Source organism: Hyla sarda, unplaced genomic scaffold (assembly GCF_029499605.1).
Source record: "Hyla sarda isolate aHylSar1 unplaced genomic scaffold, aHylSar1.hap1 scaffold_311, whole genome shotgun sequence".
Lineage (NCBI taxonomy): Eukaryota > Metazoa > Chordata > Amphibia > Anura > Hylidae > Hyla > Hyla sarda.
The window spans coordinates 44,578-188,756 of NW_026609836.1; the positions used below are offsets into that span (position 1 = coordinate 44,578).

At 47.0% G+C, this 144,179-nt stretch overlaps 2 protein-coding genes across 5 annotated transcripts in view; both read right to left on the reverse strand.

Annotated features, from left to right (window-relative positions):
• Positions 1-24,194: 24,194 nt before the first annotated feature.
• On the reverse strand, positions 24,195-113,026 carry LOC130328643 (zinc finger protein 513-like). Of its 4 annotated transcripts, none has more exons than XM_056553475.1 (5): positions 112,821-113,026; positions 80,091-80,206; positions 51,854-51,995; positions 32,696-33,400; positions 24,195-26,090 (listed from the first exon to the last, which is right to left on the reverse strand). In XM_056553475.1, the coding sequence occupies exons 1-5, from the start codon at positions 112,858-112,860 to the stop codon at positions 25,321-25,323; spliced, it is 1,773 nt and encodes a 590-aa protein (XP_056409450.1). In that variant the 5' UTR covers positions 112,861-113,026; the 3' UTR covers positions 24,195-25,320. The 4 variants fall into 4 exon arrangements, with proteins under 4 accessions (XP_056409450.1, XP_056409451.1, XP_056409452.1 ...); XM_056553476.1 differs by having other exon boundaries at positions 80,091-80,213; positions 112,821-113,024; XM_056553477.1 differs by lacking the exon at positions 51,854-51,995 and having other exon boundaries at positions 80,091-80,213; positions 112,821-113,017.
• Positions 113,027-141,505: 28,479 nt separating this feature from the next.
• Positions 141,506-144,179, reverse strand: part of PPM1G (protein phosphatase, Mg2+/Mn2+ dependent 1G) — a 15,740-nt gene continuing 13,066 nt past the window's right edge. The window contains exons 5-10 of the mRNA XM_056553472.1: positions 143,853-144,179; positions 143,535-143,666; positions 143,207-143,441; positions 143,003-143,132; positions 142,824-142,926; positions 141,506-141,959 (exon numbers count right to left, since the gene is read on the reverse strand). The exon at positions 143,853-144,179 is cut by the window's right edge and continues 98 nt beyond it. Coding sequence (XP_056409447.1) covers positions 141,783-141,959; positions 142,824-142,926; positions 143,003-143,132; positions 143,207-143,441; positions 143,535-143,666; positions 143,853-144,179 — 1,104 coding nt within the window. The 3' untranslated portion in view covers positions 141,506-141,782. The remainder of the gene's footprint in view (positions 141,960-142,823; positions 142,927-143,002; positions 143,133-143,206; positions 143,442-143,534; positions 143,667-143,852) is intronic.

Genomic DNA, 144,179 nt, shown 5'->3' on the forward strand with positions numbered 1-144,179 from the left:
ATACTACTATATACACCACAGGAGAAATGCTAGCACAGGCTTCCAGTATACACTGCTATATACTACTATATACACCACAGGAGAAATGCTAGCACAGGCTTCCAGTATACACTGCTATATACTACTATATACACCACAGGAGAAATGCTAGCACAGGCTTCCAGTATCCGTATACACTGCTATATACTACTATATACACCGCATGAGAAATGCTAGCACATGCTTCTAGTATCCGTATACACTGCTATATACTACTATATACACCGCAGGAGAAATGCTAGCACAGGCTTCCAGTATCCGTATACACTGCTATATACACCACAGGAGAAATGCTAGCATAGGCTTCCAGTATCCGTATACACTGCTATATACTACTATATACACCGCAGGAGAAATGCTAGCACAGGCTTCCAGTATCCGTATACACTGCTATAAACTACTATATACACTGCAGGAGAAATGCTAGCACAGGCTTCCGGTATCCGTATACACTGCTATATACTACTATATACACCGCAGGAGAAATGCTAGCACAGGCTTCCAGTATCCGTATACACTGCTATATACTACTATATACACCACAGGAGAAATGCTTGCACAGGCCTCCAGTATCCGTATACACTGCTATATACTACTATATACACCGCAGGAGAAATGCTAGCACAGGCTTCCAGTATCCGTATACACTGCTATAAACTACTATATACACCGCAGGAGAAATGCTAGCACAGGCTTCCAGTACACACTGCTATATACTACTATATACACCGCAGGAGAAATGCCAGCACAGGCTTCCAGTATCCGTATACACTGCTATATACTACTATATACACCGCAGGAGAAATGCTAGCACAGGCTTCCAGTATACACTGCTATATACTACTATATACACCGCAGGAGAAATGCCAGCACAGGCTTCCAGTATCCGTATACACTGCTATATACCACTATATACACCGCAGGAGAAATGCCAGCACAGGCTTCCAGTATCTGTATACACTGCTGTATACTACTATATACACCGCAGGAGAAATGCCAGCACAGGCTTCCAGTATCTGTATACACTGCTATATACTACTATATACACCGCAGGAGAAATGCCAGCACAGGCTTACAGTATACACTGCTATATACTACTGTATACACCGCAGGAGAAATGCTAGCACAGGCTTCCAGTATCCGTATACACTGCTATATACTACTATATACACCGCAGAAGAAATGCTAGCACAGGCTTCCAGTATACACTGCTATATACTACTATATACACCGCAGGAGAAATGCTAGCACAGGCTTCCAGTATCCGTATACACTGCTATATACTACTATATACACCGCAGGAGAAATGCTAGCACAGGCTTCCAGTATACACTGCTATATACTACTATATACACCGCAGGAGAAATGCTAGCACAGGCTTCCAGTATCCGTATACACTGCTATATACTACTATATACACCGCAGGAGAAATGCTAGCACAGGCTTCCAGTATCTGTGTACACTGCTATATACTACTATATACACAGCAGGAGAAATGCTAGCACAGGCTTCCAGTATCCATATACACTGCTATATACTACTATATACACCGCAGGAGAAATGCTAGCACAGGCTTCCAGTATCCATATACACTGCTATATACACCGCAGGAGAAATGCTAGCACAGGCCTCCAGTATCCGTATACACTGCTATATACTACTATATACACCGCAGGAGAAATGCTAGCACAGGCTTCCAGTATCTGTATACACTGCTATATACTACTATATACACTGCAGGAGAAATGCCAGCATAGGCTTCCAGTATACACTGCTATAAACTACTATATACACTGCAGGAGAAATGCCAGCACAGGCTTCCAGTATACACTGCTATATACTACTATATACACCGCAGGAGAAATTCTAGCACAGGCTTCCAGTATCCGTATACACTGCTATATACTACTATATACACCGCAGGAGAAATGCCAGCACAGGCTTCCAGTATACACTGCTATATACTACTATATACACCGCAGGAGAAATGCCAGCACAGGCTTCCAGTATACACTGCTATATACACCGCAGGGGAAATGCTAGCACAGGCTTCCAGTATCCTTATACACTGCTATATACTACTATATACACCGCAGGAGAAATGCCAGCACAGGCTTCCAGTATCCGTATACACAGCTATATACTACTATATACACTGCAGGAGAAATGCTAGCACAGGCTTCCAGTATCCGTATACACAGCTATTTACTACTATATACACTGCAGGAGAAATGCCAGCACAGGCTTCCAGTATACACTGCTATATACTACTATATACACCGCAGGAGAAATTCTAGCACAGGCTTCCAGTATCCGTATACACTGCTATATACACACCGCTATATACACCGCAGGAGAAATGCTAGCACAGGCTTCCAGTATACACTGCTATATACTACTATATACACCGCAGGGGAAATGCTAGCACAGGCTTCCAGTATCCTTATACACTGCTATATACTACTATATACACCGCAGGAGAAATGCCAGCACAGGCTTCCAGTATCCGTATACACAGCTATATACTACTATATACACTGCAGGAGAAATGCTAGCACAGGCTTCCAGTATCCGTATACACTGCTATATACACCACAGGAGAAATGCTAGCATAGGCTTCCAGGATCCGTATACACTGCTATATACTACTATATACACCACAGGAGAAATGCCAGCACAGGCTTCAAGTATCCGTATACACTGCTATATACTACGATATACATCGCAGGAGAAATGCTAGCACAGGCTTCTAGTATCCATATACACTGCTATATACTACTATATACACTGCAGGAGAAATGCTAGCACAGGCTTCCAGTATCCGTATACACAGCTATATACTACTATATACACCGCAGGAGAAATGCTAGCACAGGCTTCCAGTATCCGTATACACAGCTATATACTACTATATACACTGCAGGAGAAATGCCAGCACAGGCTTCCAGTATACACTGCTATATACTACTATATACACCGCAGGAGAAATGCTAGCACAGGCTTCCAGTATACACTGCTATATACTACTATATACACCGCAGGAGAAATGCTAGCACAGGCTTCCAGTATATACTACTATATACACTGCTATATACTGCTATATACACCGCAGGAGAAATGCTAGCACAGGCTTCCAGTATCTGTATACACTGCTATATACTACTATATACACCGCAGGAGAAATGCTAGCACAGGCTTCCAGTATCTGTATACACTGCTATATACTACTATATACATCGCAGGAGAAATGCTAGCACAGGCTTCCAGTATATACTACTATATACACTGCTATATACTGCTATATACACCGCAGGAGAAATGCTAGCACAGGCTTCCAGTATCTGTATACACTGCTATATACTACTATATACACTGCAGGAGAAATGCTAGCACAGGCTTCCAGGATCCGTATACACTGCTATATACTACTATATACACCGCAGGAGAAATGCTAGCACAGGCTTCCAGTATCTGTATACACTTCTATATACACTGCAGGAGAAATGCTAGCACAGGCTTCCAGTATCCGTATACACTGCTATATACTACTATATACACCGCAGGAGAAATGCTAGCATAGGCTTCTAGTATCCGTATACACTGCTATATACTACTATATACACCGCAGGAGAAATGCTAGCACAGGCTTCCAGTATCCGTATACACTGCTATATACTACTATATACACCGCAGGAGAAATGCTAGCACAGGCTTCCAGTATCCGTATACACTGCTATATACTACTATATACACCGCAGGAGAAATGCTAGCACAGGCTTCCAGTATATACTACTATATACACTGCTATATACTGCTATATACACCGCAGGAGAAATGCTAGCTCAGGCTTCCAGTATCTGTATACACTGCTATATACTACTATATACACCGCAGGAGAAATGCTAGCACAGGCTTCAGTATCTGTATACACTGCTATATACTTCTATATACACCACAGGAGAAATGCTAGCACAGGCTTCCAGTATCCGTATACACTGCTATATACTACTATATACACCGCAGGAGAAATGCTAGCACAGGCTTCAGTATCTGTATAAACTGCTATATACTACTATATACATCGCAGGAGAAATGCTAGCACAGGCTTCCAGTATACACTGCTATATACTACTATATACACCGCAGGAGAAATGCTAGCACAGGCTTCCAGTATCCGTATACACTGCTATATACTACTATATACACCGCAGGAGAAATGCTAGCACAGGCTTCCAGTATCCGTATACACTGCTATATACTACTATATACACCGCAGGAGAAATGCTAGCACAGGCTTCCAGTATCCATATACACTGCTATATACACCGCAGGAGAAATGCTAGCACTGGCTGCCAGTATCCATATACACTGCTATATACACCGCAGGAGAAATGCTAGCACAGGCTTCCAGTATCCGTATACACTGCTATATACACCACAGGAGAAATGCTAGCATAGGCTTCCAGTATCCGTATACACTGCTATATACTACTATATACACCGCAGGAGAAATGCTAGCACAGGCTTCCAGTATCCATATACACTGCTATATACTACTATATACACCACAGGAGAAATGCTAGCACAGGCTTCCAGTATACACTGCTATATACTACTATATACACCGCAGGAGAAATGCCAGCACAGGCTTCCAGTATCTGTATACACTGCTATATACTACTATATACACCACAGGAGAAATGCTAGCACAGGCTTCCAGTATCCGTATACACTGCTATATACTACTATATACACCGCATGAGAAATGCTAGCACATGCTTCTAGTATCCGTATACACTGCTATATACTACTATATACACCGCAGGAGAAATGCTAGCACAGGCTTCCAGTATCCGTATACACTGCTATATACACCACAGGAGAAATGCTAGCATAGGCTTCCAGTATCCGTATACACTGCTATATACTACTATATACACCGCAGGAGAAATGCTAGCACAGGCTTCCAGTATCCGTATACACTGCTATAAACTACTATATACACCGCAGGGGAAATGCTAGCACAGGCTTCCGGTATCCGTATACACTGCTATATACTACTATATACACCGCAGGAGAAATGCTAGCACAGGCTTCCAGTATCCGTATACACTGCTATATACTACTATATACACCACAGGAGAAATGCTTGCACAGGCCTCCAGTATCCGTATACACTGCTATATACTACTATATACACCGCAGGAGAAATGCTAGCACAGGCTTCCAGTATCCGTATACACTGCTATAAACTACTATATACACCGCAGGAGAAAAGCTAGCACAGGCTTCCAGTATACACTGCTATATACTACTATATACACCGCAGGAGAAATGCCAGCACAGGCTTCCAGTATCCGTATACACTGCTATATACTACTATATACACCGCAGGAGAAATGCCAGCACAGGCTTCCAGTATCTGTATACACTGCTGTATACTACTATATACACCGCAGGAGAAATGCCAGCACAGGCTTCCAGTATCTGTATACACTGCTATATACTACTATATACACCGCAGGAGAAATGCCAGCACAGGCTTACAGTATACACTGCTATATACTACTGTATACACCGCAGGAGAAATGCTAGCACAGGCTTCCAGTATCCGTATACACTGCTATATACTACTATATACACCGCAGGAGAAATGCTAGCACAGGCTTCCAGTATACACTGCTATATACTACTATATACACCGCAGGAGAAATGCTAGCACAGGCTTCCAGTATCCGTATACACTGCTATATACTACTATATACACCGCAGGAGAAATGCTAGCACAGGCTTCCAGTATACACTGCTATATACTACTATATACACCGCAGGAGAAATGCTAGCACAGGCTTCCAGTATCCGTATACACTGCTATATACTACTATATACACCGCAGGAGAAATGCTAGCACAGGCTTCCAGTATCTGTATACACTGCTATATACTACTACATACACAGCAGGAGAAATGCTAGCACAGGCTTCCAGTATCCATATACACTGCTATATACTACTATATACACCGCAGGAGAAATGCTAGCACAGGCTTCCAGTATCCGTATACACTGCTATATACACCGCAGGAGAAATGCTAGCACAGGCCTCCAGTATCCGTATACACTGCTATATACTACTATATACACCGCAGGAGAAATGCTAGCACAGCCTTCCAGTATACACTGCTATATACTACTATATACACTGCAGGAGAAATGCCAGCACAGGCTTCCAGTATACACTGCTATATACTACTATATACACCGCAGGAGAAATTCTAGCACAGGCTTCCAGTATCCGTATACACTGCTATATACACACCGCTATATACACCGCAGGAGAAATGCTAGCACAGGCTTCCAGTATACACTGCTATATACACCGCAGGGGAAATGCTAGCACAGGCTTCCAGTATCCTTATACACTGCTATATACTACTATATACACCGCAGGAGAAATGCCAGCACAGGCTTCCAGTATCCGTATACACAGCTATATACTACTATATACACTGCAGGAGAAATGCTAGCACAGGCTTCCAGTATCCGTATACACAGCTATATACTACTATATACACTGCAGGAGAAATGCCAGCACAGGCTTCCAGTATACACTGCTATATACTACTATATACACCGCAGGAGAAATTCTAGCATAGGCTTCCAGTATCCGTATACACTGCTATATACACACCGCTATATACACCGCAGGAGAAATGCTAGCACAGGCTTCCAGTATACACTGCTATATACTACTATATACACCGCAGGGGAAATGCTAGCACAGGCTTCCAGTATCCTTATACACTGCTATATACTACTATATACACCGCAGGAGAAATGCCAGCACAGGCTTCCAGTATCCGTATACACAGCTATATACTACTATATACACTGCAGGAGAAATGCTAGCACAGGCTTCCAGTATCCGTATACACAGCTATATACTACTATATACACCGCAGGAGAAATGCTAGCACAGGCTTCCAGTATCCGTATACACAGCTATATACTACTATATACACTGCAGGAGAAATGCCAGCACAGGCTTCCAGTATACACTGCTATATACTACTATATACACCGCAGGAGAAATGCTAGCACAGGCTTCCAGTATACACTGCTATATACTACTATATACACCGCAGGGGAAATGCTAGCACAGGCTTCCAGTATCCGTATACACTGCTTTATACTACTATATACACCACAGGAGAAATGCCAGCACAGGCTTCAAGTATCCGTATACACTGCTATATACTACGATATACATCGCAGGAGAAATGCTAGCACAGGCTTCCAGTATATACTACTATATACACTGCTATATACTGCTATATACACCGCAGGAGAAATGCTAGCACAGGCTTCCAGTATCTGTATACACTGCTATATACTACTATATACACCGCAGGAGAAATGCTAGCACAGGCTTCCAGTATCTGTATACACTGCTATATACTACTATATACATCGCAGGAGAAATGCTAGCACAGGCTTCCAGTATATACTACTATATACACTGCTATATACTGCTATATACACCGCAGGAGAAATGCTAGCACAGGCTTCCAGTATCTGTATACACTGCTATATACTACTATATACACTGCAGGAGAAATGCTAGCACAGGCTTCCAGGATCCGTATACACTGCTATATACTACTATATACACCGCAGGAGAAATGCTAGCACAGGCTTCCAGTATACACTGCTATATACTACTATATACACTGCAGGAGAAATGCTAGCACAGGCTTCCAGTATCCGTATACACTGCTATATACTACTATATACACCGCAGGAGAAATGCTAGCATAGGCTTCCAGTATCCGTATACACTGCTATATACTACTATATACACCGCAGGAGAAATGCTAGCACAGGCTTCCAGTATCCGTATACACTGCTATATACTACTATATACACCGCAGGAGAAATTCTAGCACAGGCTTCCAGTATCCGTATACACTGCTATATACTACTATATACACCGCAGGAGAAATGCTAGCACAGGCTTCCAGTATATACTACTATATACACTGCTATATACTACTATATACACCGCAGGAGAAATGCTAGCACAGGCTTTCAGTATGCACTGCTATATACTACTACTATATACACCTCAGGAGAAATGCTAGCTCAGGCTTCCAGTATCTGTATACACTGCTATATACTACTATATACACCGCAGGAGAAATGCTAGCACAGGCTTCAGTATCTGTATACACTGCTATATACTTCTATATACACCACAGGAGAAATGCTAGCACAGGCTTCCAGTATCCGTATACACTGCTATATACTACTATATACACCGCAGGAGAAATGCTAGCACAGGCTTCAGTATCTGTATACACTGCTATATACTACTATATACATCGCAGGAGAAATGCTAGCACAGGCTTCCAGTATACACTGCTATATACTACTATATACACCGCAGGAGAAATGCTAGCACAGGCTTCCAGTATCCATATACACTGCTATATACTACTATATACACCGCAGGAGAAATGCTAGCACAGGCTTCCAGTATCCATATACACTGCTATATACACCGCAGGAGAAATGCTAGCACTGGCTGCCAGTATCCATATACACTGCTATATACACCGCAGGAGAAATGCTAGCCCAGGCTTCCAGTATCTGTAGTTTCAGGTGCTGCACATCTTGTATCTTCACAGCATAGACAATTGTCTTCAGATGACCCCAAAGATAAAAGTCTAAGGGGGTCAGATCGGGATACCTTGGGGGCCATTCAACTGGCTCATGATGACCAATCCACTTTCCAGGAAACTGTTCATCTAGGAATGCTCGGACTTGACACTAGTACGACTAAGGCCAGCACCTGGCCGAAATGCGTCACTTCCTCTCTGTACCTGTTGCCTCGTTGATTTGAATAAAGCCGCACTTACCTGAGCCGAGCTGGAGTTTGCTTTCTTTATTTCCATTGTACTGGGTGAGGTCCACACCCTCTCCTTGCTTGGGATCCAGACCAGGGATAGAGCCGGAAACTTTCTCTACTTTCACACTGCTATATACTACTATATACACTGCAGGAGAAATGCTAGCACAGGCTTCCAGTATCTGTATACACTGCTATATACTACTATATACACAGCAGGAGAAGTGCTAGCACAGGCTTCCAGTATCCGTATACACTGCTATATACTACTATATACACCGCAGGAGAAATGCTAGCACAGGCTTCCAGTATCCGGATACACTGCTATATACTACTATATACACCGCAGGAGAAATGCTAGCACAGGCTTCCAGTATCTGTATATACTGCTATATACACCGCAGGAGAAATGCTAGCACAGGCTTCCAGTATCCGTATACACTGCTATATACACCGCAGGAGAAATGCTAGCACAGGCTTCCAGGATCCGTAGTTTCAGGTGCTGCACATTTCGTATCTTCACAGCATAGACAATTGCCTTCAGATGACCCCAAAGATAAAAGTCTAAGGGGGTCAGATCGGGATACCTTGGGGGCCATTCAACTGGCTCATGATGACCAATCCACTTTCCAGGAAACTGTTCATCTAGGAATGCTCGGACCTGACACCCATAATGTGGTGGTCACCATCTTGCTGGAAAAACTCAGGGAACGTGCAGCTTCAGTGCATAAAGAGGGAAACATCATCATCATGGAGCAATTTCACATATCCAGTGGCCTTGAGGTTTCCATTGATGAAGAATGGCCCCACTATCTTTGTACCACATATACCACACCAGACCATCAATGTTTGTGTCCCACAGTCTTGGAGGGATCTATCCAATGTGGTTAGTGTCAGACCAATAGCGCTGGTTTTGTTTGGTAACTTCACCGTTCACATAAAAGTTTCCTCATCACTGAACAAAATTTTCTGCGTAACCTGAGGGTCCTGTTCCAATTTTTGTTTTGCCCATTCTGCAGATTCAGTGCGCCGATCTGGGTCATCCTCGTTGAGATGCTGCAGTAGCTGGAGTTTGTGCTATTCGTGTGTCGCTAATATGCGCCGAAGGGATGTCCGACTAATACCGCTCTCCAGTGACATGCGGCGAATGCTGCGCTGTGGGCTCTTGCTGAATGAAGCGAGGACAGCCACTGATGTTTCTTCATTAGTGACAGATTTCATGCGTCCACATTTTGGCAAATCCAACACTGAACCAGTTTTACGAAACTTAGCAAGCAGTTTGCTAACTGTAGCAAGGGAGATGGGTGGTCTCGTAGGGTGTCTTGCATTGAAATCTGCAGCAATGATCCGGTTACTGCGTTCACCAGACATCAACACAATTTCTATCCGCTCCTCACGTGTTTACAGCCATTGACATGTCATCGAAGTTAACAAAGCAAAACTTGTAAATAACTCATGAAATAATAAAGTTATGTTAAAGCCAAGCACATCATTGTTTTTCTTGTGAAATTCCCAATAAATTTGATGTGTCACATGACCCTCTTCCTATTGGAAAAATAAAAGTTGGATTCAAAATGGCCAACTTCAAAATGGCCGCCATGGTCACCACCCATCTTGAAAATATACATATACTAATGTGCCACAAACATGAAGTTAATATTACCAACCCTTCCCATGTTATTAAAGTGTATCCATAGAAATGGCGCGCCCTGTAGATCACCAATCCAGAACGGGCTGACCAGTAGTCTATATCTAGATCACCAATCCAGAACTGGAGAACCAGTAGTCTATATCTAGATCACCAATCCAGAACGGGCGGACGAGTAGTCTATATCTAGATCACCAATCCAGAACGGGTGGACCAGTGGTCTATATCTAGATCACCAATCCAGAACAGGCGGACCAGTAGTCTATATCTAGATCACCAATCCAGAACGGGCTGACCAGTAGTCTATATCTAGATCACCAGTCTAGAACGGGTGGACCAGTAGTCTATATCTAGATCACCAATCCAGAACAGGCGGACCAGTAGTCTATATCTAGATAACCAATCCAGAATGGGCTGACCAGTAGTCTATATCTAGATCACCAGTCTAGAACGGGCGGACCAGTAGTCTATATCTAGATCACCAGTCTAGAACTGGAGGACCAGTAGTCTAATTCTAGATCACCAGTCACCTCTGGTCTATATCACTTCTTCACACAGTCCCAGCGTGAGGGACCGGCATCATGGAGGACATAGTCGTGTCTGAAGCCCCAGTTGCGATCGGGTTTGAACTTTGACCTTCATGGTCGTTCACAATTCTGTTCTTCATTTCTCAAATTGTGTTTCCCATCCAGAGTGACTCCAGCTGTTGTAAAACTACAACTCCCAGTATGCCTGACCAGCCAACTACTGTCGGGGCATACTGGAAGTTGTGCAACAGCTGGAGGTCCACATTTGGAGACCACTGATCTTCTGCATGAACAACAAGGTGGAACGAAAAATTCCAGAGAACGATTGTCTCCAGGAGAACAGTCTACACCCCATAGGTAATGGGCAACAAGAAGGGGCAAATTATTAGGGGCAATTGCTGCCACTCAGATGCCACAGGATCAGCTGGAAAGGAGAGATAGTAAATGTCCACCGATCCCTGTAGACTCACATGGTGGATCGTCCAGTGGATCTCCCATGTGGCCCCTTCTATAAAGAGGCTTCTGACGTGCCCTGATCTCCTGTCTAGAAGGTCCTGTCCTCCGAGTGGCTGGAGACCTTTATATATCTTATAAGAGTATTCAGCGTGTCCCATATAGGAGCAATCAGCATGTCCCACAGCTTTGTAATGGACAGTGGTCTCCTGGTTCTCTCTATCCTCTTCTATGAGACAATGTGGTCTGGACATTCCCACAGGAGAGAACACTATTCAGTGTAGGATCCAGCCACGTCTGCCACGCTGCTTTTGTTTCGGTCTCTCCTGGCTTTAGGTGTGTCAGTTGTCTCAAACTGTGGCCCGCCAGATGTCTCAACACTTCAACTCCCAGCATCCTGGGAGTTGAAGTTTTGCATAAGAGAAGCCTTGATTTACCTTTCATGATCAGTGTGGATCCTCTGGAGAAGGCAGACAGGTGTTTGGCTGTCAGGCATGCTGGGAGTTGAAGTTTTGCCACATCTGTAGGGCCACAGTTTGAGACCCCTGAGGTATATGAACCTTTACGGTTCTGATCAGTCATTGATGTCATCACATGCGGCGTCCATCCTATAGTAGACAGTGGCCCCGATTTACTATTGTAAACCCGACATCTTTTGTCTAGTTGTCTGCGCCAGAATGTGCACCATGAGAAAAACCCTACTCACTCTCCATTTTACCCGGAAAAGGGGGGTGTCCCCGATATTTTCACAAAAGAACCAACATATTTACTAAGGTTTCCACAGAAAATGTGGTGGATTTCAGCCGAGGAAACCCGACGGATCAGAGAAGGTGTAAAAAAATAATAATAATGTAGGGAAACCTTAGTAAATACCGCGGAAAAAATTGTAGGGAATTAAAACCCACAAAAGAAACCAACACAACACTCTGCTGATTTATGTTGAGGCCTTGGTAGGGACGATTTACCATTAGATACAAGAGGCCGGTGCCTATGGTGGCCTAGTGGTCAGGGGGTCTGGTCCTTAGTAGGGCGGTCCCCACGCCATATGTTTAAAGTATGAGTACCAATACTTTTTTTTTAAGTACTTGCCGATACCAATCATTCCCTTACGTCCTAACCAGTAGCACAGATGGGGTATTCCACCCCCCGCAAACTGGTTAGGACAGATGGAAGTTTTATTGAACCTAATTAAACAATCAGTGAAAACACACCCACAACACCCTGTATAAGTAAGAGGGTCATCCTCTGCCCCATTGTGTTTTTTTCTGTCCTCCCGGACAGTGGGACAGATGGTGACCCCCTTACTCCTGTTATATGAGTAGGAGGGGGGGGGTTTCTTACTTGCAAATTTGGGCATGGTTGCGCCCATCTGCTTCTATAAGCCACGGAGCCGCGACTCCAATCGCGGCCCCAGCCGGAAGTGCGTCAGCCGCGTCTGACGTCACTTCCTGTTTCTCTCTTCGCTTCCCGGCTCGGTTTTTTGGCGCCGTTTTTGCTAATAATGCGGCGAAACCGAGCGAGGAGCCTCCTTCTATAACCCTCTAACTTAGGGTTCCTTTTCCTCCTGTTTTTTGTAAGACAGGATTTCTTTATCTCTCTGTAACTCCGCCTTGTGGGCGGAGTCTTGTTTTGGCGCCAGCCAGGGGGATATTTAAACTTCCCCTAGGCTGTCATTCAGCCTCCTAGAGCGCAGAGCTGTTGGTACTTCCACAGTCCTGTCTTTTTGAGTCTAGTAGTGCATCCTTGCGGATACTACTGTTTCCCTATCTCTCTATCTTACCTGGTCTCTTGCTGAGAACTTTGGGTATTTTTATTATATTTTAGCTAGCCGCAATTTTTTTCTTGCCGCTACATTATCTAATCCCCCTCTCATATTTATCTAGATATGTCGACCGAGGGCTCAGGGGATCGTGAAGGCTTGGCAAAAAGATCCGCCAAGCGCAAGCACCTCTCTTGCCATGACTGCAATACTCCCCTTGAGGATAATTATGAATTTTCCAGGTGCCCTCCTTGTAGGGCTAAGTCTCTACCTTCCCACCAGACTGAGCCTACAGTCCAAGATATGTATGTGTGGGTCTCCTCTAACATGTCGGCCATGCAAGCCTCTATTGAGGAGCTGAAACACGTTGTCTCTCAGAAACGCGCCAGACCTTCTTCACCTCCCAGAATGGAGACGTCTGTGGATCAGGAGAGAGAAGATTCCAAGTCCTCCTCTTCGGATGAGGAGGTCGCTGCATCCTATTTCTTTCCGCTGGAAAAGACCCAGCATCTTCTGAGATCCATCCGGTCGGGGGACCAGGATGTTGATCCCGGGGAAGCCTCTACCTCCGCCTCTAAGGGACCTAGGGTCTTTAAAGCGGATGATACCCTTCTGTCCGTGCTTAGAACGGAATGGAAAAAATCAGAAAAGGGTCCGGTCTTAACTAAAAGATTTAAGACCATGTTTCCTATACAGGAATCTCAGCTTTCCTCCTGGGGCCCTGTCCCTAAGGTTGACATGGCAGTTGCCAAACTGTCCAAGAGGACAGTGGTCCCTGCTGAGGATAGGTCTTCCTTGCAGGATCCAATGGATGGGAAGGCTGACTGTGCCATGAGGCGCTCCTACTCCACCGCTTCTGCGTCTGCATCAGTGGCGATAGCTTGCTCAGAGGTAGCAAACTTTTTAAAGACCCGTCTTTCTAACATCCAGTCGGATTTGGACCAGGGGGTTCCTAGGGATGAAATTCTTTCATCCTTCAAGACGACCAATCTGGCCGTTGATTTTTTGTGCGATGCTTCCACCCAGCATCTTAAATTGGCCTCCAAGTCTATGGCCCTGGCTTCCGCTGGACGACGTCCTCTATGGTTAAAACCTTGGAAGGTTGACAACTCTTCCAAGAACACCTTATGTGCTATGCCTTACGAACCCGGCATTCTTTCCGGAGCTGAGCTGGACCGCATTATGGAGGGACTTTCTGACAAGAAAGGCAAGTCCCTTCCTTATTCCTCCTTTCGTGGTCGAGGCCGGCGTTCTGGGGGCGGATCAGCCCCCCAGCCTAAGCCTCAGAGAGAATGGGGTAATCAACGCCGGGGCGGAAAACGCTCCCGTGGCTCCAAAGACAACAGAAAGCTCTGACTGCGGGCTTCTACGAAGCTCTGGGTTCCTTGCCGAGGTGACCTTTCCAGTTTCCCATCCTGCCCCCCAGATTCCAGTTGGTGGTCGTCTTCACCACTTTTCAAGCGCCTGGTCCCTCCACATTCAGGACCCTTGGGTCCTGAGATTAATCTCGGATGGTTATTCGATAGACCTCGAATCAATTCCCCCACCCAATTATGTGGAGACAAGAGTTCTTTCACCAATCAAACAGGGGGCGCTAGAAACCTACATTCTGGAATACATCCAGAAGAATGCCTTAGAGGAAGTTCCTCTTGCAGAGCGGGGGTCAGGAATTTATGCTCCAGTCTTCCTAGTTCCCAAGGTAACAGGAGACTGGCGGATGATTATAGATCTGAGATATCTCAATCAGTATGTGAAGCACAAACGCTTTCGTATGGAAACTATTCAATCTGTGGTCAACCTCATCTCGCCAGGGGATTACCTGGCTACTCTGGATCTAAAGGATGCTTACCTTCATATTCCTATTCATCCGGTATCCAGAAAGTATCTAAGGATCGCAGTTCAGGTAGGGGGAGTTCTAAAACACCTCCAGTTTGTAGCCCTCCTGTTTGGAATTTCTTCGGCCCCACACACATTTACCAAAGTGGTGGTAGCGGTAGTTGCTGCTCTAAGGCTCCAGGGGCTCAGCATCGTTCCCTACCTAGACGATTGGCTCCTCAGAGCTCCTTCTTCTGCGATCCTGTCCCAACATCTCCAACTAGCAGTATCCTTCCTTCACCAGTTAGGGTGGATAGTCAATTGGGCCAAATCCAATTTCCTCCCAACGACCTCAGTGAGGTTCCTCGGCTTCATAGTCGACTCAATCTCCATGACACTTTACCTCTCTCCCGAGAGGAAATCTCGGGTTCAAGAATCGGCCCTTTTTCTCTCTGTACCCCGGAGAGTTTCCATTCGCACTCTCATGCGGATGTTGGGACTTATGTCCGCTACCGTGGATGCGGTTCCTTGGGCTCTTTGGCATCTACGCCCTCTTCAATCAGAGGTGCTCGCCACTTGGAATCTCAGGCCCTCGGGCCTAAACAAGTGCCACTCCCTGTCTTATCGAGTCCGGTCCTCTCTCAGATGGTGGTCTCACCTCGAGGACGGCAAGTCAATGATCCAACCCTCTTGGATCATACTTACTACCGACGCGTCCCTTGTAGGTTGGGGAGCGCATCTCTTGGATCTGTTAGTGCGGGGATCTTGGTCTCCACAGGAGAGAGGGTTAACCTCCAATCTCCTCGAGATTCGAGCCATCAGATTAGCACTCCTCCACTTTGCTTCTCTTCTTCAAGGGAAAGCAGTAAAGATCCAATCCGACAGCATGACGGCTGTATTGTACATCAACAAGCAGGGAGGCACTCGATCACAAAGCCTCCTCAGAGAGGTGGGTCTGATCTTGGATTGGGCAGAGAGGAACCTAACCCATCTGTCGGCAGTTCACATTCGGGGATCTCTCAATGTGATCGCCGACCGCCTGAGCAGAGGACTTTCAACTGGAGAATGGTCTCTCCATCCAGAGATGTTCAAACAAATAACACTCAGGTGGGGTATGCCAGAAATAGATCTTATGGCAACAAGGTTCAACACCAAAGTGGTGAGATTTTGTTCCCTGTACAGGGAAGACAACCCAGTAGCAATCGATGCTCTCTCAATCCCATGGAGGTTCAGGCTGGCCTACATCTTCCCTCCAATTTCCTTGATCCCAAGGGTATTGATGAAAATCAGGCAGGACCAAGCCTCTGTCATAGCCATAATTCCATTTTGGCCCAAGAGAGCTTGGTTTACCCAACTCTTGCAAATGAGTCGGGGACAATTCTGGAGGCTTCCCCCAGAGCAAGCACTAGTGTCGGGGGACACTCACAGCTGCTCAGATCTTCAAATGTTCAACCTGACAGCCTGGAGGTTGACCAGTCCCTTCCACATCTAGAAGGGCTTTCTAGTGCGGTCTTGAATACCCTCTCGCATTCCAGAGCGGAGTCCACTAATAGAGCCTATAAAAGAATTTGGACAACTTTTCAGTCTTGGTGCTCCAAGAAACAACTACCTGGACAGAATCCAGCTGTTGCCACAATCCTCAACTTTCTCCAGGAGGGATTAGACAAGAATCTATCTCCTTCCACACTCAGAGTTCAGGTATCAGCCATCTCTGCCTTTCTCAATAAACCATTGTCTCAAGACCCACTAGTCAAAACATTCTTGAGGGGATCCTCAAGGTTAAAACCTACAATTGTACAACCTGTCCCAGCATGGGACTTATCGATGGTGCTCAAGGGGTTAGCATCTCCCCCCTTTGAGCCCTTGGAGGAGGTGGACATGAAATTTGTTACCATTAAAATAACTTTTTTACTGGCAATCACTTCAGCCAAAAGGATTGGGGAACTTCAAGCGCTCTCGGCACTTGAACCATATACTAAATTTTTGCCGGATCGAGTGTTACTCAGATTCATGCCATCCTTTATGCCTAAAGTTCCATCATTCCAAAATATAAATCAAGTTATATCCCTGCCAGTATTTTCTCCTCCTCCATCCTCCAATGAAGATAGTTCTCTTCATTGCCTAGATATCTCGAGATGTCTCCAGATCTATATAAGAAGATCTTTGGAGTTTCGGAAGGATGAAAATCTGCTAATTCTCTTTTCAGGACCCAAGAGAGGTCTTAAAGCTTCAAAGCCCTCCATCAGTAGATGGGTAAAAGATGCCATTCGTATTGCCATGGTATCCCAAGGTAAGGAGCCTCCTGAGTTTGTAAAAGCTCATTCCACCAGGTCTGTATCTACCTCCTTTGCGGAAAGGAGTCTTGTTCCCTTGGAACATATATGCAAAGCTGCTTCCTGGAGTTCACTCTCCACATTTATCACCCACTACAGACTTGACAGTAGATTGGCCGATTTTTCCTCATTTGGACGGACAGTATTATCTGCCGTCAGGCATGAGAGCCCTCCCTCATAGGGTTTCTGCTTGCCATTTCCCCATCTGTGCTACTGGTTAGGACGTAAGGGAATCGTTAATTTCTAACGATAATTTGTTTTCCTTTAGTCCTAACAGTAGCACAACTTTCCCTCCCTAGTTAAGTTATTTTCTTCTATTGTTTGCCTTTAGTTCTTCTTGTTACTACACAATGGGGCAGAGGATGACCCTCTTACTTATACAGGGTGTTGTGGGTGTGTCTTACTGATTGTTTAATTAGGTTCAATAAAACTTCCATCTGTCCTAACCAGTTCGCGGGGGGGTGGAATACCCCATCTGTGCTACTGTTAGGACTAAGGGAAAACAAATTATCGTTAGAAATTAACGACTCTTTGTGTCATGTGACATGGTTTTTAAATTGTAAAGATTTTTTTTTTTCTTTTTAGTTTTTAATAGAGGAAGGGCTTTTTTATGTAACAAAAAAAAAACAGGAGGGGTGATTCAAACTTTAATTAGAGAAGGGGTTAGTTCACATTTATTGTGATTATTTTTGTTTTACTTTAACTTTTTTCACTATCTTTTTTTTTAGTCCCCATAGGGGACTATTACATGTAATCTGTAGATTGCATACACTGATCAATGCTATGTCATGACACTGATCAGTGTTATCGATGCCTCTTTACTACTGCCTGCTATAGCTCAGGACTGATCAGTGTTATCAGCACTCCATTACTACAGCCTGCCATAGCACAGCATTGATCAGTGTTATCAGCACTCCATTACTACAGCCTGCCATAGCACAGCATTGATCAGTGTTATCAGCACTCCATTACTACAGCCTGCCATAGCACAGCATTGATCAGTGTTATCAGCACTCCATTACCACAGCCTGCCATATCACAGCATTGATCAGTGTTATCAGCACTCCATTACTACAGCCTCCCATATCACAGTATTGATCAGTGTTATCAGCACTCCATTACTACAGCCTCCCATATCACAGTATTGATCAGTGTTATCAGCACTCCATTACTACAGCCTGCCATAGAACAGCATTAATCAGTGGTATTGGTGCTCCATTACTACAGCCTGCCATATCACAGCATTGATCAGTGTTATCAGCACGCCATTACTACAGCCTGCCATAGCACAGCATTGATCAGTGTTATCAGCACTCCATTACTACAGCCTGCCATATCACAGCATTGATCAGTGTTATCAGCACTCCATTACTACAGCCTGCCATAGTACAGCATTGATCAGTGTTATCAGCACTCCATTACTACAGCCTGCCATATCACAGCATTGATCAGTGTTATCAGCACTCCATTACTACAGCCTGCCATAGTACAGCATTGATCAGTGTTATCAGCACTCCATTACTACAGCCTGCCATATCACAGCATTGATCAGTGTTATCAGCACTCCATTACTACAGCCTGCCATAGTACAGCATTGATCAGTGTTATCAGCACTCCATTACTACAGCCTGCCATGGCACAGCATTAATCAGTGGTATTGGTGCTCCATTACTATTGCCTGCCATGGCTGGCTGAAGTAAAGGAGCGACGATTGGACGGCATGGAGCACGGTAAGGGACCTCCGGCCATCCTCTCTGTCCTGATTGGGACACCGCGATTTCGCTGCAGTGATCCCGATGAGCATTCGAGCTAACCAACAGTTAATTTCAGTACTTTTAGATGCCACAATCAACTTTGATGGCGCCATCTTAAGGGTTACTGCCGGATATCACCGCGATCACTGATGTTCAGCATTATCCACAGGTCCCGACTATGACGCGTGCTCAGCTGCTGACCGCACTGCATTGTTCGGTAGTGGGCACGGGGCACCTCCAGGGGTTCTGCCGGAAGGTATTGGATTAGGTATCGGGGACATTTGCACGAGTACAAGTACTTGTTCAAATGTCCTGATAAAGAAACGTCGGCACTGCTTACACGTGGAACTATCACTCTGTGTGCTGCGGCACACACCTTTGCCCATAATGAGATCACTGGGGCATACGTGGTGATCAGTCATAAAAAGTACAACTTGAATCCAATATTTGGCAGAATTAGACGCCACTCACAATAGCAATGCAATCCACCAGAGGTCATGAGGAAGCGCGTCATAGTGTGAAACGGCCCGTTGGCCATTACCTGTATCTGAAGAGCTGAATAATGAAATGAATGGATTTCATTGATATCGTGAGTGCCGTCTAATTCTACCAAATATTGGACTTGTTCCTTATGGGTCCTGATATTGGTATCGGTATAGGGACATCCCTAGTCCTTAGGGTCACATTATACTTCATCATCATCTCTACCCAGAAATCTATTTATGCGGTTGCCTCCGTTCCTATAGATTCTTCCAGTCTTCGTCAACTGTGTGATCAACTATGGACAACATCATCCTGCACCTCTGCTGCCCAATATAAAGGGTAAACTGTAACCCCCTAGCTTATCATCACATGACCAGAGTGTAGAGGGGAAGAGTCTTGATAATAGAAGCGGGGTGCCTCTTATATTAGACCCATAGATTGTATAAAACATCATATGAAGACTAATAATAAACACAACTACAACAAAGATAAAGGCAAATGAATGTGGGGAAAAAGACACCAGAATTATAACAAAACAAGAAATATAATAAAATGCTGATGAGTACCCCTATCGAGAAGACATTACTGCATTATAATAAAGCAGCAGCAGCTTGGTACTGCTGTCCTGCCACAAACATTACTGCATTATAATAAAGCAGCAGCAGCTTGGCACTGCTGTCCTGCCACAAACATTACTGCATTATAATAAAGCAGCAGCAGCTTGGCACTGCTGTGCTGCCACAAAGATTACTGCATTATAATAAAGCAGCAGCAGCTTGGCACTGCTGTCCTGCCACAAACATTACTGCATTATAATAAAGCAGCAGCAGCAGCTTGGCACTGCTGTCCTGCCACATATGGACTATTATATACACAGACTAACCAGTTACTGATATTGTGGTCTCTGCTGTACAACCAACCAGCAGTGTTAAAGGAGTACTCCAACCAACCAGCAGCGTTAAAGGAGTACTCCAACCAACCAGCAGTGTTAAAGGAGTACTCCAACCAACCAGCAGCGTTAAAGGCGTACTCCAACCAACCAGCAGTGTTAAAGGAGTACTCCAACCAACCAGCAGCGTTAAAGGGGTAGTCATCCAACCAGTAGTGCTAAAGGGGTACTCCATCCAAACAGCATTGCTTACCTGTCTCCAGTTCTAAAACCACCAAAAATCCATTTGCATTGTTGATATATAGTCCTCTCCCCCACCATGTTCTCTCAGTACTTCCTAGTTGAGCTTATGCTCAGTACTACAATTCCCATAATGCATTGCTTTCCCTCAGCTCTTCATCACAGTCCTCCCATCCTACCTACTGCCCTTCCACAACACTCCTGCCAGTTCCCCACCCAGAGCTGCTGAACATCTCATTTTACAGCAGACTATAACAAAGTGAGGTTGCAGCACCTGCTGTATTCATTTTTTTTGTCTGCTCCTCTGCCTGTATCATTGCTCAGCACAAGACAGCATGCTGAAACCACACCTCATTCTCCCTTAATGTCCCAACAAAGATATTTATGTATATGACAGAGAGATGGTGATGAAGCTGTAGGGCCCGGTCAGAGGAGATGACGTCATGTAGGGGGCAGGGTTAGAGCTCAGATAAGATCCAGTCACGCTTCCTGAGAAAGCAGCCCTGGAGGAACACGTTGGAACATTGTAAAGAGGTATTCCCCCTTTATAAACACTTCTTAGGCCACATATTGCAGTAGGGCTTCACGAGCATAACCCAGGCCTACCTTTGTTCCAAGCTTTGGATGATTTATTTTCCCCCCCAATTTTTTTTTAAACTGTCCAAGCGTGTCAGAGGCGGGGCCCAAGGGCTGCAACAACTCTCCCTACCCATGTAATGCACGCTCCTCCTGTGGAGTGACACACAGCGGCGGCCCTGTGTCATCCTGCACATGCTCAGTCAATACATCATTAGAGGCGGGGTGACTGATCTCTCTGCCTTTAGCTATTAAGATGAACGATTAGTGTATTAGAGACCCTGAATCAATCACAGATTCACCGCGCATGCGCAGTAATACAGAACACCTACACACGGCCTTTGTGGTCCCAGGCCCCGCCTCCCTTTTTTAAAGGATATTTAAAAACATTTTTTAAATCAACTGGTTCCAGAAAGTTAAACAGATTTGTAAATTACTTCTATTTAAAAATCTTAATCCTTCCAGTACTTATCAGCTGCTACATGCTCCACAGGAAGTTATTTTCTTTTTGAATTTCCTTTCTGTCAGACCACAGTGCCCTCTGTTGACACCTCTGTCCGTTTTAGGAACTGTCCAGAGTAGGAGAAAATCCTCATAGCAAACCTCTCCTGCTCTGGACAGTTCCTGACATGGACAGCAGAGAGCATTATGGTCAGACTGGAAATAACTACACAACTTCCTGTGGAGCATACAGCAGCTGTTAAATACTGGAAGGAATAAGATTTCTTAATAAAACTAATTTACAAATCTGGCACCAGTTGATTACATTTTTTTTCCCAGCGGAGTACCCCTTTAAATCATCTAAAGCTTGGAACAAAGGTATGCCTGGATTCTGGAGGCGCGCCATGGTGAAGAAAAACCAAAAAATGGTAAGGGAAAAAGTAGAGAGCTGCTTACCCAATTCGGGTGTGTAACCACAAACAAAACAATGGAATCCGTGTAGGTGAATAATGGCTCCCGTCCGCAGCCTTCCTGCACCAAGAGGAAATATATATATATATATATATATATTTTTTTTTACATATAGTCCCAAATAAATGCAGCACTACTTATCTAGTCCAGCAAACAATGGTGGTGCCAGCATCCAAAAAAGACTCGATCAAAGTCCTCCATAGACAGAAACCAAAAACAGGCGCAGCACTCCAAAAAACAGTGTGATTTAATATCTCATGTCAGCATTACAACGTTTCAACTCCTCCTGGAGCCATTTTCAAGCATGCTTGAAAATAGCTCGAGGAGGAGTTGAAACGTTGTAATGCTGACATGAGATACTAAATCACACTGTTTTTTGGAGTGCTGCGCCTGTTTTTGGTTTATCTATATATATATATATATATATATATATATCATATATATATATATATATATATATATATATATATATATATATATATATATATATATATATATATATATATATCGTATGTACTCGAGTATAAGCCGAGTTTTTGAGCACGATTTTTTGTGCTGAAAGCACCCTCCTTGGCTTATACTCGAGTGAACTCTCCCCCCTCAGTGGTCTTCAACCTGCGGACCTCCAGATGTTTCAAAGCTACAACTCCCAGCAAGCCCAGGCAGCTGTCCGGGCTTGCTGGGAGTTGTAGTTTTGAAACCTCTGGAGGTCCGCAGGTTGAAGACCACTGCGGCCTTCAACATCATCCAGACCCCCCACCCCCTTTAGTTTTGTACTCACCTCCGCTCAGCAGGACGTTAGGGTGTGTTGGTCCGCTGCTGCAGGACTGTCCGGTGGGGAGGTCGTCCGGTGGGATAGTCGTTCCGGGCTGCCATTTTCACCGGGGGGCCTCTTCTCCGCGCTTCGGGCCCGGCCTCAGAATAGTCACGTTGCCTTGACGACGACGCAGAGGGACGTTCATTAATAACGTCCCTCTGCGTCGTCGTCAAGGCAACGCCTCTATTCCGGGCCCGAAGCGCGGAGAAGAGGCCCCCCGGTGAAGATTGCAGCCCGGAACGACTATCCCACCGGACGACCTCCCCACCGGACAGTCCTGCAGCACCGGATCACCCCAACGTCCCGTCGAGCGGAGGTGAGTACAGAACTAAAGGGGGTGGGGGGTCTGGATGATGTCGAAGGCCGCAGTGGTCTTAAACCTGCGGACCTCCAGAGGTTTCAGAACTACAACTCCCAGCAAGCCCGGACAGCTGCCTGGGCTTGCTGGGAGTTGTAGCTTTGAAACATCTGGAGGTCCGCAGGTTGAAGACCACTGTATCAGACATTGACAAGCGGCATGATGAAGGGGGGGGGGCTGATGACATGTGGTGATGATGAAGGGGGGGGTGGGATGATGATAGGGGGATGATGAAGGGGGGTGGGGATGATGACAAGGGGATGATGAAGGGGGGGTGTAGGATGATGACAAGGGGATGATGAAGGGGGGGTGTGGGATGATGACAAGGGGATGATGAAGGGGGAGTGTAGGATGATGACAAGGGGATGATGAAGGGGGGGTGTGGGATGATGACAAGGGGATGATGACAGGCGGTGATGATGAAGGGATGATGACAGGCGGTGATGATGACAGGGGGATGATGACAGTCGGTGATGATGATGAGGGTGTTAATGACGGGGGTCTGGATGATGACAGGGGGGATGATGTATTTCCCACCCTAGGCTTATACTCGAGTCAATAACTTTTCCTGGGATTTTGGGTTGAAATTAGGGGCCTCAGCTTATATTCGGGTCGGCTTAAACTCGAGTATATACGGGGTATATACATATATATATATATATATATATATATATATGTAAGGACTTCAAATAAACCCGAAATTAGAACGGCGCTGGACAGGATCAAGACTTCCACCCGGATAAAAGGATGTGTGCCTTTATTAGACCAACATGCAACGCATTTCGATCAAGACTTCCACCCGGAGAAAAGGATGTGTGCCATTAGTAGACCAATATGCATTGCGTTTCGATCAATACTTCCACCCGGATAAAAGGACGTTTGCCATTATTAGACCAAAATGCAAAGTGTTTCCATCAAGACTTCCACCCAGATAAAAGGACGTGTGCCTTTATTAGACCAACATGCAATGCGTTTCGATCAAGACTTCCACTCGGATAAAAGGACATCAAACGAACCAGAAATTAGAACGGCGCTGGACAGGATCAAGACTTCTTATGCGCAGCGAAACTCATTGCATGTTGGTCTAATAAAGGCACACTTCCTTTTTATCCGGGTGGAAGTCTCGATCCTGTCCAGTGCCGTTCTAATTTCTGGTTTGTTTGAAGTCCTTTTTATGATCTAGATAATGATTTAGAATCCCTACCGCAATGTGTGGCCAGCCGAGGACCCGGGAGTGAAGACAGTGATCAGCATGGGACTACCCTCGTGTAATAATGCTGGGAATCAGTGCTCTATGCCGCTACAACTACACCGGGGCCCGTTTGGGTCATAAATTAGGCTTTACTGTTGGATTTCATCCTCTTCTCACGAAGTATAAGGACATTCAGACCTTTCACTTACCATCCATGTTGCCCTTCTCTGGATCTTCGCCTTTACCTGACACTGTCCTGGTGCAAGAACACATTTAAATGCTGAAACGTTAAAGATTAAAGGAGGGAGGAGACATCAATGAGATCATCACCCAACCTCAGCTCAGAGAAGACACTTAGATACAGAGAATATTTACTGAATAAATATGTATTAACACGATGGAGATGTCCACATTCTGTCCAGTTTGGGTCCTTACTAGGTTCCCATTGTCGTCCCTAAGAGTTTCCACAAAATCCACCAGGGAATCAAACTGTTCCTCTGACAGAGGATGAGAGTCGTGATCCACAACATGGAATGGCTACGACTTGGGATGGGCACAGGAGTCGGCCATGCAATACACCATATCACACAGTATTCATAGAAACACATGGACAGGGATGGCTATGCTGCCGTTTCGGATGCAGCAGACAGAGTAGAACATTTACTAAAGATGTTGCCGTGTAGGGGTAGGTGGGGCTCGCTCAGGCCATCGTGACCGTGGGTCTTCTGGTGCCGCTTGTAGTTGTCCCAATGCCCAGTGGTGTAGTGGCATTGGGCACACTGGAACGGTTTCTCCCCCGTGTGTCTGAGCATGTGCCGCTTAAGGTTCATACTCTGGTTGCAACTATAGCTGCACAAACCGCATTGAAACGGCTTGTCCCCTGAATGAATGCGTCCGTGTCTCTTCAGGTTGGCCAGGTTGCCACAGGCATAGTCACAGAGCTGGCACTTGTATGGTTTCTCACCAGTGTGCACCCTTTGGTGTCGCTTCAGGTTGTCATAGTGAGCAGAAGCATAAGAACACAGTTGGCACTTGTAAGGCTTCTCCCCGCTGTGGGTCTTCATATGTCGCGACAAGTGGTTTGGGTAATGAGTCACAAATGAACAGAGAAGACAGGAGAAGCCTTTACCAGGACTTCCAGAGGATGAAGGAGCGTTACAACGGGAACAGAAAGGTCCCTCAGTCGCATTGTCCTCCTCATCGTCATCCTGGGGGCAGCCTTCACTTAGGACCATCCCACATGACCGACAGGTGAAAGGAAAGAGCAGCTCTGGTAGACTATCTGCAGCGGGGGGTGGACGAGCACCCGGAGGGTGATTTAAGAGGGCACAGGTTGGCAATAAGATATCAAGTCCACTGGTTGTCACAGGAAGAGTCAGGACAGGGACATCTGAAAGAAGATCAGAGATGGTATTATAGAATGGATGTGGGGGACCGCTCATATCTATATGTCAGTGCTGGTCAAACCCACATACTGGGACACCATGGAAGGACCGAACATGACATTCAACGTATACCAGGAGAAATGGAGGACATTAACCTGTCATGTGCAGGGTTAGAGGCCGTGCAATGCTCCACTGGGAAACACACACACAACGTGGCCTCCATCAGTATGTATCTGCATCCACCAGGAAGTATCTGCCTCCACCAGTATGTATCTGCCTCCACCAGTATATATCTGCCTCCATCAGTATGTATCTGCCTCCACCAGTATGTATCTGCCTCCACCAGTATGTATCTGCCTCCACCAGTATGTATCTGCCTCCACCAGTATGTATCTGCCTCCACCAGGAAGTATCTGCCTCCACCAGGATATATCTGCCTCCACCAGTATGTATCTGCCTCCACCAGTATGTATCTGCCTCCACCAGTATATATCTGCCTCCACCAGGAAGTATCTGCCTCCACCAGTATGTATCTGCCTCCACCAGTATGTATCTGCCTCCACCAGTATGTATCTGCCTCCACCAGGAAGTATCTGCCTCCACCAGGAAGTATCTGCCTCCACCAGTATATATCTGCCTCCACCAGGAAGTATCTGCCTCCACCAGTATGTATCTGCCTCCACCAGTATGTATCTGCCTCCACCAGTATGTATCTGCCTCCACCAGGAAGTATCTGCCTCCACCAGTATGTATCTGCCTCCACCAGTATATATCTGCCTCCACCAGTATGTATCTGCCTCCACCAGGATATATCTGCCTCCATCAGTATGTATCTGCCTCCACCAGTATGTATCTGCCTCCACCAGTATATATCTGCCTCCACCTGTATATATCTGCCTCCACCAGTATGTGTCTGCCTCCACCAGGAGGTATCTGCCTCCACCAGTGTATATCTGCCTCCACCAGTGTATATCTGCCTCCACCAGGATGTATCTGCCTCCATCAGGATGTAATATGTAGGGGAGAAAAAAGACAGACAGATGCGGCGCTAATAGTGCCGGTTATCCGTGGATAACGGATGTTAGGTAGATAAGAGCCTGCTCACTTTTGTTGGTTGCGCTAATGTCAGGCGCAACGCTGATTGAGAGCCTTGAGCAGGTATCTTTTCTGTAGGTGCGCCGGGAGCAGCTGGCCGTCGGTCCCGTCAGAGACGGTTGGTGCAATCCTGTAGCATGTATGGGAGGTAGGAATCCCGGCAAGGGTCTCCTATTCTTCCCGTGGGTAACAATTTTGGCGCTGCAGCGCTACAAACGCGTTTTGGAGGGGCTCCCTCCTTCGTCAGGACCTGACAAAGGAGGGAGCCCCTCCGAAACGCGTTGTCCATCAGAAACTGATCCTTTTTATGACTACTTAATAAAAAGTGATCACCATCCTCTGCACTATCTCCGACTGCTAACTTCACTCCGCCAGTGTAGCGCTGCATCACCAAAATTGTTACCCACGGGAAGAATAGGAGACCCTTGCCGGGATTCCTACCTCCCATACACGCTACAGGATTCCATCAGGATGTATCTGCCTCCACCAGTGTATATCTACCTCCACCAGGAAGTATCTTCCTCCACCAGGAAGTATCTTTCTCCACCAGGAAGTATCTGCCTCCACCAGTGTATATCTGCCTCCACCAGGAGGTATCTGCCTCCACCAGTGTATATCTGCCTCCACCAGGAAGTATCTGCCTCCATCAGGATGTATCTGCCTCCACCAGGAAGTATCTGCCTCCACCAGTGTATATCTGCCTCCACCAGTGTATATCTGCCTCCACCAGGAAGTATCTGCCTCCACCAGGAAGTATCTGCCTCCATTAGGATGTATCTGCCTCCACCAGGAAGTATCTGCCTTCACCAGGAAGTATCTGCCTCCACCAGAGTATATCTGCCTCCACCAGGAAGTATCTGCCTCCACCAGGAGGTATCTGCCTCCACCAGGAAGTATCTGCCTCCACCAGAGTATATTTCCCTCCAACAGTATGTATCTACCTCCACCAGTATGTATCTGCCTCCACCAGGAAGTATTTGCTTCCACCAGTATATATTTGCCTCTATCAGTGTATATCTGCCTCTACCAGTATATATCTGCTTCCACCAGGAGGTATCTGCCTCCACCAGTGTATATCTTCCTCCATCAGGATGTATCTGCCTCCACCAGTGCATATCTGCCTCCACCAGTATATATCTCCCTCCACACGGATGTATCTGCCTCCACCAGGTAACACCACACCAACGAGACGTCTTATAGCTGGACGATCTCTCTGTAATATTAGCAACATCGTACGGCTATTGGACGTTTCATGTGGGCAAGGTTTCCCAACATGTGATAGTACCAGCTTCCTCTCGTCTTAAAAGGCAAGTGTAGAAAGCAGGAAAGTGTTAATATTCTGTGATAGAGATATAGAGGAGCCGGATCTTCTCTTCTGAGGGTGTACTATAGAGGAGCAGGATCCTCTCTTCTGAGGGTGTACTATAGAGATATAGAGGAGCAGGATCCTCTCTTCTGAGGGTGTACTATAGAGATATAGAGGAGCAGGATCCTCTCTTCTGGGGGTGTACTATAGAGATATAGAGGAGCAGGATCCTCTCTTCTGAGGGTGTACTATAGAGATATAGGGGAGCAGGATCTTCTCTTCTGAGGGTGTACTATAGAGATATAGAGGAGCAGGATCCTCTCTTCTGAGGGTGTACTATGGAGATATAGAGGAGCAGGATCCTCTCTTCTGAGGGTGTACTATAGAGATATAGAGGAGCAGGATCCTCTCTTCTGAGGGTGTACTATGGAGATATAGAGGAGCAGGATCCTATCTTCTGAGGGTGTACTATAGAGATATAGAGGAGCAGGATCCTCTCTTCTGAGGGTGTACTATAGAGATATAGAGGAGCAGGATCCTCTCTTCTGAGGGTGTACTACAGAGATATAGAGGAGCAGGATCCTCTCTTCTGAGGGTGTACTATAGAGAGATATAGAGGAGCAGGATCCTCTCTTCTGAGGGTGTACTATAGAGATATAGAGGAGCAGGATCCTCTCTTCTGACGGTGTACCATAGAGATATAGGAGCTGGATCCTCTCTTCTGAGGGTATACTATAGAGATATAGAGGAGCAGGATCTTCTCTTCTGAGGGTGTACTATAGAGATATAGAGGAGCAGGATCTTCTCTTCTGAGGGTGTACTATAGAGATATAGAGGAGAGGGATCCTCTCTTCTGAGGGTGTACTATAGAGGAGCAGGATCCTCTCTTCTGAGGTTGTACTATAGAGATATAGAGGAGCGGGATCCTCTCTTCTGAGGGTGTACTATAGAGGTATAGGGGAGCAGGATCCTCTCTTCTGAGGGTGTACTATAAAGATGAGCAGGATCCTCTCTTCTGAGGGTGTACTATAGAGATATAGAGGAGCCGGATCCTCTCTTCTGAGGGTGTACTATAGAGATATAGAGGAGCAGGATCCTCTCTTCTGAGGGTGTACTATAGAGATATAGAGGAGCAGGATCCTCTCTTCTGAGGGTGTACTATAGAGATATAGGGGAGCAGGATCCTCTCTTCTGAGGGTGTACTATAAAGAGGAGCAGGATCCTCTCTTCTGAGGGTGTACTATAGAGATATAGGGGAGCAGGATCTTCTCTTCTGAGGGTGTACTATAGAGATATAGAGGAGCAGGATCCTCTCTTCTGAGGGTGTACTATATATAGGGGAGCAGGATCCTCTCTTCTGAGGGTGTACTATAGAGATATAGAGGAGCAGGATCCTCTCTTCTGAGGGTGTAGTATCAGAATATAGGGGAGCAGGATCCTCTCTTCTGGGGGTGTACTATAGAGATATAAAGGAGCAGGATCCTCTCTTCTGAGGGTGTATTATAGAGATATAGAGGAGCAGGACCCTCTCTTCTGAGGGTGTACTATAGAGACATAGAGGAGCAGGATCCTCTCTTCTGAGGGTGTACTATAAAGAGTAGCAGGATGCTCTCTTCTGAGGGTGTACTATAAAGAGGAGCAGGATCATCTCTTCTGAGGGTGTACTATAGAGATATAGGGGAGCAGGATCCTCTCTTCTGAGGGTGTACTATAGAGATATAGAGGAGCAGGATCCTCTCTTCTTAGGGTGTACTATAGAGGAGCAGGATCCTCTCTTCTGAGGGTGTACTATGGAGATATAGAGGAGCAGGATCCTATCTTCTGAGGGTGTACTATAGAGATATAGAGGAGCAGGATCCTCTCTTCTGAGGGTGTACTATAGAGATATAGAGGAGCAGGATCCTCTCTTCTGAGGGTGTACTACAGAGATAGAGGAGCAGGATCCTCTCTTCTGAGGGTGTACTATAGAGAGATATAGAGGAGCAGGATCCTCTCTTCTGAGGGTGTACTATAGAGATATAGAGGAGCAGGATCCTCTCTTCTGACGGTGTACCATATAGATATAGGAGCTGGATCCTCTCTTCTGAGGGTGTACTATAGAGATATAGAGGAGCAGGATCTTCTCTTCTGAGGGTGTACTATAGAGATATAGAGGAGAGGGATCCTCTCTTCTGAGGGTGTACTATAGAGGAGCAGGATCCTCTCTTCTGAGGTTGTACTATAGAGATATAGAGGAGCGGGATCCCCTCTTCTGAGGGTGTACTATAGAGGTATAGGGGAGCAGGATCCTCTCTTCTGAGGGTGTACTACAAAGATGAGCAGGATCCTCTCTTCTGAGGGTGTACTATAGAGATATAGAGGAGCAGGATCCTCTCTTCTGAGGGTGTACTATAGAGATATAGAGGAGCCGGATCCTCTCTTCTGAGGGTGTACTATAGAGATATAGAGGAGCAGGATCCTCTCTTCTGAGGGTGTACTATAGAGATATAGAGGAGCAGGGTCCTCTCTTCTGAGGGTGTACTATAGAGATATAGGGGAGCAGGATCCTCTCTTCTGAGGGTGTACTATAGAAATATAGAGGAGCAGGGTCCTCTCTTCTGAGGGTGTACTATAGAGATATAGAGGAGCAGGATCCTCTCTTCTGAGGGTGTACTATAGAGATATAGGGGAGCAGGATCCTCTCTTCTGAGGGTGTACTATAGAGATATAGGGGAGCAGGATCCTCTCTTCTGAGGGTGTACTATAGAGATATAGAGGAGCAGGATCCTCTCTTCTGAGGGTGTAGTATCAGAATATAGGGGAGCAGGATCCTCTCTTCTGGGGGTGTACTATAGAGATATAAAGGAGCAGGATCCTCTCTTCTGAGGGTGTATTATAGAGATATAGAGGAGCAGGACCCTCTCTTCTGAGGGTGTACTATAAAGAGGAGCAGGATCCTCTCTTCTGAGGGTGTACTATAGAGATATAGGGAGCAGGATCATCTCTTCTGAGGGTGTACTATAGAGATATAGAGGAGCAGGATCCTCTCTTCTGAGGGTGTACTATAGAGATATAGGGAGCAGGATCATCTCTTCTGAGGGTGTCCTATAGAGATATAGGGGAGCAGGATCCTCTCTTCTGAGGGTGTATTATAGAGATATAGAGGAGCAGGATCCTCTCTTCTTAGGGTGTACTATAGAGATATAGAGGAGCAGGATCCTCTCTTCTGAGGGTGTACTATAGAGATATAGAGGAGCAGGATCCTCTCTTCTTAGGGTGTACTATAGAGATATAGAGAAGCGGGATCCTCTCTTCTGAGGGTGTACTATAGAGATATAGAGGAGCAGGATCCTCTCTTCTTAGGGTGTACTATAGAGATATAGAGGAGCAGGATCCTCTCTTCTGAGGGTGTACTATAGAGATATAGAGGAGCAGGATCCTCTCTTCTGAGGGTTTACTACAGAGATATAGAGGGGCAGTATCCTCTCTTCTGGGGGTGTACTATAGAGATATAGAGGAGCAGGATCCTCTCTTCTGAGGGTGTACTATAGAGATATAGAGAAGCGGGATCCTCTCTTCTGAGGGTGTACTATAGAGATATAGAGGAGCAGGATCCTCTCTTCTTAGGGTGTACTATAGAGATATAGAGAAGCGGGATCCCGTCTCTAAATCTGACTTGACACGAGGTACACCGTCTCCCCTGGAGAACATCCTACCCTGAAATGGACAAGCGAGAAATAGCTGCCGTGTGCACCTATGACTGAATTATACCTACAGCCTCACTGCGGCACTTCTGTAGAGGTCGCTAATTTCACCCCAATATAGTATAGGGGCCTCTTAATTCTCTCTATTCTAGTTGAGGGGCCACTTAATTCCCTGTAATCTAGTATAGGGGCCTCTTTATTCACCCCATTCTAGAGGGGCCACTGATTTCACCCCAATCTAGTATAGGGGCCTCTTATTTTTCCCCATTCTAGTAGGGGGGGCCACTGATTTCACTTTATTCTAGTGTCTTACAAACCTGAAAATGAGTAAACGGAGTCCCCCTTTAGGCCTCAGGCTTCCTTAGACAAGGGACAAAACTGCATCAAGACACAAAGCACGGACACAGCCTCACTCCCAAACAGTGTCCAGATGACTTCACAAATGAATATGAGCAGGGAGGGTAATGGGTTTGGCCCATACTATGGTATTTTTCTACAGGAGTGATGGATGAGGCAGGAAACTGACCATTGGGGGCATTGTTTCCATTGATTTTCCCTTCTACGTCCTCATCTCCATCCTCCTCATCTTCCTTATTCTTGATACCCCGATGCTGCCTCTCCAATCCTCTCCTTCGATGTGCTAGCAGGTGGCGTTTTAGATTTCGGCTTTGGTTGCAGCGGTAGGTGCACAGATTGCAGATGTACGGTTTATCCTGGGTATGGACCCGCTGGTGCCTCTTCAGGTTCCCTGGACTGCTGCAGGAGAAGCTGCAGTGATCACAGCGGAAGGGCTTTTCTCCTGTGTGGGTACGTAAATGGCGCTTCAAGTTAACCAACTGTGCGGAGGCGTACAAGCAGTGAGGACACCGGAAGGGCTTCTCTCCATTGTGTGTCTTCATGTGACGCTTCAGATGGCTGGAGTAATGGGTGGAGAATGGGCACAGGTGGCAGGAAAAGAGCAGCCGATCCTTCTGTGCCTCTGTGTTTAGGGATGGATGACTGTTTTGGAGAGGTGCTGGCCCATCAACCACTGAAGACTGTGACAAGCAGGGTAAACACTGGTGTGCCAAGAACATACATTGACTATGGGGGTCACACTGCTCACAGGGAGATGGTGAGGACGCCATGGCCGCCTCATCTGGATCACTGTCTGCACTAAGAGGCCGGTACCCCGAATATTCATCCTCACTCAAAGAGTAACATGGAATCTCCATCTTGCCAACCACAGAATCTGCAAGGACAACACAGGACAGCATTACCAGACATACATGGGACATGCAGAAGATCACACACGGGGAACACAGAGCATGTCCACCGTACACAGACAGGCATCTCAGATCATTGTATTCATGCATCTACTATACTTCTCATAAGTGTAACATACTCCAGCACAATGCCAATACCCTACATATCTCATAGTGCCACCTTCATATCTTTTTGGGTCTAGCACTCCTTCCATTGTTTATTAATGGCTGTTCCAAGTTCTGAAGGTTTATCCCTAGAATATATTCTACTAAACATATGGTGAGGTGGTGTATGGACCAGTCAATGAAGAGGCCCCAAGCACCAAGGTCCCTTCAAACTGTTGATTGGTGGGGTTGCCGAGAGTTGACCCAAACACCACCAAATACCTTACACTGATGGCCTATTATGTGGAGTGTAAGCTCTTCTGGTCAGTGAGGTCCTCTCTCCTGTAGAGTGTAAGCTCTTATAATCAGTGAGGCCTCTCTCCTGTAGAGTGTAAGCTCTTATGATCAGTGAGGTCTCTCTCCTGTAGAGTGTAAGCTCTTTTCATCAGTGATGTCCTCTCTCTCTCTCCTGTAGAGTGTAAGCTCTTATCGACAGTGATGTCCTCTCTCTCTCCTGTAGAGTGTAAGCTCTTTTGATCAGTGAGGTCTGTCTCTCTCTCCTGTAGAGTGTAAGCTCTTTTCATCAGTGATGTCCTCTCTCTCTCCTGTAGAGTGTAAGCTCTTTTGGTCAGTGAGGTCTGTCTCTCTCTCCTGTAAAGTGTAGGCTCTTATGGTCAGTGAGGTCCTCTCTCTCTCTCCTGTAGTGTAACTCTTATCGTCAGTGAGGTCCCCTCTCTTTCTCCTGTAGAGTGTAAGCTCTTATGATCAGTGAGGTCTGTCTCTCTCTCCTGTAAAGTGTAAGCTCTTATGGTCAGTGAGGTCTACTAAATGTCTTCTTCTCTATTGTATTTAAAATCTAGTGACACACAACATAAATAAGGGTAGTATAAATTATTGACAGCTTTCAGCTAAAATATCAAGTTATGTCTTTTGTACAACAATAGATAGACTCTGTTGCCATAGAATATTTTATACTATTAAGGGACTATTACACAGGACTGGTGTAGAGCAATGTGTTGTCAATATTCAAAAAGGGGTCAAAAATTGTTTCCAAAAACTATGGGCCTGTAAGTCTGACATTCTATGTGGGTGAAAAGTTTGAGAGTTTTCTCCCTGAAAATAGCCTTGCAATACAACATTAACATGAGGGATCTGTTCTGTCACTAATCTGAGGCTGTGAATGTCGTTTATCTAAACTGCACCAGGGCAAGGCAATGGATGTTGTGTATCTAGAGTGGACAGGGTGAGGCTGTGGATGTTGTGTATTTAGCGCAGGGTGAGGCTGTGGATGTTGTGGATCTAGAATAGACCAGGGGTGAGGCTGTGGATGTTGTGGATCTAGACTGGACCAGGATAAAGCTGTAAATGTTGTGTATTTGTGTATGAATAGACCAGGGGTGAGGCTGTGGATGTTGTGTATTTATAATGGACCGGGGTGAGGCTGTGGATGTTGTGGATCTAGAATAGACCAGGATTGAGGCTGTGGATGTTGTGTATTTAGCCCGCGGTGAGGCTGTGGATGGTTTGGACCTAGAATAGACCGGGGGTGAGGCTGTGGATGTTGTGGATCTAGAATAGACTAGGGGTGATGCTGTGGATGTTGTGGATCTAGAATAGACCGGGGATGTGTATTTAGCCCGGGATGAGGATGCTGTGTGTCTAGAATAGACCGGGGCAAGGCTGTGGATGTTGTGTGTCTAGAATAGACCAGGGCGAGGCTGTGGATGCTGTGTGTCTAGAATAGACCAGGGCGAGGCTGTGGATATTGTGTGTCTAGAATAGACCGGGGCGAGGCTGTGGATGCTGTGTGTCTAGAATTGACCAGGGCGAGGCTGTGGATATTGTGTGTCTAGAATTGACCCGGGCGAGGCTGTGAATATTGTGTGTCTAGAATAGACCAGGGCAAGGCTGTGGATGCTGTGTGTCTAGAATAGACCGGGGAGAGGCTGTGGATATTGTGTGTCTAGAATAGACCAGGGCAAGGCTGTGGATGCTGTGTGTCTAGAATAGACCGGGCGAGGCTGTGGATGCTGTGTGTCTAGAATAGACCGGGGAGAGGCTGTGGATATTGTGTGTCTAGAATAGACCAGGGCAAGGCTGTGGATGCTGTGTGTCTAGAATAGACCGGGCGAGGCTGTGGATGCTGTGTGTCTAGAATAGACCGGGCGAGGCTGTGGATGCTGTGTGTCTAGAATAGACCAGGGCGAGGCTGTGGATATTGTGTGTCTAGAATAGACCAGGGCGAGGCTGTGGATATTGTGTGTCTAGAATAGACTGGGGCGAGGCTGTGGATGCTGTTCGTCTAGAATAGACCGGGGTGAGGCTGTGGATGTTGTGTGTCTAGAATAGACCAGGGCGAGGCTGTGGATGCTGTGTGTCTAGAATAGACCAGGGCGAGGCTGTGGATATTGTGTGTCTAGAATAGACCGGGGCGAGGCTGTGGATGCTGTGTGTCTAGAATTGACCAGGGCGAGGCTGTGGATATTGTGTGTCTAGAATTGACCCGGGCGAGGCTGTGAATATTGTGTGTCTAGAATAGACCAGGGCAAGGCTGTGGATGCTGTGTGTCTAGAATAGACCGGGGAGAGGCTGTGGATATTGTGTGTCTAGAATAGACCAGGGCAAGGCTGTGGATGCTGTGTGTCTAGAATAGACCGGGCGAGGCTGTGGATGCTGTGTGTCTAGAATAGACCGGGGAGAGGCTGTGGATATTGTGTGTCTAGAATAGACCAGGGCAAGGCTGTGGATGCTGTGTGTCTAGAATAGACCGGGCGAGGCTGTGGATGCTGTGTGTCTAGAATAGACCGGGCGAGGCTGTGGATGCTGTGTGTCTAGAATAGACCAGGGCGAGGCTGTGGATATTGTGTGTCTAGAATAGACCAGGGCGAGGCTGTGGATATTGTGTGTCTAGAATAGACTGGGGCGAGGCTGTGGATGCTGTTCGTCTAGAATAGACCGGGGTGAGGCTGTGGATGCTGTGTGTCTAGAATAGACCGGGGTGAGGCTGTGGATGCTGTGTGTCTAGAATAGACCGGGGTGAGGCTGTGGATGCTGTGTATCAGTCTCTGAGACGGAAATAGAAAATGAAGTTTAACATGGATAAATGTAAGGTTATGTATTTGGTATATATAATAGTACTATATACTGGGTAACACTGAGAAGGACTTGGATGTATTGGTGGACAGAGAAGTCAACTTTAGGCCCAGTGCCATGCAGCGGCTGTCAGGGCTAATAAAGTAATGGGAGGCATCAAAGAGAGGCATAGAGGCTCCTGACAGAAACATAGATACCTCTGTACAAACCACTAGTCAGGTGCCCACAATTATACAAAATCCTCCATATGTGGTCCGTATACAGTGAAGGAAACAATTATTTGATCCCCTGCTGATTTTGTTCATTCTTCCACTGACTAAGGCTACATTCACATTATGTTTGAGTGCTACGGCTGCCGGATCTGGCTGGGAAATTTTAAAACCGGGAGCTTCCGTTTCTCAGCCGGATCGGCACCAAAACCCATTCACTTAAATGAGCCGACAGGAGTCAGATAGTGACTCTGGTCGGCTCATTTTTGCCCCGTATCCGGTTTTGTGACCGGACTTCAAACCATGGTATAATACGGGAGCTCCTGGTTTTGAAATTTCTCAGCTGTGAATGCAGCCTAAGAAAAGTCCATAATTAAAATTTTCTGTTTATTTGAACAGTTAGAGACAGAAAGACAACAAAAAATTCTGAAAAACACATTTGCATCAATTGATTTTCATCCATTTTGGTGGCAAAATCCTTGTTGGCGATCACATAGCTCAGACATCTCTTGTGGTCTCCACAAGGTCAGACGTTTCTTTTAGTCTCACCAGGTTTCCTCACATCTCAGGAGGGATTCTGTCCCGCTCCTGTTTGCAGATCTTCTCCAAGTCATTAAGGTTTTGCATCTGATGTTTGGCAACTAGAATCTTCAGCTCCCTGGATGAAGGTCTGGAAACTGGCTAGGACACTGAAGGGCCTTAATGTGCATCTTCTTGAGTCATCCCTTTGTTGTCTTGACCATGTGATTTGGGTCATTGTCATGTCCCTTTGATGCAGTAAAGCTGTCCTGTTCCCCAAAAGCATAATGCTTCCACCACCATGTGTGAGCCCGTACATGATCTTTCTCCATCAGTCGGGCCTGTACATGATCTTTATCCATCAGACGGTCCTGTACATGATCTTTCTCCATCAGACGGTCCTGTACATGATCTTTCTCCATCAGACGGGCCTGTACATGATCTTTCTCCATCAGACGGGCCCGTACATGATCTTTCTCCATCAGGCGGTCTTGTACATGATCTTTCTCCATCAGACGGGCCCGTACATGATCTTTCTCCATCAGACGGGCCCATACATGATCTTTCTCCATCAGACGGGCCCATACATGATCTTTCTCCATCAGACGGGCCCATACATGATCTTTCTCCATCAGACGGGCCCATACATGATCTTTCTCCATCAGACGGGCCCATACATGATCTTTCTCCATCAGACGGGCCCGTACATGATCTTTTTCCATCAGACGGTCCTGTACATGATCTTTCTCCATCAGACGGGCCTGTACATGATCTTTCTCCATCAGACGGGCCTGTACATGATCTTTCTCCATCTGACAGTCCTGCACATGATCTTTCTCCATCTGACAGTCCTGTACATGATCTTTCTCCATCTGACAGTCCTGTACATGATCTTTCTCCATCAGACAGGCCTGTACATGATCCCTAAAGGGTCAAATTTTATTTGAGTAAATGCAAATCAATTTATAACTTAATTAAAATGTGTTTTTCCAGGAGAATGGATGCCTTGTACTGTGAACTGTGGGAAAACGAATTTATCACTTCTAGTATTAAAATCATTGGGGACTTCCGGCACCATGCAGTAAAGGACGTGCAGAAGAACAGCTGATCACCCCATACTCTGTACATGGCCCTACTTACTCGCACCGGTGTTCGGACTGTTCACTGGCTTCCCCTGCTGCTGGGGGAGCCTGTATGGAGCACTTTCTTCAAAAGATGCGGCAAAGTCCCCGAAAACAAGAGGGGGCAGGTCCAGTATGGTGTCCTCCCTGACCTCAAGCAGGGCTTCTTCATTGACACCGCCACTACATGACATAGTGGAGGGGAGCAATGGCCCTGAAGTTCCCAGCATTGGTTACCTGTTCCGCAAGAAGGGAGTAATCAAATGCATCGCACCTAAAGTCCAGGAGACTCTGATTGCTACTATACAGTTCACCCTCCAAAGTCTCCAGCACACTACACGCAACATAGTGTGCGACAGAGTAGGGATGGTGGAAAATGCGGGCGCAGCTGCTGAGTCCCGTGTGCGGACTCTAGAAGCTGAATGCATACGCCTTTTGGGATAGGTCGAGGATTTAGAAAACAGATCCAGAAATATTGCTCCTAGAAATAGATAACCTGGAAGGTTTTGATAAATGGAGTAGCCTGGGAGTGGTTTGGGTAAAAGAGCTTTTTTAATCTGATAGGTTGCGCTCTTTTGGGGATTTTCATGTACCCGCCAAAGCGTTTTTTCAATATTTTCAGCTGAGGCATGCAGTTGCCCAGCAAAAATATTTTCCTCTGTTAGTAACTAGTGATGTAGTTTTGGATTTAATAATAAAAACAAAGAAACAGAAGGGGCTTATTTCTAGAATATATATTTTATTAGCTGAAAGAAGCCATATAAACATAAATATGACACCGGCATTTTTAAAAATGGCAATTGGAGGCAAATATCAGCGGGGAACATTGGATGTCTGTTTTTGAGAATACTCCAAAACAGGCCCTGGGAGAAGGGGCAAGGTTAACACAGTTATATATTCTGTATAGGTTGTATAGAACCCCGGCCCTTCTCTATAAGATGGGATATCGAAAAGACGCAAAATGCCTGAGCTGTTTACAAGACCCGGCAGATATTATACATATGTTCTGGGAGTGTGTATATATTCAAAGGTTCTGGAATTCAATTATAGAATATATTGGGGAGGTTTTGAATATAGATGTACCTATGGAAAGAAAAAATTGTATATTGGGATGGCTGGAAAATTTATCTATATCAGCTTATACTAAAATTGCTCTTGGAAGATTGTTATATAATGCGAGAAAACTAATAGCTCAACTTTGGAAAGACACATGTCCCCCAACTAAAAAAAATGTATTAAGAAAGTGGAGAGGATAGTGGCCTGGGAGAAAGCGATGTATATAAAAAGGGTCCAAGAAGACAAATTCAGATTAATCCGGAATAAGTGGATTGATAGGAGTTGATTTTGACTCTGGATTTGGCGAGAAAGTGGGTCTCCCCTTCCTTCCCCCAACCCCCCGTTTCCCTTTCCCCTCTCTTTCCTTCCTTCCTTTTTCTTTTTTTTACTCTGTTTTGTTGATTTATGGGCCCTATTTATTTGAAAGCCTGTCAAAAGATAGGTTGGTAGGAATATATATCTGTATGCGTAAAATTTGGAATGTTAAAAAAAAAAAAGAAAGAAAAGAAAACAGATTCAGGCAAAATAATCAACAGGTGGTGGGTGTCCCGGAGACGGTTCCAGGTTCGTACTTATTGCACCTTTGTGAGACGGTCCTACCTGAACTTCTTGGCCTCCCTAACCCTTGCAAGGTGGAGCGGACACACAGGCTGGGACCGGGAATGAGGAGTTACAGGGACAGAGAGGCCCCACCAGGCCTTGCAACCCACAACAGGCCCTGTCAAGTTATTGCAAAATATCTGGTAGTAGCTCTGCTCCAGGCTTTCCGACACAAGAAGGAAGATCTTACTTATGAGGGATCCCAACTACTACTCTTCGGTGACTTCAAAGCCGAGGTCACCAGGAGCCGCAAGCAATTTGCACCCATTTGTATGGCTCTCCACAAGCGGAACTTTTGTTTTGCTCTTATGTAGCCTGCTCTTCTACAAGTGTTCTATCCAGATGGGACTATTGCAACTTGTCAAAACCCTGAGGATGTGGCTGCAGGAGTGAATCCTCTTTCCTGGTCCCCGTCCAGGAAATGGACGGTCTAACGTTCCTCTGGCTTGGACCCGTGGTACCTACCACCGAAAGACCAATGCAGACTACGCTCATCTTTGCCTGATACCTGCTGGATCTTGAGATGTTTTATTGTACTGTTTATCGGAATACGGCGAGTATGGGGGAATTTGTATTCTGTTCTAGAATGTGTTGGAGATGGTTTGATATTCTTTTAAAGTTAAAAGATAGCGATGCATAGTATTCCCCAGGGGTTTTCGGTATGGAGCCTTTCTGGTACGGTGGGTTAACAATGGACAGACAAATGCATTCTTTCCTATATCATGGGGGGGGGGGGGGGAGGTGGGGGGTTGTGGGACAATATTTAGATGTTATGTTTAAGGAGAGGGAGGAAAGAGCGGGGACACACACACAAAAAAAAAAAAAAAGAATGGGTGAGCCGTACTGGAATTCACTTAAGCTGACACGTTGTTATCACCTCTTTGGAAAAGCTGGTTCTATTGGATTATATGGTTTGCTCTCTTCCTGCTACAGTGGTCTAGTTCCCCTTGCATGAGAATATATTTATCCTTCTTGGGGGATTACGCTTAAGTTTTCCTTTCTATTGAGTCATGGGCTGCACCCCCACTCACAATTTATATGTTTCTTACTGATTAGGTGCTTTTTTTTGTATTCTGTTACCAGTGTGGAGTTGACTGCTACCAGTGGAGATGTGTGAAAGTGCCCTTGACAGCATGGTAAGAATGGAAGTTCAGGGGGAAGTGACATCATGAGGAGAGGCTAGGAGGCTCCTCCTTTCCCCCACGCCATCACCGCTGCTAACCTGCGGGCTTGTCTGGAGCTGATGGGGCCGGCCCGGGGAGGCTGCAACTGCCGGGGGAACAACTTCAGAGCCCCGGATGTGCACTAGAGCTACTGGGACACAGAAGGTTAAATCAAGAAGAAAAAAAAGAAAAAAAGCACACTGTTAAATAAAATTGAATACCTCTTTGAAAAAATCCCTGCTGCGGATGGTGGAGTTTTATAGCAAAGTTGTTTGATGGACACTAAAAACTCTGGGAGCTAAAGCCTGCTCAAATAAGTTAAATTATCTCCACCCGCTAATCTGTATATGAGAAAGTAAAACACCTTGTGTGTCCCATATTTGAACTGGGCGGTATGTGAGATTTATAATCCTCTGGAGAGATTGTAAATAACTACTGACTGGGGAGCTTCTAGTAGTAATATTTATTGGAGATTGAAAAGTGTGCGTATTAACATCTCTACAGTATATAACTGAATACTAATTTTCAACTCCTCCATCAGCTGACCAGTTAAAGCGATATACAGCAAAACTCCCAACCAAGTCCAGGCCCACTATACTAGATCCCATTAAAGTACTGATGGGCTGTAGAGGGTCAAAACAAGGAAAAACGCACTTTCTTAAATGAGAATTAGTATCTTCTGGGAAAGACTTTCTAGCCGCGGAGTGTGGAATTTATAGTAGCAACAACTATCAATATAAATAAGTCATCTTACCTGCTACCCCGCTACCTTGACTAAAAAGCCCACCCCCAGTACCTCAGCCCACTGACTACCCTATAAAAGGATATAAAAGCACTGGAAGACAAAGCAAGGCAACATATTAGGACTGAAAGTACTTTCTACAAAGACTCTAATAACGGAGCTGTCTGTGAAACTTTACATTTGAGATCTATATTACAGATAAAGAGCTATAGTTGGGAGGAAGAGGAAAAATAATGGCCCCTAAAAGAAATCCCACTTGCCCAGTAAAGGAAAAAACAGGACAAAAAATTGATAAATACTTAAAGGAGTACCCTGGTGCAGAGTATTCCTGCTCCGTCCTGCAAAAAAAATATGAAAATGAACCATCCCTCACCTTCCTGGGTTCCTGCAGAGCGCCACTACAGCTGATCGGTCTGCCTCGGCCGGCGATTGGCTGAGCGCCATGGGACCCTTCGTTACACCCGGAAGTATGAAGAGGATGGACCGGAGGACCGATCAGCTGTAGTGGCGCTCCGCGGGAACCCAGGAAGGTGAGGAATGGTTCATTTTCATTTTTTTTGCAGCCCGGGCAGGACGGAGCAGGAATACTCTGCACCAGAGTACTCCTTTAATCCCTGTGACAGAAAAATCTAGAAAAAGTATGGGAGGAAAGGATGAGAAACAGGCGGATGAGATCCCCCCCTTGGCTTGCAGGAGTTATGTCAGCCATTGAGAAATGTCATACCACAGTGAGGGGACGTACTAAACAAGTTGGGACTATCAGTTCTATCTATTATTCGGTCCAGATGTGGAGAAGCAGAGGAGAGAATAAGTGCAGAGGAGAGAATAAGTGCGGTGGAGGATGAGGTAGAAAATCTTGAGAAAGAGATGAAGATACTGCAAACAGAAAATCAGTGGCTGAGAAATAAAGTAACTGACTTAGAAGACAGGTCAAGACGGTGTAATTTGAGGATCCTCGGTATCCGAAGGGTCAGAAAAAAATGATATGACAGGTTTTATTCAAACTTGGATAACTGCGACAGTGGGGAAAGAACTTCTGTCCCCTTTCTTTAATGTGGAGCCCACAGAATACCAACAAGACAGGCCGTAACTGGATCTGCTCCAAGTCTCGTACTTTGAGGTTAAAAAGAGACTTCAAAATAATGGAATTAAGTACGGATTAATGTTCCCTGCTAAACTTCCGGTGATGCCCAAAAGAGAAGGCCTTGTTTTTTGATACCCCAAAAGATGCTTCGGATCGGATGGACAATAAAGGACTTAAATGACTAAGTCATGGAGGCATTGGGGGGGGGGGGGGGGTAGACGTAGGTTAGAAGTTCGGGTCCTAATTAAAAAAAAAAGACTCAAACTAGCAGTAGGGAGGGCATTATGGGGAAAATATATATGTGTTTTTTTTTCCCTCTTCTTCTTTTCATTCTTTCTCTCCCTTCCATCCTATTTGATGTTTATTTCTTTCTCTCTTTTTTTTTTTACACATTAGTTACTTTTGGGGCACTTAACATAGTATTTAGAGACACTGAGAATTGGTCTGATGCACTATAAATATGTGATACAAGTTGTGAGAAGACATTAATAAAATACACAAAAGGGAATGGTTAACAGAATAACATGGAATGTACGTGGATTAGGGGAGAGGGCTAAAAGAGTAGCGGTAATGAGCTATATTAAGAAACACATGCCACAGATAATATGTTTGACAGAGACACCTTTTACAAAGGACACAATAAGGATAGAGAATAATAATAGGGGTGTGACATCATGTGACATTTTCGTCGTACTCAAAGGGGGTATCACTGCTTGTACACAGGGGAGTTAACCTCCCTGGCGGTATGATTCTGTCTGGAAATGTGTACCAAAAGCGGTACAATTTTTTAAACTGAATTTCACATCTCCCTCCGCCCATTTCACATCTCCCCCGTCACATTCCCCTCTCCCTTGTCACATCCCCCGTCACATTCTCCCCCCTCCTTGTCACATTCTCCCCCCTCCTTGTCACATTCTCCCCCCTCTGTCACATTCTCCCCCCTTGTCACATCCCCCCCTTCATGTCACATTCCCCCCCCCTTGTCACCTTGTCCTGCAGTATCATACACATGGTTTGCCGGCAGATTTCAAACCTAGTGCATTTCCTGCAGAACAAGTCCTTTCCCCTTCAGCCAATCACAGGCTTTACACCACTGTGGCCTGTGATTGGCTGAAAAGTGAAAGGTCCTAGAAGATGAATAGTGAAGAGAGGACACCCCGGAGCGCACGGAGGGGAACGGCATCTGCAGGGACCGGGACTAGGTGACCAAAAGGTTTTTTATTTTACTACTTCTTCCTTTTACACTTAGCTCAGTGTTTTTCTACCAGGGGGCCTCCAGCTGTTGTGAAACTACTACTCCCAGCATGCCCGGACAGCCTTTGGCTGTTCGGGCATGCTGAGAGTTGTAGTTTTGCAACAGCTGGAGGCCCCCTGGTAGGGAAACACTGACTTTTAGTATTTTTCTTTACCTGCTCTGGCCGACCCCCGCAACGGGAGCCGACCAGAGCAGATAATCGCATGTTTTCCCGGGGGGCCGCATCGCTATATCGCATTGCTTTTGTGATATATCGTGCAGCCCGGCCGGGAACTCTGCAATTCTACCTCGAGCGTGACTCGGGGTTACCGATCCTGGCAGCGAAAATTAACCCCGAGTCACGCTCGGGAATACCGCTCAGGAGGTTAAATAAGTTAGAATTTATAAGGAGGGTAGTTTTATTTTTATCCAGGTAAAATGGGATGGAGATGAATACTTGATGGCATTTCTGTATAATCCTCCTCCGTTCTCCACTAAAATTGTTGTAGAATTTGTCAATTTCTGTAAAGGAAAAGGTGATCTCCCTAACCCCCCCCCCAATGTTGGCGATCACGGCAAATCGCTGGTCAATTCAGATCGCCCGGAAGAAGGATCGGAGCAGTCAGGCCACCAATGGCAGGAGGGGGGGGTTAGAGTTCATTTCCCCACAGATCGGAAGTTGGTAGAGAGCGGGGGAACACGGGCGGCGAGGGGGGGGGAACATGGCCCGACTTACCCGGACCGGCGGAGGCGGCATCACGGAGCAGCGGCGGCAGCAGGAGGAGAAGGCTGCAGTGAAGATCACGGTAAGTGATCTTCTCTGTGGCCTTCTAAAAGCTGCAAAACTACAACTCCCAGCATGCCCACACTGCCAAAGGCTGTCTGGGCATGCTGGGAGTTGTAGTTTTGCAACATCTGAAGTGGCAAAGTTTGGAGACCACTATACAGTAGTCGCTAAACTGTAGCCCTCCAGATGCTGCAAAACTACAATTCCCAGCATGGCCAGACAGTCAAGGATGCTGGGCATGTAGTTCTGCAATATCTGGCCCTTCATATGTTGTAGAACTACAACTCCCAGCATGCCTGGACAGTCTGGGCATACTTGGAGTTGCAGTTCTGCAACATCTGGAGGGCTACAGTTTGGAAACCACTACTTAGCTGTCTCCAAACTATTCTTCCCCAGTTGTTGCATAACTACAACTCCTAGCATGCCCAGACTGTCCAGGCATGCTGGGAGTTGTAGTTCTGCAACATCTGAACGGCCAGATATTGCAGAACTACATGCTTAGCATCCTTGACTTGCCATGCTGGGAGTTGTAGTTTTGCAACAGCTGGAGGCACACGGGTTGGAAACACTGAGCTAGAGTCTGTTTTCTAACTCAGTGATTCCCCACCAGTGTGCCTACAGCTGTTGTAAAACTACAACTCCCAGCATGTACAGTCTGTCAGTGAATTCTGGGAGTTGTAGTTTTGTAACAGCTGAAGGTTTGGGGTGCCCCCACCATGTGATTGTACAGAGATCATTCACACGGGGGGTTTACAGTGGGTTTCCTTTTACAAGTTTGAGCTGTGGCAAATTTTCCTGTGTGAATGTACCCTAAAAACACAACACTACACTACCAAATAATAAAAAGTAAAACACTACATATACACCCCCTTACACGTCCCCCCCACTCCAAATAAAAATGAAAAAAAGTCACATACGGCAGTGTTTCCTAAAGGGAGCCTCCAGCTGTTGCAAAACCACAACTCCCAGTATTGCCGGACAGCCATTGACTGTCCTGGCAGGCTGGGAATCTTGCAACAGCTGGAGGCACCCTGTTTGGGAAACACTGCTGTAGGGTTTTACTGTAGGCCCCTATTGCAAATTCCTTATTTAGTCCTCAAATGCACATGGCGCTCTCTCACTTCAGAGCCCTGTCGTATTTCAAGGCAACAGTTTAGGGCCACATATGGGGTATTTCCGTACTCGGAAAAAATTTCCCTACAAATTTTGGGGCGATTTTTCTCCTTTCACCCCTTATGAAAAGGTAAAGTTGGGGGCTACACCAGCATGTTAGTGTAAAAAAAAATAAAACATTTTTACACTAACATGCTGGTATTGCCCCATACTTTTCATTTTCACAAGAGGTAAAAGGAGAAAATTACCCCCAAAAATTTGTAAAACAATTTCTTCTGAGTACGGAAATACCCTATATGTGTACGTAAAATGCTCAGCGGACGAACTACATGGCTCAAAAGTGAGAGAGAGCCATGTACATTTGTGGCCTAAATTGGTGATTTGCACAGGGGTGGCTGATCGTTACAGCGTTTCTGACATGATCGCAAAAAAAAAAAAAAAACACCCCCATGTGACCCCATTTTGGAAATACACCCCTCATGGAACGTAACAAGGGGTATAGTGAGCCTTCACACCCTTCAGGTCTTTGACAAATTTTTGTTAAAGTTGGACATGAAAATTCAAATTCAGTCTAAACTCTTCTTACATATACTCAGTGCAGCCAAGTGTCTTGTGGCTCAGTGGTGGAGGAAAACTGATCGCCCCCCATTCCAGATGCTACTAGATAAAATCACAGATATACAGAGAATAGAAAATATGTCCGCCATGGTGGAAAACAGACTGGATGCTTTTGATACTTTGTGGCGCCGGTGGGATGAATATGTGGTGTCCCTGAGAGTGGTCTGAGGCAGTGGACGGACCCCGAGGAGCTGGAGCCGAGCGGATACTTCTTTATTCTCTTTATCTTCCCTACTTATCCGTCCCTTTATATTTATCTTCCATACTTACCTGTCCTTTTCTCTATTAACTTTCTACCTCTTACAAACCTTTTACCTCCTGTTTTATTTCTTTTACATTATTTTACATCTTCTTCATTGCATATTGCCTGGATTATTGACCATAAGCTGAGGTGTAATGGACCCGGAGTCAAGAGATATTATTAGTATCCTCTAATAGCACTTCATATTATCCTCGCTTCATGTCTCTGATGTGGGGTCTCACGGAATGTAACAAGGGGTACAGTGAGCATTTACGCCCCACAGATGTCTGACAGATTTTTTGAGCAGTCGTCCGTAAAAATGAAAAATGTAATTTTTCATTTGCACAGCCCAATGTTCCAAAAATCCGTCAAATGCCAGTGGGGTATAAATGCTCGCTGCACCCATTATTAAGTTCTGTGAGGGGTGTAGTTTCCAAAATAGTATGCCATGTGTTTTTTTTTTTTTACTGTTCTGGCATCATGGGGGCTTCCTAAATGCGGCAAGCCCCCAAAACCCATTTCAGCAAAATTCACTCTCCAAAAGCCCAATGTTGCTCCTACCCTTCTGAGCCCTTTAGTGCACCCACAGAGCACTTTACATACACATATGAGGTATTTCCTAACTTGAGAGAAATGGGGTTACAAATTTTGTGGGGCATTTTCTCCTATTATTCCTTGTGAAAATGAAAAGTTTTGGGTAACACCAGCATTTCAGTGTTAAAAATCTAATTTTTCATTTTCACGTCCCACTTTAACGAAAGTTCGTCAATCACCTGTGGGGTGTTAAGGCTCACTGTACCCCTTGTTATGTTCCATGAGGGGTGTAGTTTCCAAAATATTATGCCATGTTGGTGTTTTGTGCAGTTCTGGCACCATAGGGGCTTCCTAAATGCCACATGCACCCCAAAAACCATTTCAGCAAAGTTTGATTTCCTAAAGCCAAATGTGACTCCTTCTCTTCTGAGCATTGTAGTTCACCCGCAGAGCATTTTACGCCCTAATATGGGGTATTTCCATACTCAGAAGAGAGGGGTTACAAATTTTTGGGGGCATTTTCTCCCATTACCCTTTGTAAAAATGGTAAATTTGGGGGGGAAAACTGCACTTTAGTGAAACATTTTTTTTTACATTTACACATCCGACTTTAACGAAAAGTCGTCAAACACCTGTGGGGTGTTAAGGCTCACTGGACCCCTTGTTACATGTCTTGAGGGGTGTAGTTTCCAAAATAGTATGCCATGTGTTTTTTTTTTTTTTTTTTTTGCTGTTCTGGCACCATAGGGGCTTCCTAAATGAGACATGCCCCTCAAAAACCATTTCAGAAAAAATCACTCTCCAAAATCCCATTGTTGCTCCTTCCCTTCTGTGCCCTCCGAACACTTGACATACACATGAGGTATTTCCTTACTCGAGAGAAATTGGGTTACACATTTTGGGGGGCTTTCTCCCCTATTACCCCTTGTAAAAATTCAAAAACTGGGTCTACAAGAACATGCGAGTGTAAAAAATGAAGATTTTGAATTTTCTCCTTCACTTTGCTGCTATTCCTGTGAAACACCTAAAGGGTTAACAAACTTTCTGAATGTCATTTTGAATACTTTGAGGGGTGCAGTTTTTATAATAAGGTAATTTATGGGGTATTCCTAATATGAAGGCCCTTCAAATCCACTTCAAAACTGAACTGGTCCCTGAAAAATTCCGATTTGGATAATTTTGTGAAAAATTGGAAAATTGCTGCTGAACTTTGAAGCCCTCTGATGTCTTCCAAAAGTAAAAACATCTCAATTTTATGATGCAAACATTAAGTAGACATATTGTATTTGTGAATCAATATATAATTTATTTGGAATGTCTGTTTTCCTTATAAACAGAGCGCTTCAAAGTTCGAAAAATGCAAAATTTTCAATTTTTTCATCAAATTTTGGAATTTTTCACCAAGAAATTATGCAAGTATCGACAAAAATTTACCACTAACATGAAGTAGAATATGTCACGAAAAAACTATCTCAGAATCAGAATGAAAGGTAAAAGCATCTCAGAGTTATTAATGCTTAAAGTGACAGTGGTCAGAATTTCAAAAAATGCTCCCGTCCCTAGGGTTATAATGGGCTCCGTCCCCAAGGAGTTAATGGGGTGATGCATGAAAATGTTGATAGATTTAGGGTAGGGACACAATACCCAAAAATGGGTCCAACCCCATTGGCGATTATTAGTCAGGAATTGGGATGATTAGATCTATGGAGGGTACGTAACCCTGATGATCAACTATTCTCCCGTTGGAGTAAAAGCAATCAGATATTCTCAAGAATAAGGTTTATCCCAGAATGTATGGGCAAATGTAATCTTAGGAGATTATACACAAATATGCAAATGAATGGAGAGAAAGGGTCCCACTCCATCCTGTCTTTGAATGCTGCAAAGGCATTTGACTGGGTGGAGTGGGGACAATGAGATCGTTTGGCATAGTGGAGGAATTTATTAAAATGGTGAAAATACTGTATAAGAACGCAGAAGCAAATGTGGAGGTGAATGGAGACTCCTCAAGATGGTTTTCTCTCTCTTGGGGGACCCGACAGGGTTGCCCAATGTCCCCTCTTCTGTTCGCCCTGTTTATTGTACCCCTAGCAACCCAGATAAGAGACGACCCAAAGATAGAACGTTTTAGAGCAGAAGGCGAAAGGGATAAAATATCCCTATATGCGGATGACATGCTGCTCTATCTTAAAGACCCTCATACCTCGTTGCCCTTGGTTATGGAAAAAAATCTAAATATTTGGAAAATACTCAGGATTGACAATAAATTGGGGGGAAAAATGGATTTTGATGCCGTTAGGACCAGGTATAGATTTGGGCAACCCCGTAGTAACCATTTTAAAAGAGAATGAAAAATGTTAATACCTGGGGATACAGATATCGAGGAGTGTACAGGATTTCCATCAATTAAATACCTTCTCTGTGATAAGGGAAGTGGAAAGGAAGGATATAGACTGGAATAAGCTACCAATCTCTAAAGCAGATAAAATAGTGCTTATAAAAGCTATAATAATTCCGAAACTGCTATATTTGTTCTGTGGGACCCTATATGGTTTGGTGATCAAATATTTAAGCAAATTATTGCTATTTTTAACTCCTTAATTTGGGGGAGGAAGCATAGCATACATTTTTCGTTTTGTTAATCTGTATTAAAACAAATATGAAGATAAAAAAATATATATTCTAAAAAAAAAAAAATCCAGAGGGCAGTCAGCTGTGCCGCGCGCTTTTAACCCTTTAGACGCGGCGTTCAAAGTTGAACGCCGCGTCTAAAGTGAAACTGAAACCATGCCGGTTAGATCAGGGAGCTGTTCGGGATAGCCGCGCCGAAATCTCGGCATCCCGAACAGATTACAGGACAGCAGGAGGGTCCCTACCTGCCTCCTCGCTGTCCGATCGCAGAATGACTGCTCAGTGCCTGAGATCCAGACATGAGCAGTCATGCGGCAGAATCATCGATCACTGGTTTCCTATGAGAAACCAGTGATCAATGATGAAGATCAGTGTGTGCAGTGTTATAGGTCCTATGGGATAACAAAGATCAGTATAAGAGATCAGTGTGTGCAGTGTTATAGGTCCTATGGGATAACAAAGATCAGTATAAGAGATCAGTGTGTGCAGTGTTATAGGTCCCTATTGGATAACAATGATCAGTATAAGAGATCAGTGTGTGCAGTGTTATAGGTCCTTATGGGAGCTATAACACTGAAAAAAAAAAAGTGAAGGAAAAAAAAAGTGAATAAATATCATTTAACCCCTTCCCTATTAAAAGTTTAAATCACCCCCCTTTTCCCATAAAAAAAAAAATAACATAGTGTAAATAAAAATAAACATATATGGTATCGCCGCGTGCAGAAATGTCCGAATAATAAAAATATATCGTTAATTAAACCGCACAGTCAATGGCGTGAGCGCAAAAAAATTCCAAAGTCCAAAATAGTGCATTTTTGGTCACTTTTTATATCATGAAAAAATGATCAATAAGTCCTATCAATGCAAAAATTGTACCGTTAAAAACTTCAGATCACGGCGCAAAAAATGAGCCCTCATACCGCCCCATACACGGAAAAATAAGAAAGTTATAGGGGTCAGAAATGACAATTTTAAAGGTATTAATTTTCCTGCATGTAGTTATGATTTTTTCCAGAAGTCCGACAAAATCACCTATATAAGTAGGGGATCATTTTAACCGTATGGACCTACAGAATAAATATCATGTGTCATTTTTACCGAAAAATGTACTACATAGAAACGGAAGCCCCCAAAAGTTACAAAACTGCGTTTTTTTTTAAATTTTATCGCACAATGATTTTTTTTTCCGTTTCACCGTAGATTTTTGGGCACAATGACTGACGTCATTACAAAGTAGAATTGGTGGCGCAAAAAAAACGCATCATATGGATTTTTAGGTGCAAAATTGAAAGAGTTATGATTTTTTAAAGGCAAGGAACAAAATAGAAAATGCAAAAAAACGGAACCCCCCCCCAGTCCTTAAGGGGTTAAACGTCTTTCCCCTGATATAGCCCTACTACAAGTAACCCATCTAGGAGAGGAGGATTTTGTCCCCATGAAAAAATGGTGGGTTGGGCAAGTGAAGGGGTCCCATGCTTTGGAACATAGGGCCGGGTTCTTATTCTTTTTTCATAAAGCTTTTGTTTATGACCTAATTTCTACCTGTTATGATACTGAGAGGAGGATTTGCAATGTACATATAAAACCTGCCTCGGAAGAGGTGGACATATTCAATGTTTATGGCCCCAATACTGATGGTGGTTCCTTTTTCAGTAATCTCGCAGGCAGGGTAGCAGCCAGCCCAATCTCCTCCAAGTTGGTCGTGGGAGACTTTAATACAGTGATGCATGCTCTAAAAAAAAAGGAGCAACAGACCACGTCAGCATATCCCCAGGAGGTAAGACTCTCTTTTAGCTAAGTGGGCGACTCACCTTCAGTTGTTAGACATGTGGAGATCCCATCACCCTGATGCAAGAGAGTATAGTCATTACTCTCATGTACACGATTTCTGGTCTAGATTAGATTACGCTTTTCTGAATACCTCAGTCTTGGAACATATCCATTATGAGGATTTCGTTTTTTCTGACCATGCTCCACTTACTGCCACTGCAGCAAGGAGGACGACGCCAACTCTTATTCTTGGGAGTCGTTAGTAGCCAGTAACACGGCATATCAGGCGGACCTCTAACTGCCTGCTTCATGACTCTCTTTATTCAGAAGGGGACTGCTGACCTATACTCTTCATGATATTGCGATTGACTCTGCTTACAGGTCATTGGCATTTTGGAAATTTAGCACCCCCACAACAGGTGGGGTCAGACTGTTTACAATTTTGCCATTGACTCTGGGAGTTCAATGTGTTATACTAGTACACCTTTCGCATGCATGAATAGTTCTGTATTATTTATTTCTTATCGTTTATCACATTGTGTGACTGGGTAGTGTGCTCACATTCCCCTAACGGTTTCTTCCCTGAGAAAGTTGCCAACTACCAGGCGACAAACGCATTGGGCGATTGGGGAGTATTGCAGTGAGCCTATGGTCAGATTTTTGCACTCCACATGCTGATTACTGACCATTTTTGTGATAATATTGATTTACCTTGACACTCTGTTGGTGTCAGCAGTCGGTGGGGCAACCCTCCCTTCCCTATACTGCATTATCTTTTTTAGGTACCATGTAAGTCTTTTCATGCCTTATTTTATGACGACTACTATTAAATGTTAAGTTTTAAGCAAATCAAGTTTACATTTTTACCACGCCCCACTAATACTGACATTGGCAGACTCTTACCCGAGGGGGTTCTGATTTTATTTGGAGGTTTCCTACGGGCTTAATGAGGGATGAAAGTTTCCAGCTATTGCTGAAGGCTCGAGTTTGAAGGTAATAATGCATTTCATGCCCAGACTCCCACATTGTTTTGGTATTCTGTGAAAGCAGTGCTGAGAGGCTGCATAATGGGGTATTTCGCCTCTCTGAAAAAGAAAATTTCTAATCATATTGGGACTCTGAGAGCAGACCTTCAAGCAAGCATACACAGCATTTGTTAATTTTCCTTCAGATTCCAATAAGTGGATTTGGTCTTTGGCTAAATCTGCCTATGACTCCTGGATAGAACGTAGAGACAATATAAAAAAAGGTCCCACTTTGAGGCATCATTTTTCCAACATGGAAATAAATCAGGGTGCTTACTGGCCAGGTTTGCTGAAGGGACACACCCTTAATGTACCATCTCGGCACTGCAGGACAAACATGGAGTGCTGCAGAGGGACTCCAAGGTAATTAATGGGATTTTACAGGAACACTTTGGGCATTTGTATTTAACCTCTTTGCCCACTGATGTCCCTGGTAGGGATTGTCTCTCTTCGGTGAACCTGCCTACGCTTACTATTCTTAATGTGCCTGTAACTAGGGAAGAAAAAGATGGTGTGGTGAAAGGCCTACAGTCCCGTGAGGCACCAGGCCCCGATGGGTTCTCTGGGGATTATTTTATAAGATTCTACTTTCTGAAATAGCACCTACTCTTCAAACACTATACGATTCCAACGTGTCAGAGGAGAAGATCCCTGCATCCATTAATACAGCCTATATTAAAGTGATCCCCAAGCTGGGAAAAGATTTACTTTACCAAGATGGATTTAGGGTGTTTCAAAATCTACACTTCTTAATTTAGAAAATAGTAGCAGAACTACACCAGAATTACACCGATGGACCCACCTCCCATTGCCGTTTTTGGCTACATGCCATTTAATTAAAATGCTCACCTTTCGAAGCTGTTCTACCCCTTGCAGAGCATTCCGCAGTTATTGAAACATAGGGACGTCCAGACGCTATATACGGCATTTATCAAATTAATTTGGGCTAATAAGCATCCACGTATTGCTTTACGCAAATTAATATTGCCTAAGAAGGGAGGCCAGGTTTTTCCGGACGTTAACCATTACAATTTAGCCTGCCTGTTTCATCACTGTTTGACTGGTTGAGAGGGAGAGCATGCTATTCCAATATTGAGCTGGAGTCTGGTGGAGTTCATCCATGGACTTTACCGGCCCTCCTCCATATGAAATTTATAACTATTCCGGCAAACTTGCGCCATAACCTGCTACTAATTGATACTATAGTGGCTTGGAAGCGGTGCCGGGCATTGATGCAGCTGCCCTTCTCTCTCAGTAAACACATGCCTTCATGGCCCCACAAGGAGTTTCCCGAACGTCAGGACAATAGGTTATACGTGAGATGGAAGGAGATCGGAGTCACACAGGTGAAACATCTTCTTCACCAGTCTGAACAGAGATGTCACTCTTTCCTAGAGAGTTTAGGGAAAAATATGGCCATGGGGGGAGGGGGCATAGCCTGCATTATTGCCAGGTCATGGTGTTTCTTCGACCCCGACTCAGGGATATGTCAAAGGAATATGCCACCACATCCATTGACGCACTTTTGACATCTAGTTCCCCTTATCATTCATTATCAGGTCTTTATGGACATCTGAATAGAAAAGGTAGTGACTTACTGGCCACCGGTTTATTTAGGTATTGGGAGTCTAAATTGAACAGGGAATCCCTGACTCTGCCTGTATTGGAGGGATGGGCTAAGATTCGTAAGGCGGTGGTAAGTGAGCTCTGATGGGAAATCCAATTCAAGATCATGCACAATACAGTTTATGGGTTCACACTCCCAATAACTCCTGATCGCACTGACAGGATAGAAAACTCCCCAAATTATGAAGATTACAAAACTGATCTTCTCCATGGACTGGTAGACTGCAGACAAGTATTGGAGGGATCTCTTCTCTATGTTATCCTGGAAATATACTGTTACCCTGCCGGTAGACCCGGCCTTGATAGTTCTACACATTGCACCGGATAATATCATGGTGACTCTGCTACTTCACACCTTCATTGTAGTAGCTAAATGATGCCTCCTCTCCCATTGGTTTGAGGCGACTATGCCAAATCCATCGGAGGTAGTTTAACCAATGAAACGTTATATGACTTTTTTTTTGATCAGGCAGAGATTCTGAGATCTAAGGAAAAGTCGGTGAAGGGATTCTTCAAGAAATGGAAGTTTATGGTCTCCTTTGTGGAAGATACTGAATTGGATTGAGCGGTTTGCCCCTTTATTGGCAGTGCTTGGTACCTCACGAGGAGCCTGGCAGGCTTATTGGGACGCCTCCAGCTTCACTGACATGTTCTCTGTTATGGGTCAGCAAGGCTTTAACAGAACCCCTGAGGAATTACGGTAGTTTAGGAATGAGGTCTTTGACATGCCCTCAGTACTTGCTCAATATTCCTTTATTCTAGCTATCTCTTAGAGCTGATATTTCAATGAGAACTAGTTTATTTTATTCCTCTCTGAGTTAGGGTGCGGGGTGGGGTTCGGTAGTTTGAAATAAGATCATATGTGGATTCAGATATTGTATTTGTATATCTTACCTTCTTTTATTACGTACTATTGGGGGCATACCCATTCATTCCTTTATTACTTATATGTTTGCTGAAAATTTAAATTATTTGTATTTTTTTAAATCATCGGCGCAGCATTGCACACAGGCAATGTTGTTGTCCATGTGCACACACCCTTATTCTGATGACCGATTTGGAGTCAAGATAACTGTGTGCAACATATCTTCCACTATTCCTAAGATTCCCGTACAACTCTCCCCGCTGGATATAGCAACAAGTTCACACTTCTCCCATTCAGCTTATAGAAGTCACACAAAACTACAGAATGGAAGAGCATACGACATAGGGCCGCACTGACCACACTAACCCAATAGAAATGAGTATCAGCAGCTTCATACTCCTCTCCGTCCAATCCTGGGTTACACAGAGCAGCCACATACACTTCCTCTCTGCCTGATCCTGGGTTACACAGAGCAGCCTCATACACTTCCTCTATGCATGACCCTTGGTTACACAGAGCAGCCTCATACGCTTCCTCTCTGCCTGATCCTGGGTTACGCAGAGCAGCCTCATACTCTTCCTCTTTGCCTGACCCTGGGTTACACAGAACAGCTTCATACTCTTCCTCTCTGCCTGATCCTGGGTTACACAGAGCAGCCTCATACTCTTCCTCTCTTCCTGATCCTGTGTTACAAAGAGCAGCCTCATACTCTTCCTCTCTGCATGATCCTGGGTTACAAAGAGCAGCCTCACACTGTTCCTATCTGCACTATCCTCGGTTCCACAAAGCAGCATCATACTCTTCCTCTCTGCCCGATCCTGGGTTACACAGAGCAGCCTCATACTCTTCCTCTCTGCCCGATCCTGGGTTACACAGAGCAGCCTCATACTCTTCCTCTCTGCATTATCCTCGGTTCCACAGAGCAGCCTCATACTCTTCCTCTCTGCCTGATCCTGGGTTACACAGAGCAGCCACATACTCTTCCTCTCTGTCTGACCCTGGGTTACACAGAGCAGCCTCATACACTTCCTCTATGCATGACCCTTGGTTACACAGAGCAGCCTCATACTCTTCTTCTCTGCCTGATCCTGGGTTACGCAGAGCAGCCTCATACTCTTCCTCTCTGCACGACCCTGGGTTACACAGAGCAGCCTCACACTCTTCCTCTCTGCCTGATGCTGGGTTACACAGAGCAGCCTCATACACTTCCTCTATGCATGACCCTTGGTTACACAGAGCAGCCTCATACGCTTCCTCTCTGCCTGATCCTGGGTTACGCAGAGCAGCCTCATACTCTTCCTCTCTGCCTGACCCTGGGTTACACAGAACAGCTTCATACTCTTCCTCTCTGCCTGATCCTGGGTTACACAGAGCAGCCTCATACTTTTCCTCTCTGCCTGATCCTGGGTTACGCAGAGCAGCCTCATACTCTTCCTCTCTGCCTGACCCTGGGTTACACAGAACAGCTTCATACTCTTCCTCTCTGCCTGATCCTGGGTTACACAGAGCAGCCTCATACTCACCTCTATGCCTGATCCTGGGTTACGCAGAGCAGCCTCATACTCTTCCTCTCTGCCTGATCCTGGGTTACGCAGAGCAGACTCATACTCTTCCTCTCTGCATGACCCTGGGTTACACAGAGCAGCCTCATACTCTTCCTCTCTGCATGATCCTGGGTTACACAGAGCAGCCTCATACTCTTCCTCTCTGCCTGATCCTGGGTTACACAGAGCAGCCTCATACTCTTCCTCTCTGCATTATCCTCGGTTACACAGAGCAGCCTCATACTCTTCCTCTCTGCATGATCCTGGGTTACACAGAGCAGCCTCATACTCTTCCTCTCTGCCTGATCCTGGGTTACACAGAGCAGCCTCATACTCTTCCTCTCTGCCTGATCCTGGGTTCCACAGAGCAGCCTCATACTCTTCCTCTCTGCATTATCCTCGGTTCCACAGAGCAGCCTCATACTCTTCCTCTCTGCCTGATCCTGGGTTACACAGAGCAGCCTCACACTCTTCCTCTCTGCCTGATCCTGAGTTACGCAGAGCAGCCTCATACTCTTCCTCTCTGCACGACCCTGGGTTACACAGAGCAGCCTCATACTCTTCCTCTCTGCCTGATCCTGGGTTACACAGAGCAGCCTCCTACTCTTTCTCTCTGCCTGATCCTGGGTTACACAGAGCAGCCTCATACTCTTCCTCTCTGCCCGATCCTGGGTTACACAGAGCAGCCCCATACTCTTCCTCTCTACATGACCCTGGGTTCCACAGAGCAGCATCATACTCTTCCTCTCTGCACTATCCTCAGTTCCACAGAGCAGCCTCATACTTTTCCTCTCTGCCCGATCCTGGGTTACACAGAGCAGCCTCATACTCTTCCTCTCTGTCTGATCCTGGGTTACACAGAGCAGCCTCACACTCTTCCTCTCTGCCCGATCCTGGGTTACGATGAGCAGCCTCATATTCTTCCTTTCTGCATGATCCTAGGTTACACAGAGCAGCCTCATACTCTTCCTCTCTGTCTGATCCTGGGTTACACAGAGTGGGACTTGTAACCTGTCTCCCCCCTCCCATTGTATGTGTGCTGAATTCACACTGGAGGCGACTGGGGAGCAGTCTGCAAGTTGGACGCATCACATGAGAAACCTTGGCGTGGTGTGCGGGCTCAGGTATTTCCTTCATATAAGGATATACTGGCTAATGTCTCATTTTTACATCAGTTTTGAGGATTAGCTAATTTCATTGTATATATTTACCACAGGAATGAAACCCCACTCTTGTCCATAGGTGCGGGTCCTCTACCCCATTGTATGTGTGCACAATTGCACTTGGGGTTGAGCACCTGTTATCACCTTGAGACTACGTTGTTTTGTTTTTCTGTTACACAGAGCAGCCTCACACTCTTCCTCTATGCCTGATCCTGGGTTACACAGAGCAGCCTCATACTCTTCCTCTCTGCCCGATTCTGGGTTACACAGAGCAGCCTGGATTACGCAGAGCAGCCTCATACTCTTCCTCTCTGCCTGATCCTGGGTTACACAGAGCAGCCTCATACTCTTCCTCTCTGCACTATCCTGGGTTACACAGACCAGCCTCATACTCTTCGTCTCTGCCTGATCCTGGGTTACACAGAGCAGCCTCATACTCTTCCTCTCTGCACTATCCTGGGTTACACAGACCAGCCTCCTACTCTTCCTCTCTGCCTGATCCTGGGTTACACAGAGCAGCCTCATACTCTTCCTCTCTGCACTATCCTGGGTTACACAGACCAGCCTCCTACTCTTCCTCTCTGCCTGATCCTGGGTTACACAGAGCAGCCTCAGTCTTTCTCTCTGCCTGATCCTGGGTAACACAGAGCAGCCTCATACTCTTCGTCTCTGCCTGATCCTGGGTTACACAGAGCAGCCTCATATTCCTCCTCTCTGCCTGACCCTGTGTTACACACAGCAGCCTCCTACTCTTCCTCTCTGCCTGATCCTGGGCTACACAGAGCAGCCTCATACTCTTCCTCTCTGCCTGATCCTGGGTTACACAGAGCAGCCTCATAGTCTTCCTCTCTGCCTGATCCTGGGTAACACAGAGCAGCCTCACACTCTTCCTCTCTGCCTGATCCTGGGTTACACAGAGCAGCCTCACACTCTTCCTCTCTGCATGATCCTGGGTTACACACAGCAGCCTCACACTCTTCCTCTCTGCACTATCCTGGGTTACACACAGCAGCCTCACACTCATCCTCTCTGCCTGATCCTGGGTTACACAGAGAAGCCTCATACTATTCCTCTCTGCCTGATCCTGGGTTACACAGAGAAGCCTCATACTATTCCTCTCTGCCTGATCCTGGGTTACACAGAGCAGCCTCACACTCTTCGTCTCTGCCTGATCCTGGGTTACACAGAGCAACCTCATACTCTTCCTCTCTGCCTGATCCTGGGTTACACAGAAAAGCCCCGCACTCTTCCTCTCTGCCTGATCCTGGGTTGAACAGAGCAGCCTCATACTCTTCCTCTCTGCACTATCCTCGGTTCAACAGAGCAGCCTCATACTCTTCCTCTCTGCACTATACTGGGTTACACAGAGTAGCCTCATACTCTTCCTCTCTGCCTGATCCTGGGTTACACAGAGCAGCCTCATACTCTTCCTCTCTGCCTGATCTTGGGTTACACAGAGCAGCCTTATACTCTTACTCTCTGCCTTATCATGGGTTACACAGAGCAGCCTCATACTCTTCCTCTCTGCCTGATCCTAGGTTACACAGAGCAGCCTCATACTTTTCCTCTCTGCCCGATCCTGGGTTACACAGAGCAGCCTCATACTCTTCCTCTCTGCCCGATCTTGGGTTACCCCGAGCAGCCTCATACTTTTCCTCTCTGCCCGATCCTGGGTTACACAGAGCAGCCTCACACTCTTCCTCTCTGCCTGTTCTTGGGTTACACAGAGCAGCCTCACACTCTTCCTCTCTGCCTGATCCTGGGTTACACAGAGCAGCCTCACACTCATCCTCTCTGCCTGATCCTGGGTTACACAGAGAAGCCTCATACTATTCCTCTCTGCCTGATCCTGGGTTACACAGAGCAGCCTCACACTCTTCCTCTCTGCCTGATCCTGGGTTACACAGAGCAACCTCATACTCTTCCTCTCTGCCTGATCCTGGGTTACACAGAAAAGCCCGCACTCTTCCTCTCTGCCTGATCCTGGGTTGAACAGAGCAGCCTCATACTCTTCCTCTCTGCACTATCCTCGGTTCAACAGAGCAGCCTCATACTCTTCCTCTCTGCACTATACTGGGTTACACAGAGTAGCCTCATACTCTTCCTCTCTGCCTGATCCTGGGTTACACAGAGCAGCCTCATACTCTTCCTCTCTGCCTGATCTTGGGTTACACAGAGCAGCCTTATACTCTTACTCTCTGCCTTATCATGGGTTACACAGAGCAGCCTCATACTCTTCCTCTCTGCCTGATCCTAGGTTACACAGAGCAGCCTCATACTTTTCCTCTCTGCCCGATCCTGGGTTACACAGAGCAGCCTCATACTCTTCCTCTCTGCCCGATCTTGGGTTACCCCGAGCAGCCTCATACTTTTCCTCTCTGCCCGATCCTGGGTTACACAGAGCAGCCTCACACTCTTCCTCTCTGCCTGATCCTGGGTTACACAGAGCAGCCTCACACTCTTCCTCTCTGCCTGATCCTGGGTTACACAGAGCAGCCTCATACTCTTCCTCTCTGCCTGATCCTGGGTTACACAGAGCAGCCTCATACTCTTCCTCTCTACCCGATCTTGGGTTACACAAAGCAGCCTCACACTCTTCCTCTCTGCCTGATCCTGGGTTACGAAGAGCAGCCTCATATTCTTCCTTTCTGCATGATCCTAGGTTACACAGAGCAGCCTCATACTCTTCCTCTCTGCCTGATCCTGGGTTACACAGAGCAGCCTCATACTCTTCCTCTCTGCATGATCCTGGGTTACACAGAGCAGCCTCAAACTCTTCCTCTCTGCCTGATCCTGGGTTACAGAGAGCAGCCTCACACTCTTCCTCTCTGCCTGATCCTGGGTTACACAGAGCAGCCTCATATTCCTCCTCTCTGCCTGATCCTGTGTTACACAGAGCAGCCTCACACTCTTCCTCTCTGCCTGATCCTGGGTTACACAGAGCAGCCTCATATTCCTCCTCTCTGCCTGATCCTGTGTTACACAGAGCAGCCTCATACTCTTCCTCTCTGTCTGATCCTGGGTTACACAGAGCAGCCTCACACTCTTCCTCTCTGCCCGATCCTGGGTTACGATGAGCCGCCTCATATTCTTCCTTTCTGCACGATCCTAGGTTACACAGAGCAGCCTCATACTCTTCCTCTCTGCCCAATCCTGGGTTACACAGAGCAGCCTCATACTCTTCCTCTCTGCACGACCCTGGGTTACACAGAGCAGCCTCATACTCTTCCTCTCTGCCTGATCCTGGGTTACACAGAGCAGCCTCATACTTTTCCTCTCTGCCCGATCATGGGTTACACAGAGCAGCCTCATACTCTTCCTCTCTGCCCAATCCTGGGTTACACAGAGCAGCCTCATACTCTTCCTCTCTGCACGACCCTGGGTTACACAGAGCAGCCTCATACTCTTCCTCTCTGCCTGATCCTGGGTTACACAGAGCAGCCTCATACTCTTCCTCTCTGCCTGATCCTGGGTTACACAGAGCAGCCTCACACTCTTCCTCTCTGCCTGATCCTGGGTTACACAGAGCAGCCTCATACTTTTCCTCTCTGCCCGATCCTGGGTTACACAGAGCAGCCTCATATTCTTCCTTTCTGCATGATCCTGGGTTACACAGAGCAGCCTCATACTCTTCCTCTCTGCCTGATCCTGGGTTACGCAGAGCAGCCTCATACTCTTCCTCTCTGCCTGAACCTGGGTTACACAGAGCAGCCTCATACTCTTCCTCTCTGCCTGATCCTGTGTTACACAGAGCAGCCTCATACTCTTCCTCTCTGCCTGATCCTGGGTTACACAGAGCAGCCTCATACTCTTCCTCTCTGCCTGATCCTGGGTTACACAGAGCAGCCTCATACTTTTCCTCTCTGCCCGATCCTGGGTTACACAGAGCAGCCTCATACTTTTCCTCTCTGCCCGATCCTGGGTTACACAGAGCAGCCTCATACTCTTCCTCTCTGACCGATCCTGGGTTACACAGAGCAGCCTCACACTCTTCCTCTCTGCCTGTTCCTGGGTTACACAGAGCAGCCTCATACTCTTCCTCTCTGTCTGATCCTGGGTTACACAGAGCAGCCTCACACTCTTCCTCTCTGCACTATCCTGGGTTACACCGAGCAGCCTCATACTCTTACTCTCTGCCCGATCCTGGGTTACACAGAGCAGCCTCACACTCTTCCTTTCTGCATGATCCTGGGTTACACAGAGCAGCCTCATACTCTTCCTCTCTGCCTGATCCTGGGTTACACAGAGCAGCCTCATACTCCTCCTCTCTGTCTGATCTTGGGTTACACAGAGCAGCCTCATACTCTTCCTCTCTGCCTGATCCTGGGTTACACAGAGCAGCCTCATACTTTTCCTCTCTGCCCGATCCTGGGTTACACAGAGCAGCCTCATATTCTTCCTTTCTGCCTGATCCTGGGTTACACAGAGCAGCCTCATACTCTTCCTCTCTGCCTGATCCTGGGTTACGCAGAGCAGCCTCATACTCTTCCTCTCTGCCTGACCCTGGGTTACACAGAGCAGCCTCATACTCTTCCTCTCTGCCTGATCCTGGGTTACACAGAGCAGCCTCATACTTTTCCTCTCTGCCCCATCCTGGGTTACACAGAGCAGCCTCATACTCTTCCTCTCTGCCCGATCTTGGGTTACACAGAGCAGCCTCATACTCTTCCTCTCTGTCTGATCCTGGGTTACACAGAGCAGCCTCACACTCTTCCTCTCTGCCCGATCCTGGGTTACGATGAGCCGCCTCATATTCTTCCTTTCTGCACGATCCTAGGTTACACAGAGCAGCCTCATACTCTTCCTCTCTGCCCAATCCTGGGTTACACAGAGCAGCCTCATACTCTTCCTCTCTGCACGACCCTGGGTTACACAGAGCAGCCTCATACTCTTCCTCTCTGCCTGATCCTGGGTTACACAGAGCAGCCTCATACTTTTCCTCTCTGCCCGATCATGGGTTACACAGAGCAGCCTCATACTCTTCCTCTCTGCCCAATCCTGGGTTACACAGAGCAGCCTCATACTCTTCCTCTCTGCACGACCCTGGGTTACACAGAGCAGCCTCATACTCTTCCTCTCTGCCTGATCCTGGGTTACACAGAGCAGCCTCATACTCTTCCTCTCTGCCTGATCCTGGGTTACACAGAGCAGCCTCATACTCTTCCTCTCTGCCTGATCCTGGGTTACAAAGAGCAGCCTCACACTCTTCCTCTCTGCCTGATCCTGGGTTAAACAGAGCAGCCTCATATTCCTCCTCTCTGCCTCATCCTGTGTTACACAGAGCAGCCTCATACTCTTCCTCTCTGCCTGATCCTGGGTTACACAGAGCAGCCTCATACTCTTCCTCTCTGCCTGATCCTGGGTTACACAGAGCAGCCTCACACTCTTCCTCTCTGCCTGATCCTGGGTTACACAGAGCAGCCTCATATTCCTCCTCTCTGCCTGATCCTGTGTTACACAGAGCAGCCTCATACTCTTCCTCTCTGCCTGATCCTGGGTTACACAGAGCCGCCTCATACTCTTCCTCTCTGCATGATCCTGGCTTACACAGAGCAGCCTCAAACTCTTCCTCTCTACCTGATCCTGGGTTACACAGAGCAGCCTCACACTCTTCCTCTATGCCTGATCCTGGGTTACACAGAGCAGCCTCATATTCCTCCTCTCTGCCTGATCCTGTGTTACACAGAGCAGCCTCACACTCTTCCTCTCTGCCTGATCCTGGGTTACACAGAGCAGCCTCATACTTTTCCTCTCTGCCCGATCCTGGGTTACACAGAGCAGCCTCATATTCTTCCTTTCTGCATGATCCTGGGTTACACAGAGCAGCCTCATACTTTTCCTCTCTGACCGATCCTGGGTTACACAGAGCAGCCTCACACTCTTCCTCTCTGCCTGTTCCTGGGTTACACAGAGCAGCCTCATACTCTTCCTCTCTGTCTGATCCTGGGTTACACAGAGCAGCCTCACACTCTTCCTCTCTGCACTATCCTGGGTTACACCGAGCAGCCTCATACTCTTCCTCTCTGCCTGATCCTGGGTTACACAGAGCAGCCTCATACTCTTCCTCTCTGTCTGATCTTGGGTTACACAGAGCAGCCTCATACTCTTCCTCTCTGCCTGATCCTGGGTTACACAGAGCAGCCTCATACTTTTCCTCTCTGCCCGATCCTGGGTTACACAGAGCAGCCTCATATTCTTCCTTTCTGCCTGATCCTGGGTTACACAGAGCAGCCTCATACTCTTCCTCTCTGCCTGATCCTGGGTTACGCAGAGCAGCCTCATACTCTTCCTCTCTGCCTGATCCTGGGTTACACAGAGCAGCCTCATACTTTTCCTCTCTGCCCGATCCTGGGTTACACAGAGCAGCCTCATACTCTTCCTCTCTGCCCGATCTTGGGTTACACAGAGCAGCCTCATACTCTTCCTCTCTGTCTGATCCTGGGTTACACAGAGCAGCCTCACACTCTTCCTCTCTGCCCGATCCTGGGTTACGATGAGCCGCCTCATATTCTTCCTTTCTGCACGATCCTAGGTTACACAGAGCAGCCTCATACTCTTCCTCTCTGCCCAATCCTGGGTTACACAGAGCAGCCTCATACTCTTCCTCTCTGCACGACCCTGGGTTACACAGAGCAGCCTCATACTCTTCCTCTCTGCCTGATCCTGGGTTACACAGAGCAGCCTCATACTTTTCCTCTCTGCCCGATCATGGGTTACACAGAGCAGCCTCATACTCTTCCTCTCTGCCCAATCCTGGGTTACACAGAGCAGCCTCATACTCTTCCTCTCTGCACGACCCTGGGTTACACAGAGCAGCCTCATACTCTTCCTCTCTGCCTGATCCTGGGTTACACAGAGCAGCCTCATACTCTTCCTCTCTGCCTGATCCTGGGTTACACAGAGCAGCCTCATACTCTTCCTCTCTGCCTGATCCTGGGTTACAAAGAGCAGCCTCACACTCTTCCTCTCTGCCTGATCCTGGGTTAAACAGAGCAGCCTCATATTCCTCCTCTCTGCCTCATCCTGTGTTACACAGAGCAGCCTCATACTCTTCCTCTCTGCCTGATCCTGGGTTACACAGAGCAGCCTCATACTCTTCCTCTCTGCCTGATCCTGGGTTACACAGAGCAGCCTCATACTTTTCCTCTCTGCCCGATCCTGGGTTACACAGAGCAGCCTCATACTCTTTCTCTCTGCCCGATCTTGGGTTACACAGAGCAGCCTCATACTCTTCCTCTCTGTCTGATCCTGGGTTACACAGAGCAGCCTCACACTCTTCCTCTCTGCCCGATCCTGGGTTAAGATGAGCCGCCTCATATTCTTCCTTTCTGCACGATCCTAGGTTACACAGAGCAGCCTCATACTCTTCCTCTCTGCCCAATCCTGGGTTACACAGAGCAGCCTCATACTCTTCCTCTCTGCACGACCCTGGGTTACACAGAGCAGCCTCATACTCTTCCTCTCTGCCTGATCCTGGGTTACACAGAGCAGCCTCATACTTTTCCTCTCTGCCCGATCATGGGTTACACAGAGCAGCCTCATACTCTTCCTCTCTGCCCAATCCTGGGTTACACAGAGCAGCCTCATACTCTTCCTCTCTGCACGACCCTGGGTTACACAGAGCAGCCTCATACTCTTCCTCTCTGCCTGATCCTGGGTTACACAGAGCAGCCTCATACTCTTCCTCTCTGCCTGATCCTGGGTTACACAGAGCAGCCTCATACTCTTCCTCTCTGCCTGATCCTGGGTTACAAAGAGCAGCCTCACACTCTTCCTCTCTGCCTGATCCTGGGTTAAACAGAGCAGCCTCATATTCCTCCTCTCTGCCTCATCCTGTGTTACACAGAGCAGCCTCATACTCTTCCTCTCTGCCTGATCCTGGGTTACACAGAGCAGCCTCATACTCTTCCTCTCTGCCTGATCCTGGGTTACACAGAGCAGCCTCACACTCTTCCTCTCTGCCTGATCCTGGGTTACACAGAGCAGCCTCATATTCCTCCTCTCTGCCTGATCCTGTGTTACACAGAGCAGCCTCATACTCTTCCTCTCTGCCTGATCCTGGGTTACACAGAGCCGCCTCATACTCTTCCTCTCTGCATGATCCTGGCTTACACAGAGCAGCCTCAAACTCTTCCTCTCTACCTGATCCTGGGTTACACAGAGCAGCCTCACACTCTTCCTCTATGCCTGATCCTGGGTTACACAGAGCAGCATCATATTCCTCCTCTCTGCCTGATCCTGTGTTACACAGAGCAGCCTCACACTCTTCCTCTCTGCCTGATCCTGGGTTACACAGAGCAGCCTCATACTTTTCCTCTCTGCCCGATCCTGGGTTACACAGAGCAGCCTCATATTCTTCCTTTCTGCATGATCCTGGGTTACACAGAGCAGCCTCATACTTTTCCTCTCTGACCGATCCTGGGTTACACAGAGCAGCCTCACACTCTTCCTCTCTGCCTGTTCCTGGGTTACACAGAGCAGCCTCATACTCTTCCTCTCTGTCTGATCCTGGGTTACACAGAGCAGCCTCACACTCTTCCTCTCTGCACTATCCTGGGTTACACCGAGCAGCCTCATACTCTTCCTCTCTGCCTGATCCTGGGTTACACAGAGCAGCCTCATACTCTTCCTCTCTGTCTGATCTTGGGTTACACAGAGCAGCCTCATACTCTTCCTCTCTGCCTGATCCTGGGTTACACAGAGCAGCCTCATACTTTTCCTCTCTGCCCGATCCTGGGTTACACAGAGCAGCCTCATATTCTTCCTTTCTGCCTGATCCTGGGTTACACAGAGCAGCCTCATACTCTTCCTCTCTGCCTGATCCTGGGTTACGCAGAGCAGCCTCATACTCTTCCTCTCTGCCTGACCCTGGGTTACACAGAGCAGCCTCATACTCTTCCTCTCTGCCTGATCCTGGGTTACACAGAGCAGCCTCATACTTTTCCTCTCTGCCCGATCCTGGGTTACACAGAGCAGCCTCATACTCTTACTCTCTGCCCGATCTTGGGTTACACAGAGCAGCCTCATACTCTTCCTTTCTGTCTGATCCTGGGTTACACAGAGCAGCCTCACACTCTTCCTCTCTGCCCGATCCTGGGTTACGATGAGCCGCCTCATATTCTTCCTTTCTGCACGATCCTAGGTTACACAGAGCAGCCTCATACTCTTCCTCTCTGCCCAATCCTGGGTTACACAGAGCAGCCTCATACTCTTCCTCTCTGCACGACCCTGGGTTACACAGAGCAGCCTCATACTCTTCCTCTCTGCCTGATCCTGGGTTACACAGAGCAGCCTCATACTCTTCCTCTCTGCCTGATCCTGGGTTACACAGAGCAGCCTCATACTCTTCCTCTCTGCCTGATCCTGGGTTACAAAGAGCAGCCTCACACTCTTCCTCTCTGCCTGATCCTGGGTTAAACAGAGCAGCCTCATATTCCTCCTCTCTGCCTCATCCTGTGTTACACAGAGCAGCCTCATACTCTTCCTCTCTGCCTGATCCTGGGTTACACAGAGCAGCCTCATACTCTTCCTCTCTGCCTGATCCTGGGTTACACAGAGCAGCCTCACACTCTTCCTCTCTGCCTGATCCTGGGTTACACAGAGCAGCCTCATATTCCTCCTCTCTGCCTGATCCTGTGTTACACAGAGCAGCCTCATACTCTTCCTCTCTGCCTGATCCTGGGTTACACAGAGCCGCCTCATACTCTTCCTCTCTGCATGATCCTGGCTTACACAGAGCAGCCTCAAACTCTTCCTCTCTACCTGATCCTGGGTTACACAGAGCAGCCTCACACTCTTCCTCTATGCCTGATCCTGGGTTACACAGAGCAGCCTCATATTCCTCCTCTCTGCCTGATCCTGTGTTACACAGAGCAGCCTCACACTCTTCCTCTCTGCCTGATCCTGGGTTACACAGAGCAGCCTCATACTTTTCCTCTCTGCCCGATCCTGGGTTACACAGAGCAGCCTCATATTCTTCCTTTCTGCATGATCCTGGGTTACACAGAGCAGCCTCATACTCTTCCTCTCTGCCTGATCCTGGGTTACGCAGAGCAGCCTCATACTCTTCCTCTCTGCCTGATCCTGGGTTACACAGAGCAGCCTCATACTCTTCCTCTCTGCCTGATCCTGTGTTACACAGAGCAGCCTCATATTCCTCCTCTCTGCCTGATCCTGTGTTACACAGAGCAGCCTCACACTCTTCCTCTCTGCCTGATCCTGGGTTACACAGAGTAGCCACATACTTTTCCTCTCTGCCCGATCCTGGGTTACACAGAGCAGCCTCATATTCTTCCTTTCTGCATGATCCTGGGTTACACAGAGCAGCCTCATACTCTTCCTCTCTGCCTGATCCTGGGTTACGCAGAGCAGCCTCATACTCTTCCTCTCTGCCTGAACCTGGGTTACACAGAGCAGCCTCATACTCTTCCTCTCTGCCTGATCCTGTGTTACACAGAGCAGCCTCATACTCTTCCTCTCTGCCTGATCCTGGGTTACACAGAGAAGCCTCATACTCTTCCTCTCTGCCCGATCCTGGGTTACACAGAGCAGCCTCATACTTTTCCTCTCTGCCCGATCCTGGGTTACACAGAGCAGCCTCATACTCTTCCTCTCTGCCCGATCTTGGGTTACACAGAGCAGCCTCATACTTTTCCTCTCTGACCGATCCTGGGTTACACAGAGCAGCCTCACACTCTTCCTCTCTGCCTGTTCCTGGGTTACACAGAGCAGCCTCATACTCTTCCTCTCTGTCTGATCCTGGGTTACACAGAGCAGCCTCACACTCTTCCTCTCTGCACTATCCTGGGTTACACAGAGCAGCCTCATACTTTTCCTCTCTGACCGATCCTGGGTTACACAGAGCAGCCTCATACTCTTCCTCTCTGCCTGATCCTGGGTTACACAGAGCAGCCTCATACTCTTCCTCTCTGTCTGATCTTGGGTTACACAGAGCAGCCTCATACTCTTCCTCTCTGCCTGATCCTGGGTTACGAAGAGCAGCCTCACACTCTTCCTCTCTGCCTGTTCCTGGGTTACACAGAGCAGCCTCATACTCTTCCTCTCTGTCTGATCCTGGGTTACACAGAGCAGCCTCACACTCTTCCTCTCTGCACTATCCTGGGTTACACCGAGCAGCCTCATACTCTTCCTCTCTGCCTGATCCTGGGTTACACAGAGCAGCCTCATACTCTTCCTCTCTGCCCGATCTTGGGTTACACAGAGCAGCCTCATACTCTTCCTCTCTGCCTGATCCTGGGTTACGAAGAGCAGCCTCACACTCTTCCTCTCTGCCTGATCCTGGGTTACACAGAGCAGCCTCACACTCTTCCTCTCTGCCCGATCCTGGATTACAAAGAGCAGCCTCATATTCTTCCTTTCTGCATGATCCTAGGTTACACAGAGCAGCCTCATACTCTTCCTCTCTGCACGACCCTGGGTTACACAGAGCAGCCTCATACTCTTCCTCTTTGCCTGATCCTGGGTTACACAGAGCAGCCTCATACTTTTCCTCTCTGCCCGATCATGGGTTACACAGAGCAGCCTCATACTCTTCCTCTCTGCCTGATCCTGGGTTACACAGAGCAGCCTCATACTCTTCCTCTCTGCCTGATCCTGGGTTACAAAGAGCAGCCTCATATTCCTCCTCTCTGCCTGATCCTGTGTTACACAGAGCAGCCTCATACTTTTCCTCTCTGCCCGATCATGGGTTACACAGAGCAGCCTCATACTCTTCCTCTCTGCCTGATCCTGGGTTACACAGAGCAGCCTCATACTCTTCCTCTCTGCCTGATCCTGGGTTACACAGAGCAGCCTCATACTCTTCCTCTCTGCCTGATCCTGGGTTACACAGAGCAGCCTCATACTCTTCCTCTCTGCCTGATCCTGGGTTACAAAGAGCAGCCTCACACTATTCCTCTCTGCCTGATCCTGGCTTACACAGAGCAGCCTCATATTCCTCCTCTCTGCCTGATCCTGTGTTACACAGAGCAGCCTCATACTTTTCCTCTCTGCCCGATCATGGGTTACACAGAGCAGCCTCATACTCTTCCTCTCTGCCTGATCCTGGGTTACACAGAGCAGCCTCATACTCTTCCTCTCTGCCTGATCCTGGGTTACACAGAGCAGCCTCACACTCTTCCTCTCTGCCTGATCCTGGGTTACACAGAGCAGCCTCATATTCCTCCTCTCTGCCTGATCCTGTGTTACACAGAGCAGCCTCATACTCTTCATCTCTGCCTGATCCTGGGTTACACAGAGCAGCCTCAATCTCTTCCTCTCTGCCTGATCCTGGGTTACATAGAGCAGCCTCACACTCTTCCTCTCTGCCTGATCCTGGGTTACACAGAGCAGCCTCATACTCTTCCTCTCTGCCTGATCCTGAGTTACGCAGAGCAGCCTCATACTCTTCCTCTCTGCACGACCCTGGGTTACACAGAGCAGCCTCATACTCTTCCTCTCTGCCTGATCCTGGGTTACACAGAGCAGCCTCATACTTTTCCTCTCTGCCCGATCCTGGGTTACACAGAGCAGCCTCATACTCTTCCTCTCTGCCCGATCTTGGGTTACACAAAGCAGCCTCATACTTTTCCTCTCTGCCCGATCATGGGTTACACAGAGCAGCCTCATACTCTTCCTCTCTGCCTGATCCTGGGTTACACAGAGCAGCCTCATACTCTTCCTCTCTGCCTGATCCTGGGTTACACAGAGCAGCCTCATACTCTTCCTCTCTGCCTGATCCTGGGTTACACAGAGCAGCCTCATACTCTTCCTCTCTGCCTGATCCTGGGTTACAAAGAGCAGCCTCACACTCTTCCTCTCTGCCTGATCCTGGGTTACACAGAGCAGCCTCATATTCCTCCTCTCTGCCTGATCATGTGTTACACAGAGCAGCCTCATACTTTTCCTCTCTGCCCGATCATGGGTTACACAGAGCAGCCTCATACTCTTCCTCTCTGTCTGATCCTGGGTTACACAGAGCAGCCTCATACTCTTCCTCTCTGCCTGATCCTGGGTTACACAGAGCAGCCTCACACTCTTCCTCTCTGCCTGATCCTGGGTTACACAGAGCAGCCTCATATTCCTCCTCTCTGCCTGATCCTGTGTTACACAGAGCAGCCTCATACTCTTCATCTCTGCCTGATCCTGGGTTACACAGAGCAGCCTCAATCTCTTCCTCTCTGCCTGATCCTGGGTTACATAGAGCAGCCTCACACTCTTCCTCTCTGCCTGATCCTGGGTTACACAGAGCAGCCTCATACTCTTCCTCTCTGCCTGATCCTGAGTTACGCAGAGCAGCCTCATACTCTTCCTCTCTGCACGACCCTGGGTTACACCGAGCAGCCTCATACTCTTCCTCTCTGCTTGATCCTGGGTTACACAGAGCAGCCTCATACTTTTCCTCTCTGCCCGATCCTGGGTTACACAGAGCAGCCTCATACTCTTCCTCTCTGCCCGATCTTGGGTTACACAAAGCAGCCTCATACTTTTCCTCTCTGCCCGATCCTGGGTTACACAGAGCAGCCTCATACTCTTCCTCTTTGCCTGATCCTGGGTTACACAGAGCAGCCTCATACTTTTCCTCTCTGCCCGATCATGGGTTACACAGAGCAGCCTCATACTCCTCCTCTCTGCCTGATCCTGGGTTACACAGAGCAGCCTCATACTCTTCCTCTCTGCCTGATCCTGGGTTACAAAGAGCAGCCTCACACTCTTCCTCTCTGCCTGATCCTGGGTTACACAGAGCAGCCTCATATTCCTCCTCTCTGCCTGATCCTGTGTTACACAGAGCAGCCTCATACTTTTCCTCTCTGCCCGATCATGGGTTACACAGAGCAGCCTCATACTCTTCCTCTCTGCCTGATCCTGGGTTACACAGAGCAGCCTCATACTTTTCCTCTCTGCCTGATCCTGGGTTACACAGAGCAGCCTCATATTCCTCCTCTCTGCCTGATCCTGTGTTACACAGAGCAGCCTCATACTTTTCCTCTCTGCCTGATCCTGGGTTACACAGAGCAGCCTCATACTCTTCCTCTCTGCCTGATCCTGGGTTACACAGAGCAGCCTCACACTCTTCCTCTCTGCCTGATCCTGGGTTACACAGAGCAGCCTCATACTCCTCCTCTCTGCCTGAACCTGTGTTACACAGAGCAGCCTCATACTCTTCATCTCTGCCTGATCCTGGGTTACACAGAGCAGCCTCAATCTCTTCCTCTCTGCCTGATCCTGGGTTACATAGAGCAGCCTCACACGCTTCCTCTCTGCCTGATCCTGGGTTACACAGAGCAGCCTCATATTCCTCCTCTCTGCCTGATCCTGTGTTACACAGAGCAGCCTCATACTCTTCCTCTCTGCCTGATCCTGAATTACGCAGAGCAGCCTCATACTCTTCCTCTCTGCACGACCCTGGGTTACACAGAGCAGCCTCATACTCTTCCTCTCTGCCTGATCCTGGGTTACACAGAGCAGCCTCATACTTTTCCTCTCTGCCCGATCCTGGGTTACACAGAGCAGCCTCATACTCTTCCTCTCTGCCCGATCTTGGGTTACACAAAGCAGCCTCATACTTTTCCTCTCTGCCCGATCCTGGGTTACACAGAGCAGCCTCACACTCTTCCTCTCTGCCTGTTCCTGGGTTACACAGAGCAGCCTCATACTCTTCCTCTCTGTCTGATCCTGGGTTACACAGAGCAGCCTCACACTCTTCCTCTCTGCACTATCCTGGGTTACACCGAGCAGCCTCATACTCTTACTCTCTGCCCGATCTTGGGTTACACAGAGCAGCCTCATGCTCTTCCTCTCTGCCTGATCCTGGGTTACGAAGAGCAGCCTCACACTCTTCCTCTCTGCCTGATCCTGGGTTACACAGAGCAGCCTCACACTCTTCCTCTCTGCCTGATCCTGGGTTACACAGAGCAGCCTCATACTCTTCCTCTCTGCCTGATCCTGGGTTACACAGAGCAGCCTCATACTCTTCCTCTCTGCCCAATCCTGGGTTACACAGAGCAGCCTCATACTCTTCCTCTCTGCACGACCCTGGGTTACACAGAGCAGCCTCATACTCCTCCTCTCTGCCTGATCCTGGGTTACACAGAGCAGCCTCATACTTTTCCTCTCTGCCCGATCCTGGGTTACACAGAGCAGCCTCATACTCTTCCTCTCTGCCTGATCCTGGGTTACAAAGAGCAGCCTCATATTCCTCCTCTCTGCCTGATCCTGTGTTACACAGAGCAGCCTCATACTCTTCCTCTCTGCCTGATCCTGGGTTACACAGAGCAGCCTCATACTATTCCTCTCTGCCTGATCCTGGGTTACACAGAGCAGCCTCACACACTTCCTCTCTGCCTGATCCTGGGTTACACAGAGCAGCCTCATACTATTCCTCTCTGCCTGATCCTGGGTTACACAGAGCAGCCTCATACTCTTCCTCTCTGCCTGATCCTGGGTTACACAGAGCAGCCTCACACTCTTCCTCTCTGCACTATCCTGGGTTACACAGAGCAGCCTCCTACTCTTCCTCTCTGCCTGATCCTGGGTTACACAGAGCAGCCTCATACTCTTCCTCTCTGCACTATCCTGGGTTACACAGAGCAGCCTCATACTCTTCCTCTCTGCCTGATCCTGGGTTACACAGAGCAGCCTCACACTCTTCCTCTCTGCCTGATCCTGGGTTACACAGAGCAGCCTCATACTTTTCCTCTCTGCCCAATCCGGGGTTTCCACAGAGCAGTGTCACATCATTCCTCTCTACCTGACCTCAGGCTTTCCAGGGAGCAGACTTACATCCTTCCTATCTGCCTGATCGCGGGCCTCACCTTCCGGCCTTGACCTGGGGCAGTCACAGGTATTTCTAAATGACTTTTTTAGGCAGTAGTGTTTCCAAAGGTAAAATTGTTTTGCCTATGTATGACCTGTAAAGGTCTTTTCACAGCATCTCAAAGGGAAAAATGTCAGGACTGATGCTCCACAAGCTTCCATTGGTCTCTTTAAATGGCACTTTCAGAAGCAAAAATGTTTTGTGTGTTGTACATTTTGGCAGAACATTAACCTTTCTAATTTACTTCATACGAAAATGTTATCTAATTTTTAACGAAATAATGGCTTATAAAAAGAGACCACTACGGGTCCCCATACATCCAGAACATAATCCTGTCCGGTTGCAGCACCATCTTTGCCCAAGCTGACGCACAGGTAGGGACAAAGTCCTGGAAGTTAAGGCGGGACTAGCTCTCCTCTATGATCACTCCTGTTCTATCAGACTGCAGCATGAAAACAGATAGGAGAAAGTTACAGAGCAGCGGAGTGATCGGATGAGGAGACCAGAGAGGAAGGGGTTACAGGGCATCCTGCAGTGATTAGATACAGAGACCCAGAGAGGAAGGGGTTACAGAGAAGCCTACAGTGATCGGATAAGGAGACCAGAGAGTAAGGGGTTCAGAGCAGTCTGCAGTGATTGGATGAAGAGACCCAGAGAGGAAGGGGTTACAGAGCAGCCTGCAGTGATTGGATGAGAAGACCAGAGAGGAAGGGGTTACAGAGCAGCCTGCAGTGATTGGATGAGGAGACCCAGAGAGGAAGGGGTTCAGAGCAGTCTGCAGTGATTGGATGAAGAGACCCAGAGAGGAAGGGGTTACAGAGCATCCTGAAGTGATTGGATGAGACGCAGAGAGGAAGGGGTTACAGAGCAGCCTGCAGTGATTGGATGAGGAGACCAGAGAAGAAGAGGTTACAGAGCAGCCTGCAGTGACTGGATGAAGAGACTCAGTGAGGAAGGGGTTACAGAGCAGCCTGCAGTGACTGGATGAGACGCAGAGAGGAAGAGGTTACAGAGCAGCCTGCAGTGATTTGATGAGGAGATGAGAAAGGAAGGGGTTACAGAGCAGCCTGCAGTGATTGGATGAAGAGACCCAGCACAGCAGACTCAGGGAGGAAGTGAATGCATTGTGAGGGAGGGCGGGCTTAGTCCTTGCCTCAGACATGCCTCTTCCTGAGCTCAGTGCTTGCCTCAGACATGCCCCTTCCTGAGCTCAGTGCTTGCCTCAGACATGCCTCCTCCTGAGCTCAGTGCTTGCCTCAGACATGCCCCTTCCTGAGCTCAGTGCTTGCCTCAGACATGCCCCTTCCTGAGCTCAGTGCTTGCCTCAGACATGCCTCCTCCTGAGCTCAGTGCTTGCCTCAGACACATCCCTTCCTGAGCTCAGTGCTTGCCTCAGACACGCCTCTTCCTGAGCTCAGTGCTTGCCTCAGACACATCCCTTCCTGAGCTCAGTGCTTGCCTCAGACACACCCCTTCCTGAGCTCAGTGCTTGCCTCAGACACATCCCTTCCTGAGCTCAGTGCTTGCCTCAAGACACATCCCTTCCTGAGCTCAGTGCTTGCCTCAGACACACACCTTCCTGAGCTCAGTGCTTGCCTTAGACACGCCTCTTCCTGAGCTCAGTGCTTGCCTCAGACACGCCTCTTCCTGAGCTCAGTGCTTGCCACAGACACGCCTCCTCCTGAGCTCAGTGCTTGCCTCAGACACATCCCTTCCTGAGCTCAGTGCTTGCCTCAGACACACCCCTTCCTGAGCTCAGTGCTTGCCTCAGACACATCCCTTCCTGAGCTCAGTGCTTGCCTCAAGACACATCCCTTCCTGAGCTCAGTGCTTGCCTCAGACACACACCTTCCTGAGCTCAGTGCTTGCCTTAGACACGCCTCTTCCTGAGCTCAGTGCTTGCCACAGACACGCCTCCTCCTGAGCTCAGTGCCTGCCTCAGACACGCCTCCTCCTGAGCTCAGTGCCTGCCTCAGACACGCCTCCTCCTGAGCTCAGTGCTTGCCTCAGACACGCCTCTTCCTGAGCTCAGTGCTTGCCACAGACACGCCTCCTCCTGAGCTCAGTGCTTGCCTCAGACATGCCTCCTCCTGAGCTCAGTGCTTGCCTCAGACATGCCCCTTCCTGAGCTCAGTGCTTGCCTCAGACATGCCTCCTCCTGAGCTCAGTGCTTGCCTCAGACATGCCCCTTCCTGAGCTCAGTGCTTGCCTCAGACATGCCCCTTCCTGAGCTCAGTGCTTGCCTCAGACATGCCTCCTCCTGAGCTCAGTGCTTGCCTCAGACATGCCCCTTCCTGAGCTCAGTGCTTGCCTCAGACATGCCCCTTCCTGAGCTCAGTGCTTGCCTCAGACATGCCTCCTCCTGAGCTCAGTGCTTGCCTCAGACACATCCCTTCCTGAGCTCAGTGCTTGCCTCACACGCCTCTTCCTGAGCTCAGTGCTTGCCTCAGACACATCCCTTCCTGAGCTCAGTGCTTGCCTCAGACACACCCCTTCCTGAGCTCAGTGCTTGCCTCAGACACATCCCTTCCTGAGCTCAGTGCTTGCCTCAAGACACATCCCTTCCTGAGCTCAGTGCTTGCCTCAGACACACACCTTCCTGAGCTCAGTGCTTGCCTCAGACACGCCTCTTCCTGAGCTCAGTGCTTGCCTCAGACACGCCTCTTCCTGAGCTCAGTGCTTGCCACAGACACGCCTCCTCCTGAGCTCAGTGCTTGCCTCAGACACATCCCTTCCTGAGCTCAGTGCTTGCCTCAGACACACCCCTTCCTGAGCTCAGTGCTTGCCTCAGACACATCCCTTCCTGAGCTCAGTGCTTGCCTCAAGACACATCCCTTCCTGAGCTCAGTGCTTGCCTCAGACACACACCTTCCTGAGCTCAGTGCTTGCCTTAGACACGCCTCTTCCTGAGCTCAGTGCTTGCCACAGACACGCCTCCTCCTGAGCTCAGTGCCTGCCTCAGACACGCCTCCTCCTGAGCTCAGTGCCTGCCTCAGACACGCCTCCTCCTGAGCTCAGTGCTTGCATCAGACATGCCCCTTTCTGAGCTCAGTGCTTGCCTCAGACACGCCCCTTTCTGAGCTCAGTGCTTGCCTCAGACACGCCTCTTCCTGAGTTCAGTGCTTGCCTCAGACACATCCCTTCCTGAGCTCAGTGCTTGCCTCAAGACACACCCCTTCCTGAGCTCAGTGCTTGCCTCAGACACACCCCTTCCTGAGCTCAGTGTTTGCCTCAGACACGTCTCTTCCTGAGCTCAGTGCTTGCCTCAGACACGCCTCCTCCTGAGCTCAGTGCTTGCCTCAGACACGCCTCTTCCTGAGCTCAGTGCTTGCCTCAGACACGCCTCTTCCTGAGCTCAGTGCCTGCCTCAGACACGCCTCCTCCTGAGCTCAGTGCCTGCCTCAGACACGCCTCCTCCTGAGCTCAGTGCTTGCATCAGACATGCCCCTTCCTGAGCTCAGTGCTTGCCTCAGACATGCCCCTTCCTGAGCTCAGTGCTTGCCTCAGACACGCCCCTTTCTGAGCTCAGTGCTTGCCTCAGACACACCTCTTCCTGAGCTCAGTGCTTGCCTCAGACATGCCCCTTCCTGAGCTCAGTGCTTGCCACAGACACGCCTCTTCCTGAGCTCAGTGCTTGCCACAGACACGCCTCCTCCTGAGCTCAGTGCCTGCCTCAGACACGCCTCCTCCTGAGCTCAGTGCTTGCATCAGACATGCCCCTTTCTGAGCTCAGTGCTTGCCTCAGACACGCCCCTTTCTGAGCTCAGTGCTTGCCTCAGACACGCCTCTTCCTGAGTTCAGTGCTTGCCTCAGACACATCCCTTCCTGAGCTCAGTGCTTGCCTCAAGACACACCCCTTCCTGAGCTCAGTGCTTGCCTCAGACACACCCCTTCCTGAGCTCAGTGTTTGCCTCAGACACGCCTCTTCCTGAGCTCAGTGCTTGCCTCAGACACGCCTCCTCCTGAGCTCAGTGCTTGCCTCAGACACGCCTCTTCCTGAGCTCAGTGCTTGCCTCAGACACGCCTCTTCCTGAGCTCAGTGCCTGCCTCAGACACGCCTCCTCCTGAGCTCAGTGCCTGCCTCAGACACGCCTCCTCCTGAGCTCAGTGCTTGCATCAGACATGCCCCTTCCTGAGCTCAGTGCTTGCCTCAGACACGCCCCTTTCTGAGCTCAGTGCTTGCCTCAGACACACCTCTTCCTGAGCTCAGTGCTTGCCTCAGACATGCCCCTTCCTGAGCTCAGTGCTTGCCTCAGACACGCCTCTTCCTGAGCTCAGTGCTTGCCACAGACACGCCTCCTCCTGAGCTCAGTGCTTGCCTCAGACATGCCTCCTCCTGAGCTCAGTGCTTGCCTCAGACATGCCCCTTCCTGAGCTCAGTGCTTGCCTCAGACATGCCTCCTCCTGAGCTCAGTGCTTGCCTCAGACATGCCCCTTCCTGAGCTCAGTGCTTGCCTCAGACATGCCCCTTCCTGAGCTCAGTGCTTGCCTCAGACATGCCTCCTCCTGAGCTCAGTGCTTGCCTCAGACACATCCCTTCCTGAGCTCAGTGCTTGCCTCAGACACGCCTCTTCCTGAGCTCAGTGCTTGCCTCAGACACATCCCTTCCTGAGCTGTGCTTGCCTCAGACACACCCCTTCCTGAGCTCAGTGCTTGCCTCAGACACATCCCTTCCTGAGCTCAGTGCTTGCCTCAAGACACATCCCTTCCTGAGCTCAGTGCTTGCCTCAGACACACCCCTTCCTGAGCTCAGTGCTTGCCTCAGACACGCCTCTTCCTGAGCTCAGTGCTTGCCTCAGACATGCCTCTTCCTGAGCTCAGTGCCTGCCTCAGACACGCCTCCTCCTGAGCTCAGTGCTTGCATCAGACATCCCCCTTCCTGAGCTCAGTGCTTGCCTCAGGCACGCCCCTTTCTGAGCTCAGTGCTTGCCTCAGACACACCTCTTCCTGAGCTCAGTGCTTGCCTCAGACACGCCCCTTCCTGAGCTCAGTGCTTGCCTCAGACATGCCCCTTCCTGAGCTCAGTGCTTGCCTCAGACACGCCCCTTCCTGAGCTCAGTGCTTGCCTCAGACACACCTCTTCCTGAGCTCAGTGCTTGCCACAGACACGCCTTCTCCTGAGCTCAGTGCTTACCTCAGACATGCCTCCTCCTGAGCTCAGTGCTTGCCTCAGACACTCCTCCTCCTGAGCTCAGTGCTTACCTCAGACATGCCTCCTCCTGAGCTCAGTAGTTGCCTCAGACATGCCCCTTCCTGAGCTCAGTGCTTGCCTCAGACACGCCCCTTCCTGAGCTCAGTGCTTGCCTCAGACACACCTCTTCCTGAGCTCAGTGCTTGCCTCAGACACGCTTCTTCCTGAGCTCAGTGCTTGCCTCAGACACGCCTCTTCCTGAACTCAGTGCTTGCCTTGGACACACCCCTTCCTGAGCAGTGGATGTCAGAATGAGTGAGCAGCAAAACAGAGGGATTTTTTGCAGCCAAATACAGAAGACACATAAAAAAGACATGTAAAGCATCTGAATGACCAAGTGAGTAATACATATATAGGATTTTTTTGTAATACGACAGGTACACATTAAGAGGTGACCTGCATGTTTCTCTTCATCATTGTCCTTCACCAAAGCTTTAGGCCCTACACTGACAGGCAGACATTCTCCTCAGGATGTTCAGCAGAATTTGTGGATCCATCAATGATGACAAGTTTATCCGGGTCCTGCCCCTGACCATCACACTCCCTCCGCCATGTGTGACTGTTGTATGAGGTTCTTATCGTGGATGTGTTTTACAGCAGGTGGAACAGGACCTATGGCTTCCAGAAGGTTCTACTAGGATTACGAAATGTTATGTGACCATTTATGTTCTTTATGGTCAGAAGTATCGTTATACATTGCAGCTCTCCCACAGATTGTCAGCTCTTATAGACAACATGGTCATCTCATGCCCATGGTCACTGTTGTGTGAGTTGTGTAAAGCGCTCCCTGTAAACCCTGAGTTCTGGAGCAGACGTCACTCACACTCACCTTCAGAGTCCTTGGAGAAGGAAAGAAGCCGCTCGCTGCTGTCCGAGAGCTCCAGCTCATCAACAAGTAAGAGATTGGACTCCAGGACCAGACTGCCGGCCTCCACAGGCTCCTCACTGCCCCCTGACACAGAGAGATCCCATTACCGCACATGGTATGTACAGAAGGGCCCCACCAGGAACAGACACGAGGAGTCAGCAGGATATTTGGGGCACACCGGAGCAGAACATGAGGTGCAGACAGATTAAAGTACATAACAGCAGGATATGGGGTGCAGCAGAAAGACATGAGCTGAACATGAGGAGATATACAGGGATACACAGGAACATATGGAAGATATGGGGTGCATATATATGGTGGGACAAATGAACAATAATGGGGTGCCGATATGCTGGGATACAACGGAGCAGGACATTGGGTATAAAAAAATAAGAGGCAGAACATGGGGTGCAGATATATTGGGAAAAACAAAAGGACAGCGGGATAAGTGGTACTGATAATAGGACAGAGGAGCAGGGTACGGGGTGTAGATAATGTGGGGTACACGAGTAGGACATGGGGTGTAGATAATGTGGGGTACACGAGTAGGACATGGGGTGTAGATAATGTGGGGTACACCAGTAGGACATGGGTTGTAGATAATGTGGGGTACACGAGTAGGACACGGGGTGTAGATAATGTGGGGTACACGAGTAGGACACGGGGTGTAGATAATGTGGGGTACACGAGTAGGACATGGGGTGTAGATAATGTGGGGTACACGATTAGGACATGGGGTGTAGATAATGTGTGGTACACGAGTAGGACATGGGGTGTAGATATTGTGGGGTACACGAGTAGGACATGGGGTGTAGATAATGTGGGGTACACGAGTAGGACATGGGGTGTAGATAATGTGGGGTACACGAGTAGGACATGGGGTGTAGATAATGTGGGGTACACGAGTAGGACATGGGGTGTAGATAATGTGGGGTACACGAGTAGGACATGGGTTGTAGATACTGTGGGGTACACGAGTAGGACATGGGTTGTAGATACTGTGGGGTACACGAGTAGGACATGGGGTGTAGATAATGTGGGGTACACGAGTAGGACATGGGGTGTAGATAATGTGGGGTACACAAGTAGGACATGGGGTGTAGATAATGTGGGGTACACCAGTAGGACATGGGATGTAGATAATGTGGGGTACACCAGTAGGACATGGGATGTAGATAATGTGGGGTACACCAGTAGGACATGGGGTGTAGATAATGTGGGGTACACCAGTAGGACATGGGGTGTAGATAATGTGGGGTACACGATTAGGACATGGGGTGTAGATAATGTGGGGTACACGATTAGGACATGGGGTGTAGATAATGTGGGGTACACGAGTAGGACATGGGGTGTAGATAATGTGGGGTACACGAGTAGGACATGGGGTGTAGATAATGTGGGGTACACGAGTAGGACATGGGGTGTAGATAATGTGGGGTACACGAGTAGGACATGGGGTGTAGATAATGTGGGGTACACGAGTAGGACATGGGGTGTAGATAATGTGGGGTACACGAGTAGGACATGGGGTGTAGATAATGTGGGGTACACGAGTAGGACATGGGGTGTAGATAATGTGGGGTACACGAGTAGGACATGGGGTGTAGATAATGTGGGGTACACGAGTAGGACATGGGTTGTAGATAATGTGGGGTACACGAGTAGGACATGGGTTGTAGATAATGTGGGGTACACGATTAGGACATGGGGTGTAGATAATGTGGGGTACACGAGTAGGACATGGGGTGTAGATAATGTGGGGTACACGAGTAGGACATGGGTTGTAGATACTGTGGGGTACACGAGTAGGACATGGGGTGTAGATAATGTGGGGTACACAAGTAGGACATGGGGTGTAGATAATGTGGGGTACACAAGTAGGACATGGGGTGTAGATAATGTGGGGTACACGAGTAGGACATGGGATGTAGATAATGTGGGGTACACGAGTAGGACATGGGGTGTAGATAATGTGGGGTACACGAGTAGGACATGGGGTGTAGATAATGTGGGGTACACGAGTAGGACATGGGGTGTAGATAATGTGGGGTACACGATTAGGACATGGGGTGTAGATAATGTGGGGTACACGAGTAGGACATGGGGTGTAGATAATGTGGGGTACACGAGTAGGACATGGGGTGTAGATAATGTGGGGTACACGAGTAGGACATGGGGTGTAGATAATGTGGGGTACACGAGTAGGACATGGGGTGTAGATAATGTGGGGTACACGAGTAGGACATGGGGTGTAGATAATGTGGGGTACACGAGTAGGACATGGGGTGTAGATAATGTGGGGTACACGAGTAGGACATGGGGTGTAGATAATGTGGGGTACACGATTAGGACATGGGGTGTAGATAATGTGGGGTACACGAGTAGGACATGGGGTGTAGATATTGTGGGGTACACGAGTAGGACATGGGGTGTAGATAATGTGGGGTACACGAGTAGGACATGGGGTGTAGATAATGTGGGGTACACGAGTAGGACATGGGGTGTAGATAATGTGGGGTACACGAGTAGGACATGGGGTGTAGATAATGTGGGGTACACGAGTAGGACATGGGGTGTAGATAATGTGGGGTACACGAGTAGGACATGGGGTGTAGATAATGTGGGGTACACGAGTAGGACATGGGGTGTAGATAATGTGGGGTACACGAGTAGGACATGGGGTGTAGATATTGTGGGGTACACGAGTAGGACATGGGGTGTAGATAATGTGGGGTACACGAGTAGGACATGGGGTGTAGATAATGTGGGGTACACGAGTAGGACATGGGGTGTAGATAATGTGGGGTACACGAGTAGGACATGGGGTGTAGATAATGTGGGGTACACGAGTAGGACATGGGGTGTAGATAATGTGGGGTACACGAGTAGGACATGGGGTGTAGATAATGTGGGGTACACGAGTAGGACATGGGGTGTAGATAATGTGGGGTACACGAGTAGGACATGGGGTGTAGATAATGTGGGGTACACGAGTAGGACATGGGGTATACAAATGTTGGGATAGTAGCAGCAGGAGATGAGGCAAAGATATATTGGAGGACACAGATATTGGGGTACACAAGAAGGTACTAGGGGCAGGACATGGGGAGTAGATATGCTGGGGTACACAATACTGGGAGATAAAAAGATATATTGGTGTATACCAGAGCAGTACACAGGAGGACATGACATGAATATATCTGAATATATTGGGGTAAACAAACATAACACTGGGTATATACAGTGGGGATGAAAAGTTTGGGCCCCCCAGGTAACAATTAGTATTAATGTCATAAAGAAGCCGAGGAAAGATGGAAAAATCTCCAAAAGGATCAAATTACAGATTAGACATTCTTATAATATGTCACCAAAAGTTACATTTTATTTCCATCATTTACACTTTCATAATAACAGAAAACAAAAAAATGGCGTCTGCAAAAGTTTGTGCCCCCTGCAGAATTTATAGCATCCACTGCCCCCTTTATACAGCTGAGACCGGTCAGTGTCATGGATTGTTCTCAATCATCATCTGGGAAGACCGGGCGGGGGGGAAAAAAAACTACTTGTCCCTCAAGAAAATCCACTTGTCCTGGTAGATAAAATAATTTCAACCAAAATAGTCTGATCCCCCCCACTAGACCCCCAGGGATGGATATACGATCCTTTAGACACTGGAGATCTGATGGTTTAATAGCGGCCGCGGTGATCGCAGTATGTCAGGGTATTAGTGGGGGAGAGCTGTAGATCCTTGTACACCCGAGGCAACCCCCCCCCCCATCTGACCCCAATAACGCCAATCTCTCCATATACAGGGATGAGGGTAATCTTGTGTGACATGATCTGTAGTTTTTATAAGAACTTTTATTAGGGCTTATTCACATATATATTCACTTCTTAAAATATTTTAATCACTATTTTTCAGTCTTCATAGGGACTTATACACGGAGTCTTTTGATTGGAAACCACTGATCGCCGCCGCTGTGTTACTGGGGGGGGGGGGGGGGGGTTCCGCTTCTCCAGTTTATATGCTGCATTTTATTTACTCTAATTATGTGTCAGAAAATGCTGGAAGTTGCATTTAGTTAGTAGATAACTACAACACCCAGCATGCCCTGATGCAGCCTATGGTTGTGTGGGTGTTGCAGCATGTTGCACTGTATAGTAGGACAGTTAAGGTTATTGTGTAACATGCTGGGAGTTGTAGTTTTGGTTTGTGTCAGCTGTAGAGCCATAGGATGTGTCAAGGAATACAGGGAATTACAGTTAGTAACTACAACACCCAGCATGCCCTGATGCAGCCTATGGCTCTGCAGCTGACCCGAACCAAAACTACAACTCCCAGCATGTTACACTTTATAGTTTTATAGTTACGGTGTAACATGCTGGGAGTTGTAGTTTTGGTTCAGGCGTGTTTGCATGCATACATACACACATCATACATACACATATACATACACCGGTCACTGCCCCCTATATCATACATTACATACACACATCATACATACATATACATACACCGGTCACTGCCCCCTATATCATACATTACATACACACATCATACATACATATACATACACCGGTCACTGACCCCTATATCATACATTACATACACACATCATACATACACATATACATACACATATACCGGTCACTGACCCCTATATCATACATTACATACACACATCATACATACACATATACATACACCGGTCACTGACCCCTATATTATACATTACATACACACATCATACATACACATATACATACACCGGTCACTGACCCCTATATCATACATTACATACACACATCATACATACATACACATATACATACACCGGTCACTGCCCCCTATATCATACATTACATACACACATCATACATACATATACATACACCGGTCACTGACCCCTATATCATACATTACATACACACATCATACATACACACATCATACATACACATTTACCGGTCACTGCCCCCTATATCATACATTACATACACACATCATACATACACATATACCAGTCACTGCCCCCTATATCATACATTACATACACACATCATACATACATATACATACACCGGCCACTGCCCCCTATATCATACATTACATACACACATCATACATACATATACATACACCGGTCACTGCCCCCTATATCATACATTACATACATACAGACACATCAAACATACACATATACATACACCGGTCACTGCCCCCTATATCATACATTACATACACACATCATACATACATACATACACATTTACATACACCGGGCCACTGCCCCTATATCATACATTACATACACACATTATGCATACACATATCATACACACACATATACATACACCGGGCCAGTGCCCCTATATCATACATTACATGCATCATACATACAGACACATCATCATACATATACATACACCGGGCCACTGCCCCTATATCATACATTACATGCATCATACATACACATATACATACACCGGGCCACTGCCCCCTATATCATACATTACATACACACATCATACATACATAAACACACATATACATACACCGGCCACTGCCCCTATATCATACATTACATACACACATCATACATACATACACATATACATACACCGGCCACTGCCCCCTATATCATACATTACATACATACATACACCGGTCACTGACCCCTATATCATACATTACATACATACATACACATATACATACACCGGTCACTGACCCTATATCATACATTACATACACATATACATACACCAGTCACTGACCCCTATATCATACATTACATACACACATCATACATACACATATACATACACCGGTCACTGACCCCTATATCGTACATTACATACATACACATATACATACACCGGTCACTGACCCCTATCATACATTACATACACACATCATACATACATACATACACATTTACATACACCGGGCCACTGCCCCTATATCATACATTACATACACACATTATGCATACACATATCATACACACACATATACATACACCGGGCCAGTGCCCCTATATCATACATTACATGCATCATACATACAGACACATCATCATACATATACATACACTGGGCCACTGCCCCTATATCATACATTACATGCATCATACATACACATATACATACACCGGGCCACTGCCCCCTATATCATACATTACATACACACATCATACATACATACACACACATATACATACACCGGCCACTGCCCCTATATCATACATTACATACATACACATATACATACACCGGTCACTGACCCCCTATATCATAACATTACATACACACATCATGTGTAGATAGAGAGGTGGGAATTATAAATGTACCTGGGGGTGGAGCGGAGGGAGGGGTTAGAATAGTTAATAGGAATAAGCTTCATAGGAAAATAAAACTTACACCCTTGAATCCCATTAACCCCAATAACATAAAGGATGGAAATGTAAAGTGTATGTTCACAAATGCCAGAAGCCGAGCAAATAAAATGGGGGAGATTGAGGCCTTGATACTGGAGGAACATATTGATATAGTTGGGGTCACTGAGACATGGCTGGTGATATAGTTGGGGTCACTGAGACATGGCTGGTGATATAGTTGGGGTCACTGAGACATGGCTGGTGATATAGTTGGGGTCACTGAGACATGGTATTAGTGGGGGAGAGCTGTAGATCCTTGTACACCCGAGGCAACCCCCCCCCCCCATCTGACCCCAATAACGCCAATCTCTCCATATACAGGGATGAGGGTAATCTTGTGTGACATGATCTGTAGTTTTTATAAGAACTTTTATTAGGGCTTATTCACATATATATTCACTTCTTAAAATATTTTAATCACTATTTTTCAGTCTTCATAGGGACTTATACACGGAGTCTTTTGATTGGAAACCACTGATCGCCGCCGCTGTGTTACTGGGGGGGGGGGGGGGGTTCCGCTTCTCCAGTTTATGTGCTGCATTTTATTTACTCTAATTATGTGTCAGAAAATGCTGGAAGTTGCATTTAGTTAGTAGATAACTACAACACCCAGCATGCCCTGATACAGCCTATGGTTGTGTGGGTGTTGCAGCATGTTGCACTGTATAGTAGGACAGTTAAGGTTATTGTGTAACATGCTGGGAGTTGTAGTTTTGGTTTGTGTCAGCTGTAGAGCCATAGGATGTGTCAAGGAATACTGGGAATTACAGTTAGTAACTACAACACCCAGCATGCCCTGATGCAGCCTATGGCTCTGCAGCTGACCCGAACCAAAACTACAACTCCCAGCATGTTACACTTTATAGTTTTATAGTTACGGTGTAACATGCTGGGAGTTGTAGTTTTGGTTCAGGCGTGTTTGCATGCATACATACACACATCATACATACACATATACATACACCGGTCACTGCCCCCTATATCATACATTACATACACACATCATACATACATATACATACACCGGTCACTGCCCCCTATATCATACATTACATACACACATCATACATTACATACACATATACATACACCAGTCACTGACCCCTATATCATACATTACATACACACATCATACATTACATACACATATACATACACCAGTCACTGACCCCTATATCATACATTACATACACACATCATACATACACATATCATACACCGGTCACTGACCCCTATATCATACATTACATACATACACATATACATACACCAGTCACTGACCCCTATATCATACATTACATACACACATCATACATACATACACATATACATACACCGGTCACTGCCCCCTATATCATACATTACATACACACATCATACATACATACACATATACATACACCAGTCACTGACCCCTATATCATACATTACATACACACATCATACATACATACACATATACATACACCGGTCACTGACCCCTATATCATACATTACATACACACATCATACATACATACACATATACATACACCGGTCACTGACCCCTATATCATACATTACATACACATATACATACACCAGTCACTGACCCCTATATCATACATTACATACACACATCATACATACATACACATATACATACACCGGCCACTGCCCCCTATATCATACATTACATACACACATCATACATACATACACATATACATACACCAGTCACTGCCCCCTATATCATACATTACATACACACATCATACATACATATACATACACCGGCCACTGCCCCCTATATCATACATTACATACATACACCGGTCACTGACCCCTATATCATACATTACATACACATATACATACACCAGTCACTGACCCCTATATCATACATACACATATACATACACCGGTCACTGACCCCTATCATACATTACATACACACATCATACATACACATATACATACACCGGTCACTGACCCCTATATCATACATACACATATACATACACCGGTCACTGACCCCTATCATACATTACATACACACATCATACATACATACATACATACACATTTACATACACCGGGCCACTGCCCCTATATCATACATTACATACACACATTATGCATACACATATCATACACACACATATACATACACCGGGCCAGTGCCCCTATATCATACATTACATGCATCATACATACAGACACATCATCATACATATACATACACCGGGCCATTGCCCCTATATCATACATTACATGCATCATACATACACATATACATACACCGGGCCACTGCCCCCTATATCATACATTACATACACACATTATGCATACACATATCATACACACACATATACATACACCGGGCCAGTGCCCCTATATCATACATTACATGCATCATACATACAGACACATCATCATACATATACATACACCGGGCCACTGCCCCTATATCATACATTACATGCATCATACATACACATATACATACACCGGGCCACTGCCCCCTATATCATACATTACATACACACATCATACATACATACACACACATATACATACACCGGCCACTGCCCCTATATCATACATTACATACATACACATATACATACACCGGTCACTGACCCCCTATATCATAACATTACATACACACATCATGTGTAGATAGAGAGGTGGGAATTATAAATGTACCTGGGGGTGGAGCGGAGGGAGGGGTTAGAATAGTTAATAGGAATAGGCTTCATAGGAAAATAAAACTTACACCCTTGAATCCCATTAACCCCAATAACATAAAGGATGGAAATGTAAAGTGTATGTTCACAAATGCCAGAAGCCGAGCAAATAAAATGGGGGAGCTTGAGGCCTTGATACTGGAGGAACATATTGATATAGTTGGGGTCACTGAGACATGGCTGGTGATATAGTTGGGGTCACTGAGACATGGCTGGTGATATAGTTGGGGTCACTGAGACATGGCTGGTGATATAGTTGTGGGTCACTGAGACATGGCTGGTGATATAGTTGGGGTCACTGAGACATGGCTGGTGATATAGTTGGGGTCACTGAGACATGGCTGGTGATATAGTTGGGGTCACTGAGACATGGCTGGTGATATAGTTGGGGTCACTGAGACATGGTATTAGTGGGGGAGAGCTGTAGATCCTTGTACACCCGAGGCAACCCCCCCCCCCCCATCTGACCCCAATAACGCCAATCTCTCCATATACAGGGATGAGGGTAATCTTGTGTGACATGATCTGTAGTTTTTATAAGAACTTTTATTAGGGCTTATTCACATATATATGCACTTCTTAAAATATTTTAATCACTATTTTTCAGTCTTCATAGGGACTTATACACGGAGTCTTTTGATTGGAAACCACTGATCGCCGCCGCTGTGTTACTGGGGGGGGGGGGGGGGGGGTTCCGCTTCTCCAGTTTATATGCTGCATTTTATTTACTCTAATTATGTGTCAGAAAATGCTGGAAGTTGCATTTAGTTAGTAGATAACTACAACACCCAGCATGCCCTGATGCAGCCTATGGTTGTGTGGGTGTTGCAGCATGTTGCACTGTATAGTAGGACAGTTAAGGTTATTGTGTAACATGCTGGGAGTTGTAGTTTTGGTTTGTGTCAGCTGTAGAGCCATAGGATGTGTCAAGGAATACAGGGAATTACAGTTAGTAACTACAACTCCCAGCATGCCCTGATGCAGCCTATGGCTCTGCAGCTGACCCGAACCAAAACTACAACTCCCAGCATGTTACACTTTATAGTTTTATAGTTACGGTGTAACATGCTGGGAGTTGTAGTTTTGGTTCAGGCGTGTTTGCATGCATACATACACACATCATACATACACATATACATACACCGGTCACTGACCCCTATATCATACATTACATACACACATCATACATACATACACATATACATACACCGGTCACTGACCCCTATATCATACATTACATACACACATCATACATACATACACATATACATACACCGGTCACTGACCCCTATATCATACATTACATACACACATCATACATACACATACACCGGCCACTGCCCCCTATATCATACATTACATACACACATCATACAGACACATCATAATACATACACATATACATACACCGGTCACTGACCAGTATATCATACATTACATACACACATCATACATACACATATACATAGACCGGTCACTGACCCCTATATCATACATTACATACATACATACACATATCATACATACACATATACATACACCGGTCACTGACCCCTATATCATACATTACATACACACATCATACATACATACACATATACATACACCGGTCACTGATCCCTATATCATACATTACAAACATACAGACACATCATACAGACACATCATCATACATACACATATAAATACACCGGTCACTGCCCCCTATATCATACATTACATAAATACAGACACATCATACATACATACACATATAAATACACCGGTCACTGACCCCTATATCATACATTACATACATACAGACACATCATCATACATACACATATACATACACCGGTCACTGATCCCTATATCATACATTACATACATACAGACACATCATCATACATACACATATACATACACCGGTCACTGCCCCCTATATCATACATTACATACATACAGACACATCATACAGACACATCATCATACATACACATATACATACACCGGGCCACTGCCCCCTATATCATACATTACATACACACATCATACATACATATACATACACCGGCCACTGCCCCCTATATCATACATTACATACATACAGACACATCATCATACATACATACATACACATATACATATACATACACCGGGTCAGTGCCCCCTATATTATACATTACATACATACATCATACATACACCGGTCAGTGCCCCCTATATTATACATTGCATACATACATCATACATACAGACACATCATCATACACACACATATACATACACCGGGCCCTGACCCCTATATCATACATTACATACACATACATACACCGGGTCACTGCCCCCTATATTATACATTACATACATACAGACACATCATCATACACACACATATACATACACCGGTCACTGACCCCTATATCATACATTACATACACACATCATACACACACATATACATACACCGGTCACTGACCCCTATATCATACATTACATACAGACACATCATACATACACATATACATACACCGGTCACTGACCCCTATATCATACATTACATACACACATCATACAGACACATCATACATACACATATACATACACCCGTCACTGACCCCTATATCATGTGTGTGGGGGAGGGAGAGGCTGTGTGTGGGGGAGGGAGGAGCTGTGTGTGGGGGAGGGAGGGGCTGTGTGTGGGGGAGGGAGAGGCTGTGTGTGGGGGTGGCAGGAGCTGTGTGTGTGGGGGGTGGCAGGAGCTGTGTGTGTAGGGGTGGGAGGAGCTGTGTGTGGGGGGGAGGGAGGAGCTGTGTGGGGGGAGGGAGGAGCTGTGTGGGGGGAGGGAGGGGCTGTGTGTGGGGGAGGGAGGGGCTGTGTGTGGGGGAGGGAGGGGCTGTGTGTGGGGAGGGAGGAGCTGTGTGGGGGGAGGGAGCAGCTGTGTGTGGGGAGGAGCTGTGTGTGGGGAGGGAGCAGCTGTGTGTGGGGGAGGGAGGAGCTGTGTGTGGGGGAGGGAGGAGCTGTGTGTGGGGGATGGAGAGGCTGTGTGTGGGGAGAGGCTGTGTGTGGGGAGGAGCTGTGTGTGGGGAGGGAGCAGCTGTGTGTGGGGGAGGGAGGAGCTGTGTGTGGGGGAGGGAGGAGCTGTGTGTGGGGGAGGAGCTGTGTGTGGGGGAGAGGCTGTGTGTGTGTGTGGGGAGGGAGGAGCTGTGTGTGGGGGAGGGAGGAGCTGTGTGTGGGGAGGGAGAAGCTGTGTGTGGGGGGAGGGGGGAGCTGTGTGTGTGTGGGGAGGGAGGAGCTGTGTGTGGGGGAGGGAGGAGCTGTGTGTGGGGAGGGAGGAGCTGTGTGTGGGGAGGGAGAAGCTGTGTGTGGGGGGAGGGGGGAGCTGTGTGTGTGTGGGGAGGGAGGAGCTGTGTGTGGGGGAGGGAGGAGCTGTGTGTGGGGAGGGAGGAGCTGTGTGTGGGGAGGGAGGAGCTGTGTGGGGGAGGGAGGAGCTGTGTGTGTGGGGGTGGGAGAGGCTGTGTGTGTGGGGGAGGGAGGGGCTGTGTGTGGGGAGGGAGGAGCTGTGTGTGGTGAGGGAGGAGCTGTGTGTGGGGGAGGGAGGAGCTGTGTGTGGTGAGGGAGAGGCTGTGTGTGGGGAGGGAGAGGCTGTGTGTGTGGGGGAGAGGCTGTGTGTGGGGGAGGGAGGAGCTGTGTGTGGGGGGAGGGAGAAGCTGTGTGGGGGGAGGGAGAAGCTGTGTGGGGGAGGGAGGAGCTGTGTGTGGGGGGAGGGAGGAGCTGTGTGTGGGGGAGGGAGAGGCTGTGTGTGGGAAGGGAGGAGCTGTGTGGGGGAGGGAGAGGCTGTGTGTGGGGGAGGGAGAGGCTGTGTGTGGGGGAGGGAGAGGCTGTGTGTGGGGGAGGGAGAGGCTGTGTGTGGGGGGAGGGAGAGGCTATGTGTGGGGGGAGGGAGGAGCTGTGTGTGGGGGGGAGGGAGGAGCTGTGTGTGGGGGGGAGGGAGGAGCTGTGTGTGGGGGAGGGAGGAGCTGTGTGTGGGGGAGGGAGGAGCTGTGTGTGGGGGAGGGAGAGGCTGTGTGTGTGGGGGAGGAAGAGGCTGTGTGTGGGGGAGGGAGGAGCTGTGTGTGGGGGAGGGAGGAGCTGTGTGTGGGGGAGGGAGGAGCTGTGTGTGGGGGAGGGAGGAGCTGTGTGTGGGGGAGGGAGGAGCTGTGTGTGGGGGAGGGAGGAGCTGTGTGAGGAGCTGTGTGTGCGGGGGAGGGAGGAGCTGTGTGTGCGGGGGAGGGAGGAGCTGTGTGTGCGGGGGAGGGAGGAGCTGTGTGTGGGGGAGGGAGAGGCTGTGTGTGGGGGGGAGGGAGGAGCTGTGTGTGTGGGGGAGGGAGGAGCTGTGTGTGTGGGGGAGGGAGGAGCTGTGTGTGTGGGGGAGGGAGGAGCTGTGTGTGGGGGAGGGAGGAGCTGTGTGTGGGGGAGGGAGGAGCTGTGTGTGGGGGAGGGAGGAGCTGTGTGTGGGGGAGGGAGGGGCTGTGTGTGGGGGAGGGAGGAGCTGTGTGTGGGGGAGGGAGAGGCTGTGTGTGTGGGGGAGGAAGAGGCTGTGTGTGGGGGAGGGAGGAGCTGTGTGTGGGGGAGGGAGGAGCTGTGTGTGGGGGAGGGAGGAGCTGTGTGTGGGGGAGGGAGGAGCTGTGTGTGGGGGAGGGAGGAGCTGTGTGAGGAGCTGTGTGTGCGGGGGAGGGAGGAGCTGTGTGTGCGGGGGAGGGAGGAGCTGTGTGTGCGGGGGAGGGAGGAGCTGTGTGTGGGGGAGGGAGAGGCTGTGTGTGGGGGGGAGGGAGGAGCTGTGTGTGTGGGGGAGGGAGGAGCTGTGTGTGTGGGGGAGGGAGGAGCTGTGTGTGGGGGAGGGAGGAGCTGTGTGTGGGGGAGGGAGGAGCTGTGTGTGGGGGAGGGAGGAGCTGTGTGTGGGGGAGGGAGGGGCTGTGTGTGGGGGAGGGAGGGGCTGTGTGTGGGGGAGGGAGAGGCTGTGTGTGGGGAGTGAGGAGCTGTGTGTGTGGGGGAGGGAGGAGCTGTGTGTGGGGGAGGGAGGAGCTGTGTGTGGGGGAGGGAGGAGCTGTGTGTGGGGGAGGGAGGAGCTGTGTGTGGGGGAGGGAGAGGCTGTGTGTGGGGGGAGGGAGGAGCTGTGTGTGTGGGGGAGGAAGAGGCTGTGTGTGGGGGGAGGGAGGAGCTGTGTGTGTGGGGGAGGGAGGAGCTGTGTGTGGGGGAGGGAGGAGCTGTGTGTGGGGGGAGGGCGAGGCTGTGTATGTGGGGGAGGGAGGAGCTGTGTATGTGGGGGAGGGAGGAGCTGTGTATGTGGGGAGGGAGGAGCTGTGTATGTGGGGAGGGAGGAGCTGTGTATGTGGGGAGGGAGGAGCTGTGTGTGGGGAGGGAGAGGCTGTGTTGGGGAGGAGCTGTGTTGGGGGAGGGAGGAGCTGTGTGGGGGGAGGGAGGAGCTGTGTGTGGGGGAGGGAGAGGCTGTGTGTGGGGGAGGGAGAGGCTGTGTGTGGGGGAGGGAGAGGCTGTGTGTGGGGGAGGGAGAGGCTGTGTGTGGGGAGGGAGGAGCTGTGTGTGGGGGAGGGAGGAGCTGTGTGTGGGGGAGGGAGGAGCTGTGTATGTGGGGGAGGGAGGAGCTGTGTGTGGGGGGGAGGGAGAAGCTGTGTGGGGGAGAGAGGAGCTGTGTGTGGGGGAGGGAGGAGCTGTGTGTGGGGGAGGGAGGAGCTGTGTGTGGGGGAGGGAGGAGCTGTGTGGGGGAGGGAGGAGCTGTGTGGGGGAGGGAGGAGCTGTGTGTGGGGGAGGGAGGAGCTATGTGTGGGGGAGGGAGGAGCTGTGTGTGGGGAGGGAGGAGCTGTGTGTGGGGGAGGGAGGAGCTGTGTGTGGGGGGGAGGGAGGAGCTGTGTGTGGGGGAGGGAGGGGCTGTGTGTGGGGGAGGGAGGAGCTGTGTGTGGGGGGGAGGGAGGAGCTGTGTGTGGGGGAGGGAGGGGCTGTGTGTGGGGGAGGGAGGAGCTGTGTATGTGGGGGAGGGAGGAGCTGTGTGTGGGGGGAGGGAGAAGCTGTGTGGGGGAGAGAGGAGCTGTGTGTGGGGGAGGGAGGAGCTGTGTGTGGGGGAGGGAAAAGCTGTGTGGGGGAGGGAGGAGCTGTGTACGTCCTCATTCTCCCCCTGTCTTCTTGTATTAGAGGGGGCGTGGCTTAATCATCTCCTGCAGGCATGTGACCACGGGCTCTGTCCTCGCTCCTGAGATCCCCTCACACCGGCTGGGGGGGCTCTGAGCAGCGGCTACTGAAATCAGCTGGGGGCCGCCACTGCCCCCTCCATATACTCTGAGCAGCGGCTACTGAAATCAGCTGGGGGCCGCCACTGCCCCCTCCATATACTCTGAGCAGCGGCTACTGAAATCAGCTGGGGGCCACCACTGCCCCCTCCATATACTCTGAGCAGCGGCTACTGAAATCAGCTGGGGGCCGCCACTGCCCCCTCCATATACTCTGAGCAGCGGCTACTGAAATCAGCTGGGGGCCGCCACTGCCCCCTCCATATACTCTGAGCAGCGGCTACTGAAATCAGCTGGGGGGCCGCCACTGCCCCCTCCATATACTCTGAGCAGCGGCTACTGAAATCAGCTGGGGGCCACCACTGCCCCCTCCATATACTCTGAGCAGCGGCTACTGAAATCAGCTGGGGGCCACCACTGCCCCCTCCATATACTCTGAGCAGCGGCTACTGAAATCAGCTGGGGGCCGCCACTGCCCCCTCCATATACTCTGAGCAGCGGCTACTGAAATCAGCTGGGGGCCACCACTGCCCCCTCCATATACTCTGAGCAGCGGCTACTGAAATCAGCTGGGGGCCGCCACTGCCCCCTCCGTATACTCTGAGCAGCGGCTACTGAAATCAGCTGGGGGCCACCACTGCCCCCTCCATATACTCTGAGCAGCGGCTACTGAAATCAGCTGGGGGCCGCCACTGCCCCCTCCATATACTCTGAGCAGCGGCTACTGAAATCAGCTGGGGGCCACCACTGCCCCCTCCATATACTCTGAGCAGCGGCTACTGAAATCAGCTGGGGGCCGCCACTGCCCCCTCCATATACTCTGAGCAGCGGCTACTGAAATCAGCTGGGGGCCGCCACTGCCCCCTCCATATACTCTGAGCAGCGGCTACTGAAATCAGCTGGGGGCCACCACTGCCCCCTCCATATACTCTGAGCAGCGGCTACTGAAATCAGCTGGGGGCCACCACTTCCCCCTCCGTATACTCTGAGCAGCGGCTACTGAAATCAGCTGGGGGCCGCCACTGCCCCCTCCATATACTCTGAGCAGCGGCTACTGAAATCAGCTGGGGGCCGCCACTGCCCCCTCCATATACTCTGAGCAGCGGCTACTGAAATCAGCTGGGGGCCGCCACTGCCCCCTCCATATACTCTGAGCAGCGGCTACTGAAATCAGCTGGGGGCCGCCACTGCCCCCTCCATATACTCTGAGCAGCGGCTACTGAAATCAGCTGGGGGCCGCCACTGCCCCCTCCATATACTCTGAGCAGCAGCTACTGAAATCAGATGGGGGCCGCCACTGCCCCCTCCATATACTCTGAGCAGCGGCTACTGAAATCAGCTGGGGGCCGCCACTGCCCCCTCCATATACTCTGAGCAGCGGCTACTGAAATCAGCTGGGGGCCCCCACTGCCCCCTCCATATACTCTGAGCAGCGGCTACTGAAATCAGCTGGGGGCCGCCACTGCCCCCTCCGTATACTCTGAGCAGCGGCTACTGAAATCAGCTGGGGGGCCGCCACTGCCCCCTCCATATACTCTGAGCAGCGGCTACTGAAATCAGCTGGGGGCCGCCACTGCCCCCTCCGTATACTCTGAGCAGCGGCTACTGAAATCAGCTGGGGGCCGCCACTGCCCCCTCCATGCACCCTGAGCCCCGGTGTGAGGTGAAGACTTCCATCCGCTCCTGCGCCTCACACCGGCATTAAAGAAAAATAAGGGGGAAGTCTGTCTGTCCCTGCCCGATACAGGGCTAAATCTATCCAAAATTCACCTGCCCGGCACCCAAAACTACTTGTCCCGGGCATCGGGCGATAGGATTTCCACATCCCTGCCAGGTGATGTCAATCTCAAAGGTTTTAACCCCTTAAGGACCGGGGGGTTTTCCGTTTTTGCATTTTTGCTTCTTGCCTTTAAAAAATCTTGCCTAAAAATCCATATGATGCTTATTTTTTGCGCCACCAATTCTACTTTGCAGTGACGTCAGTCATTTTACCCAAAAATCTACGGTGAAACGGAAAAAAAAATCAATGTGAGACAAAATTGAAAAAAAACGCCGTTTTGTAACTTTTGGGGGCTTCCGTTTCTACGTAGTACATTTTTCGGTAAAAATGACACCTTATCTTTATTCTGTAGGTCCATACGGTTAAAATGATCCCCGACTTATATAGGTTGGAAAAAATCATAACTACATGCAGGAAAATTAATACGTTTAAAATTGTCATTTCTGACCCCTATAACTTTCTTATTTTTCCGTGTATGGGGCGGTATGAGGGCTCATTTTTTGCGCCGTGATCTGAAGTTTTTAACGGTACCATTTTTGCATTGATAGGACTTATTGATCATTTTTTCATGATATAAAATTGACCAAAAATGCACTATTTTGGACTTTGGAATTTTTTGGCGCGTACGCCATTGACCGTGCGGTTTAATTAACGATATATTTTTATAATTCGGACATTTCCGTACGCGGCGATACCATATATGTTTATTTTTATTTACACAGTTTTTTTTTATGGGAAAAGGACGGTGATTCAAACTTTTAATAGGGGAGGGGTTAAATGATATTTATTCACTTTTTTTTTTTTTGCAGTGTTATAGCTCCCATAGGGACCTATAACACTGCACACACTGATCTCTTATACTGATCATTGTTATCCCATAGGGACCTATAACACTGCACACACTGATCTCTTATACTGATCATTGTTATCCCATAGGGACCTATAACACTGCACACACTGATCTCTTATACTGATCATTGTTATCCCATAGGGACCTATAACACTGCACACACTGATCTCTTATACTAATCATTGTTATCCCATAGGGACCTATAACACTGCACACACTGATCTCTTATACTGATCATTATTATCCCATAGGGAACTATAACACTGCACACACTGATCTCTTATACTGATCATTGTTATCCCATAGGGACCTATAACACTGCACACACTGATCTCTTATACTGATCATTGTTATCCCATAGGGACCTATAACACTGCACACACTGATCTCTTATACTGATCATTGTTATCCCATAGGGACCTATAACACTGCACACACTGATCTCTTATACTGATCATTGTTATCCCATAGGAGACTATAACACTGCACACACTGATCTCTTATACTGATCATTATTATCCCATAGGGACCTATAACACTGCACACACTTATCTCTTATACTGATCATTGTTATCCCATAGGGAACTATAACACTGCACACACTGATCTCTTATACTGATCATTGTTATCCCATAGGGACCTATAACACTGCACACACTGATCTCTTATACTGATCATTGTTATCCCATAGGGACCTATAACACTGCACACACTGATCTCTTATACTGATCATTGTTATCCCATAGGGACCTATAACACTGCACACACTGATCTCTTATACTGATCATTGTTATCCCATAGGAGACTATAACACTGCACACACTGATCTCTTATACTGATCATTATTATCCCATAGGGACCTATAACACTGCACACACTTATCTCTTATACTGATCATTATTATCCCATAGGGACCTATAACACTGCACACACTGATCTCTTATACTGATCATTATTATCCCATAGGGACCTATAACACTGCACACACTGATCTCTTATACTGATCATTATTATCCCATAGGAGACTATAAAACTGCACACACTGATCTCTTATACTGATCATTATTATCTCATAGGGACCTATAACACTGTACACACTGATCTCTTATACTGATCATTATTATCCCATAGGAGACTACAACACTGCACACACTGATCTCTTATACTGATCATTATTATCCCATAGGAGATTATAACGCTGCACACACTGATCTCTTATACTGATCATTATTATCCCATAGGGACCTATAACACTGCACACACTGATCTCTTATACTGATCATTATTATCCCATAGGGACCTATAACACTGCACACACTGATCTCTTATACTGATCATTGTTATCCCATAGGGACCTCTAACACTGCACACACTGATCTCTTATACTGATCATTATTATCCCATAGGGACCTATAACACTGCACACACTGATCTCTTATACTGATCACTGTTATCCCATAGGAGACTATAACACTGCACACACCGATCTCTTATACTGATCATTGTTATCCCATAGGGACCTATAACACTGCACACACTGATCTCTTATACTGATCATTGTTATCCCATAGGGACCTATAACACTGCACACACTGATCTCTTATGCTGATCATTGTTATCCCATAGGAGACTATAACACTGCACACACTGATCTTTATCATTGATCACTGGTTTCTCATAAGAAACCAGTGATCGATGATTCTACCGCTTGACTGCTCATGCCTGGATCTCAGGCACTGAGCAGTCATTTGGCGATCGGACAGCGAGGAGGCAGGAAGGGGCCCTGCCGCTGTCCTGTAAGCTGTTCGGGATGCCGCGATTTCGCCGCGGCTATCCCGAACAGCCCACTGAGCTAACCGGCATGGTTTCAGTTTCACTTTAGATGTGGCGTTCAACTTTGAACGCCGCGTCTAAAGGGTTAATAGTGCGCGGCACAGCGATCAATGCCGCGCGCTATTAGCCACGGGTCCCGACCGTTGTTAGAGGCCGGGCCCGGCACACTATGACGCGGGGCCACGCCGTGGCCCTGCATTATAGATCGGGAGTGGACACATGACGTTCCAGTACGTCATGTGTCCTTAAGGGGTTAAATGCCCAGACTCATCTGACCTTGCCCCAACAATCAGCACCACGGGTTCTTCTAAGCAGTTGTCTAGAAATCTGAAACTGAAAATAGTTGACGCTCACAAAGCTGGAGAAGGCTATAAGAAGATAGCAAAACGTTTTCAGATGTCAATATCCTCTGTTCGGAATGTAATTAAGAAATGGCAGTCACCAGGAACAGTGGAAGTTAAAGCAAGATCTGGAAGACCAAGAAAAACATCAAACAGAACAGCTCGCAGGATTGTGAGAAAAACAATTCAAAACCCACGTTTGACTGCACAATCCCTCCAGAAAGATCTGTCAGACACTGGAGTTGTGGTACACTATTCCACTATAAAGAGATACTTGTACAAATATGGTCTTCATGGAAGAGTCATCAGAAGAAAACCTCTTCTACGTCCTCACCACAAAAATCAGCGTTTGAACTTTGCAAATGAACATTTGGACAAGCCTGATGCATTTTGGAAACAAGTTCTGTGGACCGATGAGGATAAAATTGAACTTTTTGGCCGAAATGAGCAAAGGTACGTTTGGAGAAGAAGGGGAACAGAATTTAATGAAAAGAACCTCTGTCCAACTGTTAAAGGGGTACTCTGTTGCCCTGTGTCGGAAGCTCCGCTCCCCAGCATCCGGAAGTTTATTGTTCTGGACGCTGTGTGACGAAAGTCTATGGGAAGGGGACGTGAATAAACTTCCGGATGCCTTCGGAGCGGAGCTTCCGACACAGGGCAGCGGAGTACCACTTCAAGCATGGGAATGGATCAATCATGCTTTGGGGTTGTATTGCAGCCAGTGGCACAAGGAACATCTCACGAGTAGAAGGAAAAATTGATTCAATAAAATTTCAGCAAATTTTGGATGCTAACTTGATGCCATCTGTGATAAAGCTGAAGTTAAAGAGAGGATGGCTTCTACAAATGGATAATGATCCTAAACACACCTCGAAATCCACGGGGGATTACATCAAGAGGCATAAACTGAAGGTTCTGCCATGGCCTTCACAATCTCCTGACCTCAACATAATTGAAAATCTATGGATAGACCTTAAAAGAGCAGTGCGTGACAGACAGCCCAGAAATCTCAAAGAACTGGAAGACTTTTGTAAGGAACAATGGGCAAAGATACCTCAAACAAGAATTGAAAGACTCTCGGCTGGCTACAAAAAGCGTTTACAAGCTGTGATACTTGCCAAAGGGGGCAGTGGATGCTATAAATTCTGCAGGGTGCCCAAACTTTTGCAGACGCCATTTTTTTGTTTTCTGTTATTATGAAAGTGTAAATGATGGAAATAAAATGTAACTTTTGGTGACATATTATAAGAATGTCTAATCTGTAATTTGATGCCTTTTGGAGATTTTTCCATCTTTCCTTGGCTCCTTTATGCACATTAATAATTTTTTTTTACCTGGGGTGCCCAAACTTTTGATCCCCACTGTTTACACTGAATGTCCACTTTATTACAGACCCTATTTAGTAAGTTGTTGGGCATACTTTGCCACTCAAAACCACAACAACTAATTCAGGGCATATATCCCACTAGGTGCCAAAATAGTTCTGCAGGAGTTTAGACACATGGTGGACATGGTCACCTCTCACAGATCTCGACATACATTAGATGGAGGTCCTGACATGCTCGGCGCGGCCCATTCTACCCCGTCCCTGAGATGTCTATAGGATTTGGGTTCTGTGAAGGCAGGGAAATCGCTGCTATGAAGGAAGTAATCTGGTTACCAATAATGTTTAGATAAGCCCTACTGATGAGACAGGTGCACCAAGAAAACATTCCCCACCCCTCCTCCACCACTCTGAATTGATCAAACAGGAAGGGCTTGATTCAAGCTGCATGTGCCAAAGTCTAAATTCCCATCAGCATAATACAACAGAGATCTGGATCCATCTGACCCGGCCATGTTTCTCTATAGAGATCTGGATCCATCTGACCCGGCCATGTTTCTCTATAGAGATCTGGATCCATCTGACCCGGCCATGTTTCTCTATAGAGATCTGGATCCATCTGAAAGGACATGTTTCTCTATAGAGATCTGGATCCATCTGACCAGGACATGTTTCTCTATAGAGATCTGGATCCATCTGACCAGGACATGTTTCTCTATAGAGATCTGGATCCATCTGACCAGGCCATGTTTCTCTATATAGATCTGGATCCATCTGACCAGGCCATGTTTCTCTATAGAGATCTGGATCAATCTGACCAGGACATGTTTCTCTATAGAGATCTGGATCCATCTGACCAGGTCATGTTTCTCTATAGAGATCTGGATCCATCTGACCAGGACATGTTTCTCTATAGAGATCTGGATCCATCTGACCAGGCCATGTTTCTCTATATAGATCTGGATCCATCTGACCAGGCCATGTTTCTCTATAGAGATCTGGATCAATCTGACCAGGACATGTTTCTCTATAGAGATCTGGATCCATCTGACCAGGTCATGTTTCTCTATAGAGATCTGGATCCATCTGACAGGCCATGTTTCTCTATAGAGATCTGGATCCATCTGACCAGGACATGTTTCTCTATAGAGATCTGGATCAATCTGACCAGGCCATGTTTCTCTATAGAGATCTGGATCCATCTGACCAAGCCATGTTTCTCTATAGAGATCTGGATCCATCTGACCAGATCATGTTTCTCTATAGAGATCTGGATCCATCTGACCAGGCCATGTTTCTCTATAGAGATCTGGATCCATCTGACCAGGACATGTTTCCCTATAGAGATCTGGATCCATCTGACCAGGACATGTTTCTCTATAGAGATCTGGATCAATCTGACCAGGCCATGTTTCTCTATAGAGATCTGCATCCATCTGACCAAGCCATGTTTCTCTATAGAGATCTGCATCCATCTGACCAAGCCATGTTTCTCTATAGAGATCTGGATCCATCTGACCAGATCATGTTTCTCTATAGAGATCTGGATCCATCTGACCAGGCCATGTTTCTCTATAGAGATCTGGATCCATCTGACCAGGACATGTTTCTCTATAGAGATCTGGATCCATCTGACCAGGCCATGTTTCTCTATAGAGATCTGGATCCATCTGACCAGGTCATGTTTCTCTATAGAGATCTGGATCCATCTGACCAGGCCATGTTTCTCTATAGAGATCTGGATCCATCTGACCAGGCCATGTTTCTCTATAGAGATCTGGATCCATCTGACCGGGCCATGTTTCTCTATAGAGATCTGGATCCATCTGACAGGCCATGTTTCTCTATAGAGATCTGGATCCATCTGACCAGGTCATGTTTCTCTATAGAGATCTGGATCCATCTGACAGGCCATGGTTCTCTATAGAGATCTGGATCCATCTGACAGGCCATGTTTCTCTATAGAGATCTGGATCCATCTGACAGGCCATGTTTCTCTATAGAGATCTGGATCCATCTGACCAGGTCATGTTTCTCTATAGAGATCTGGATCCATCTGACAGGCCATGTTTCTCTATAGAGATCTGGATCCATCTGACCAGGACATGTTTCTCTATAGAGATCTGGATCCATCTGACCGGGCCATGTTTCTCTATAGAGATCTGGATCCATCTGACCAGGTCATGTTTCTCTATAGAGATCTGGATCCATCTGACCAGGTCATGTTTCTCTATAGAGATCAGGATCCATCTGACAGGACATGGTTCTCTATAGAGATCTGGATCCATCTGACCAGGTCATGTTTCTCTATAGAGATCAGGATCCATCTGACAGGACATGTTTCTCTATAGAGATCTGGATCCATCTGACCAGGCCATGTTTCTCTATAGAGATCTGGATCCATCTGACCAGGCCATGTTTCTCTATATAGATCTGGATCCATCTGACCAGGACATGTTTCTCTATAGAGATCTGGATCCATCTGACCAGGACATGTTTCTCTATATAGATCTGGATCCATCTGACCAGGTCATGTTTCTCTATAGAGATCTGGATCCATCTGACCAGGACATGTTTCTCTATATAGATCTGGATCCATCTGACCGGGCCATGTTTCTCTGTAGAGATCTGGATCCATCTGATCAGGACATGTTTCTCTATAGAGATCTGGATCCATCTGACCAGTACATGTTTCTCTATAGAGTTCTGGATCCATCTGACCAGGTCATGTTTCTCTATATAGATCTGGACCCATCTGACCAGGACATGTTTCTCTATAGAGATCTGGATCCATCTGACCAGTACATGTTTCTCTATAGAGTTCTGGATCCATCTGACCAGGTCATGTTTCTCTATATAGATCTGGATCCATCTGACCAGGCCATGTTTCTCTATAGAGATCTGCATCCATCTGACCCAGCCATGTTTCTCTATAGAGATCTGGATCCATCTGATCAGGACATGTTTCTCTATAGAGATCTGGATCCATCTGACCAGGTCATGTTTCTCTATAGAGATCTGGATCCATCTGACCAGGCCATGTTTCTCTATAGAGATCTGGATCCATCTGACCAGGCCATGTTTCTCTATAGAGATCTTGATCCATCTGACCAGGTCATGTTTCTCTATAGAGATCTGGATCCATCTGACCAGGCCATGTTTCTCTATAGAGATCTGGATCCATCTGACCAGGCCATATTTCTCTATAGAGATCTGGATCCATCTGACCAGGCCATGTTTCTCTATAGAGATCTGGATCCATCTGACCAGGACATGTTTCTCTATAGAGATCTGGATCCATCTGACCAGGTCTTGTTTCTCTATAGAGATCTGGATCCATCTGACCAGGCCATGTTTGTCCAGTGATCAGTAATATATAGATATTTTTGGCCCCCGGGGGTCTCATCTTTCTGTTCCCCTTAGACACAATGGTCCAGGAGGTAGTAGTCAGCTGTATCTGTGCTCAGCAGCAGCAGGTTGTTGGGTCAGACACGTTAGTCGGACCCCAGTGATGAATTTGGATGCAGTTTCCTGACCGTGCTCCTTGGTCATCAGAAATATTCCAGACATCCTATTCAGCATGAGGTATGTATGGGGGTACACAGTAGGATATGAGGTATATATGGGGGTACACAGTAGGATATGAGGTATATATATGGGGTACACAGTAGGATATGAAGTGTATATAGGGGTACACAGTAGGATATGAAGTGTATATGGGGGTACACAGTAGGATATGAGGTATATATGGGATACACAGTAGGATATGAAGTATATATGGGGTACACAGAAGGATATGAGGTATATATAGGGGTACACAGTAGGATATGAGGTATATATATGGGGTACACAGTGGGATATGAAGTATATATGGGGTACACAGTAGGATATGAGGTATATATGGGGGTACACAGTAGGATATGAGGTATATATGGGGGTACACAGTAGGATATGAGGTATATATATGGGGTACACAGTGGGATATGAAGTATATATGGGGTACACAGTAGGATATGAAGTATATATGGGGTACACAGTAGGATATGAGGTATATATGGGGGTACACAGTAGGATATGAGGTATATATATGGGGTACACAGTAGGATATGAAGTGTATATAGGGGTACACAGTAGGATATGAGGTATATATGGGGTACACAGTAGGATATGAAGTGTATATAGGGGTACACAGTAGGATATGAGGTATATATGGGGGTACACAGTAGGATATGAGGTATATATGGGGGTATACAGTAGGATATGAAGTATAAATGGGGGTACACAGTAGGATATGAGGTATATATATGGGGTACACAGTGGGATATGAAGTATATATGGGGTACACAGTAGGATATGAGGTATATATGGGGGTACACAGTAGGATATGAGGTATATATATGGGGTACACAGTAGGATATGAGGTATATATGGGGGTACACAGTAGGATATGAGGTATATATATGGGAGTACACAGTATGATATGAGGTATATATGGGGGTACACAGTATGATATGAGGTATATATGGGGGTACACAGTAGGATATGAGGTATATATGGGGTACACAGTAGGATATGAGGTATATATGGGGTACACAGTAGGATATGAGGTATATATGGGGTACACAGTAGGATATGAGGTATATATGGGGGTACACAGTAGGATATGAGGTATATATGGGGTCCACAGTAGGATATGAGGTATATATATGGGGAACACAGTAGGATATGAGGTATATATGGGGGTACACAGTAGGATATGAGGTATATATGGGGTCCACAGTAGGATATGAGGTATATATATGGGGTACACAGTAGGATATGAGGTATATATGGGGGTACACAGTAGGATATGAGGTATATATGGGGTCCACAGTAGGATATGAGGTATATATATGGGGTCCACAGTAGGATATGAGGTATATATGGGGGTACACAGTAGGATATGAGGTATATATGGGATACACAGTAGGATATGAGGTATATATATGGGGTACACAGTAGGATATGAAGTATATATGGGGTACACAGTAGGATATGAGGTATATATGAGGTATGCAGTAGGATATGAGGTATATATGAGGTATGCAGTAGGATATGAGGTATATATGAGGTATGCAGTAGGATATGAGGTATATATGGGGTACACAGTAGGATATGAGGTATATATGGGGGTATACAGTAGGATATGAGGTATATATGGGGGTATACAGTAGGATATGAGGTATATATGGGATACACAGTAGGATATGAGGTATATATATGGGGTACACAGTAGGATATGAAGTATATATGGGGTACACAGTAGGATATGAGGTATATATGGGGTATACAGTAGAATATGAGTTATATATGGGGGTATACAGTAGGATATGAGGTATATATATGGGGTACACAGTAGGATATGAGGTATATATATGGGGTACACAGTAGGATATGAGGTATATATGAGGTACACAGTAGGATATGAGGTATATATGGGGTATACAGTAGAATATGAGTTATATATGGGGGTACACAGTAGGATATGAGGTATATATATGGGGTACACAGTAGGATATGAGGTATATATGGGGGTACACAGTAGGATGAGGTATATATATATATGGGGGTACACAGTAGGATATGAAGTATATATGGGGGTACACAGTAGGATATGAGGTATATATGGGATACACAGTAGGATATGAAGTATATATGGGGTACACAGAAGGATATGAGGTATATATGGGGTATACAGTAGAATATGAGTTATATATGGGGGTATACAGTAGGATATGAGGTATATATATGGGGTACACAGTAGGATATGAGGTATATATGGGGGTATACAGTAGGATATGAGGTATATATGGGGGTATACAGTTGGATATGAGGTATATATATGGGATACACAGTAGGATATGAGGTATATATATGGGGTACACAGTAGGATATGAAGTATATATGGGCTACACAGTAGGATATGAGGTATATATGGGGGTACACAGTAGGATATGAGGTATATATGGGGTATACAGTAGAATATGAGTTATATATGGGGGTACACAGTAGGATATGAGGTATATATATGGGGTACACAGTAGGATATGAGGTATATATATGGGGTACACAGTAGGATATGAGGTATATATTGGGTACACAGTAGGATATGAGGTATATATGGGGTATACAGTAGAATATGAGTTATATATGGGGGTACACAGTAGGATATGAGGTATATATGGGGGTACACAGTAGGATATGAGGTATATATGGGGGTACACAGTAGGATATGAAGTATATATGAGGTATACAGTAGGATATGAGGTATATATATGGGGTACACAGTAGGATATGAGGTATATATATGGGGTACACAGTAGGATATGAGGTATATATGGGGGTACACAGTAGGATATGAAGTATATATGGGGTACACAGTAGGATATGAGGTATATATATGGGGTACACAGTAGGATATGAGGTTTATATATGGGGTACACAGTAGGATATGAGGTATATATGGGGGTACACAGTAGGATATGAGGTATATATGAGGGTACACAGTAGGATATGAAGTATATATGGGGGTACACAGTAGGATATGAGGTATATATGAGGTATACAGTAGGATATGAGGTATATATGGGGTACACAGTAGGATATGAGGTATATATGGGGTACACAGTAGGATATGAGGTATATATGGGGGTACACAGTAGGATATGAGGTATATATGGGGGTACACAGTAGGATATGAGGTATATATGAGGTATACAGTAGGATATGAGGTATATATGAGGTATACAGTAGGAAATGAGGTATATATGAGGGTACACAGTAGGATATGAAGTATATATGGGGTACACAGTAGGATATGAGGTATATATATGGGGTACACAGTAGGATATGAGGTTTATATATGGGGTACACAGTAGGATATGAGGTATATATGGGGGTACACAGTAGGATATGAGGTATATATGAGGGTACACAGTAGGATATGAAGTATATATGGGGGTACACAGTAGGATATGAGGTATATATGAGGTATACAGTAGGATATGAGGTATATATGGGGTACACAGTAGGATATGAGGTATATATGGGGTACACAGTAGGATATGAGGTATATATGGGGGTACACAGTAGGATATGAGGTATATATATGGGGGTACACAGTAGGATATGAGGTATATATGAGGTATACAGTAGGATATGAGGTATATATGAGGTATACAGTAGGATATGAGGTATATATGGGGTACACAGTAGGATATGAGGTATATATGAGGTATACAGTAGGATATGAGGTATATATATGGGGTACACAGTAGGATATGAGGTATATATGAGGGTACACAGTAGGATATGAAGTATATATGGGGTACACAGTAGGATATGAGGTATATATGGGGGTACACAGTAGGATATGAAGTATATATGGGGGTACACAGTAGGATATGAGGTATATATGAGGTATACAGTAGGATATGAGGTATATATGGGGTATACAGTAGGATATGAGGTATATATGGGGTATACAGTAGGATATGAAGTATATATGAGGTATACAGTAGGATATGAGGTATATATGGGGTACACAGTAGGATATGAGGTATATATGGGGGTACACAGTAGGATATGAAGTATATATGGGATACACAGTAGGATATGAGGTATATATGGGGTACACAGTAGGATATGAAGTATATATGGGATACACAGTAGGATATGAGGTATATATATGAGGTATACAGTAGGATATGAGGTATATATGGGGTACACAGTAGGATATGAGGTATATATGGGGTACACAGTAGGATATGAGGTATATATATGGGGTACACAGTAGGATATGAGGTATATATGGGGGTACACAGTAGGATATGAGGTATATATGGGGGTATACAGTAGGAAATGAGGTATATATGAGGGTACACAGTAGGATATGAAGTATATATGGGGTACACAGTAGGATATGAGGTATATATATGGGGTACACAGTAGGATATGAGGTATATATATGGGGTACACAGTAGGATATGAGGTATATATGGGGGTACACAGTAGGATATGAGGTATATATGAGGGTACACAGTAGGATATGAAGTATATATGGGGGTACACAGTAGGATATGAGGTATATATGAGGTATACAGTAGGATATGAGGTATATATGGGGTATACAGTAGAATATGAGTTATATATGGGGTACACAGTAGGATATGAGGTATATATATGGGGTACACAGTAGGATATGAGGTATATATGGGGGTACACAGTAGGATATGAGGTATATATGGGGGTACACAGTAGGATATGAGGTATATATGAGGGTACACAGTAGGATATGAAGTATATATGAGGTATACAGTAGGATATGAAGTATATATGAGGTATACAGTAGGATATGAAGTATATATGGGATACACAGTAGGATATGAGGTATATATGGGGTACACAGTAGGATATGAAGTATATATGGGATACACAGTAGGATATGAGGTATATATATGAGGTATACAGTAGGATATGAGGTATATATGGGGTACACAGTAGGATATGAGGTATATATGGGGTACACAGTAGGATATGAGGTATATATGGGGTACACAGTAGGATATGAGGTATATATGGGGTACACAGTAGGATATGAGGTATATATATGGGGTACACAGTAGGATATGAGGTATATATATGGGGGTACACAGTAGGATATGAGGTATATATATGGGGTACACAGTAGGATATGAGGTATATATATGAAGTACACAGTAGGATATGAGGTATATATATATATGGGGTACACAGTAGGATATGAGGTATATATGGGGGTACACAGTAGGATATGAGGTATATATGGGGTACACAGTAGGATATGAAGTATATATGGGGTACACAGTAGGATATGAGGTATATATGGGGGTACACAGTAGGATATGAGGTATATATGAGGGTACACAGTAGGATATGAAGTATATATGGGGTACACAGTAGGATATGAGGTATATATGGGGGTACACAGTAGGATATGAGGTATATATGAGGTATACAGTAGGATATGAGGTATATATATGAGGTACACAGTAGGATATGAAGTATATATGGGATACACAGTAGGATATGAAGTATATATGGGGTACACAGTAGGATATGAAGTATATATGGGGTACACAGTAGGATATGAGGTATATATGGGGGTACACAGTAGGATATGAGGTATATATGAGGTACACAGTAGGATATGAGGTATATATATGAGGTATACAGTAGGATATGAGGTATATATATGGGGTACACAGTAGGATATGAGGTATATATGGGGGTACACAGTAGGATATGAAGTATATATGGGGGTACACAGTAGGATATGAGGTATATATGAGGTATACAGTAGGATATGAGGTATATATATATATGGGGGTACACAGTAGGATATGAGGTATATATATGAGGTATATATATGGGATACACAGTAGGATATGAAGTATATATGGGGTACACAGTAGGATATGAGGTATATATATGGGGTACACAGTAGGATATGAGGTATATATATGGGGTACACAGTAGGATATGAGGTATATATGGGGGTACACAGTAGGATGAGGTATATATATATGGGGGTACACAGTAGGATATGAGGTATATATATGGGGTACACAGTAGGATATGAGGTATATATGGGGGTACACAGTAGGATGAGGTATATATATATGGGGGTACACAGTAGGATATGAGGTATATATATGGGGTACACAGTAGGATATGAGGTATATATGGGGGTACACAGTAGGATATGAGGTATATATGGGGTACACAGTAGGATATGAGGTATATATATGGGGTACACAGTAGGATATGAGGTATATATATGGGGGTACACAGTAGGATATGAGGTATATATATGGGGTACACAGTAGGATATGAGGTATATATATGGGGTACACAGTAGGATATGAGGTATATATATGGGGGTACACAGTATGATATGAGGTATATATGGGGGTACACAGTAGGATATGAGGTATATATGGGGGTACACAGTAGGATATGAAGTATATATGAGGTATACAGTAGGATATGAGGTATATATATGGGGTACACAGTAGGATATGAGGTATATATGGGGTACACAGTAGGATATGAGGTATATATGGGGTACACAGTAGGATATGAGGTATATATGGGGTACACAGTAGGATATGAGGTATATATGGGGTACACAGTAGGATATGAGGTATATATGGGGGTACACAGTAGGATATGAGGTATATATGGGGTCCACAGTAGGATATGAGGTATATATATGGGGTCCACAGTAGGATATGAGGTATATATATGGGGTACACAGTAGGATATGAGGTATATATATGGGGTACACAGTAGGATATGAGGTATATATGGGGGTACACAGTAGGATATGAGGTATATATGGGGGTACACAGTAGGATATGAGGTATATATGGGGTATACAGTAGGATATGAGGTATATATGGGGGTACACAGTAGGATATGAGGTATATATATGGGGTACACAGTAGGATATGAGGTATATATGGGGGTACACAGTAGGATATGAGGTATATATGGGGGTACACAGTAGGATATGAGGTATATATGGGGGTACACAGTAGGATATGAGGTATATATGGGGTATACAGTAGGATATGAGGTATATATGGGATACACAGTAGGATATGAAGTATATATGAGGTATACAGTAGGATATGAGGTATATATATGGGGTACACAGTAGGATATGAGGTATATATGGGGGTACACAGTAGGATATGAGGTATATATGGGGGTACACAGTAGGATATGAGGTATATATGGGGGTACACAGTAGGATATGAGGTATATATGGGGGTACACAGTAGGATATGAGGTATATATGGGGTATACAGTAGGATATGAGGTATATATGGGATACACAGTAGGATATGAAGTATATATGAGGTATACAGTAGAATATGAAGTATATATGAGGTATACAGTAGGATATGAAGTATATATGGGATACACAGTAGGATATGAAGTATATATGAGGTATACAGTATGATATGAGGTATATATAGGGAGGACACATTTCGGGGTACACGCAGGGTCGGGCCGGGTCACACACACTGACACCCGCGGGCGTGCTCACATTTCACCGGCTGGGGGTTGGACTGTTTCCTCCGCGGCATGGCTCCGCCCTTCCCCCGGTACTTCCGGCGCCGCTCTCGGTATTTCCGGTGAGGACTTCTCTGCACTTCTCCCTCATGTGTTTCCGGCCCGACAAAGTTACACCGTCACTTACGCTTGCTGAGCGCTCACTTCCGGCGTGGTTCCGAGGTATGCTGGGAGTTGTAGTTTTGCTGCTGTCTCCACCGGTTGCCACAGTAACCAGTCAGGTAACATGCGGAGCTGCCAATGGTTGCTAGGGCCACGCCCTGGGGAGAGATTCATCAATACACGGGCAAAGGAAAAGTCGCCCAGTTGCTGATAACAACCAATTAGATTTCTTCTTTCATTTTGCAGAGGCCTTTTTAAAAATTAAAGAAGCGAGCAGATTGGTTGCTATGGGCAACTGGGCACATTTACCCCCTGTACAGCTTTTCATATAACTTCCCTTTTATCTATAGGATATTGTTTGTATGATAATGTTGTGAATGTTCTTATAATATACAGTCCTGGGCTTGACTAGAGTATGTGCTCCCAGCATAACCACCAGAGATAACGTTATACCAGACAGCATACCCACCAGAGATAACGTTACACCAGACAGCATACCCACCAGAGATAACATTATACCGGACAGCATACCCACCAGAGATAACGTTATACCAGACAGCATACCCACCAGAGATAACGTTATACCAGACAGCATACCCACCAGAGATAACGTTATACCAGACAGCATACCCACCAGAGATAACGTTATACCAGACAGCATACCCACCAGAGATAACATTATACCAGACAGCATACCCACCAGAGATAACGTTATACCAGACAGCATACCCACCAGAGATAACGTTATACCAGACAGCATACCCACCAGAGATAACGTTATACCGGACAGCATACCCACCAGAGATAACATTATACCAGACAGCATACCCACCAGAGATAACGTTATACCAGACAGCATACCCACCAGAGATAACGTTTATACCGGACAGCATACCCACCAGAGATAACATTATACCAGACAGCATACCCACCAGAGATAACGTTATACCGGACAGCATACCCACCAGAGATAACGTTATACCGGACAGCATACCCACCAGAGATAACATTACACCAGACAGCATACCCACCAGAGATAACGTTATACCAGACAGCATACCCACCAGAGATAACGTTATACCAGACAGCATACCCACCAGAGATAACGTTATACCAGACAGCATACCCACCAGAGATAACGTTACACCAGACAGCATACCCACCAGAGATAACGTTATACCAGACAGCATACCCACCAGAGATAACGTTATACCAGACAGCATACCCACCAGAGATAACGTTATACCAGACAGCATACCCACCAGAGATAACGTTATACCAGACAGCATACCCACCAGAGATAACGTTATACCAGACAGCATACCCACCAGAGATAACGTTACACCAGACAGCATACCCACCAGAGATAACGTTACACCGGACGGCATACCCACCAGAGATAACGTTATACCAGACAGCATACCCACCAGAGATAACGTTATACCAGACAGCATACCCACCAGAGATAACGTTATACCAGACAGCATACCCACCAGAGATAACGTTATACCGGACAGCATACCCACCAGAGATAACGTTATACCAGACAGCATACCCACCAGAGATAACATTATACCAGACAGCATACCCACCAGAGATAACATTATACCAGACAGCATACCCACCAGAGATAACGTTATACCAGACAGCATACCCACCAGAGATAACGTTATACCAGACAGCATACCCACCAGAGATAACATTATACCAGACAGCATACCCACCAGAGATAACGTTACACCGGACAGCATACCCACCAGAGATAACATTATACCAGACAGCATACCCACCAGAGATAACGTTATACCAGACAGCATACCCACCAGAGATAACGTTACACCGGACAGCATACCCACCAGAGATAACGTTACACCAGACAGCATACCCACCAGAGATAACGTTACACCAGACAGCATACCCACCAGAGATAACGTTACACCAGACAGCATACCCACCAGAGATAACGTTACACCAGACAGCATACCCACCAGAGATAACGTTACACCAGACAGCATACCCACCAGAGATAACGTTACACCAGACAGCATACCCACCAGAGATAACGTTATACCAGACAGCATACCCACCAGAGATAACATTATACCAGACAGCATACCCACCAGAGATAACGTTATACCAGACAGCATACCCACCAGAGATAACGTTATACCAGACAGCATACCCACCAGAGATAACGTTATACCAGACAGCATACCCACCAGAGATAACGTTATACCAGACAGCATACCCACCAGAGATAACGTTATACCAGACAGCATACCCACCAGAGATAACGTTATACCAGACAGCATACCCACCAGAGATAACGTTATACCAGACAGCATACCCACCAGAGATAACGTTATACCAGACAGCATACCCACCAGAGATAACGTTATACCAGACAGCATACCCACCAGAGATAACGTTATACCAGACAGCATAACCACCAGAGATAACGTTATACCAGACAGCATACCCACCAGAGATAACGTTATACCAGACAGCATACCCACCAGAGATAACATTATACCAGACAGCATAACCACCAGAGATAACATTATACCAGACAGCATACCCACCAGAGATAACATTATACCAGACAGCATACCCACCAGAGATAACGTTATACCAGACAGCATACCCACCAGAGATAACGTTATACCAGACAGCATACCCACCAGAGATAACGTTATACCAGACAGCATACCCACCAGAGATAACGTTATACCGGACAGCATACCCACCAGAGATAACATTATACCGGACAGCATACCCACCAGAGATAACATAATACCAGACAGCATAACCACCAGAGATAACGTTATACCGGACAGCATACCCACCAGAGATAACGTTACACCGGACAGCATACCCACCAGAGATAACATTATACCAGACAGCATACCCACCAGAGATAACGTTATACCAGACAGCATACCCACCAGAGATAACGTTATACCAGACAGCATACCCACCAGAGATAACATTATACCGGACAGCATACTCACCAGAGATAACGTTATACCAGACAGCATACTCACCAGAGATAACATTATACCAGACAGCATACCCACCAGAGATAACGTTATACCAGACAGCATACCCACCAGAGATAACATTATACCGGACAGCATACCCACCAGAGATAACGTTACACCGGACAGCATACCCACCAGATATAACATTATACCGGACAGCATACCCACCAGAGATAACGTTATACCAGACAGCATACCCACCAGAGATAACATTATACCGGACAGCATACCCACCAGAGATAACGTTATACCAGACAGCATACCCACCAGAGATAACGTTATACCAGACAGCATACCCACCAGAGATAACGTTATACCGGACAGCATACCCACCAGAGATAACGTTATACCAGACAGCATACCCACCAGAGATAGCATTATACCAGACAGCATACCCACCAGAGATAGCGTTATACCAGACAGCATACCCACCAGAGATAACGTTATACCGGACAGCATACCCACCAGAGATAACATTATACCAGACAGCATACCCACCAGAGATAACGTTATACCGGACAGCATACCCACCAGAGATAACGTTACACCGGACAGCATACCCACCAGAGATAGCGTTATACCAGACAGCATACCCACCAGAGATAACGTTATACCAGACAGCATACCCACCAGAGATAACGTTATACCGGACAGCATACCCACCAGAGATAACGTTATACCGGACAGCATACCCACCAGAGATAACGTTATACCGGACAGCATACCCACCAGAGATAACGTTATACCGGACAGCATACCCACCAGAGATAACGTTATACCAGACAGCATACCCACCAGAGATAACGTTATACCGGACAGCATACCCACCAGAGATAACGTTACACCGGACAGCATACCCACCAGAGATAACGTTACACCGGACAGCATACCCACCAGAGATAACGTTATACCGGACAGCATACCCACCAGAGATAACATTATACCGGACAGCATACCCACCAGAGATAACATTATACCAGACAGCATACCCACCAGAGATAACGTTATACCAGACAGCATACCCACCAGAGATAACGTTATACCAGACAGCATACCCACCAGAGATAACGTTATACCAGACAGCATACCCACCAGAGATAACATTATACCAGACAGCATACCCACCAGAGATAACATTATACCGGACAGCATACCCACCAGAGATAACGTTACACCAGACAGCATACCCACCAGAGATAACGTTACACCAGACAGCATACCCACCAGAGATAACGTTATACCAGACAGCATACCCACCAGAGATAACATTATACCAGACAGCATACCCACCAGAGATAACGTTATACCGGACAGCATACCCACCAGAGATAACGTTATACCAGACAGCATACCCACCAGAGATAACGTTACACCGTACAGCATACCCACCAGAGATAACGTTATACCAGACAGCATACCCACCAGAGATAACATTATACCAGACAGCATACCCACCAGAGATAACGTTATACCGGACAGCATACCCACCAGAGATAACGTTATACCGGACAGCATACCCACCAGAGATAACGTTATACCAGACAGCATACCCACCAGAGATAACGTTATACCAGACAGCATACCCACCAGAGATAACGTTATACCGGACAGCATACCCACCAGAGATAACGTTATACCAGACAGCATACCCACCAGAGATAACGTTATACCGGACAGCATACCCACCAGAGATAACATTATACCAGACAGCATACCCACCAGAGATAACGTTATACCGGACAGCATACCCACCAGAGATAACGTTATACCAGACAGCATACCCACCAGAGATAACGTTATACCAGACAGCATACCCACCAGAGATAACATTATACCAGACAGCATACCCACCAGAGATAACGTTATACCGGACAGCATACCGACCAGAGATAACGTTACACCGGACAGCATACCCACCAGAGATAACGTTACACCGGACAGCATACCCACCAGAGATAACGTTACACCGGACAGCATACCCACCAGAGATAACGTTACACCGGACAGCATACCCACCAGAGATAACGTTACACCGGACAGCATACCGACCAGAGATAACGTTACACCGGACAGCATACCGACCAGAGATAACGTTACACCAGACAGCATACCCACCAGAGATAACGTTACACCAGACAGCATACCCACCAGAGATAACGTTATACCAGACAGCATACCCACCAGAGATAACATTATACCAGACAGCATACCCACCAGAGATAACGTTATACCAGACAGCATACCCACCAGAGATAACGTTATACCGGACAGCATACCCACCAGAGATAACGTTACACCGGACAGCATACCCACCAGAGATAACATTATACCAGACAGCATACCCACCAGAGATAACATTATTCCAGACAGCATACCCACCAGAGATAACGTTATACCGGACAGCATACCCACCAGAGATAACGTTACACCGGACAGCATACCCACCAGAGATAACGTTACACCGGACAGCATACCCACCAGAGATAACGTTACACCGTACAGCATACCCACCAGAGATAACGTTATACCGTACAGCATACCCACCAGAGATAACATTATACCGTACAGCATACCCACCAGAGATAACATTATACCAGACAGCATACCCACCAGAGATAACATTATACCAGACAGTATACCCACCAGAGATAACGTTACACCAGACAGCATACCCACCAGAGATAACGTTACACCGGACAGCATACCCACCAGAGATAACGTTATACCAGACAGCATACCCACCAGAGATAACATTATACCAGACAGCATACCCACCAGAGATAACGTTACACCGTACAGCATACCCACCAGAGATAACGTTATACCAGACAGCATACCCACCAGAGATAACGTTACACCGGACAGCATACCCACCAGAGATAACGTTACACCGGACAGCATACCCACCAGAGATAACATTATACCAGACAGCATACCCACCAGAGATAACGTTATACCGGACAGCATACCCACCAGAGATAACGTTATACCAGACAGCATACCCACCAGAGATAACGTTATACCAGACAGCATACCCACCAGAGATAACGTTATACCAGACAGCATACCCACCAGAGATAACGTTATACCAGACAGCATACCCACCAGAGATAACGTTATACCAGACAGCATACCCACCAGAGATAACGTTATACCAGACAGCATACCCACCAGAGATAACGTTACACCAGACAGCATACCCACCAGAGATAACGTTACACCAGACAGCATACCCACCAGAGATAACGTTACACCAGACAGCATACCCACCAGAGATAACGTTATACCGGACAGCATACCCACCAGAGATAACGTTATACCGGACAGCATACCCACCAGAGATAACGTTACACCGGACAGCATACCCACCAGAGATAACGTTATACCGGACAGCATACCCGCCAGAGATAAAGTTATACCGGACAGCATACCCGCCAGAGATAAAGTTATACCGGACAGCATACCCACCAGAGATAACGTTATACCAGACAGCATACCCACCAGAGATAACGTTACACCGGACAGCATACCCACCAGAGATAACGTTATACCGGACAGCATACCCGCCAGAGATAAAGTTATACCGGACAGCATACCCACCAGAGATAACGTTACACCGGACAGCATACCCACCAGAGATAACGTTACACCGGACAGCATACCCACCAGAGATAACGTTATACCGGACAGCATACCCACCAGAGATAACATTACACCGGACAGCATACCGACCAGAGATAACGTTATACCAGACAGCATACCCACCAGAGATAACGTTATACCAGACAGCATACCCACCAGAGATAACGTTATACCAGACAGCATACCCACCAGAGATAACATTATACCAGACAGCATACCCACCAGAGATAACATTATACCAGACAGCATACCCACCAGAGATAACATTATACCAGACAGCATACCCACCAGAGATAACGTTATACCGGACAGCATACCCACCAGAGATAACGTTACACCGGACAGCATACCCACCAGAGATAACGTTACACCGGACAGCATACCCACCAGAGATAACGTTACACCGTACAGCATACCCACCAGAGATAACGTTATACCGTACAGCATACCCACCAGAGATAACGTTATACCGTACAGCATACCCACCAGAGATAACATTATACCGTACAGCATACCCACCAGAGATAACGTTATACCGGACAGCATACCCACCAGAGATAACGTTATACCGGACAGCATACCCACCAGAGATAACATTATACCAGACAGCATACCCACCAGAGATAACATTATACCGGACAGCATACCCACCAGAGATAACGTTATACCAGACAGTATACCCACCAGAGATAACGTTACACCAGACAGCATACCCACCAGAGATAACGTTATACCAGACAGCATACCCACCAGAGATAACGTTATACCAGACAGCATACCCACCAGAGATAACGTTATACCAGACAGCATACCCACCAGAGATAACGTTATACCAGACAGCATACCCACCAGAGATAACGTTATACCAGACAGCATACCCACCAGAGATAACATTATACCAGACAGCATACCCACCAGAGATAACGTTATACCAGACAGCATACCCACCAGAGATAACGTTATACCAGACAGCATACCCACCAGAGATAACGTTACACCAGACAGCATACCCACCAGAGATAACGTTACACCGGACAGCATACCCACCAGAGATAACGTTACACCAGACAGCATACCCACCAGAGATAACGTTATACCAGACAGCATACCCACCAGAGATAACATTATACCAGACAGCATACCCACCAGAGATAACATTATACCAGACAGTATACCCACCAGAGATAACGTTACACCAGACAGCATACCCACCAGAGATAACGTTACACCGGACAGCATACCCACCAGAGATAACGTTACACCGGACAGCATACCCACCAGAGATAACGTTATACCAGACAGCATACCCACCAGAGATAACATTATACCAGACAGCATACCCACCAGAGATAACGTTACACCGTACAGCATACCCACCAGAGATAACGTTATACCAGACAGCATACCCACCAGAGATAACGTTACACCGGACAGCATACCCACCAGAGATAACGTTACACCGGACAGCATACCCACCAGAGATAACATTATACCAGACAGCATACCCACCAGAGATAACGTTATACCGGACAGCATACCCACCAGAGATAACGTTATACCAGACAGCATACCCACCAGAGATAACGTTATACCAGACAGCATACCCACCAGAGATAACGTTATACCAGACAGCATACCCACCAGAGATAACGTTATACCAGACAGCATACCCACCAGAGATAACGTTATACCAGACAGCATACCCACCAGAGATAACGTTATACCAGACAGCATACCCACCAGAGATAACGTTACACCAGACAGCATACCCACCAGAGATAACGTTATACCAGACAGCATACCCACCAGAGATAACGTTATACCAGACAGCATACCCACCAGAGATAACGTTATACCGGACAGCATACCCACCAGAGATAACGTTATACCGGACAGCATACCCACCAGAGATAACGTTACACCGGACAGCATACCCACCAGAGATAACGTTATACCGGACAGCATACCCGCCAGAGATAAAGTTATACCGGACAGCATACCCGCCAGAGATAAAGTTATACTGGACAGCATACCCACCAGAGATAACGTTATACCAGACAGCATACCCACCAGAGATAATGTTACACCGGACAGCATACCCACCAGAGATAACGTTATACCGGACAGCATACCCGCCAGAGATAAAGTTATACTGGACAGCATACCCACCAGAGATAACATTATACCGGACAGCATACCCACCAGAGATAACGTTATACCAGACAGCATACCCACCAGAGATAAAGTTATACCAGACAGCATAGCCCTCAGCCATAGACAGTCAGAATAGATGAGGCTAAGATAGTATCTACGGAGAGGCACGTACAGTCCGAGTATACCGTATACGCTTACCTAGGTCTACAGTTGAGATCAAAAGTTTGGGCGCCCCAGGTAAAAATTTGTATTAATGCATAAAGAAGCCAAGGAAAGATGGAAAAATCTCCAAAAGGATCAAATTACAGATTAGACATTCTTATAATATGTCACCAAAAGTTACATTTTATTTCCATCATTTACACTTTCATAATAACAGAAAACAAAAAAATGGCGTCTGCAGAATTTATAGCATGCACTGCGCCCTTTAAATTCTGTTCCCCTTCTTCTCCAAACGTACCTTTGCTCATTCCGGCCAAAAAGTTTAATTTTAACCTCATAGGTCCACAGAACTTGTTTCCAAAATGCATCAGGCTTGTCTATATGTTCATTTGCAAAGATCAAACGCTTATTTTTGTGGTGAGGACGTAGAAGAGGTTTTCTTCTGATGACTCTTCCATGAAGACCATATTTGTACAAGTATCTCTTTATAGTGGAATAGTGTACCACAACTCCAGTGTCTGACAGATCTTTCTGGAGGGATTGTGCAGTCATACGGGGGTATTGAATTGTTTTTCTCACAATCCTGCGAGCTGTTCTGTCTGATATTTTTCTTGGTCTTCCAGATCTTGCTTTAACTTCCACTGTTCCTGATGACTGCCATTTCTTAATTACATTCCGAACAGAGGATATTGACATCTGAAAACGTTTTGCTATCTTCTTATAGCCTTCTCCAGCTTTGTGAGCGTCAACTTTTTTCAGTTTCAGATTTCTAGACAACTGCTTAGAAGAACCCATGGTGCTGATTGTTGGGTCAAGGTCAGATGAGTCTGGGCATTTAAAACCTTTGAGATTGACATCACGTGGTCTTCCTAGATGATGATTGAGAACAATCCATGACACTGGCAGGTCTCAGCTGTATAAAGGGGGCAGTGCATGCTATAAATTCTGCAGGGGGCACAAACTTTTGCAGACGCCATTTTTTTTTGTTTTCTGTTATTCTGAAAGTGTAAATGATGGAAATAAAATGTAACTTTTGGTGACATATTATAAGAATGTCTAATCTGTAATTTGATGCCTTTTTGAGATTTTTCCATCTTTTCTTGGCTTCTTTATGCATTAATACAAATTTTCTACCTGGGGTGCCCAAACTTTTGATACCCACTGTACCATCTGCTGAGGGTCCGAGCTAAACGCTTAGTCCTTGTTCACACGTAGCGCTCACAGTGCCATGAAAGTCACCGGGTAAAATGAGCGACTAAAGTGTAACAATGTAACTCTACTGTATGACCTGAATACTGCCACATACTGTGCCCTTGACTAGAATACGGCCATACGTTGTGTCCCATGAATGTAATACTGCCACATACTGTGCCCCTGACTATTATACGGCCACATACTGTGCCCCTGAATATAATACTGCCACATACTGTGCCCTTGGCTATTATACGGCCACATACTGTGCCCCTGAATATAATACTGCCACATACTGTGCCCCTGACTATTATACGGCCACATACTGTGCCCCTGAATATAATACTGCCACATACTGTGCCCCTGACTATTATACGGCCACATACTGTGCCCCTGACTATTATACGGCCACATACTGTGCCCTTGGCTATTATACGGCCACATACTGTGCCCCTGAATATAATACTGCCACATACTGTGCCCCTGACTATAATACGGCCACATACTGTGCCTTACTATTATACGGCCACATACTGTGCCCCTGAATATAATACTGCCACATACTGTGCTCCTGACTATTATACGGCCACATACTGTGCCCCTGAATATAATACTGCCACATACTGTGCCCCTGACTATTATACGGCCACATACTGTGCCCCTGAATATAATACTGCCACATACTGTGCCCCTGGCTATTATACAATATATTACTAATAGATCGCCGTAGGCAATCCAATAAAGGCCCTGGAGATCCCAACCACAATGACTAAGCTATATACAGGACTTTATTGTGCAGGTCCAAAATAATAATAAAGTGCAAAGAAGGAAAAATCACACATTTAAAAACACTGTGCTCCTAACTAAGGAAATTAGAATCATTTTAGGCTCAGCCAGCTCCATCATAGTTCTCAATTTGTAGGAGACACACCTAGGTTGGTGTCTCTTGACTACTGGTTGTTAGGGCACACAGCAATTAAAACCATAGCACTGCCCCCTCTTTTCCCTTCTTTGCACTCTATTATTATTTTGGACCCGCACATTTAAGTCCTGTATATAGCTTAGTCATTTTGGTTGGGATCTCCAGGGCCTTTATTGGATTGCCTACGGCGCTCTATTAGTAATATATTGCCAAATTGCCCTCCAACCATCGGTCCTGGCTATTATACAGCCATACACTGTGTCCCATGAACGTAATACTGCCACATACTGTGCCCCTGACTATTATACGGCCACATACTGTGCCCCTGAATATAATACTGCCACATACTGTGCCCCTGGCTATTATATGGCCACATACTGTGCCCCTGACTATTATACGGCCACATACTGTGCCCCTGGCTATTATACGGCCACATACTGTGCCCCTGGCTATTATACGGCCATACACTGTGTCCCATGAACGTAATACTGCCACATACTGTGCCCCTGACTATTATACGGCCACATACTGTGCCCTTGGCTATTATACGGCCATACACTGTGTCCCATGAACGTAATACTGCCACATACTGTGCCCCTGACTATTATACAGCCACATACTGTGCCCTTGGCTATTATACGGCCATACACTGTGTCCCATGAAAGTAATACTGCCACATACTGTGCCCCTGACTATTATACAGCCACATACTGTGCCCTTGGCTATTATACGGCCATACACTGTGTCCCATGAACGTAATACTGCCACATACTGTGCCCCTGCCTATTATACGGCCACATACTGTGCCCTTGGCTATTATACGGCCATACACTGTGTCCCATGAACGTAATACTGCCACATACTGTGCCCCTGACTATTATACGGCCACATACTGTGCCCTTGGCTATTATACGGCCATACACTGTGTCCCATGAACGTAATACTGCCACATATTGTGCCCTGTGAATATAAACCAAATTGTTCTTACCTGTAATTTTGATTTTCTCGAGTCTTAAGGCTGAATTTCCACTTTTTTTTTATTTATTAATTTTTTCCGGCAGTTTTTGGAAAACCACCACTGCAGTTTTTGAGCCAAAGTCAGAAGTGGATCCATAATGGAGGAGAAGTGTAAGTCCTTCCTTTATATTTCCCATTCCTTTTGAATACACTTCTGGCTTTGGCTCAAAAACTGCAGTGGTGGTTTTCCAAAAACTGCCAGAAAAAAAATCAAGTGGAAACTACGCCTAAGGGTATGTTCACACGAGCGGATCCCCAGCATGTATTACTCTGTGGATTCGCCACTGGAGGACCTCTGTATGCTGCCTTTATAGGTGCCTGCTCGGAGCGGCAATACGCCGCTACAAGCAGACATACTGAAGTATGCTGCTACAAGCAGACACACTGCGATGTGCGAGTTGCTGTGCACATGCACAGTATACCCGCACACATCGGCCACTCCCTCTGCTCTAGGAGCTAGGCCGAGAACTGCCGCGATGTGCGAGTATAATGCGCATGCGTACGGCAATTCGCACATCGCAGTGTGTCTGCTCGTAGTAGCCTATTGCCGCTCCAATCAGGCACCTGTAAAGGCAGCATACAGCAGTCCTCCAGCAGTGGATCCACAGGAGTTCTGAACATAACATTAATGTGAATGGGTCTCCGCGAGACCTGTTCACACTGCGGAAATTACGCCGCTAAAAATTGTTCCGCGAAAAGAAAGAACATGTTCATTCTTTGTGCGGATTCCGCGAGCACTGCATATTGGTCAATGGTGACGGCTCATTCCCCCGCGGCCCTAGCACCGAAGCACCTCCGGCGGTGGCCGCCAGGCGGAGATTCCGTAGTGTGAACGCACCCTAATACGCGCTGGGGATCCGCTCGTGTGAACGTACCCTAAGGCAGCGCACACAGATGGGATATTTCATCCCCCAGACTCCACCCTAGGACCGCCCACCTATCAAGGTAATCAAGAAATTAGCATAGTTAATTGCTGACCTGATAAGAACCCTCTCCTACAGATCACACCTGTGTATTGAATAGAGACAAATTACAGAAAAACTAATATTGGGAGGATATTTGTGTGCTGCCTTAGGACTCAAGGAAATCAAAATTCCCTTTTTCGTAACAAATTCATGAGATGGAAGAAAACTAACTCCACCTCAGATCTATGAACTTCAGTCCAAGAACTTCACCCTCTGGCAGCGGCCTGGGATATATGAAGGAAGGCGACCATCTCTTCTATCATTCTGGTAGATCCTTTTCAGAACAAGGACCCAAATCAAATACAATTTTCTCATCACTTTATGGAATCTTATGAACACACATGGTGACCTCACATTCTGTAGTTATTGTATGACCGATGGTTCTTCAAGAGGAATGTAATTCCTAATAGAGACTTACAGACTCAAGTGTAGCTGAATTTCCTAACCAAGGGATCAACCATCAAGGGATTTTTTTGAGTATTTTCTCAGTTCCTATCAAATTTAATCAATTGAAGCAAGTTGCAAAGATAATAGGAATCTTGTCTACAGCAAATCTTGGTGCAGAGGAAGCAAACAGAATTCTGTCTCAAATAGACGATGGTTTGAAAAACCAGACTCTGAAAGCAGACAGGACGACCATACAGCTTAGCTGTATAGAAATGCCGAAACAGACTGCTGGATCGGCCTCCTTAATAACCCTGGAAGTTTACTAGTTGATACAGCAACCTACTTGGCACATATATACCTTCCACCACTTGACCTACTGGCTGCCTACATCCCCCCCCCCCCTCTGCCCAAGACCAGGGGACTGGCCACTTGAACCCATTAGACAGTGGATCCTTGACAGGGCATCTGCATTCGTATTATTTTTTTCCCCGCCCTGTTCTCCACTAAACTTAAAATCCTGTAATGCGAGGAACCACCTTGTCACCCTTGCATTATTTCCTTTATTCCTGTACATCCACTGTAGGGGGGCATGGTCAGACACCAATATGAACTTCCTACCAGCAAGGTAGTATCGTCGGGCACCATCAACACCGGCTGACTATAGGGCTTTGCTTTTTTTTTTTTTTTTAGGGCCTGAAATGATTTTCTGCCTCCTCGGACCACTTATCCATAATTTTTTCCCCTTTTGTTAGGTCAGTCATTGGCGCAGCTATGGAGGCAAAGTTCAGCACTAACCTGCGGTAATAGCCCACAATCCCCAGGAATGCTCTTACTTTTGTAAGAGGTTGTGGCCACCTCTGAATCGCCTCCACCATATTTATCTGAGGTCTTATTGTGCCTTTACCCACAATGTACCCCAAATATCGAGCCTCCTCTAACCCAATGTCACATTTATCTGGGTTAGCAGTAAACCCAGCTTCCCTGAGTAAATCAAGTATCACTTGTACCTTACTCAGATGGGATTTCCAGTCTGTACTAAATACCACAATATCATCTTAGCAGGTGGCTATATGCCTGGTATGTGGCTTTAAAACCCTCCATGGCCCTCTGGAATGTGGCTGGTGCCCCTTGTAACCCAAAAGGCATCTTGGTGTAATGAAAGAGCCCATCTGGGGTGGAGAATGCATTCTCTGGAGTTCTGCCAGTAACCTTTGGTAAGGTCCAGGGTAGTAATGTACCTGGCAGGCCCCAAACTTTCAATTAGTTCATCTACCCTGGGCATTGGGTAGGAATCCCACTTAGACACTTCATTCAGTCATCGGAAATCGTTACAGAACCTCCAGGAGCCATTTGACTTAGGGACGAATACAATGGGGCTAGACCAAGTGCTCTTAGACTCCTCAATAACCCCTAGGGCTAACATGCACCTGACCTCCTCAGAGACCGCCTGTCTCCGAGCCTTCGGAATTCTATATTGCCTCACATGGATTTTCACCCCAAGATCAGTAACTATCTCATGTTGAACAACATCTGTAGTGCCAGGGAGGTCATTGAAGATGTCTCTATTCCTTTGTAAAAACTCCAAGGTTGCCCGTTTTTGGGGTTTGGACAGTGTGGGAGGGGGCTTCCACTTGGGTGGTAAGGGTTACTATACTAGGGACTCCCTATCGTGCCAAGGCTTAATTAACTTTACATGGTAGAGTTGGATGGGTTTTCTTTTCCCAGGCTGATGGATCTTATAATTAACCTCTTTAACCTTCTTTACCACTTCATAAGGACCTTGCCACTTAGCCAGGAATTTACTCTCCACAGTGGGTACAAGCACCAGGGTTAAATTACCTCACTCTAGCCATCCTATTGTATACATGACTCTGGGACTATTGGGCTCTCTGCATGTGTTCCCTAACAATGGGCATAACACCACTAATATGATCTTGCATTTGGACCACACGCTCTATTACACTCTTGTAAGGGGTGGCCTCACTCTCCCATGTTGCCATGGCGATATCCAGTAAACCCCTGGGGGTGTCTCCCATATAGCAACTCGAATGGGGAGAAGCCTGTAGAAGACTGAGGGACCTCTTGGTTGGAGAACAGGAGGTATGACAGCAGACAATCCTCTGGGATGGAGAACAGGAGGTAGGGCAGCAGACAATCCTCTGGGATGGAGAACAGGAGGTAGGGCAGCAGACAATCCTCTAGGATGGAGAACAGGAGGTATGAGAGCAGACAATCCTCTAGGATGGAGAACAGGAGGTATGGCAGCAGACAATCCCCTCGGATGGAGAACAGGAGGTATGGCAGCAGACAATCCTCTGGGATGGAGAACAGGAGGTATGGCAGCAGACAATCCTCTGGGATGGAGAACAGGAGGTATGAGAGCAGACAATCCTCTAGGATGGAGAACAGGAGGTATGACAGCAGACAATCCTCTAGGATGGAGAACAGGAGGTATGACAGCAGACAATCCTCTGGGATGGAGAACAGGAGGTATGGCAGCAGACAATCCTCTGGGATGGGGAACAGGAGGTATGACAGCAGACAATCCTCTAGGATGGAGAACAGGAGGTATGAGAGCAGACAATCCTCTGGGATGGAGAACAGGAGGTATGACAGCAGACAATCCTCTGGGATGAGAACAGGAGGTATGGCAGCAGACAATCCTCTAGGATGGAGAACAGGGGGTATGGCAGCAGACAATCCTCTAGGATGGAGAACAGGAGGTATGGCAGCAGACAATCCTCTAGGATGGAGAACAGGAGGTATGACAGCAGACAATCCTCTGGGATGGAGAATAGGAGTTATGGCAGCAAACAATCCTCTGGGATGGGGAACAGGAGGTATGACAGCAGACAATCCTCTGGGATGGAGAATAGGAGTTATGGCAGCAAACAATCCTCTAGGATGGAGAACAGGAGGTATGACAGCAGACAATCCTCTGGGATGGAGAATAGGAGTTATGGCAGCAGACAATCCTCTGGGATGGAGAACAGGAGGTATGGCAGCAGACAATCCTCTAGGATGGAGAACAGGAGGTATGAGAGCAGACAATCCTCTGGGATGGAGAATAGGAGTTATGGCAGCAAACAATCCTCTGGGATGGAGAAAAGGAGGTATGGCAGCAGACAATCCTCTGGGATGGAGAACAGGAGGTATGAGAGCAGACAATCCTCTAGGATGGAGAATAGGAGGTATGAGAGCAGACAATCCCCTCGGAGGGAGAACAGGAGGTATGAGAGCAGACAATCCTCTAGGATGGAGAACAGGAGGTATGACAGCAGACAATCCTCTAGGATGGAGAACAGGAGGTATGGCAGCAGACAATCCTCTAGGATGGAGAACAGGAGGTATGAGAGCAGACAATCCTCTAGGATGGAGAACAGGAGGTATGAGAGCAGACAATCCTCTAGGATGGAGAACAGGAGGTATGAGAGCAGACAATCCTCTGGGATGGAGAACAGGGGGTATGAGAGCAGACAATCCTCTGGGATGGAGAACAGGAGGTAGGGCAGCAGACAATCCCCTCGGATGGAGAACAGGAGGTATGGCAGCAGACAATCCTCTAGGATGGAGAACAGGAGGTATGGCAGCAGACAATCCTCTAGGATGGAGAACAGGAGGTATGGCAGCAGACAATCCTCTAGGATGGAGAACAGGAGGTATGACAGCAGAAAATCCCCTGGGATGGGGAAGAGGAGGTATGGCAGCAGACAATCCTCTGGGATGGAGAACAGGAGAAGTATGAGAGTAGACAATCCTCTGGGATGGAGAACAGGAGGTATGGCAGCAGACAATCCTCTGGGATGGAGAACAGGAGGTATGAGAGCAGACAATCCTCTCGGATGGAGAACAGGAGGTATGGCAGCAGAAAATCCTCTGGGATGGAGAACAGGAGGTATGGCAGCAGACAATCCTCTAGGATGGGGAACAGGAGGTATGGCAGCAGACAATCCTCTAGGATGGAGAACAGGAGGTATGACAGCAGACAATCCTCTAGGATGGAGAACAGGAGGTATGGCAGCAGACAATCCTCTGGGATGGGGAACAGGAGGTATGGCAACAGACAATCCTCTAGGATGGAGAACAGGAGGTATGACAGCAGACAATCCTCTAGGATGGAGAATAGGAGGTATGAGAGCAGACAATCCTCTAGGATGGAGAACAGGAGGTATGGCAGCAGACAATCCCCTCGGATGGAGAACAGGAGGTATGGCAGCAGACAATCCTCTAGGATGGAGAACAGGAGGTATGGCAGCAGACAATCCCCTGGGATGGGGAACAGGAGGTATGGCAACAGACAATCCTCTAGGATGGAGAACAGGAGGTATGACAGCAGACAATCCTCTAGGATGGAGAACAGGAGGTATGGCAGCAGACAATCCTCTAGGATGGAGAACAGGGGGTATGAGAGCAGACAATCCTCTAGGATGGAGAACAGGAGGTATGAGAGCAGACAATCCTCTAGGATGGAGAACAGGAGGTATGGCAGCAGACAATCCCCTCGGATGGAGAACAGGAGGTATGGCAGCAGACAATCCTCTAGGATGGAGAACAGGAGGTATGGCAGCAGACAATCCCCTGGGATGGGGAACAGGAGGTATGGCAACAGACAATCCTCTAGGATGGAGAACAGGAGGTATGACAGCAGACAATCCTCTAGGATGGAGAACAGGAGGTATGGCAGCAGACAATCCTCTAGGATGGAGAACAGGGGGTATGAGAGCAGACAATCCTCTAGGATGGAGAACAGGAGGTATAACAGCAGACAATCCTCTAGGATGGAGAACAGGAGGTATGGCAACAGACAATCCTCTAGGATGGAGAACAGGAGGTATGACAGCAGACAATCCTCTAGGATGGAGAACAGGAGGTATAACAGCAGACAATCCTCTAGGATGGAGAACAGGAGGTATAACAGCAGACAATCCTCTAGGATGGAGAACAGGAGGTATGACAGCAGACAATCCTCTCGGATGGAGAACAGGAGGTATAACAGCAGACAATCCTCTAGGATGGGGAACAGGAGGTATGAGAGCAGACAATCCTCTAGGATGGAGAATAGGAGGTATGAGAGCAGACAATCCTCTAGGATGGAGAACAGGAGGTATGAGAGCAGACAATCCTCTAGGATGGAGAACAGGGGGTATGAGAGCAGACAATCCTCTAGGATGGAGAACAGGGGGTATGAGAGCAGACAATCCTCTAGGATGGAGAACAGGGGGTATGAGAGCAGACAATCCTCTAGGATGGAGAACAGGGGGTATGAGAGCAGACAATCCTCTAGGATGGAGAACAGGGGGTATGAGAGCAGACAATCCTCTAGGATGGAGAACAGGAGGTATGACAGCAGACAATCCCCTCGGATGGAGAACAGGAGGTATGGCAGCAGACAATCCTCTAGGATGGAGAACAGGAGGTATGACAGCAGACAATCCCCTGGGATGAGGAACAGGAGGTATGACAGGAGACAATCCTCTAGGATGGAGAACAGGAGGTATGACAGCAGACAATCCTCTAGGATGGAGATCAGGAGGTATGACAGCAGACAATCCTCTGGGTTGGAGAACAGGAGGTATGGCAGCAGACAATCCTCTAGGATGGAGAACAGGAGGTATGGCAGCAGACAATCCTCTAGGATGGAGAACAGGAGGTATGGCAGCAGACAATCCTCTAGGATGGAGAACAGGAGGTATGACAGCAGAAAATCCCCTGGGATGGGGAAGAGGAGGTATGGCAGCAGACAATCCTCTAGGATGGAGAGCAGGAGAAGTATGAGAGTAGACAATCCTCTGGGATGGAGAACAGGAGGTATGGCAGCAGACAATCCTCTGGGATGGAGAACAGGAGGTATGACAGCAGACAATCCTCTCGGATGGAGAACAGGAGGTATGGCAGCAGAAAATCCTCTGGGATGGAGAACAGGAGGTATGGCAGCAGACAATCCTCTAGGATGGGGAACAGGAGGTATGGCAGCAGACAATCCTCTAGGATGGAGAACAGGAGGTATGACAGCAGACAATCCTCTAGGATGGAGAACAGGGGGTATGAGAGCAGACAATCCTCTAGGATGGAGAACAGGGGGTATGAGAGCAGACAATCCTCTAGGATGGAGAACAGGAGGTATGACAGCAGACAATCCCCTCGGATGGAGAACAGGAGGTATGGCAGCAGACAATCCTCTAGGATGGAGAACAGGAGGTATGACAGCAGACAATCCCCTGGGATGAGGAACAGGAGGTATGACAGGAGACAATCCTCTAGGATGGAGAACAGGAGGTATGACAGCAGACAATCCTCTAGGATGGAGAACAGGAGGTATGACAGCAGACAATCCCCTCGGATGGAGAACAGGAGGTATGGCAGCAGACAATCCTCTAGGATGGGGAACAGGAGGTATGGCAGCAGACAATCCTCTAGGATGGGGAACAGGAGGTATGGCAGCAGACAATCCTCTAGGATGGAGAACAGGAGGTATGGCAGCAGACAATCCTCTAGGATGGGGAACAGGAGGTATGGCAGCAGACAATCCTCTAGGATGGAGATCAGGAGGTATGACAGCAGACAATCCCCTCGGATGGAGAACAGGAGGTATGGCAGCAGACAATCCTCTAGGATGGAGAACAGGAGGTATGGCAGCAGACAATCCTCTAGGATGGAGAACAGGAGGTATGGCAGCAGACAATCCCCTCGGATGGAGAACAGGAGGTATGGCAGCAGACAATCCTCTAGGATGGAGAACAGGAGGTATGGCAGCAGACAATCCTCTAGGATGGAGAACAGGAGGTATGGCAGCAGACAATCCTCTAGGATGGAGAACAGGAGGTATGGCAGCAGACAATCCCCTCGGATGGAGAACAGGAGGTATGGCAGCAGACAATCCCCTGGGATGGAGAACAGGAGGTATGGCAGCAGACAATCCTCTAGGATGGAGAACAGGAGGTATGACAGCAGACAACCCCAGTCCCTCCTATCCTTTTCTACCACCTTCCCTTCAGGGTTGTATTGAACATCTCCACTAAGCCATCTGTTTGGGATGATACACAGAGGTTCTGAGCTGTTTGATTTGTACCAGTTTACACAAATCCTGCATTGCCCTGGATATAAAAGGCGTACCCTGGTCCATAAGTATTTCCTTGGGTAGACCTGTTCTAGAAAAAATGTGAAATAACTCCTGGGCAATACATTTTGACGAGGTATTTTGCAGGGGAACAGCTTCAGGATACCTGGTGGCATAGTCAAGTACTACCAGAATATAGTGATGGCCTCGGGCAGACTTTAACAACGTGTCTACCAGATCCATAGCTATCCTTTCGAATGGCACCTCAATTACTGGTAGTGGAACTAGGGGGATTCTAAAATGGGACACAGAAGCGGTTAACTGACAAGTTGGACGGGACTTACAAAAAAAATTGAGATCTCCTGATAACAGCCTGGCCAATAAAACCTTTGCAGCACTTGCTCTTGTGTTTTTTTCTGTCCCCAAGTGACCCCCCTAGCACATGGCTGTGGGCCGTATCAAGCACCATTTTCCTATATGCTACTGGCACCAGCAGCTGTTCCACAATTTCATCCCGCACCTTATTAACGCAATACAGTAAATTATTATATACAGCAAAGTGAGGATGCCTTTTCTCAGCACCCGGCTCCTGTGGAACCTCGTTTAGCACTGTTACACTTTCCAATCATGTTTCAGGGTGAGGTCTCACAACTGAGCAGTTCCGAAATCCTCCCGTGACACCTCTAGGTCAGGAACATTTTGCTCAGGAGAGGGAGGCTCATCCTCCTCTCCTGCCAACACTGTTAGGAGAAAATTATCAGGTACAACAGTGGTCACCCCTACTGCATCATCTTGGACATCCTCAGCTAGGGGAAGTGGGCTGAGAGACCGGGGATACAAGTCATTCTTAGAGTCATATTGAGGGGTTCACCAAAGTTCCCAAAATAATGGAAAATCACGTCCCAAGTGGGTAGTGTTTAGTGTCCCCATGTATGCACACAACCCCCACCCACTTTTCTGGGGTAACCAGGACATGGGGAATGGCAGCTTCTTCCCCTTTCTGACACCTCAGGTATACTGCCCAATGGGTCTTTATAGGGTGAGAGTACCTTTTCTGGGCCCACCAACCTCTCTCCTCTAGGTGGATCACCCCGACTGGACCCGGGACAGCTCTCCTGTTCAGCTGCAGAGTGGGCCTTGGCACTGGTCCTCTGGACACGATCCCTGTAGTGTCCCAAAAAACTGCTGTGGAATGCTTCCAGAACCCAGATAAGCCTCGGTAGTAGTAAACCGCTCCACTAGTGCCACCAGCTGGTCCAGCATTTTGGGGTCACCCTGGGCAACCCTGCGTTGAAAATCCCGAGGAAGTCCGGTCACATATACGTAGTCCATGACGATACGGTCAACTATGGCAGAAGGACTCAGTCTCTGGGTGTAGCCACTTGTGCACCAGGTGTAGCAGGTCTGCATACCCACATCGCTAAGGTGACTCCCAGCTGGGCCATAATCGCAGCCTTGAACAGGTCATAGGGGAAGATTTATCAAAACTTGTCCAGAGGAAAAGTTTCTGAGTTGCCCATAGCAACCAATCAGATCGCTTCTTTCATTTTTAACAAGGCCTCTGAAAAATGAAAGAAGCGATCTGATTGGTTGCTTTGGGAAACTGGGCAACTTTTCCTCTGGACAGGTTTTGATAAATCTCCCCCATAGTCCTTGACTTGCTCTGTGGTCAGATCAAAGTAGATTATTTGCGGTTCACTAATCAAGTAAGGTGCCAGAATCTCAGTCCATAGAGCCCCAGGACGTTTCTCTCTTTCAGCAAGTCTTTCAAAAACAGCCAGATATGCCTCTACGTCATCATCCGGGGTAATCTTTTGCAAGGCAACTTGCACCGCCTTTTTCATGTTTATAACCCCTGATAAGTCTTCCATCCTCTGAGCAGAAACATTGTCCTTGAGGGCAGCAATCTGTTCCAGCAGCAAATGGTTTGTGTCTTGCTGGACTGCGTTGGCAGCCCCAGGTGCCTGCATATTTCCTCCATAGCAGGGGACTGGCTTGGCAAGGATGGAGCACCCTTTACTACATATGCTGGTTAAACAGTCCAAAAAACTTACATTTATGCAGCCTTATCCCTTAGCAACCAACTGCCCGCATCCTCCACCACATGTGGGAATCAGCAGCAAAAATGGTCGGCAAACCAGCAGGATGTTGGTGCAAAAACAAACCAGCAGAAACAGGATAGTTCAGCAGAAGCTTAAAGGGGTACTCAACTGGAAAACATTTTTATCTGTCCATTTTAGGAACTGTCCAGAGCAAGAGAGGTTTTCTATGGGGAAGTAATTTACAATTCTATTTAACTTTCTGGCACCAGTTGATTTAAAAAAAATAAAAATAAAAAAAGTTTTCTAATGGAGTACCCCTTTTAACAACAGTCGTTAAACTCAAAACAAAAACATGACTCCAGCTTAAAGTCCTTACATGACCGTTTAGTGGTGATTAGTCCTGGTGCAGAGACACCAGTCTATCTCCGTCCTGATTCCCAGGGCAGCTTTATGCTTTCTCCAGTTGTAGCACATTGTGGAAGAAATGGCAAACAACTCCTAAGGTTCACACTCAGCTCACCTGAGGTCTAGGAGCAGCTGATAAAGGCCTCACAGGTCCAGTAAAGCCCGGACCGGACTGCATGGCAGCTATCCTAACTACACACAGGTCAGTAACCTACTGTTACTGACTTTTCCCCACCGAACCCCGGGACTTTGCTGGCACATGCATAGAAGTTTCCTTGTTGTAACTTTGCTGTATGGAAATGCCGAAACGGACTGCTGGATCGGCCTCCTTCACAAACCTGGAAATTTACTAGTTGAAACAGCAACCTACTTGGCACGTATCTACCTTCCACCACTTTACCTGCTGGCCACCTACACCCTGAATATAATACTGTCACATACTAAACCCCAAGATTATATAATCACATACTGGGCCCCTGAATATAATACGGCCACATACTGTGCCTCCGGAATGTAATACTGCCACACACTAAGCCCCTGAATATAATACTATCACATACTCTACCTCCTAAATATAATATAACCACATACTGAGCCCCTGAATATAATATGGCCATATACTGCACCCTCTGAATATATTACTGCCACACACTGTACCCCCTGAATATAATACTGCCCCCCTGTATATAATACGGCCACATGTGTACCCCCTGAATATAATACTGACACATACTGTGCCCCCTGAATATAATACTGCCCCACTGTTCCCCTGAATATAATACTGCCACACTCTGTACCCCTGATTATAATACTGACACACTGTGCCTCCTGATTATATAACTGCCCCACTGTGCCCCTGAATAGAATACTGACATACACTGTAACCCTGATTTTAATACTGTCACATACTGTACCACCTGAATATAATATAGCCACATACTGAGCCCCTGAATAGAATACTGACACATACCTTGTCTCCTGAATATAATACTGCCACACACTGTGCCCCCGAATATAATACTGACACACACTGTACCCCCGAATATAATATGGACACACTGTACCCCCTGAATATAATACTGCCACATACTGTACCCCTTGAATATAATACTGCCCCCCGCCCGTGCCCCTGAATATAATACTGCCACATACTGTGCCCCTGGATATAATACTGCCACACAGTATGCCCCCGAATATAATCCTGTCACATACTGCACCCCCCGAATATAATACTGTCACATACTGCACCCCCTGAATACAATACTGCCACACACTGTGCCCCCTGAATACAATACTGCCACACACTGCGCCCCCTGAATACAATACTGCCACATACTGCGCCTCCTGATTACAATACTGCCACACACTGCGCCTCCTGAATACAAATACTGCCACACACTGCACCCCTTGAATACAATACTGCCACACACTGTGCCCCTTGAATACAATACTGCCACACACTGCACCCCCTTGACTGCACCCTTAACTTAATATTTGGTTGCACACCCTTTGGAAAAAAATAAGTGAAATCAGTGTCTTCCTATAAGCATCAATAAGCTTCTTACACCTCTCAGCCGGAATGTTGGACCACTCTTCCTTTACAAACTGCTCCAGGTCTCTTATTGGAAGGCGCCTTTTCCCAACAGTAATTATAAGATCTCTCCACAGGTGATCAATGGAATTTAGATCTGGACTCATTGCTGACACTTCAGAACTCTCCAGCGCTTTGTTGTCATCCATTTCTGGGGCTTTTTGACGTATGTTTGGGGTCATTGTCCTGCTGGAAGACCCAAGATCTCAGACACAAACCCAGCTTTCTGACACTGGGCTGTACAGTGCGACCCAAAATCCATTGGTAATCCTCAGATTTCATGATGTCTTGTACACATTCAAGGCCCCCAGTGCCAGAGGCAGCAAAACATCACTGACCTCCCCCATATGTCACTGTAGGTACTGTGCTCTTTTCTTTGTAGTCCTCATTCAGTTTTCGGTAAACAGTAGAATGATGGGATTTACCAAAAAGCTCTATCTTGGTCTCATCTGTCCACAAGACGTTTTCCCAGAAGAATTTTGGTTACTCAAGTTCATTTTGGTAAAATGTATTCTCTTTATGTCTCTGTGTCAGCAGCGGGGTCCTCCTGGGTATTCTCCATAGCGTTTCATTTAATATAAATGTGGACGGATAGTTCGCACTGACACTGATGCTCCCTGAGCCTGCAGGACAGCTTGAATATCTTTGGAACTTGTTTGGGGCTGCTTATCCACCATCCAGACTATGCTTCGGTGACACCTTTCATACATTTTTCTCTTCCGTCCACGTCCAGGGAGATTATCTACAGCGCCATGGGTTGTAAACTTCTTGATAATGTTGCGCACTGTGGACAAAGACAAATCTAGATCTCTGGAGATGGACTTGTAACCTGGAGATTGTTGATATTTTTCCACAATTTTGGTTCTCAAGTCCTCAGACAGTTCTCTTCTCTTTCTGTTGTCCATGATTAGTGTGACACACACAGACACACAATGCAAAGACTAAGTGAACTTCTCTCCTTTTTATCTGCTGTCAGGTGTGATTTGTATATTGCCCACACCTGTTACTTGCCCCAGGTGAGTATAAAGGAACATCACATGCTTGAAACAATCTTATTTATCCACAATCTTGAAAGGTGCCAATAATTTTGTCCAGCCCATTTTTGGAGTTTGGTGACATTGGCCATCATTTACTATTCTAAACCCAACTTCTTTTGTCGGGTTTTTTTGGCGCATCTTTATCTGAGACATGTCGCAGACGTCGTGCGCCAGTCTGCGACACGATGCAACATTTTTTTCCCGACGGACCCGATGTGAATTCTCCCAAGCCCGAAAAAGGGGAGTAACCAACATTTGAGCTTTCCCTCGTATTTATAAAGGTTTCCAACCTGAATTAGTTGAATTGTTGTGGATTTTTTCCCGACAACTCAGAGGAGTTGGAAACCAAAACCAACAAAACCCAGTGCGACAAACAAGATGCGACATAATAATGAATATCAGGGGGGGAAAAAAAAAAGCAGTCGGGTAAGAAAGCAAGAGACTTACAACCCGATTTTCTAAGTAAATGAGGGCCATTATGTCCAATTTGTTTTTCTTCCTCCTTTTTTGGTTTAGTTCCATTCCACACAAAGGAATAAACCTGTGTATAGCAAAACCTGTGTTACTTCATGTTCTTGACAAATTCCATGAGTGCCAACGTTTACAGCCATGACTGTATATCATAGAGGAGAAGAGTATACAGAGGAGAGGACAAGGAGTGGAGGCGGTAACACTACAGAAAATGTGAATTTCATCCATTACAGCAGTGGTGTAAACAGTCAGGACATTGATGAAACAAGATTGGAAGAGTATACAGACGTGAGGACGGGGGGGGGGGGGGGCAGCACTACGAAAGGAGGGAGTATACTGAGTACAAACCGCAGGGGAGGAGACACTATAGATGAGGAGTATACTGAGGACAGACAGCGGGAGGAGACACTATAGATGAGGAGTCTACTGAGTACAAACTGCAGGGGAGGAGACACTATAGATGGGGAGTATACTGAGGACAGACAGCGGGAGGAGGAGACACTATAGATGAGGAGTCTACTGAGGACAGACAGCAGAGGAGGAGACACTATAGATGAGGAGTATACTGAGGACAGACAGCGGGAGGAGGAGACACTATAGATGAGGAGTATACTGAGGACAGACAGCGGAGGAGACACTATAGATGAGGAGTCTACTGAGGACAGACAGCGGGAGGAGGAGACACTATAGATGGGGAGTATACTGAGGACAGACAGCGGGAGGAGGAGACACTATGAGGAGTATACTGAGGACAGACAGCGGAGGAGACACTATAGATGAGGAGTCTACTGAGGACAGACAGCGGGAGGAGGAGACACTATGAGGAGTATACTGAGGACAGACAGCGGAGGAGGAGACACTATAGATGAGGAGTCTACTGAGGACAGACAGCGGGAGGAGGAGACACTATGAGGAGTCTACTGAGGACAGACAGCGGAGGAGACACTATAGATGAGGAGTCTACTGAGGACAGACAGCGGGAGGAGGAGACACTATAGATGAGGAGTCTACTGAGGACAGACAGCGGAGGAGGAGACACTAGAGGAGCAAAATTACAGTTATTTGATTCGCCACAAACTTCACAGCTCGGCGGTTGCTGACTTTATCCTGCATAAATGAGTTCATCTTTCAGGTTCTCTGGTGGCTGGAAAAGGTGGATACAGTCCTAGGAAAGTCTCCAGCCACCGGAGCACCTGAAAGATGAACTAATTCATGCAGGATAAAGTCAGCAACCGCAGAGCCGCAAGGTTCGTGACAAATCAAATTACTGTAACTTCGCTCATCTCTAGTGAGTATACTGAGGCCTACATAAGCTTCTTCCATGTGGCTCTGCACCCTCCTCATGTATACAGGGAAGCGGGGAAGTTTTACACTGCTCAAAAAACTAAAGCGAACCCTGTGATAACACGTCCTAGATCTGAATGAACTAATTGTATGAAATCCTTTCCTCTTTACATAGCTGAATGCGCTGACAACAAAAATCACAAAAATTATCAAGGGAAATAATCAACCCATGGAGGTCTGGATATGGAGTCACCCTCAAAATCACAGTGGAAACCTGCACTACAGGCTGATCCAACTTCATGTAATGTCCTTAATACAAGTCCCAATGAGGCTCACAGCCTTTGACAAAGCTGATTTGACCAGCAAAACGTCAGGGAGGCTAGGTTCATGTTTTAATACAGCGGCAATTAAATGTGGAAGTGGGTGCTGTCACCATATGTGCGCAGCATAGAGCGCACAATACAAATACAATTGACAGCACCACCCTCCCAGATTAACCACAGACACCGCTGACCATTATAACAATTGTATGTGATGGGTATATGTTATTTTAATGAAGTCTAATAATCTAAGATTTTACAGGAGGTTTCTAGTAAGGGTTGTCCTCGCTTGTTTAGGATATATTACCCTGGAACCTTCAGGGATCCTTTTTGTTTACAAGATCTTGGATGAGCTGCACTACCTGAGCCACTTGTGTGGGTTGTAGACTCAGTCTCATACTACCACTAGAGTGAAAGCACCGCCAGCATTCAAAAGTGACCAAAACATCAGCCAGGAAGCATAGGAACTGAGAAGTGGTCTGTGGTCACCACCTGCAGCACCTCTCCTTTATTGGGAGTGTCTTGCTAATTGCCTCTAATTTCCACGTGTTGTCTGTTACATGTGAAATTGATTGACAATCAGTGTTCTTCCTGAGTGGACAGTGGGATTTCACACAAGTGTCAGTGACTTGGAGTCACATTGTGTTTACGTGTTACCTTTAGTGTTTTTTTTTAGCAGTTTTTTTGGGGGTCACCTTAGCTCTGGCAGGTTTTCACATATGACAGGTTGTAAACACACAAATCTCATTAACCATTTAATGTCTTCTATAGCCCCAGAGCTTACACCCCATACCGGGCGTATAACAGCATATAGTGCAAACCGACCCCCGTGACTGCACCCCCCACCCCTGCAGTGAGCCGCCCCACCCCCACAGTGAGTCAGGCCACACACTCATTTATAAAAAGCATTGTTAAAATTCATCCACAGGTTCCAGGGGCCAAAGGGAACAGGGGTCATGGAATGATTACAAAATTATACACAGTGATCGCACCCCTCCCCCACACGAGCACCATCCGGCGGCTACAACGCAACAGGTTTGTACATCCATCAGTAAAAAAAAAAAAAAAAAAAAATTAAAGACAATACTCGTAAAAGTCTGAAGACCATGAGGTCAATGTCCAATGTGGGCAGAGTGGGGGCGGCCATTACTCTGTCTTGGCTTTCTTGCTGCTTTCGCTGCAGTTCTCCGTCACCTCCAGTTTCCTCTTGTTGGCCTCAGAATTACTGTGTGAATACGGCAGGAAGCGGACGATGATGCAGGTCATGTTGTCACATCCCGTCCCATCGCCAGACGTGTCCGGAGCCAAGCACTGGTCCAGGAGCTGGAACGAGACTCCTGTCATATACAGTGCCCCAACCACACAGTGCCCCCGCCATGACCCCCAACCACACAGTGCCCCCGCCATGACCCCCAACCACACAGTGCCCCCGCCATGACCCCCAACCACACAGTGCCCCCGCCATGACCCCCAACCACACAGTGCCCCCGCCATGACGCCCCCCCCCAACCACACAGTGCCCCCGCCATGACGCCCCCCCCAACCACACAGTGCCCCCGCCATGACGCCCCCCCCCAACCACACAGTGCCCCCGCCATGACCCCCCCCCCACCAACCACACAGTGCCCCCGCCATGACCCCCCCCCACCAACCACACAGTGCCCCCGCCATGACCCCCCCACCAACCACACAGTGCCCCCGCCATGACCCCCCCACCCAACCACACAGTGCCCCCGCCATGACCCCCCCCCACCCAACCACACAGTGCCCCCGCCATGACCCCCCCCCACCCAACCACACAGTGCCCCCGCCATGACCCCCCCCCACCCACACAGTGCCCCCGCCATGACCCCCCCCCACCCACACAGTGCCCCCGCCATGACCCCCCCCCAAACCACACAGTGCCCCCGCCATGACCCCCCCCAAACCACACAGTGCCCCCGCCATGACCCCCCCCAACCACACAGTGCCCCCGCCATGACCCCCCCCAACCAACAACCTAGATGCACAGTACAACTCCATGACCACAGCCATCAACCATGATCCCAAATACACAGTACAGCCAACCTTATGGCCCCCACCCCAATCCAACCCATGCAGAACAGCTAACTGCACAATGTTATCCATCATGGCGTACAGCCACCACCATCATGAGGTCAGTGATGTGGTCCCTTATAGGCTCCTCACCTCCTCCACTATAGACGAGAGGTTGGCTGGCTCTCCGCTCTGATCCTGCTGAGTGATCCTCTCATGGATGAAGTCCACAACTTCCTGGCTGCTCATGACATTCCTGAAATACAGACCCCACATTAGCCAGACCCAGTGTGTGATTGACAACCCCCACCCCCCGGGTCCATGGACCTTACCAGATCCCATCGCAGGCGATGACCATGAACTCGTGCTCCTCATTAAGGGCCAGCACCTTGATGTCTGGCAGAGCGGAGATCATCTGCTCCTCTGGGGGGAGGTTCTTGTTCCTCTTGTAGAAGTGATCACCTAGAAGCAAGAAGAGTCCATTGTAAATGGTAGTAACATGATGACGGGCACAGACCGCCAGGCACAAGGCTTACCGATGGCTCGGGACAGGTTCAGGCCGCCGTTCACTCTGCCGTCCATGGTGACTTTCCCGCCTGCGTTTTTGATTCGTGTCAGCTCCAGCTCATCCTCCGGTTTGTGGTCGTAGGACATGTCTACAGCTTTTCCTCTCTCTGACACCACACACCGAGAGTCTCCAGCATTCGCCACAATCAGCTGCTTTCCTCTGATGAGAGCGACAACCGCTGTCGTGCCGCTGTCCGAACCAGGCTGAAGAGAGGGGGACACATGAAGATTGATAAGGGAAGTGATGTGACCCAAAACTTACACCATAGTCTCCACCATCAGTCATGAGATACTGACCTCCTCCTTCCCATCCATGCCAGGCAGCATCCCATCCTCTTCCTCATCTTCCTCCTCCTCCTCCACTTCCTCGCTGTCATCCTCTTCCTCATTTTCTGCCTCCTCGCTGCTGTAATCCTCCTCGCTGCATTCCTGGGGGGACAAGACAAGATCAGATACAGAGCAAGACACATGGCAGGTTGTGAGGGGCCCCGAGTGGTCCCTGTGAAGCCTGGGGTCATGGTCTCCAGCACTGGTTAAGGATGTCATGTCACATCCACAGGGCATCACCGCACCATGAACAAACCCCTCCCCCATGAAAGGCCTCCCCAGCCTCACCTCACTGTCCTCGTCCTCCTCTTCAGCCTCAGATTCTTCACTGTCCTCAAAGAACTTAGACTTTTCTGTGGCTGGTGGTGGCTGTGAGGGGCAGGAGGAGCAGGATGGACCGGCCTCACCGGTGGAGGACACTGCCTCTCTGGAGGACTTGCTACGAGAGGAGCTTCCTGAGCTGCTGCCCCCTTCATCTGATGAAGATATGGCGGCAGTGGTGGCTGCGGTTTTCTTCTCGCCATTCTTGCACTGGGCGTCCGGCTCCAGGTCTCCGTTCACACTGGCTGCCTTGTCCTCAGAGTCCGTCTTCTCTGCGTTGTGCAGACACTTACT

What these genes read in the sequence shown, in the direction of transcription:
- LOC130328643 (XM_056553475.1), bottom strand. Translation starts at nt 112,860, where the DNA reads ATGCCGCGGAGGAAACAGTCCAACCCCCAGCCGGTGAAAT. An exon ending in ATATGTCCACCTCTTCCGAG is followed by an intron (nt 33,401 to 51,853) that starts GCAGGTTTTATA and finishes TTGTCCTTGCAG; the next exon opens with ATTCTGTGGTTGGCAAGATG. An exon ending in TGGAAACAATGCCCCCAATG is followed by an intron (nt 26,091 to 32,695) that starts GTCAGTTTCCTG and finishes ATCTTCTTTCAG; the next exon opens with ATGTCCCTGTCCTGACTCTT.